The sequence below is a fragment of the Tachypleus tridentatus genome, chromosome 1 (genome assembly GCF_004210375.1).
Source record: "Tachypleus tridentatus isolate NWPU-2018 chromosome 1, ASM421037v1, whole genome shotgun sequence".
Classification (NCBI taxonomy): domain Eukaryota; kingdom Metazoa; phylum Arthropoda; class Merostomata; order Xiphosura; family Limulidae; genus Tachypleus; species Tachypleus tridentatus.
Window position 1 is genome coordinate 71,737,053 of NC_134825.1, and position 144,179 is coordinate 71,881,231.

Genomic DNA, 144,179 nt, shown 5'->3' on the forward strand with positions numbered 1-144,179 from the left:
TTTTCTGAACATTATATATGACTTTTTTTAATAAATTTGTTTCAGTTTATCCATAAATGTATCCAAAATAACAGAATGCTGTTTGATCTAATAAAAATATTTATATTACACTCTACATAATTTTAAGATAGTTTTAGATACCACCATAAACATATTCCTGATAGAAATAAAAGGGTTACTGCAAGTAATACACCAGGTTGGCCCACAAAGGGTGTAAGAGAGAAAATTAAAGAAGTGCATCACAAGTTTAAGAAATTTGAATTGACTGGTAAAATGGGAGGTTTAAAAGATTAAGAAAGTTTGCTAATCAGGAAACTAGAACATCAACAAAAGGATGTGTGAAAATCTATACATTAACAATATGGTTTTCTTTAAACACATTAAAGGTAAACATAATGTTAGCATAGGGGTAAGATCCTTCAAGGATGATAAAGGAAAGCTTGTACCTGATGATTAAGGGATAGCTAGATTATTAAATTGTATTTTTTTTATTCACTTTATTATTAATGATGAATAAAGCATTATCCATCATCTTTAATAGTTGATAGATGGAAACAAGGTTAGATAAGATGATTTTATTAATTATGAGTTTTTTAACAAAAATTTGAAAGTTTAAAAATAATGGATCAGATATTTTCCCAAGGGTCTTGAAGGACATTAAAGATTGGATGTGTGAACCATTTCCTACTATTTTTTTGGTTGTTCAATAGTGAGTAGGTACCAAAGGATTTGAAGTTATCTAATGTCATTCTTCTTTTTGTGGAAAGTAATAAAAACTGTCTAAGTAATTATAGGTCTATAAGTCTTGCATCAGTTGATAGAAAAGTTTTGGAAAGTCTGATTAAAGATGCTTTGGGAAGTTAGTTAAAAACTTCATATAATTTTACTGGATAGTCAACATGGTTTCACTACAGAAAAATCTTGCCTTACAAGTCTTTTGACATTCTTTGAAAAGGTTACTGCTTGCATACATGAGAGTAAGGGTGTAGATTTGATGCATCTGTTGTTTTCAAACATCATTTGACAAGGTGCACATAAAACATTTGTAAAAATGTATCACTACAGATATGTGGGATAAGACAGCTTATTCCATAAAAGAATGGCTAAATGGAAGAAAGCAGAGCATTCTTACGCATGGAGTTCAGTCAAATTGGGTTAATGTCACAAATGGGGTAACTCAGGACTCAGTCTTAGGACTTTTGCTCTTTTTGATTTACATGAGTGGCACAGTTGAAGGAATGGTCAATAAGTTACTTAAATTTGCTAATAATTTTAAGGTCTTGGATGTTGCTGGCTGTGAAAAGGATTTTGCTGTTTTACAAAATAATTTGAATCATGTAGCAAATTGGACAAATAAATGTCAGAAGTTAATGCATGTGGGTTACCATAACTTGAATTTAAAATATAATAGGAATGGAAATAACTTTAACATTATCAAGAAAAAAAAAGGATCTTGGTGTAATGGTTGATCAGTTTCTCAACTATCCAAACAGTGTGCTGTTGCTGGTGGTAGAACAAACAGGATTTTTAAATTGTACCAACAGAAATATTAATTACAAGTCTAAAGAGGTTATAATTTCAGTGTATACGTGAACTAATTAGGGTACATTTGGAACACTGTTATTCAGTCTTGGACTACTTACCTTAGGAAGGACATTGATTTGTTGGAAAGGGTTCAGAGGAAGGCTACTAGAATGGTGTCTGGAATGAAAAGGTTGTCATATGAGGAGAGGTTAAGATCTCTGAACCTGTTTTCTCTTGAAAGAAAAAACATTAAATGGGGTCTAATTAAAGTGTTTAAGATTGTAGATGGAATTGACAGTGTTAATGCATCATATTTTTTCATACTTAACAGTAAAAACAATAGGACTAAGGGAACACTAACACTAAAATAAATTTTGGTAAAGTAGGAGTAATCTTCAACTAAAATAGTTTTATTTTTCTAATGGGTGATGGGCCTTTGGAATGCTTTACCTTTGGATGCTGTAGAAGTAGTACATTTAAGTGTGTTTAACAAAAAGCTTGAAAATTATGTGAATGATAAATTTTTTTTTATTTACTTATTTAATAGTTTTAGTTTAGTTTAGAGGATGGGAGAGCCAAGATAGACCAACAGGCTCCTTGTTTTCCCTAAATATTATGTTATGTTATTAATTACTTAGATGAATTTCTCACAACTTACTGAATTATCTGGGGTGGACGGGTGACCACCGAAAACCCATAACTGGTATTCACTGTCAATTTGATTGTTTTATCAGTAGAAAACCTCTGGCCATCTGTCTGAGATTAAGAATAAAAACATAATTATTCACTAGGCTTACTATTAGTTTCACTCTTTAATATACAATGATACATAAATTATCCATTCACCTAGTAGAATTTTTCATTTAAAACTGTATTAATGAAGAAATTATAATTTTAGTAAGAGCAGATTTTTAAACTTAAAACAATCATAAGACACATATTCACATCTTGAGTTCAAATGTTCAGATTCTGTTTAATTTTCTTTTTACCCAATACAAAAACACTTCTTGTAAAAAAAATAAAAACAAACTCAACAGATATATATTAATCTGAATCTTTGTTCATTAAACAATTAACTTAAAGCCATGCAAACTGTATGAACATGATAATCAATACAACATTAAACAATTTTTTCACTCAGTATAAAGTCCTTCAGTAATAACATATATATAACTTCAGTAACTTTTATTAAAGCTGTTTCTTTTGTTTAATTAAAAGTAACCAAATTTCATATAATAGGACTTCAGTTGCATAAAACTGAATTAACAATCATTTTGATTCACATTTTATATACACATGCTTCACTATAGGGAGAGGAAACAATATTGTGTAAAGCCTGCCAGTGCTGGAGGAAAAGGTATCTGTGGCATGTCTCCCCTCAGGAAAATTTTGAAAAGCAGGTACTTTTGAGATTAATTTTGTGCTATTATTATAATTTATTGAGAATAATAACTGTTTTCAAGCAATTTTTTGTGATTCACAGAAAGAGGTACTCACTGGCACTTATATTCACCATAGCTATAGCTTATAGCTATACAAGCATGTACACTTGAAAATTATAAATGTAATTTATTATCCATTATTATAATGATTCGTACATACGAATATATATATAGTCTATATATATATTTATCCAGGAACAATTTTCAGAGTTCAAATTAAAGTTTAAAAAGCCCTACAGTTACTATGACAAAAAGTTGGTCTAGCTGCTGCCTGGTCTAAACCTCAACTTGTGTTTACACTAAAAAAGTGTAAGATTCAGTTTAGTCATTTACAGTAAAATAATATATATTTTGAAAAGGCTTTTATCGTATATGACATCAGTCAATTTAAACTTTAGATTGATAAAAAATATTACAGTTTTAATAGTCTCTGTAAATATAATGGCAATATTTCAACCTTCACAAAAATACGTTATACAGTTCCAACTCGTTCCTGAAGTATTTGGCATTAGACTAGTTAACTGTCACACTGACAATTAAGACTGAAGTTCCAAACGGCCTATAAACCATAAACTTTGATAAAGACAATTTATAACCCTAATTCCAGCAATCTTTTTTTTCTTGGTAATAAATACTGTACAAGTTCAATCCTTTTTATAACCTTTCTTCCTCTAGGCTCTAGTCTTAACAACTAAATAAAATACTTAGTCTCATATTTTATCACTTCAATATTCATTTTTCAAGAGCTGTTCACAATTTAAACGATGCACAAGTATTATTTTCTTAATATATGTAAAAAAAAAATGGTATCTAATGGTAGTTTAATGTTTTAGATTGTAATTTTTCAGTCTTCTAAACAATAGGATGTGACTTTTGCATATTGACAGTCACACACTGCAGGATGTGACAAACTTCGCGAATTAAGTGTCATTAAGCCTAAAATCTAGATAAAACCGCTTAATTCCTGTAAAAGTTAAGTAGATCCAATTTTTCAGAAACTATCTGACGAGTAACATAACCTAAATCAAGCCAGTATTTTGCACAAAACTTACTTTGAAATATACTTGGCTACTTTCTGTATCTTTTTTAATATAAAGCAAAACTTTGAAATTATATTTTTCTTCCATATTTGTTTTCGGTTATTTTCTCAGCGATACTGAAATATTTGGTACTTCCGCTTATGTTTCAACAGAGTGCACTGTGTGGTGTGTAAGACGCAAATTCTGTACACAGTATTTTGACATTACAGATGGCCCGGCATGGCCTAGCGGGTAAGTCGTGCGACTCGTAATCCGAGGGTCGCGGGTTCGCGCCCGTGTCGTGCTAAACATGCTCGCCCTCCCAGCCGTGGGGGTGTATAATGTGACGGTCAATCCCACTATTCGTTGGTAAAAGAGTAGCCCAAGAGTTGGCGGTGGGTGGTGATGACTAGCTGCCTTCCCTCTAGTCTTACACTGCTAAATTAGGGACGGCTAGCACAGATAGTCCTTGAGTAGCTTTGTGCGAAATTCCAAAACAAACAAACAAGACATTACAGATTATAATGTCAAATAATTATATTTCTGAAACACTCTATGTGTCTTTTTATATATACTTTCAAATCCCCGAAAGAAGGGTGAAAGCCGCCTGGAGGAGTCAACTGCTCAACAAGCCCCACAACTGCACAGTAATGTGTTGTCTGTCTGTCTGTCAGTAGATACTAAACTGATGTCACATAAGAGCCGCTTAATGCTGCAATTTGTATTGTCGTGGCGTCAGTAAACGTGTGAATGGTATGAAACAAGAGAAGAATTATGCACTCTGTAGGCTACAACACAGCATGGTATATTAACTTCAAAGCAAGAAATAACAATATGTGTTACTATTAATCCTCCTCACAGTGGCACAGCGGTACGTTTGCGGACTTACATTGCTAGAAACCGGGTTTCGACACCCATGGTGGGCAGAGCACAGATAGTCCGTTGTGTAACTTTCTCCTTAATTTCAAAGAAACAATCGTAATTTTGGATTTCTTTACCCTTGAAACAGAATACTTTGGAGACTCTGCCTTACTACATCTAGTTTGTGTGTGTATGCGTATACATCAACAATCCGAGCTAAAGACCAATAGTGGATACCAAATAGTTTCAACATACATCATTTATATCGATGCAGCCAGATGATCCTTCAAACGTAAATATAATATTATTAATTATTGGTTTGCAGCTAGAAGAGGCAGAAAATAAAAGTATTTATTGTTAAAAAGTCACACTTTAGAGCAGTAAGAGCGCAAAAGTATGAAAAAGGAAGGCGGCCGCATCACCCATGAATCCTAATGGTAGAAATATAACAAATATTGTTTATAAATAAAAATGTTTTGTCAGTATGTGTAAGATATACAGTCAAAATATTTACATATATGACTGCAATATATTTTCGTCCTCACGAACAATACATATACATTGTAGTGTGCAGGCATACAATGCTCTTTCTAACCTCCAAGTCAGATGACTAGTCTCGTGAAGCGATTGTCACTATTGTTATAAATTCGACGTTTCACAGAAAGCAAACAAACATTATCATTAGATATTCTGGAATAAATTGCGGTTAATGATTTTGTCAGTGATTTTCTGAAGTATTTATACGCGAGTGTTGTTATTCGTTCATTGTTGTTTGCTGTTTTTTTTTTTTTTCAAGATATACTATACTTGTGGGGCGTAGTGCATGAGCCGCAAAGCTACTGTAATTTTTTGTTTTGCATTTTGAATGCGACTGTACAGGACGTGTGACAGTTTGATTGCAATCATGTTATCATTTTCTATTATAGGGCGTGCGTATGCTTTAGACATACGACCATTTTTTTATTTTGCTCGGCGTGCTTTCATTATTCCATCTTACTATTCTTAGGTAAAGAATTTTTCGTAGTTAAAATTATTTTAAAATCATCAGACCAGGAATTTAACTGTTTTTGATCATTTATTTCCATGTCGTATATTTTAATTTTAATTTTGGGGAGCGACTTTCTTTTGGAAGAGGCCCGGCATGGCCAGGTGGTTAAGGCACTCGACTCGCCCTTTCAGCCATGGGAGCGTTATAATTGACGGTCAATTCCCCTATTCGTTGGTAAAAGAGCAGCTCAAGAGTTGGCGGGGAATGGTGATGAATAGTCACCTTCCTTCTAGTCTTATATGGCTAAATTAGGGACGGCTAGCGCAGATAGCCCTTGTGTAGCTTTGCGCGAAATTCAAACCAAAAACCAATTTTTTTGCCAGATATTTTTATATAGAATAGTATTCCTTGAATTTCGGTTGCGTTAAGCAGAAATCGGCAAGTGTTACAACAATTTGTTATGTTATTGAGCAAGGTTTGAACTTTTGATATCGCCAGTCAGAGCTCTCGAGACGTGCTCCAGACAGCGATGTTGTCGGGTATATGTTAATTTTGGGAAGGGTATATCATTTATAAATGAAATGTACAAACTCTTGTGATAAACCTGCCGATATTGTTATTGCATTTGATATGGCATTACTGATCTAAATCTCAGTTGTTCTGCTGGATAGAAAACTGGAAATCCATCTGTCAGGCTTATCATTTAAGTAACTCAAGCAAAGGTAACATTCCAGTGTTAACGAAACAAGTGTTCACACTTTTGTCTTTTATGAAAAAAAAGAATGATTTAATTATGTTTTACACAGTGTCCAGCCTGTTTATCTTTCTGCTTAATCTCACTTAGTTATATCTGGTATTGTTTCATAACATTGTCTGTCAGTAACTGACCTACCCAATACTCTGTGATGAAATCGATTTAACATGAAGATACCACAAAGTACGAAGGAATGATAAGTTTTGTTGTTATGAACATATTGATATTACTGTGTAATATCACAAACTCAGGAAAATCGATGAAAGTCTGAAACACCCAGAATGGCAAGTTAAGTTCTGCTTTGATGTATTTATTTCAATGTCATTGAAGTGAGATGACATCTGGCAAATCCAAGAATGGAAGAAACAGATTTTACAGGAAGCCAGCTAGAGTGACACTATTCCATCTATGGTTAAGTTCAATAAAGAAAGATCGAATGTTATGCTGGCATATTTTGTCCGCCAGCCAAAGCTGTTTCTCTGCAGGTTTCAAATGGCAAAGACTATGAACCATGGAGCAGAAAAAAGCCCCTCTGAGTCATGGGATATCTTGTCAGGACATCTTTGGATAGTGAAAAACCCAGTGTCATGCAGAGCTCCAGGAAGAATTGATGAGAGAAACTTGTTACCCTGCCACTGTAGACTAGGGACTGATTAGTTGTTAGAAAGTTGGAGTCCTTGAGCACACCTGCTGCAATATGCCAAAGATGCTCTTACTTTTAATAGACATACATGCACAATGTACAGAGACTACTGCGCGTATCAAACATTAGCGTTTTTACCGTTGATCTACCGTTATGATTAAGTTGATCTAATAATGTGATTTTTAGCTGTGGCATAGCGATTTACAGAATGGCTCTGATGTTTTGTTTTTTCCAAGTGCAAACTTCAAGCTCATGCCTCCCTCATCTCTCGACAAGTACGAGATATAATTACAGTTTTTGATGTGTTTCACTGTGCTTGAGGTCTCAAATTAATTTACTCTAATCCTGTCTGAAAGAATTCGAATTTGAGGGTAGACTGGTAAAGGTAATAGAATCGAATTGGGTGCACGAGTGCCCCAACTTGGTATTGCTAGGGCACAAAAATTATAGTTCATAAAAAAAGTCATAGATTAATTTACTCTAATCCTCCTAAAAGAATTTCAAGTGCCGCGGCCTTGGCCCGGCATGGTCAAGTGGTTGAGGTGCTCGACTCGTAATCTGAAGGTCACGAGTTCAATTCACCATCCCAACAAACATGCTCGCCCATTCAGCTGTGGGGACGTTATAATGTCTTACACTGCCAATTTAGAGACGGCTAGCGCAGATAACCGTAGTGTAGCTTTGCATGAAATTCAAAAACAAACAAACAAAGCCTTGGCTTTTAAGGATTCTCTCGGTTTTTCATTGAACATTTTACTGAACTAATCCCACTTGCACAATACACGTAGTGGGAACTTAATTATATATCCTAAATTTATTAATAATTCGAGGGCTTATAAACAGACGTTAATTCGTATCAAGGCTGCTATCCAAAAAGATTTGTTTGCTTTGTTCTGAATTTCACGCAAAGCTACACGAGGACTATCTGCGCTAGCCGTCCCTCATTTAGCAGTGTAAAACTAGAGGGAAAGCAGCTAGTCATCACCACCCACCACAAACTCTTACGCTACTCTTTTACCAAGGAATAGTGGAATTGACCGTAATTATAACGCCCTCGCGACCCTCAGATTACGAGTTGAGTGCCTTAACCACCTGGTTATGTCGAGCCCTACCAAAAAAGAAAACAAAAACATTGCGTGTTTGAATATTTTTAAACAATTTCTGTACGCAATGCAAAATATTAAGTAAATGTATTTTGGTTTACCTTTTACTGCCAAACAGAAGACTACTGTGTAATTTTCAACCCATGGGTCTATTTAGGGAAGACAAGGAAAGTCCCATCGATCATATTCACATAGAAATGTGAATAAACATATGGGTACTACCTTTAAACCTTTCGTATGGTCGCACATTTTTATTAGTTTTTTTATTTAACTATTTAAAAGCTAAATATATTTAATTTTCAGAAATTATGCATGGTTTGTCATTAAAGTATATCTGCCACTAGTATTATATTTGCGCGTTATTTATGTATAAGGTTGAAATGAAAACATAGATACTTGTATAAGTTATTGATATTAATTAATCATACTGATAATATCAACAGATGATGGACATTTATCTTCAGAATGTCTGCTGCACATTTAATCTCGAACTCAAAATTGACATTCAGTAAATTGGTTTTGCTCTTATTCCCCCCTTCCCTTTCTCTGACATGAAGTTTGAAGTGGTCTATCTGCGATCTATTCCTCACGGGGAATCAGACCCTGAATTTTAGTGTTGCAAGTATAAACTTTCCGCTGACTTAACGAGAGGATTTAGTAAATAAAACTAGAAACAGTATATACAGTATAGGATGCTGAAGCTTGTGTAAAAGTATAAATCAAATAAATAAACGAAACACAGTTTATAAGTACACAATTAATACGCCCTCTAGAGGTACAGCGGGATGTCTGAAAACTTAGAATGCTACAAACAGCATTTCGATACTTGTGGTAGGCACAGCATAGATAACCCATTGTGTAGTTTTATACTTAACTACAAATATAAAGCATTTTTATGGAAGCTGTTAATAGGCTTCATTTAAAAAAATATTCGATTTAAAACATAATGCACACAAAAAAACATTTACTTTTGAATAAGATTTTATTACCGAAAAGCCAGTTTCCTACGTCTTTTCAACCCAATATACATAGTACTAACAAAAACAGTTGCCTATAATACTGTTTCGAACAAAACTTTACGTATAAGAAACAGTGCGTAAGACGTGAGTAGGCAATGCAATACAGTTAACGGCAATTTTTGTGAAAAAACCCAACAAAAACATTGTTTCATTCAAAAGTAATAAAATGGGTTACCGTATTTAAAGCTGCTTTTATATCAATCTACGTATATCCGTATATAAAGGTGTATTACTCAAACTTTAATTATTTTTTCAGAGTCACAAATAAAACTTTACAACCTTGTCACTGATAACCAATAAGAATTAAACTATTATTTAATGTAAATACTAAAATTTCAAAACAGTATACATGATTTCTTTAAAATAAGCAGCTTGTCACATTTACTCTCAATTGATTGTGTGCAAATCTATTTACCTCTAGAATAATAAATACAAGCTAGAACAACCAAGATCAAAGTTACTATCTTCAAATATGTATATTTCACTAAGTCATGGAACACCTCATTTCCTTTGTTTTTATGCTGTAACCATTCTGCTATGTACAACGATGTATTTCTTTGCTGTTATTTATCATTTTTTACATGGTTTGACACAAAGCAATTCATAGGATTGAGTGCCTTGTAAGATTCTTAATTTACAGTTACTAATGATGAATAAATGACTTATATTCTTTTATAGTAAAATATTAATAAAACAATTAGCTTGTGTCTAACAAGCACAACTGACAAGAGTAACAACACATACCTTGAAAATCATTTCAATAACAACAACGTGTAGAAATGTTTTGAAATAATAATCAGGTTTTTTTTTCAAGCATGGATATGGGTGATATATCAGAAATATAAATTTTTTTCAACACCCATTTTGGAATGAATTACCAGTGGCCATTTTGTTAATCAATAAATTAGCTTTAAAGACATCATTACACAGAAACACACACACATATATATGTGTAACATATCATTGTATGATGGTACTAAAAAGAAGGTAGTAAAATATGAAAATACAGGAATGGTAAAAAATGACATTAAAGTATATTTCTGTTTTTAGCTCATGAATGTAAAATATTGCCAATAATCGCACTGGTTACTTTGTTTTGGAATATTTGTCTTATTTATGAACTGATAATGAAAAATGTCTTCCATTTATTTTATTCTTTGTCATCAAAGAGAAGGTTGTGAGTATTTTGCTATAAAGTATTATTTAATGTGCTTCCAATAAAAGAAAGATACAAATAATGGAACATGCATGACTGGAACACAAAGCCAAAAATACAATTGTCTCTAGAAAAGATAAAGCCTTACACACAATCTAACCTTTCAATCCTTATTTCACACATACCTAGTTTAGTGGATAAGTTTTCTAATTATGATAGCATGGAAAAATGCATTTTTATTATAATAGAACTACTTATTTCTAGAAAAGGTTTTTCACAAGAAAAGTCCAAACCAACATTTAGTATGAGTACCAGTATATTTAAATGGAATTTTTAAGTTGTAAAAGCACAAAAATTACTAGATGTTTAGGGCCAAATTTATATTATATTTTAAAAGATACAAATAATAAAAGGAAACATAGATGCTAATATGGGTTAGTTTTTCAAACATTCTAAGTCATTTAACCAAATTAAAGTCTAAGTAAGGAACCTTTAAGTTAAAAACTGGATACTGGTTTGTTTGAAAATTTTGAAAAAAATTTACATAAGGGATATCTGGGCATGACCATTCATAATTCTGAAATTATAAACAAGAGGGAAGTCAGCTAGATAACAACACACATTGTCAACTTTATCTGACTGAATAAGCAGGGCGTGAAATTGTACTTTTTTTTCTAATTAATAAAATTATGGAAACATTTACTTGTCTTTCCTAAAATCATACACACTCTTCACAGGAGATGTTAAAAAAGTATAATGTACATTTTTATGAATCTATTGTTATTTAAAAGTGAAAAAATAGTTTTATTATTCTGAGAAAACTAAATGCAATGCATTGATTACCCAATTGTTTACATAAATTTTATAAATTTAAATCTATAATGTTCAGTTATTACATTTACAGGCCCCCCAGTGGCACAGCAGTATATCTGCAGACTTGTACTGCTAGAAATTGGGTTAAGATACCTGTGGTGGGCAGAGCATACATAGCCCTTTGTATGGCATTGTGCTTAATAACAAATAACAACACACAACATACCTTGAGTAAGTGTATTATTACTTTGTAGACATGACACAAAAGTACTGTACACATACAGGGTTTTTATATGTTAGTAAAATGACAAAAGTAAATATATTTTTTAAAAGTATCTGATTAAACAAATGTGGAACACTCAAACAAGGCTTTTTTTGCTATATTCTCTGTCTGTTGCCAGCTGTAAGGTTTATCTTTTTTAGAACAACCTGTACATGACAGTTAATAATGATATTTGAATTACATATTTCATTTATAAGTAATGAAGAGCTTTGATCCAAAACATTATTAATCCAACTTTGACAGTTTGAAATGTTTTACAAGAAATGCTATGAAAGTAAAACTAAGCTATTTACTAAATAAAACAATTACAATTATATGAAAAAACCCTAAAAAACCTAACCTTATTACTCATTTCACATTTCACAAAATCAACTTGATTTTTGGACAAAACACTGTATATCCATAGGCTTTTTCAGCTATTAAGATTGTAAACAAAAACGTATAAAATATCCTATGATCTGATTGATAATCATTGTTTATAGAATTTTATCTGAAAAACAAATGTTGTTACCTAAATTTTGAGAAAGAAATTGTTAAATGTCACTTTCAACAGATGCTTTAAATAAAATAGCTCATGTTATTTTAAGGCTCTTTCCAAAATTATAATCCTTCAAATACTTGCTGTAGGAACACCTTTCCCAGTTGGAGGCATATTTAGGTATGGGTTAAAGGGGGCTCAGCCTTAGGGCCCATTGATAATTTTATTCTATGTAAAATTACATTTGATGTAAGGCCCACAAAAATTATTATTCCCTGGCCCCACACAACCTTAAATCTACCACTGTTCCCAGATGGTAAAGAAAAGGCTTAAAAGAAGAGAAGAATGAACTTAAACAAATAACACTACTCTGACAGAAGATAACATTCAAAAACTAAGATAAAATTAATTTTTACTTCTATTTATGTGCACTTCATTCTTAAATCACTTATCTACAGTTGTTCAAGTAGTTAGTATCAACAAGGAAATAGATGTCTTGAAAATGCTCTGTATTTCTCTTATTATATAAAATAATAACAAGATTTAAATTATATTATAAGTACACAGAATTCGTTATTTAACTGAATGCTTAAAGTTTTCCTCAGCAGATGTGAATGTAAAACTATGGTAAACAATATTTTGTTTAGCCGAAGCACAGAATGTATTTTTAGAACATGAAAAATATATAGTTCTTAAAAATCAAATAACAGAATTAAGTAATGGTTTAATTTTATCTCTTTATCTGTTCTACCTTTCAGTTATAAGTGTCATACAAATATTGCTCACTTAATGAAGAATCTATTTGTGATAACATGATATATATGCATCTAAGGCTATCCACTCTTTGAATAATAATAATAATAGACATCTGAAAGACAAAAGGCTGGCATTGTTAGTTTTCTAGAAAAGTTACAGAATTTCACCTGAACAATTTTAACAATAATGTTTTGTTTACAAACATATAAGTTATTATTGCGTGTTTTTTTTTAACATGTCATAAAACTTTATTCTCAGTAATACCATATATGAACCTTTTTAATTACTTTAAATATGAAAAATAAATTAAAATTCCAAAGATAACTAATATTATGCTACAAAAGGTTTTATGGTAAATATCTTAAAAATGATTTACATTAAAAAGCAGTAAATTTCAGCAGTAAATATGTATTTCTGAAAGGATTATTAAAAGCAACAAGTTAATAAACATTAACATTTCATCAAAACCAAGTGATAAATTTTACGAGTTTTTCTATACCTTTTGTTTCTCAAAATATTGAAAAAGATTAATCACAATGATTTAAGTAAATTAAGTTTCTAACAGCATAACTAAAGCAAGATGTAGGTACCTTCAACATCAGTGCCATTTGTGAACAATTATAAAACAAGTACTGTGTACATTTGCAATCACTCATTATTAAAACTCAATTTTCAAATTTCATCATGAAATTACTACTAAATAGCATTAATGAAAAGGTAACAAGGTTAGACTCAGTGGAAAGGAGCTTATGCATCTAGATCTCATTTTTTTCAACACAAAATGCAAAATTCAAAGAAACAGTAAAACATTAATTAGAAATAAAGAGAAAAATTAAAAATGCAAGTGGTAAAAACATATATCATCAAATTGTTACCTGGGATCAGTTACACTTGTATCTGTATGAGGAAAAAAATCTTTACCATCTGTAATGTGTAAAATATTATGATTGATTTCAAAACCACTAGAAGTTTTTGAAAGAACCACTTTCATTGGTATGGCTATCAATCATTTTATCCCTCTCTAGACAAGCACTTGATATGGTTCAATGTTGGGAGTCACTTCACATTTCTGATTATTAGAGTCAGCTCTATGAATGAATGAAACTATGTTTTCAGTGATATTAAAAAGTAATGGTCATTCAGATTTCTTATTGCTAATATTGCAATAGGATTGACCAGTAGAAATCAACAAAACTGTGAGGAATTTGACTTAAAATGATTTCAGATTTCAAAAATGTAAACTTCTTAGATATTTGATAACATATATGATATACTATTGTTTGTTAGGAACACAGGGTTTACTGTTTAGGTTTGCATTATAAAATGACTTTAACTATATTGACTTACCTATTTATATAAATATATTAAACCATGACTGATATTGAAGTAATGTCACTGCAGCTATTTAACAGAACTGGAACATGACTGGTGTGTCTCAAAAACAAAGAGCTACAACAATGAAAAACATTAACACTATTACAGAGATAAATTATGTGATAAACAAACTCAGTGCTTTCAGTAATATATAAAGGTTTATATCATATATAAATCATAATCCAGCCTGGAAAATAAGTACTACTAAACTTAATTTAAAAGCAAATTTAAGACATCTAAACAATATTCTATTCAACATTCTAAACAATAATCTGTCTTTATTTCAACACGAGTTATGTATATATACTTCAATTTCAGAGTAGAATATTTCCAACTTAAATTTTATTTCTAACTTATAGAAAAATAATAAAAAATATATTTTGAAAATTAAAATTTAAATACTTATTTTTTAATGCAGCTGTGTATCAAATAATGAAAGCAGCAACACATGCTGTAAACAATTAACAAAATAAACAGTATGGTTTGCTTTGAATTTTGCACAAAGCCATGAGGCCTCTCTGCACTAGCCATCTCTAATTTAGTGTCAAAAGATTGGAGGGAAGACAACTAGTCATCACCATTCACCCCCAATTCTTGGGCTATTCTTTAACCAATGAATAATGGGACTGAGCTTAACATTATAACATACATATGGCTGAAGGGCAAGCATGTTTTCTGGAACAGGGATTCTAACCTGTGATCCTCAGGTTGCAAGTTAAGTGCCCTAACCACATGGCCATACTGGGTCAACAGATAAACAGAATTAGCAACAGTATAACCTCTTGAAACTTACTTATAAAATTAAAATAACTTTACAATACCAAACACCTGATAACTCAGTTAGAAAATTTAGAATAATGAGCAGCTGCTATTCTAGAAAATAAATTATTTCAGATGGTATAATAATAATAATATCTCCCTTAGTTTACCACATATACAAAATATTTATTGTAACGTAGACATTATTGCACTTATCTTAATACTTAAGTTTTGTAGCAACTAGTCAAATAAAAATAATACTTTATATCCTGTGTTTTTTTTTGTTTCCTGCTTCCAGCTTTTCCTAAAGCATGATTTGGTATTTGTCATGAGCTTCCTGAGGTATCCCAAGTATGTCATAGAACTTTTAAATATTTTCCTATATTATAGCTGGACATCATAAAAATTGAAGACTGTTTTATTACAATACCATTTGCCTGTAAAAATGTTGTGGTGTAAAAACCATAATACAAATATTTTCAGTACTAAGTACACTATATGACATGAAACCTTGAAGTTTGAATACTTATCTAGTCTGTAGCTAATGGAAACTGCATTACATATCTAGTGAAAACAAAAGAGAATGCTACAAATGTAATTAAAATATTTTACTTAAAAATACAGAAGCTGATATTGTTATAAAGTAATTTTATGTTTATGACACTGATGTTAAAGGCATAAACCTACTCAAGTGATTGAACATGTATTCCCCAATATCACACTTATATATATAAAAGCCGATGACCCTGAAGACATGTAAAAAAAACCTGAAAAGAAGCATCAAAGCATTTCCCAAAATATCTCTAACAGTCCAGATTTTCCTATTTGATCTGTTCATTAATCAATATTACAATCAGTGAATCAATTCTACAATAATATAAACAGTCAATCCAAAATGATCTGTGTTATTGGTAAACACCATATGCTGTTATCTACATGTTATGTAAATAATGTTTTGATCTATCATCCATCCAGTCTAAATTTTTATAATAAAATAAAAGTTTTACAACTTTCAATAAAAGGTGATTTAACAACATAGTATTTAGGAATATTAGTAACATATCTGAAATTTCACATGGGAACCTTGAAATATTCAACTACTGAGAAATAAAAAATCACAATAAAACAGATTGGACATGCTTGCTAAAAATAATGACAAATATGGCTGGCCATAAGTGTTACAGTATATGTAAATATTTATAAAACAAGCAAGTTTACTTTATGAAGCACAAGAACAAATAATTAATGAATGATACACACAACCATACATGTCTTTGAATGTTAACTATATGTATAAAGTTAACAAGTTGCCAAAAAGCACTTGTATCACTTTAGAACATTCATAAAATAACAAACTAAATTTAAAATTCATTTATGCATCATGATTATAATTATACAAAAAATAAACTTTTTACAATATGCACTGACACTTTAATTCATATAATATATACTTCTCTTAACTTACACAATAACTGTTAAAATCCTTCTATATCATACACTGTAACTATAATAACACACTCAGACTTTGCAATTGTTAATTATAAAAGCCTTCTCACTCACTCTTACTATGGATTATTACTTGTACTGTCACAAACGAGAAATAATTTATGCAGCATCGAACATATTGTGGTTAAAATTTCAGTGGTCTGTATCATGTCCAAGTACACCACTGTTGCCATGAAAGGAAAATTGCTGGAAGTAAGGCTGTTCCATTTCTTCAGATATGGAGTTTAGGGGAGCTTGATATGGAGGGGTCAGCTCTACTGTTTCTCCAGTAAATTCTTGGTCAAAGTATTGAGTATCAGTATCTGATGTCACCTGAGGCTTGAAGGGTGGTATAACCTGATCGCATACAAAATATGACAAAGAAATAATTATAAAAAGTAAAAATAATAATAATTAGAATGCACATCCACATTAAATGTAATTCTTCTTAAATTATGAAAACTCTTCATAGATAGACTACTGGTGTTGCAGAAAAACAAAAGCATTAAAAGAAGTTGATCTCTAGTGTTCTATTGATATGTCATTTTATGGGAAGAAACTTCATTAGTTGACACTTGACAATTTTATGACAAACTAAACATATTACATTTGTTACCACATTGCCTAATCTTGCTGTGCAGTATCATATTTGTGAATTTTACATATGATTGGTCATTTATTTCAATAAACATTTCATGAGAAGATGTTATTTGCAAAATACAAATTTTATTTTATTATGTACTAGGAGACTAATAATTGTCTTTTTTAACATTTTTTCCAAAAAAATATACATTATGCACTTTATAATATAGTACACTTATGTTTAATGTCATAAAATGATGATGAAAAATTATTGTTGAGATTATGCTATGGTGAGAATACTGTTATATTTACAACCATATATATAATCTAAACACATAAATGTTTATTATAACACATCTATAACACTCCAAAAAAGATTTTATCATTAAAGCATTATTTAATTAATCTGGAATCAAAATATTCCCTAAAATGTCAATATATAACAAATACGACAGTATCAAATCTTTCTTTAGTAAGAGATTTTTAAAATTAATGTATAACAAGATTTGTATGTTTTGTTTAATTATCCTGTTATCTGTTATCCACTTTTATATATAAATGGTAGTTATTTAATTCAGTTTTTTATTATGCAAGGCATTTTTTTGTCCTTAAGATGTGGCCTGATGAAACATGTTAATATGCATACTTGTAACTTTACAAATATGTGTTTGTTTACACTGATAAAAATTCTAAGCATATGATATCTTCATATAGCAATCCATTCCAAAAGACTGTGAAAACAAATATTACACAATGAACTACTTTTATATTGACAAAACCAAACTTTTCCAAATATTTTACATAAATAGAAGCAAAATTAATTACAAGCTAAAATAATTCCTAAATATATTTAAATAAAATGCAAGCAAATTAAATATAATTGATATTAACCATAATGAATATTCATATACTGATATTTTTGATACAGAGGTTCTAATGATAATAAGAAACAAAAGTAGATCATCCACTGACTTTTTTTTCCAGCAAATCCTGCCAGTTAATTGCACGGAAAAATGGATGGACCATAATCTCTCCAGCATCGTCCTGCCCACCACCAAGCCTGCAAAGTACTCACTATGATACAGGAACTTTTCAGAAATGTTTAAAACAAGCCAAATTTCCCTATATTTATACTACTACTAAGGTTAAAGAACTTTTTTCAATTTTTCTTCTTCTTTCTTTACTGAGAATTAACACTGCAGATCAAACAGTGCAAATGATAACACAGTTTACACTTATCATATAATGGAACTTTTTAAAGTTTATTTTTAAAATAATGAGATGTATTAAATGATATTCACAAAGCAACCATAGAAATTGGAGAATGTGTACATTATAAATTTATATACAAGTTGATTAATAATAAAGAGTTTATTAATTTATTTTTTATTTCACAGTATTTAAAGTGGTGAATAACAATTCTACAATAATTCTGCATTAACATCTTTTCTTAATTTCTTTCTAAATATGTTATTTAATTTTTATTAGCAGCTTAATTTTCTTATTTTCTATGCACATATTTCCAAAGTTCGTACTTCATTTCCTCAAAATTAAGATTTTTTGCTAATTAAGACTGTGTAAACCTTCAACATAAACCTTTCTTTTTCACTTCTAATTTTCTTTGTTTATCGAGAAAAAAAATAATTTTTAAGCCAATAATAATACTCATTGACTTTTAGATATATTCTAGCACTAATTTTCAAATGTATAGGCTTAACCCATCTCATATTTTACAGACAAACGTACGTCTTATGAAAAGATTAAACAATTTAAGAATATTATCAGAACCTTCCATTTCTGACACGTGATGTTTATCCTTTATAATGGTCAGTATATCCAGACAAAATTCAGAAATGCAAGAGAATAACTCAAGAAATTTTTATCACATCTCAAATAAACAATTCTTTCCTTAATCTTGCATCCATTTCTTTGAAAGCTTTTGCCCAAGTTAAAAGGAAAAAAATAATTGTGATATGGAAAAACAGTTTTTCACATCCTCTATTCTCTGTACATAATGTACATATGACTGATGTAGTTTCCACATGAAAGCTAAGTAGCCTCAGGAAAAGCTATTCAAAAGCTTACCACCTGAACTTTAATTCCACTTGTTGTTCAAAAACACAAGTTTAATCAAATAAGTTAATTTTTTGAGTTACACTATTGCAAAAATTTAAAGCTTCACTAATTTCACATTTAAAACAAACATGAGCACTAATTCAAAACAATTCTAAGTTGGAAGTAAATCTTAAAAAAATATAAAAATGTTTATTTTTAATACTTTCATAACAAAAAGATCACAGACATTGTAAAAGTGAGTAAAATCCTAATTAATGATTTGAAATCGACAGACAAAGAATTACAAAATGACTAATTTATAAAGGGAGTAACATATTTAGCCAGTCATTTGGCTCCCTAGGCAAGTATTACAAACTACAACCCCCAACCCTCTTTCTTTGTGACTCATGCATATTGGCTGGCTAACTGATCCGCAAAGGTTTGATGTAATGTACTGAGTTTTATGTCTACCTAACCTTTTCATTGCATCCATCTTAGAAGAATAAATTTGTTATTTATGATTGCTATTCCATCAAAATTGAGTTTTCTTAAAATAATATAGTTAATAAATATATTTTAAAAATAATTACTAAAACATAAACAAATTCAATCAATGTTCCCCATTTAATTCCAATAAATCTCAGTTTTTGCTTTATTTTATAGCAATGACAGATAAAGTAAAAACTCAAGAATGCTGCCTGTAATGTTTGGTAGCCAGCATAATTGTATAATGCCATGGAACACTATATATGCTATTTCTCAAGCCCTATTTTTCTGTTACCAAAAATATATATAGATATTACAAAAGATAAAAGTATTTATGATATATGTTACAACTTAAGAATGAGACAACTTAGTTAAGGAATAGGGAATGAAGGCAGGAACTTAAGTACCATGCCATACTAAATAAAACAGGTTATCTTGGTGATATACTGCAAGAACAAATGTTGATTACTTATAAAGGATTGTAGAATTATAGAGGGAAGAAAAATAAATTTTCAACATTGTTAAGAAAATAAATATGATATTTTTTCATTCTGAAAACAATGCAGGATTTCCACTAAAACAGAATATTCTTTGGGTATAAAAAATTCTAATCTATATAATTGCTTTTTGTTATCTTCTTTCTTATATTCATTTCACCATATTAATAAATTAATAGGTAAGTTCAGAAAAGTAAAAGATTACCTTTTTTTGGGGTCCTTAATAAGAAGACCACTTAAAATACTTTTTGCTTCAGGGGAGAGAGATTTTGGGAACTTAACTTCTTCAACTAAAATTAGTTCAAACAGAATATCGTGGTCACGATTGTAAAATGGTAAACGACCACACATCATTTCATACATGACAACTCCTAACCCCCACCAGTCAACTGCCCTGCCATAATCTGTGTCTTCTAATACCTAAAACACAAAAAATTTATTTTACTAACATATTGAACTTATATGACAGGTGCAATTTGGAAATTGTTTTAAGTTTAGTTTGTCACAGAATTGGATTACAATTAACTCAATTCAAGAAAATATTTCCAAGACATCTTTTTACAATCAACTTTCAAATATATGTTTAGGAACATGATAAAAAAAGTTTTCACATTGGATTTCAAAATGCTTCATACATATAATATTTTTAGTAATATAAGGTATGAGAACTGTAATTTAATACACATATCTTCTCTGTTCAAAACAGTATAAATCTCAAAAGTATTTTACACATGATGGGTTAAAAGAAGATCTTATGAAAACTTATTTTTGTTTTTACTATTTTATCAATCTTAGTGACCAAGCATTCATTGGCATATTTAGGTAGGGACTAGAGGGAGCTCAGCCCCAGGGCCCATTGATAATTTTATTCTATTTAAAATTGCATGGCATGTAGGGCCCACATATAACCTTAAATCTGCCACTCCCAGGATTTATGTTTTGTTTTTGGAAGAGTTGTAACTGATATTACAATGTTTTACATGACTGCAAATAATTCAAAGAAAAGCCTTTTTGATGTTATTTTTACACCTGAATGTCTCATTAAGGATCCTTGAAATAAAAAAAATGAATTAATTTCATACACTTTAAAATTTCACAAAGATTGATCTTCTTTCACATGCTTCAATGTTAATTGCATTGTTTCATAAATCAAAAAATTATCATTGGAAAAATATTTTACATTATATATGTGTAACATCTGTATATTTGATTGTTTTCAGATGTATAATCAATCCTTTATGTACCACTAATAACCTAGAATACTTGGGATGTTTAGATAATATATGACATACCATCATGATTAATTATTCTTTATTAAATAGCAACCAATCTGGTTGCTATAACCTAGAATACTTGGGATGTTTAGATAATATATGACATACCATCATGATTAATTATTCTTTATTAAATAGCAACCAATCTGGTTATTTATTTGTTTCGGAACAAATAAATTCATATACCTCATGAAAATGACTGAATCTAAACTGCAGAAAAATCACACAAATCAAATATTTAAAACCATATTGTGACTATTAGTTCAGATATTAAAACATATTTATAAGTCTCTTTATTTGGCAACAAGTAAAATGCACTTTTGGTACAAATATTACCATGTGAACAATTTAGATACGACTTCTTCTACAGAACTTTAAAATCTTAAAAAGTCGTAACATTAAGCTGTATACCTCAGGTGCTAAATATTCAGGTGTTCCACAAAAAGTTTTAGTTGTTGCTCCATAAATTATATCCTCTTTACAAAGTCCAAAATCTGCTATCTTGATATGTCCTTCTTTATCTAAGAGTAAGTTTTCTAGCTAAAAAAAACAAACAACAACAATAAAACACTTTTATATGCAACAATAATTATAGTATTGAAGTGGGAAAAGTAGCACTTTGATACATTCTTGTTCTTACCACTCTTGACAGTCTGCTGAGTGGAATCTAAAAGATCATAACCAAACCATGAGACCTGGTACATATACACAAACTTTAAATTTGGCTCTTTCTTGGTAAAAAGTGTGGGCTGGTGGTTAGTATGTTGGACTATGAATCTACAGGTATATCATTTGCATCTCATTACCAAAAAAATATACAAAAAATAATAATGCTCTTCATTCTAGGACATAAGTACGACATACGGGTGACAGACAATTCTCTCATTATTCAGTCAAACAAAAATTGTCCAAAAGTTTTTATAGGTATTGTTGTGCAGCTGCTTTTCCTCTAGCCTAAAATTTCAAAATTAACTCACACACAGCCCATGAGAAAGTATGATGTATACAGTACAGCTTATTAACATAAAACCTTAAGTTAGATCAAACATTTTTTACTTTGAAAAGTATACATATTAGAAAAATCTTTACCAGATGGTACCTACTAAAATACTAAAATTTGTTGGTGTTCAAATTATATCTGAAATATTACCACTAGATCTTAAAGGTAAACAGAAAAGTAGCTAATATCTACAATAAGTTTTATTTTAATGAAATACCTTATACACACCTTTTTCATACATCTAGGAACTGTTATGTGATGACAATATAAATGGGTAATCACAGAAACACTGTGACTCTGCACCCATTGTAACTCCATTAATATGTTAAAAGTTTTAGGAGTTATAAGTCTCACGAAAAAGAAAGAAAAAAAGATTTGCATACATATACACACACACACACACTCATAAAGATAAAATTATGTTATTTCTCAAGTAAGTTTCTTATTTTCTAGGAGATAAATAAGTTATTTTGATTTAACTTGTAAATGAAAGAAGAAATAAGCATGAATGTCTTAAAATATATAATAGTTATTTATTTGAGAACTAATTTTTACTTTATTACATGATTGGCCAAAATGATTGTATGAAACTTAAACAACTTCTATGTTTTATATGAAACTTAAACAACTGCTATGTTTTATACGAAACTTAAACAACTGCTATGTTTTATACGAAACTTAAACAACTGCTATGTTTTATACGAAACTTAAACAACTGCTATGTTTTATACGAAACTTAAACAACTGCTATGTTTTATACGAAACTTAAACAACTGCTATGTTTTATATGAAACTTAAACAACTGCTATGTTTTATATGAAACTTAAACAACTGCTATGTTTTATATGAAACTTAAACTGCTATGTTTTATACGAAACTTAAACAACTGCTATGTTTTATATGAAACTTAAACAACTGCTATGTTTTATACGAAACTTAAACAACTGCTATGTTTTATACAAAACTTAAACAACTGCTATGTTTTATATGAAACTTAAACAACTGCTATGTTTTATATGAAACTTAAACAACTGCTATGTTTTATTCAGTAAAAAAAATTCTAACAATACTTTTCTGTCACTTTATTCAGCCTTTTCTGATAAATTTTAATATTATAATTCTACAGAAAACAAATATGATCATGGCAATATTTTACAAATAAATCACAATTTATATTTTAATGATTTGTCATATTAAGAAGTAATACATGTATTCTTCATTGTAAACAAGTTATCTAATGAATTACAACACTATGATATAGTATTATCAATGTTGCATTTAGTGATGCTCTATAGCACAATTCACTGCCCCCAAGTGGCTCAACAGTACGTCTGCTGACTTACAGTGCTAAGAACTGGATTTTGATACTTGTGGAGAATATACCACAGATAATTCATTGTACAGGTTTGTGTTTAACTACAAAGAAAACAGAATTTGTTGCTGAAGAAATTAAATAGTTTACACCAACGATGATTCAGGGAACATCACTAATATCTCTGAATTATATGTAGAATGAAATGGTAGTAGTTCAGTAATTTTAAAAATGGACTAATTAGAAACATAATTACGTGCAAACCAATAACAACTAAGAGCAACAAACAGATACCTTCAGATCTCTGTATATAATTCCTTGAGTGTGGAGGTAGTGCAAAGCAAGCAGAACTTCAGCACCGTAGAAACGAGTTCTTTCCTCAGTAAAAATTCTTTCTCTTGACAGATGAAAAAAGAGCTCACCCCCATTTACGTACTCCATCACTAGGCACAACCGATCAGCTGTCTGGAATGAATACTTGAGAGACTGCAAAAGAAATTGATCAAACAGTTATCACCATAACTGTAATTTTAAAAAAAATGTGAACCATTCAACGGAAAAACAAAACTGAGTTTTTTTAGCAAATGTCATTGCCATAAAAGAGTTTCAGCTCACAACTTCTCTTACTTCAAAGGTTCTATGGACTGTATTTGTCGAGGGTTTTGAAATGGGTGATACTTCAGTCTGTGTGAAAGCCTTCATTAGCAGCCTAATAAATACCTCATCACAGCGTCTTAAACATTTAGTACTCACACATGTTTGGTAAGCAAGTACAACTCATAAGATTTTAAATCCAGTAAATAATTATCCTGAAAAAATAAATTAACAGTATATAATGCACCTGTTTTAACCCCTCATTTCACTAGTAATGTGTTGTCTGTTGGTGGAAAATGTATATGCTCTGAATCATGACAAAAAATAATAGTATTTGTTACTCTTATTTTCAGTTTTATTTACTCTTGAAACAAAACACTGTCAGGGATCTTGCAGAAGTATATTTAGTTGTAGCTTGTAATTACTAATTACACATATACTGGTTTATAGTTAGGAACTGTTACATTCTTTCTTTAATGATATTATTTACTCTGAGAGAAAACCATGCAGCAAGTACAGCTGAAAGATATCAATTTGTAACTAAAAGACAATTTGTTCATGTTACTAGCTTCATACTTTGATATACAAAGATTATTTTGATCCAAAGAGCACAAAATTTCTTAAAAAACTTTTAATAATCCTAACCTAATTTTGTTCACTCATGTATACTAAGTATTATATGCAGAAAAGCTATGACTGTTTAATTTCTTGGCTTTACATTTAATTATTTTCATCAACATAAACTTTACCTCAAAAACAGTTTAGTTTCAATGACTAAAATGGCTTAGTTGGTCAGCCAAGTTTGGTCCTGACAGCTTGCAAATGGGATTCTGAATACAGTTTCAAAAATGATGTCTACATGAATTTGAGGTAAGCGTAACACAAACTTCTATGCTACGTTTAAGTTCAGTGACCCTGCAAGCCTACTCCTTCATCTTCATCATATGTAAGTCAACTTCCAGGTCAAGTTTTAGATCATCTGAATATCCAAAATAATAAAACTATGGATCTAAATTATAAAAATTATCCACTAAATTATTCCAGGTCTGCCTGCCAAATTTGGTCCTGCCATCACCAAACTGATGAAGGAGCTTGTGGACAACTTAATGTACAAACATATAAAATAAATTCATATAGGATGTCAATGTTAAATATAGAATTGAACCTTTTATTGGGAGAATTATTTCACTTGAATAAATCTGATATACATAAAAATAACTTGCCACTTCCTATGGTATGCCTACCCTTTAAAATATTACACACTTAAAATTTGTTTATAGCTAAAAATACCATTAAAACATTTCTCATACTCTAATGAACTAATGGATGATACTATTCCAACACTAAATTTTAACAGGTTTAAGTATAAACAATAAAATATGTAGATTTGGGTGTACACTTTCAAACATGGCTATTTTGTTTGAAGTAAAACAGTAAGGATAACTTTGAAAATTGAAATATCTTTACTACAAGACAGTTTACTTACTATGAGAAAAGGGTGATTTGTATTCCTTAATACTCTATTTTCTGTTAGTGTGTGGGCAACTTCATCCTGCAAGAAATGGGTGACACACACATATATATATATAATGTACTGAAATACATATGCACATTTTAAATTGCAAATATTGCACACATATTAGAAAAATATCCATTAATACATAGCACACATTTTTGCTAACTTATAAAAAATATGGGTACATCAAAAACAAAATAATCAAAATTAATTACCAAATTTACATGTGCACAACATTCCTTCCTTGTAAAAAGATATACAACTTTATATCTTTCAGTTATTATATTTCATTTATCCTTTGAAATATGGTGAAGAAAAGTTGCAATACTGTTGTAATTCTTATTACATTCATTATATATTTGACTATAAATAAAACATAATTTCCCTTGTTTTTACAGTAAAAAAGTTGAAATTTTGTAATAATTATTCACTATTTTTAATCTTGATCCAATTTTATTTGGTATATGTACACTATGGAGCCATAAAACATATTCCTGCATTAGAACATTGCTGAAAAAAAGGACCCATTATCTGGTGAACAGAAGTCAAAATTTCCTACAATATCCATGTTATTCCAATAGATACCTACCTATATCACAGAATAGCTTTTCTCAATTTGTACTGCCCTCTATACGTGCAAAGGTTTTCTTGTCACTATACTCGATACTCCTACCTTCCCTCATGTGTTTTCAAATGACACAGATGTATGATAGCATGCAAATGAGCTTGTGACAACCCTCCAACAGTAGGAGTGAAACAACTTCCAGCACAGCCTATTCCTTCTATGCAGCTTAACCAAAAATCACTTTGTGACTGAACAACATAAAAGGAAAAGACACTGGAAGTGGAAGGATGTTGGATGTATGAGAAGAGGTAAGAACCATTTGGAAATATATTTTCAGTGAAGGAAAATGTTAACTTCTGATAAAATATCATACCTTTTCTCACAGAATAGCTAGAATCTCACATTTACCTAGTGGAGGGACTGGTATAACATTACCTAGATAAGCCCCTTTGAAAATGCACCCATAGGAAGCTAATGAGGTGTGTGAAACAAGAGTATGTAAAAACCACTCCTGGGAGACTGCATCACTTTTAAGCCAGGCAGACTCTTCAACCATGCAGATGATGTGCTGCAATAAGAGAGGAAACTTTAAATGAAGGAATTCGTGGTACAGAGCAGCTAAGGTAAGGTGAAGTTCAATCTCAGTCAATACTAACAGAACCATCAACAGAATATCCAGTTCATGGTGGTAAGAGAGTCCTCTTTACCATTCACCTTAAACACTGGAACTGGAAGGAAAGATGATCTATTTTATACATCAATATGTGTGCATTTCAAACACAAATAAAACCAGTACTCCCCATGAGCAAACATCCAGCAGTGGTAAGAAGGCAGATAGCAATGTGGTAGTTCACCTCCAGTCCAGAACCAAGTGGCACTGGGATTACTCATCCAGTCCAAACTAAGACTTAAGTGGCTCATCCATCTCCAACCAACACCAGTACCACTCAGGAATCAACATCCAAGTGACAGCAGATGGATCAATTACATTTTGACAGAAATTGTCCAGTCCATATTAGTAAATCAAGTTCATGGTAGAAGGTACATATACTGGTAGAACATTATTTCTCTGCTCTCAACCAAGTGGAATTAATCATACTTAGGAGGAAACCTTCCTGGTCTACCACCTCCCAATAGCTAGGAGCTTGTAAATGGTAAGGACTCATCCCTTGGAAGAAGGTGAGGGAAAAAATGTTTTGGAGAATCTGGAAGAACACAATATTGAGTGACCAAAAAAATCTTGTTCTGAAAAGCAAAGAGTTCCAGGTATAGCCAAACAAAGAAGCAGAAACCCACCCTTCTATTTTACTTATGTTAGTTCATAAGTGTACAGTGTGGGGCAAGTGTATTTTTGATGTACACCACAACATGAAAAAACCTATGGTAGGCATTATTAACCTGAGTGATTACATGGTACAGGTTCAAGAACAAGTGTATCTGGTCATGCTACACTCACCACAGAGAGAGATCTGTATACATGAGAAAGACTAATTTAAACAAGAAAACGTACAAAAAAGCACCTATCTACACACAGAAAAACTCTGGAGCACAAGGTAATGACAGAAAGTAGACAGTAATCTGTAGAGCAGAAAACAACTAGATGATGAAAATAAAGTGAAATAAATGTTTGGAAAGTGGTCCGTATACCAGCACAAACTATATCTTCCAATGGATGACAGAATCAAGCAGCAAGAGATATGGTAAGGTGATGGATTTAATGGGAGGAGACTTGGAATAGATTACAATTACCACAAGACGGGAAAGGAGTAGCAGGGCAAATCCAACCCATAAGAGTAATAGGAGAAATATCATGGAAAAAGGAAAGAATCCAATGAATGAACACATGGAAACCACGGAAGGAAGTGTTTGAAATACAACTGTTATCTCCATAGTGTAAAGAGTTTTTATACATATGTTTAACTTGATTTAAATATATATATATAATTTTAAAACAAGCAAAATGCATGCTATTTGTTAACTGTTTGATTTTATCATTAACAAGTCACAGATACCTGCTGTAGAAAGAAGAATCCTTAAGCCTACAGACATACACACACACACGTGACTACTATTCAAAAAGTAAGTTTTCTGACATTTTATAAACCAGCCAAGTTTAGACAGTGGTAAATCATGGTAGAAGAAAATGTGAATAACAGCAGAAATGAGCAGACTGATATATGCACAACTGTAGTAGTGCAAATAGTGTGTAGATTACAACCACACCATAGAGCCATGCCAAACTTTGATAAGTGGGTAGGAAGAGGAGAGCATCTTGAGTTAAAAGACAGTGAACAAGAGAGTTTGTTAAACAACAAACAAAACTACAGAGAGAGAACAGTGCAGGCACAGAAGAGAGCAAGAAAGACAAAAAGAAGAAAACAAAAGAGAAAGACTGAAAGAAGAAAAGGAGAAAGTAGATTGTGATAGAAAGAAGAGGCTGGAAATAGAGAGAACATAAATTGAAAAAAAAAAAAGGAAAAGAGAAAAGAAACTAGAAATAGAGAGAAGAGCACAAACTGAGATTGCAAAGCTCATCCAATGAAAGGAAGAATGACATGAGTCTAGGCCAACTGATCCAAGCTACCTAAATTTGAAGAACAGAAAGATGGCATGAAAGCTTTCCTGGAAAAATATGAAAGATTCATCCAAAGTTAGAATTGGGACAACGTTTGTCTCAGCCAACTTTTCTTAGGAAAAGACATGCAAGCATATTCAGATATAATGTCAAACGATGCCATATATTATGACAAATTAAAAGTGGCTTTGCTGAAACAATATGAACTTACTGAAGAAGTTCTGAGAAGTCAAACCTGAAATTGGACAAATTTTGTTTCAGTATGTGGCATGTCTATGGTAACACTCCACAATATGGACTGACATAGCCAACCAAGTGTGATGATAGTTTTGAGAGACTGGCAGACCTATTAGTACAAGAACAGATCAACTGATTTTTCACTGTTCTTAAAGGGAAGAGAACCAAAGGATGTAGAGGAGATGATCAAACTGGCAGAACTGTATATGGTAGCCTGTGGCAAATCAAAATACACCCACTTGAAGCTGGAACCTGTAATGACTGACCAGGAACACAGGTTTACCAAAGGTGACAGAGGATGACATAGATCCTGTGATATAATGTGTGAAAGCCACTAATATTGAATAAATTTGAATGTTGAGGTGCATATGCTAATAGAAGTAGGAAACAGAGATCTTTAATCAGAGTAGATATAAATACAAGGCTTGAAAGGAGAAAGTGTGACAGAATTGATGATAATTTTGAGATTTCAATCATAAAGAGCAGTAGTATGCAGAGGAAGGTAAAGGTGGAATGAAAAAGCAGAAGTGAAGACACTGTGAAATCTTGCAAAATGTAAAGTGATTTATAAGACCACATAATAAAGTGGTAGGTCAGGTGTAGGTAGTAGAGTAAAATGCAGAAAAACAATGATCAATGGCAGTAAACATAATACTTATGTTGGTAAACTAGTTGACATGGAAGAAGGGCAAATGGATTGGGAAATAAAAACTGTGTGTGAGGTCTGACAGGGCTGGCCAGGGACCAGACAATAGTCAAACATGAAGACAGAACATTTCAGGGGAAGGATGCAGCACACCATATTGAGATTCACTGAGGACAGTGGTTGAAAGTGGTGGAGAAAAAGGAGGTTTTGATAGGAGCAGGTACAGAAGTAGAAACCACAGCTGGTGTCAATGAGAGGATGAAGTAAAGAGTGGCTTGTATGACTGAGAGGACACAAAGAAGATGGATAGGCATAGAGATAAGAGCACCTCAATCATAATTGAAGACACCAACAGCTGCAGCTAAAGAATGTGATATTTGGGACTAAATCCTGGGAAATTTGGAATTCAGATGGGTGGTGAATGCATCTAGTTCTATAGTACTCCACTAGGAACACAATCAGCCAAACATCCATGAATTAAGGGAAAACACCAAGGGGAGAATCTCAATGGGGCATGATAAAAAATCTGTTATTAAATTCAGGGTATCTAGTATGTGACATGTTGACAACCAAATGTTATGGGTGTTGGTTCAAAACAGGAGGTCCAACATGTGGAAACAAAGTGACCTCAACTAAGTATGCTCTTGCCAAGTGATGGATAAAATAACCATTGAACTGTTGGAACAGATCATAACTGAACAGTTCTAGAGAAATCAAAGGAAGTGAACCAGAGCCTGATGAAAAGCAAGTAGCTCCAAAAGACTGATATGCACAGATTACTCAATGATAGACTAATGACCTAAAATCTCATGTCTGTTCAGATAAGCACCTAACCTGAAAAGGTGCATCTCTGGATGAGGAGGAAGAGAAACGCTACTATGGTGTTGTCTCTGTTCAACCACAGGGTTGAAGTCCACATGAAGAGGAGACTAGAGGTGGATAGGGGGCATCCAAAGAATTTTGAAAAAAATTCCATAGATCTTGTAAAACCCACTAGAGAGATCACTGAATGAGAATCTCCAAAGAAACCTAAATATCAAAAAAGAGACAGAACTTCTTGTGCATTTGAGAATGAGAGGAGGAAACATTCTGAACCACAAACACCATAGATTGCAGGCAGAGAGAAGAAGAGTGGGCTTGGCTGAAATGAGAATTGAAAATACCCAAAGATGAACAAGTTATTGATTATGAAAGAGGAAGAACTTCTTCATCTTGACAAGCTAGTCTACCTGAGCAACCTCTTGAAGGTGAAATGGAGTATGAAGGAAAGTAGTGGCATGTGAAGAAGTCAGAAGCAGCCAGTTGTCCATGTAAGGGTAAAAACTAAGGTCCTTGAAATGGAGAACAGGGACAAGGGCCTGGATCATTCAACAAAAAGTGTATAGAGTCAAAGCCAGCCCAAACAGGAAGAGCCCAGAAAGCTGCAATCCTGATGAAGAAAATGCTAGAATGCTGATGAGATGGAGAAGTCAGCACTGATACATTTGCCTTTGTCATTCATAGACCAGGAATGAAATCTCATCAAAGAGATAAGTAGATTCCACAATGAACTGAGGAAGGTCAAGGAAGTGGTTTAAGGATGCTAGTCCCTGGTTTTTTTAGTACTATGAACAAATGGGAATAGAAATATGGCTGGGATGGATTCAATGATTCTACAGCATCTTTATGAGGAAGATCCAGAGCAGCTTCAGAAATATGCTGGCTGGAAATGGGATCTTGAGAAGGATGGGAGGGGGAGGATCTGAAATGAAGAAAATTTTAAAAGAATCCAGAAAACACAAGGGTCTTTGGTGAAAATTTTCTAAATAGTGGCAAAGCTCAAAGCCTGGCCCAACCAGATCTGTAGCCATCATGTACTCATTGGGACCACCAATGGTGCTGAAGTTTTCAACAAAAGAACTGATAGTTAGTTAACCTTGGAGTACTGTATATGAGGAACTGGTAAAGGAAAGGAAGGATGAGGATGAAATACAGGAATGGATTATGAAGGCATTGAGACAAGAAGAAAGCCAATGAGGAAAGACAAGTGTGCAAATGTGCAAATTTAACTCTAGTCTCCATCAAGTCATGAAGACCCTTAAAGACATGTTATCTGAAAAACAGAGCCATATGCAAGTTTCTTAAGGAGAATGGGACAAAACAACATCCTGATCTAAGAGATTCCAACATCTGAGGAGTGGTGTTTGAAGGGGAAAAGCAATAAAGAACAAATGTGTAAAAGTATAGAAAAAAGCAGGACACAAGTCTTCACCACAAATTCCTCAAGGGAAGGATGAAGAGTCTCGGACAGAAGGTGAATCTACAAAAGGGTACAAAGGAGGAAGGATAAAATGAGGCAGATACGAGAAAATAAAGGTTGGGAAAACATTACTGAAGTATTGGGATCCAAAACCCATAGAGGTGTGAAAGAATCCAACTGTTGGAAGCTCAAAAACGAACTGCAACTTATGTTAAGTCATATCATGGGCTTCCATATTTTGGGGCATTCAGGCATAATGACCCATGAATGTATTTGGAGTGCAAACATATTAGCTTGAACCCCAATATCTAGTGGGGAGGTAGAAAAGGACATTGACTTAAAGTTATCTCACTTAACAGACAGAGAAGGGGAAGAGACAAAGGAAATGGGGTCAAAGACAAAACATAACATTGTCTATTAATTCCTGTAACTGTGCAGAAGGCCTTGTTGTTTCTACTGGAGCTAAATAAGACTTTGTGGCATAGGAATGAGGGGAAACAGGCTGTCAAAATCATCATTCTCGTGTTCACACACCTTTAAACAAAACTTGATAGGATAATCCTCAGGCAAATCAGGAGCCCATATGAAACTAGCCAACTCCCAAAAAACCAAGTTTTAACTACTTCTGCCAACAAACTCAGAATTCATAGTAACTATGAGGGGAAGTAGAAAAGTCTAACATGGAGCTTCAAAGAATAAAAAAATCCCCAAAGGAAAGTGCAAGCAAAAAACATGTCTTAACACCACAAGTGCCAACTGAGTTCAACTGAGAAATGATTTTGGGTTAAGCTGCATGCAGGGAATTAGCTGTGCTGGAAGTTGTTTTGTGGTCCTATTGGTGAAGGGTGGTAGCATGTTCATTTGCATGCTATCAAATTGCTGCCTTATGTCAAAATGTGAGGATAGGTGAGAGTATCAAGGCTAGTGACAGGCAAAACATTTGAGCACATAGAGAGAAGTACAAGTTGAGAAGAGCTAATCATATTCTTTATTTACCCATAAAATTTAAAGCTCTTTCAACACACAAATATCAGTTTAACCATATTAAAAACAAATGGTAGGGATACATAAAGGCTTTTAACCAACCATTTATTTTGTATGGTATATATACACATGTAACCATATTCAAGAAATGTTAATTCTATTTGGGTAAGAATTTTTGAATACTCCTGAAAAATGTTCATTCACAAAAACATAAAATAAAACACAATTAAAACACTGAAAAAAATAAAAACAAACAGTGGCATACTTATAAAGAATTATTCTAATTAGATGCATTACCAAGTCTTTGAAATGAACAAATCAGTTTTTCTCATTTGAATAAAAATAAACAATATAATGTATTTAAAATTTACTACACTTAGAGATTAATTTAAAACAATATATCATATTGGTTTCTTTCTAAGTTCAACAAAGCCACAAAATTCTGTATAGTTAAGAAATATCACAAATTTTCAGATCAGCACACAGTTCACCTCTAATCTTCATTGTAAATATTCTGCTCATCTTAATAAGGTGACTGTTAATATTACTCTTTAAAACATTACTTGTGTTTGAAACAAAAAGTAAATATCAGGGTATTGTCATTACTTTTTTAGGTTACACATTTGTCATACCTTCTGAATAATAACTTCTTTTTTTAGTATCTTGATGGCATAAAGCAAGTTTGAGACTTTCTCTCGACAAAGAATAACTTTACCAAACGTCCCTTTTCCTAGGACTTTTAGGAACTCAAAATTGTTAAGTGTCTGAAACAAAATAAAACAGAAAAATAACTACACACATAGTTTTATTTAATAAATAAGTTTGTTAAAAATTCAAAAAGTACTTCATTAAAAAAATTATTATGATGTAGCAAAATATATTCTTTAGCTTCAGAATCGTAGAAATACTACAAAATACTAAAGCAGTTACTAACATACCAGATATAATTCTAAAATCCTTCCGTATTCAAAAATAATAGAAACTAACAATAGAAATATGAATAGAAAATCTTATTTGACAACTTGTAACCTTTTAAAATTGTAATAACATTGGATAATTCTATTTTTATCAAAATATATCAAAATTTTCAATAGAACTGCACTGTAATTTTTTGCAGTCCAAACTGTTAATCAAATTTCTGGCTCAAAAGCATCCGACAAATAAATTAAACTCTCACTATTGCAGCAGGAACAGGTCCATTAAATCTTAACTTTAGTTTAAAATTTTAGTTTTTTTGGAAAATTGTGATCATTTTGTAGTAATAAATATAAGAGAATACAAAATAAATGAGCAAATTATAAAATTCTCCAGCTTTCTAATGTAAATGCAATTGTAAATTATGGTTAAAAAAGTTATATGCATTAATCTATTAAAGTTTGATTTCTAATGTTTTATAACATTGATAATATTCTTCAATGAGCTTTTGTAAGCTGTAAAGTGCTAAACTAAATTACTTAAATTACTCTAATTACTCTATGTTCAATTTGATTTACAAATGAAAGAAAAAGTAAAGATCTAGCAACTAGGTGTTATCCATTATTTCATCAAGTAAAAATAACTTACTGGTTTGAGGGTGAGAGGGTATTGGTTGAAAATAAATACCCGTATGCATAGGTGGTCTAGTTGGAGTCACACTCTAGTGGTGATTTGAGTTACTAAGCCCCATAAACAAGAAGCTCTTCAGATGCTTCAAGATTATAGAGAAATCCATATCGTAACTACTGAAAATTATTATTTTCTAAATACTTTTGTTTTTATTTTTAACCTGATTTTAGCTAGAAAAATGTCTCTAAGAAGAAAATAACAACCTAGACATGTTTAAAGAGTGTGGCATCCTTGGATTATTTTAGATAAATGCCTTGAATGGTATCTAAAATGTAATAGTTTAAATGTTGTTTTCAAGAGAAATGCACTGTGATTTACCCAAATCCATTCTTGACAATATTTCAAACTAGAAAATAAAATTTCTCCCACAATACTCTACAATATGTCCTAAAGAAACCTAAACTCTGTGTAAAGAATTTAAGTTTGAATTATCATGTTTAAACAATAAAAGTAATACTTTACTTCAGTTTTTTTCCCCTCTTAAAGTCTTTCAGCCCTAATGACTTCTGTTTGAAGATGTAATAAAAATTTTAGAATGTTAAATAAATAGCATTATTCAATCATTATTTAGAAAACTATGGGTCTTGTATTAAGTCTTAATAACTATTTATATCACAAATTTTGTTTAGCTGCATAATTCAAGCAAGCCATTGTGATATTTCAGTAATAAAGAAAGTGAACGATTTTTGATATTTTTGTCTGTACTTGATATCAAGTATATCAGAACATCAACTAATCAGATATAAATAAGACAGTGCTAAGCATACATATACTTAGGATTTTAGCATGTTTAATTTTTTTTGATATAATTATCATATACAACACATTCTTGCAGTATGATCCATTAGTGCTTAACAATAAATAATAAAAAAAAGCTTTCAATAAATAAACAGCTTACAAAGTAGGGCTCTAACACTGTCTTTCCTGATCATTACCATATCACCATCACACAAAGTTTTGACAAGACTTTTTAATGAGAATAGTTCATTATGACAGTTACTATAAAGCCAACAACTGGCTTTCCTTAACTTGTACTACATTGTTTATAAAATATTCATCACAACATTTTGTATCTCATTTTTTAGTTAAAAAATCATGAAGTTAGAGAAATGTGATTTTCCAGCAAACATTTCGTGAATACTTTTTTGTAATGCTTCTGAAATGTATCACTTGGCTACTTTTGGTAATCTGTGTTATTTTAGAAAAAACAAAAACTTTCCATCTCACAGAAGTTTATAATATTTAACATGGTTGTAAACAAAATGTATTTTGAAAAAAATTAAGCAGTACTGCACACACTACAACAGATATACAATCTGCATTCACGATATAACTGTCAAATTTCAAACAATCTTGACAGAGAGATAACATATATATGGACTGTAACAACATACTGAAAAAACCTAAGATCTCTTTTACAGAATATATAGTTCTGGAGAAGCAGTAAAAGAAGATATATTAGATGATTTATTTCATTAGTCTTCCAAATATGGAGATGTAGACCTCAAGGAGAGAATTTTCACATGTGCAAGAACTCTATTTAACATGGGTATTAATTCTTTTGCTATGGACTTTTTCCTAGGAACCAACATTGTAACCATCTTATGCTTGTATGGCTTTCAAACTCTTACTTTTAATATATGAACTGTATCTTCATGAAATTTTGTAAATTATTAGTAAATATTACAAGGCTTTAATAAACAAAATATCACATTTTATATGTATTTTTTTGCTCATATATTTCTTTCATTTCAAATGTTCACTATTTAATATGGAAAGTACCTTTTATTTTAAGATTAAAAATACTTTTATGTATCATAAAATTGTTAAATTTCAAAATTTAAAATATTTCTAATCTTCTAATTATCTCCAGATATTATCAAACATTTTTTGCAAAAAAATCCATATTTTATCTGTTATTTTCATTATTTTATCTCTGTATGGGTTTGGTTGGTTTGATCTACCTAGTAATCATCATAAAAAAATTAGAAAATCCACAAAAGTTATACTTTTTTCATTCTAGAATGACTACGAATTATGTATTTAGGTTTTATACATGCATTTTGATACAACCAAGTATATACATTACTGTATAATTATAACAGAATTCCACTGTAATTTATCAAGCTTACTAGCTAAGCAGTATCTGAGTGAAAGAAAATTGTTTTTGGATAACATTTTTACTTACCACTTCTTTTGGTGATTCAAGACAAAGAAATAACCTTGGGAACTTCCCACATTCTAGAAACTGAGAAAACCACCAGGAAACTTCCTTAGCTTTTGAATGGTTATTCACACACCATAGACAGAAGTAGGTGTATATAAGTAAGTACATCCAAAAATAGAAATAGGTAGGTGAAGCCACTGTGTTTGATTCACTAAATGTAGTGATAGCTCAGCAAACAGAAAAGATAGGATGTTTTTATTTTACATTCTATCCTGTCAATATTAGTAAGATGAGTTTCTAATTCGTAAAAAACTATAGATTTTGTACTTGGACATTGCAAACATATAAGTTGAATCAAAGCTGTATTCAACATACAAAAATTGATATAAGGAATTTTGTTTTAACATTTGGTTTTGAATTAAGAAAGTAATGTATAATACTAAAACTTGAATTATAATCTAATAAAATGTGATCCCAAACCTATTGATATAGATTCATAAAAAAGGAAACCAATAAAGCTTTGAATGTAAGTATACAAAAGTGATGACATGCCCTTTGACCCCCAACTATAGGAAGACCTGTAACAAGAGAGTTAAAGAGATTGATTAAGACCTTGCTTCATGTTTCAGGAACTAAGTATAGACCTGGTGGCCAAGAGCTTAATGAAATTGTAATATAGTGTGAAACAAGAGTTGTGTGATTCATTAGCTCTGGAGGTTTCTGAACTGAATTCTTTAACATTCCTCATCAGGAAGAGAAAGCTTAAATTGTCTATCAAAAAACATTACAAATGTGTTTAATATCTCTTCAAAAACACATGACGTACTATTTTTCTTCCTTTGTGAAGTGAGGTTTGTGTTATGTTGAGTTTCTCAAGTATGTCATCATTTCCTTGTGGATCTAACATTTCTACATCTTGCTCCTGAAGCCTATCAGCAACATGCTGGATTGCTTGCATCCACTCCTCCCTAAAAAAAAGCAAACAATCCATACTATGCACATGATTCACTTCCATATAATGCTATGTGAGTATAGCTAGCCATTAATAAATACCAACTTAAGGATTTTTTAAAAAAGTCTTCTAGCTAGTTCTAAAATTAAGCAAGATTCTGGGTACTAAAATTTTCTTTTGTTTTATATTTGACTACTCATAACAATATTTCTGAATAATAACATTAGTTTCAGAAGACATTTTACAGGGTAATATATGTGACATTGCCAAAGTAAACAGTAATTTTCATACCTACATATAACTCTGTATCATAACTTATGGTCTGAGGCAGTATTAGAGCCTATGTCTTTGTACTGTATCATAATATTTACTGTATTTAGTTATGTTCTTATGCTTTGTTTTCTTTATATGACTGATTTCTTTTTGTCTTGCCCTAAAACGTTTCTCATAGATGTTACATAACAATTGTGTGGTTGTTCCCAGACGTGCTGCAAAGTTCAAGTTATACTTCAAGCAATTCATATAAATACAATTAATACTAATATTACACATGCCTTTATTTAACGCTATAAACAAGAAAGTATGGGACAATTAAATGTGGAGAAAACTGCTTTATTTTTATTTGTAGAAATACCTTTGTAATGTCATTTTTCCACATGTGTAACAATTCCACACTTCAACAATTCTGGATAACTAAAAACACCCGTGTCACTACAAAAAAATTTCACTATTTTTCATTTGACTGGAATTAATAATACTAATTCTATACAGTTTAATACTATTTTTAAGACGTATATAATGTTATTACAAATAAGCACTGCCTAGCAAGAAAATTAACTTTGATATCTGTTTAGTCTATGATTCCAAAAGCAATGAAAATTAGATGAAACTTACCCTCTTGTAAAAACGTAATGTTACTATGACAATTTGTATCTATGTGCAGAGAGAAATATTTCCTTGCATATCACAAGTTTATATTAAGAAGTAGAAATGAGCAATTTTGTACTTTAAAAATATCATACCTTTCCTTTTCTGAATCTACATGAAAAGTTCTCTCTATGACTGTTGTCCACTGCAGACCTCGGATTACAAATGTATAGGGCTTGGGGCGATCTGCCTTCATTAGCTGACACCCTACATATAAAGTAATGCTTTACTTTAACTAAAATCCATTTATACTCTGAATACTTTGAAATATAAAATTCATAATATCAAACATGGAGGACAGTTATTTAATTATTATTTAAAACATTCACAGCAGACACCTTTTACCTCTATACAAACAACTCTTTTTTTAAAGGAATAATATTGCACAAGTTTTCTGATTTAAAAATAAAACTATACAATAATTTTAAAAAATATGGAAAGCAATACTTTTAAAATGTTTTTAAATCTACAACAGAATTCAAAAGCATGCTAGAGCAAGAATTTCATGATTTTGTATATCTAAAACACATTTAAATAGAAGAGGTAATTCATAATGATTACCTAAACTTAGTCTATATTTAAACGTCTTAAAAAGGACTTGATTGATAAGGAATATTTTAAGTCAGATTCAGATTTTATTTTTTTTGTAAAATAAATTCACTAGATCTATATATATTTAAAATCACATGTAGTGAAGTGTAGTTTCACATGGCATTTTTTCACTAGTAAAAGTTTATTAATAACCTTAAAACTATTCTCATTTATTTTAGTTTCCTCAACATTTGCCATCACTATTTTATCAGGAAAACTTCATTATTGTCCAACAGAACTGAAGTTACAAGTCTAGCTTTACTGAAATACAGTAATCACATTCTCCTGCTGTAGCTATAATTATTTAAATATGTTGAAAATTCTTCTGTATGCATTACAAATGCTCCAGTCTCAAATAAGAAACTGTTTTCATTGCTTTCTTTTAATCCATGTTAATTAATCCTTATTAATGAACTAAGTAGCTTAATTTTTGTTTACAAAAGCATACTATAGAAATTTTTAGCATTGACCAAAATACAAGCCTTCCTCCCTCAAATTATGATAAAGTCCTGACACAGCATGTTTATCCATGTGCAGTCTAGGTAGCATGTTCAATGTTTTAGTTCTAATGTTTAAATAAATATCCCAATTTACATTTAGACAACATAATTATTACTTACATATGCAAATAACTCTTTAAAACTGAAAGCTGCCTACCTCTAACTGTAAAATTATTGAGTGGATCACTATAACCATGTTCTGGCTTACTTTTGAACCCTATTAGAGATCCATCTTCCAATAGGATGAAGTACCTTGGCCTCCAGTTTTTTATGTGCTCACCTGAAATATTAACATAACAGTAGAAAAAAAGAACTACTACAAAATGCTCAATATTTTCTGAAAGCTCACTACTAAATCTGTATGATAAATATACAAGGAATAACAGATCTTTTTAATGCCTGTATATATATATACCTATTTTTAAACCTTACGAAAAAAAAGACAAGAACTTCATTTAAAAAAAGGCACTTACTAGCACTTCTATTAATTACATGTTATTAAGATAATCCTCTAACTCCTGTGTTGTCCTTGGAACTACTTCCTTCATCATTTGTCATTTGCAGTCTCATGGTCATGATTATGTACTATTGCCCAACTTCATAATTTCAACAGTGACAAGCTTCTACAAGTATCAATAAGGTCAATTTCAGAATCTACATTCTGATAAATTTCTAGCTTGTTCATTACCTTGTTAACAGTAGCATGAGATATGTCACCTTTCATCAGAATTGAATTTTTTGGTTGAAGCATCCTTTTTCTATTCTGTAACCATAGTTATAATATTGCCCTGGAATAGGATATGATTTAGAGCATGCTAAATTCTTAAAATCCTTATTGAGCAAGTTTTTTTCTACATCCATGTTAATGTGTAACTTATTGTTCTGGAGACAGCATTCATCTGTCCTTTCAGCATTGTTGTTGGCAAAATCTCTCTTGTAACTTTTCTTTAAAAAATAGTTTAGGTTTTTTATTCTAATTGCTTCTATGATCAACAATACTAGCTTCAGTTTCCATACATAATTAATCAATTTTGGCTCAATATGTTGCATGCAGAGGCAATCACCAGCTAAAAGTTTGAATTTTACATGTTTGTCATTTAGCATTTTTGTCCTAGAAGCCATAAGAGCATTCAACACACTACTGCTAGAAATAATATGATTAGAGTTGTACCTATATAGGCTTTACATTGGAGTTGTACTGACTGGTTAGCCAATGCAATGTAACTATTAAAATATGACAGTAAGCTAGTGCATTAATTTTCATACAATAGGACTAATCCCATAATACCTGCATTTTATATTCAATGTATTCATTTTTTCTATAACTATTTTCTTTAGTGAACATAAATATATATAAAAACTAGTGGTTGGTGTATCTAGTATTAATTAATATAAGTTAACAAAATAATTAATTTTAAGTTATTACATATGCATGTAAAACTAGTGTTAAATTATTAAAATTATATACTTGGTGGTGCTATTACATATTCAAACACGTACACATATATTAAATATGTGTGCAGGTAAATTAATGCTTATAATAAAACATTAATCTTGGTCCTGTTATACCTTGTATACTGTATTATTTATTCAATCCTTTAAAGTAGTGATTCCCAAACTCAGTTATTATGAGGCACCCTCGATCTGAATAAGAAGGTTTGTGGCCTCCCCTCCAACTTACATCTTTAGCATGGTGATTGAAAAGCAGTGGTGTAGTAAATATCATAACATTTACTTTTAACATACTATATCAACTAACTAATTCAGCATTATTTGGCAGCTCCCAACAAAAAAGCTTCACAGTCCACAGGATGGTCACGGCACTCACTTTTGGAAACACTGCTTTACAAATTTTAGAAGAAAGCATATAATAATAATATTTCAACAGAAATAAATACAAAAATGTAGCATTGAAAATATAAGAGGCTTAATATTAATGTCTCATGAGAAGTATAGTTAAATATACTAATTACTTGCAAGCTTCAAAGCTGGGTTCACAATATTCTACAAATATTTATTTGATGGTGTCAATGCATATATAACAACTGTACATAGTTTACATTTATTAAATATATTTACTTGATGGTGTTGTTACAAATAGAGGTGTGGAGTTACATTGATAAAAATCTTTATCTGCATATATAAACAGTGCAAGTTCAAAATATACAGATATTCGTACCTAAGTAGAAATAGTGAAAATCTGGTAAACAAAGTATTTATTTGGTAGTGTTATTCTCTACACACATAACTAGTGTACATAAATTAATTAGTGTGAGCTAAATAAAAATGTTAATTTGATTAATTAGACAGTGTTTATATATAAGTGAAAATAGTAAAAATTGGTTTGAATTTTGAGCAAAGCTACTCAAGGGCTATCTGTGCTAGTCATCCCTATTTTGGAGTGTAAAACTAGAGGGAAGGCAGCTGGTCATCACCACCCACTGCCAACTCTTGGGCTACTCTTTTACCAATGAATACAGGAATTGACCATCACATTATAACACCCCCATGGCTGAAAGGGTGAGCATGTTTGGTGTGACGGGGATTCAAACCCACAACTCAGATTATGAGTCAAGTGCCTTAGCCACCTGGCCATGCCGGGCCCAGTATAAATTACTTAAAAATATTTATTTGGTGGTATTGTTACATACTATTTAGTTAAGAGTAAATTTATAAAACATTTATTTGGTGATGTTATTATACACATATATCTAAGTAATACTTTTGTGGAATGTTTTATTTAATAATGCTTTTACAAGCATAAATTAGTGCTAAAGTCTCTAAAATATGGCTTATTTTACTTTGTTATTGGATATGTGAAAACAGTGTTAGTTCATTAAAAATGTTTATTTAGTATTTTATTACATGTATAGGTGATTGCCATAAAGATAATACAGATATTTATCTTTGCACTTAAATTATCCTATTAAGATGTCATACTGGAAACAATGTTTAATCTAATAGAACTTTGCTGGGGAATAATTACATTTGTAACTCAACTTTCATACAACACATATAGAAAACACTTACTATTCCTCTAGTATTTGAAATTAATTACAACATTTTACATAAAACATTAAATAAATAATAATCATACTACTATTTAGAGTTGATTATCTGTATAATTAACTGTACAAAAATTAACTGAAAAGCCAAATATCTGCTGGAAAGAAGTATCCAAGTCCCACATATTTATTACTTTGCAGTTTCTTTATTAAACAATCCTTACATTTGGAGTTAAACTGATAAAAGTACTGCATAAACATGAACGTACAGAGAGCAACATATTACAATTTGAATAAAATACAACTTAAATAATTCTGAAAATTAGGTCTTACAAAGTTATTTTACATATACAATGTAAAAATATGGGAGTTTCTATTCCTTGAACACATTTTTTAAATACAAATGTTAAATAAACATATTTCTTAAATGATATAATTTTTGATACTCTCGATGGTAGTTTTATACCGTTAGTCAGAATACGTTTTCAGAAAAACATAAATGAACGACAAGACTTCAGGCACGTCAAGAAAAGGTTGACTTTCTCAGGTGAATCCTTAAGTCTATGATAACTAAGTAGCCTCCTTCTACCCAGCCCCAAAAAAGAAATCATTTCAGGTAAATGGAAGCTTTGAAGTTAAACTTTTATAAAATTAGCAAAAATCAAACCTACAATGTTTAATCCAGTATTAAGTCAACATAGTAAAAAAATGTTTGAGGTATTTAAACTTTATATGCAAGTACTATATATATACATATATATACTCGAGCAGTAATTCATTCTAAACACACATTTTTGTCATGTACTTTGAAATGAGAATAAATATATTTACAATATCTTAGAGGATCTTCATTAGGACCCATCATTAAAACATAAGGCCCTCAAGCCGATGTGATATTTACTTACCTCTCTTTAGAAGCCATCCTTCTTTGACGAGACGTGGTTCTTGTGACGGAGTGACGAGCGGGTCTGGTGCTGAGGCCAGCCCGCTCATCTCCGTTTCGCTAACTCTCTCCACGTTAACGATTTGAATGGTCAACAAACGAGAAAAAGCTACTTGTCCCCGTGCTGGTTACAGTTGACACTACTGTCAAATAGTTTACGAAGTATTTGGTTTTTCCCCCTTCCCCATGATCTGGAAAAGACGTATAATGTTTACTTTTAACTGCTGAAATGCGTAATAATAATTAGTTTATACGAGCTAGATATTTGTGTATCTCTCTAACTTCAAAGTCTAAACTGATCAATTGTAACAACTACGCACAAACAAGTTTAATCTATAACTTGCCTATCTAAATCATGAAAACAAAGCATATGTTACGTTTACAGAAATAATTTGCGACTTGATAATACGTAAGCTTAACTAATGATTCTGTTACCTTATATAAAGGATAAAGTTATCTACAGCTGAAAAAATGATATACAAAAATTATATTCATTAATATTTAATTAGTGTTTTAAAATGTTTCATAACAATACTTAGTCAAGAATCCTTGCAATGCTTACATTGTTAGACTAGGTTGAGTTTAAATTCTGAAATAGTAATATTAAAAATAGCTTTTGTATTTCATACTAGTCTGTAAATTTTCAATAGTTACACGAGTCGTGTACAAAGATGGGATCTGAAATGTTGCATTTGCTTAACTATTACAGACGCCACACCTTTTGTTCCGTATGTTGTTCTATCACACCGTCATATATACGTCAATACGACGTCACCACACAAACGACACAATGTACTCGCTCAATAACACAAACAACTTTCTCCCAATATCCTCCGAAGCAAACAGCGGAAAGCTGCAATGGTTCTGCTAAACATGACGTAATCTCGTGTAGAAGACAGCTTATCCATTGTAGTTTTGAAACATTCTCATCGATTTCATCGAGAAAAAAATCTCTCTCTACCATCAATACAAACGATCCAATAACAATTTAGCTTGCATTTAAGCGAAACAGAACAAATAAACTGGTGCCCTAGAATAAACAACTATGTATATATTGTTCTTGTATGCAGAGTACCATAGTAAGAAAACCAATTTTATATTCTTAGCTTGATATAATTAAATACGATTGGGGTTATCCTTTTATAAGACTACTCTAACATTATGTAGTTCACTACTTCGTCTGGAAGAAGGTTAAATGACGATTTAGTCTTAATCCCTATTGTTAAGACTAGTGGCCTTGGGGTACGAGAAATAAGTTATAAAACAAGGGCAGTAGAAAGGCTTAATACTACTGGTGAAATAAAAACGTATTATTGCATAAAATTCTCGTTTACAGGTTAACATAATTAATCATAAAATTTTGTGAAAAATTTTATTTCAATCGTCAGGATTTTCTTGCTAAAGTCCGTTAAAGTATAAAACACAGTCTAACCAATTATCGAGAAATAATATAATTGCTTACGGTTAGTGACATAAAAAACAAAACTCTCTAATAATTCAGCAGAATTCTGAGGGCAAAACCGGGTTTCGCAATAGGCACAGTATAGATAGCTCATTGTTTAGCTTTGCGCCTCACAACAACAGAACAATAACAAAAAAGAGAAAGATTTTTCAATGCACTATACAACGGATTTACTAGTATGTATTTATTGTAATATCGACATTTGTGTAAGTTAAATTTATATCTAGAAATGCATGTAACTTATAGTGTTAAATGTGTATTACAAAATTCCTATATATTCTCTAAATTTGTAGAATCAACAGTATATGTTTTGCGAAAGCACTAGCGTATTGTAGCCAACTGAAATTTCTAGAACCTCGCCTTAATGTTTATAAACCGACACACCGAGAGACAAATAGATATTGTTGGTTTGCTACAGTTCGTATACTATCAATCTCAAAAGCTATAATTGAGATAAACACTATTAACTAGGAACTATAGATATTTGACCAGGAATGTTTACAGATTTCCAACGTTACAAAACATTTAACTTCAGTGAATTCACATCAGACTTCAAACATTTTTTAGGAAAATAGTACACAACTTCAGCGGTGAAAAAGCAGCTTGAAAACAGCGTGAGACCAGCAAGAAATAGAGAGCTAGCTAGCTAGCTATAGTTAAATGTACTGTACTTACATCAACTCGAAATTAATTCACTCATCGTGAACCGTCGATAAAATATTCAATTCCGGACCAGCTAGAATACTCAATTATGTAAGTTTGTAAAAAAAATGTTTACAAATTATTATTTATAATAATCTTTGTTATAAATTGTATTATTGTTTGTATATTAAAATATGTGTGTGTTAAGAAAGAAAATTGTGTATATCAATCTTGTTGGCAGATATAATAAATTTGGAACATAAACATTCATTTAACTTCTAATTTCAAAATAACATTTAATTTGCTTGTAGGTTACTTGAACTCGTAATACGTAACAAAATAAGGTGGATACTAATGCAGGATAAATTATAATATGTAATAACTAATAAGCCAAACATACAACAGTAATGAAGAACGTAAATGCAAGTACAGGTCGTATACCTAATCATATATAACATAGTAACTATAGTGTGTACAAGTACAATAGGGGTTAGTTCTAGACGTTTAAAATATTTTATTAGTGTGTATTTAAACGTACTACTCTATTCTATTTAAAGGCGGTGAGAACACTAAAATAACACTGGTGTTAAGTGCGATCATTTGCTTCTGAAGGTTGGCATCATGAAAGTACATAATAAAAATATAGTCGAAACTAGTTCACACGTCGTTGCGAAACGTATATAGATACACCCGTTATGACCTACTGTTCCTTGAAAAGCAGAAGAAAAGTAGTTTTTTTAAGTTTATGTGGAAAGAATAAACCTTACTAAAGCATTACAGACCAATGGTGGGCAACCTAAACTAATCCTCGGGCCACATGTAAGGCTCTCAATAACAAGCCCTAAACTAAACATCTGAAGGAAGATTAGCTGTGTGTGTATCCTATTCTGGGAGGCATGTGAGCCTCAAGCTGGTCCCAAGGGGGCTATATGCGTCCCGCGGTTTGCCGATCACTGACCTTCTAAACAACAGTGAGACGTAATGTAAGATAGAATTTAGCACGTGCTAAGTTACACACACAAACTGTGCCGCCTTTTCGCTTGATGTTGTGAAGTCTAAAATTCTAATTTTATGTATGGTCGGTCCTTATTGAAATGATTTTCCACACGAGAGGATTTACTGAGCATTCTTTGTCTCATGAAAGTTTTTATTTTAGCAGCATTAATTTAATATTGTTATGTGCTCTCAGGTTTCTTTGCGACTGAGAAAAAAAACATGCAATAATGGTTTCCTGCTAATCTCAGCAGACCATCACGCGTCGATAATCGAAAATACCATAATACATTTCAATCTTAGATCGCCTAGTTTAGTGATAGCCGTTATTAATTAAGTTATAGAACTTCTCAAAGTTCATTATTTATACAGATCACATTAACCTGTTCAGTTTATTTTCTTATCCTACCGTCCTGTAATCGAGAAAACGCAACCAAAATCTTTGCTCTGTTATTTGTTTAGCTATAAATGTTACTTTCGGTTTGCCTAACATTCCAACTCTTTTAAACAACAATCACAAGCCAACTTCAACTTTCAATGCTAAATGTTGTTTTCATATCTGAAAGCTCCTCTATTATGTCCCATTCAGAATTTTCCTTTGTCTGATAATGTTGGGATTCTTTAAAACAAAATGTTTCCTTTCTATCAACCATCAAATACCATACAAAATAGTTTATATTGAATCTCACATAAAGCTACTCAAGAGTTAGCTCTAGCTTACTTTAATTTTGACGTGATAGACAAGTAGTGAGATTTTCCGTCGTATTACAAAACGCCCAATACTGAAAGGACAAGCATGCTCGGCGAAGAGTTTTGATCCCACGCCAATCGGATAGCGGGTCGAAACTTTAGTATATTTATGTTTTAGTAATAATAACTAAAACCGTTTTTTTTTGTGATTTCAAAAATTTATTACGATGCTCTTTTCACATCACTTCTTACAAATATTTTTGTTTCAAAACAGAATAATCGAATGTCAAACATTACGTATATTTTGCCTGAAGTAATGTCTCGCGTTTTTCTATAATGTTTATCTTCTCTAGTGAACAACGACCTAGATTTGAAAATAACTTTAAGGCTCCTCTTCAGTCGCTAAATACCTACAGGAGGGACCGAGTGTACAGCGTGCTTCAAGTAAAGGTAAGCTTGTTCTAAATGTATAAATTACCACACAAACAACTTCACTGGAAACTGCCTCATGATGTAAACAACTACATTCCACGTGCCTGCTAGAATCAACAAAACGAAACAACATCGCCACAAGTTGTCTGTTTAGTTTCCAATAACATTACTAGGTGGGTCTGTTATTTATTCACAATAAAAACTTGTATCCAAATTCTAAACAACACCTTTTTATTCGCCGAGGAATCTATAAATTTGTGATGCTAAAAAATGTACGGCTTGTTTTACTTGAAAACATTATACATTTACACACTTACTTTGGTAAATTTTGTTTTTGAACATTACAAGGACTAACAGTAGGTAGCACTGCATGACCACTCGAGTCTTTGATATTGTTTTCTTTGAATATGATGTTAACTAAGCATAATTTTCAGACTTCTGTCAATCTGCTGCAAAGCCAGGGAACAGACCATAGCCTGTGTTTGTATGTAACAGTGTAAGAGCATGCGCACATATAATCAGGAAATCACTTAATAAATTTATATTCACGTCCTACTGAGCATAGCCTTGGCGCGGCCAGGTGGTTAGGACGCTCGACTCGCAGTCTGAAGGTCGCAGGTTCGAATCCTCGCCACACCAAATATGCTCGCTCTATCAGTCATGGCCCGTGGGAGTGTTATAATTTACTGTCAATCCCACTATTCGTTGGTAGAAGAGTAGCCCAAGACCTGGCGGTGGATGGTGATGACTAGCAGCCTTCCCTCTAGTCTTAACACTGTTAAATTATGGACGGCTAGAGCGCAAATAGCACTCAGGTAGCTTTGCGCAAAATTCGAAACAAACAAACTGAACGTAGCCACCAAGCGTCACAAATATGTACATCCACTGACCTGAAACGTGCAACGACATTTGTTATATTAGCCTCTGTTAAGAGTTGCTGTTCACAGTTGTACAAAAAAACGTAGATCTGCATAGTAAACGGAACTGTCATTGCTGTACAAATAAAGACAACAATACCCGGATTTTAGAACTATATACAATTATTTCGGAAACAACGACGTAAATTTTACTTTAAGGTGGTCAAATCAGAGGTGCAAAAACCTACGCGTTCTTAACATACGTAGAAAAATATCCAAAGTCGTTTTTATATATCAAATACGGTTTTTTAAACAGCTGACACTTTTTAAAGTTACTTTTTCCACGTCAAATACAAATTTCTATACAGTCGACCAGTGTTGTTTTGGAAATAAAATGTATTTAATTTTTATACGGAGGTGGAGACACCAATTATCATTTAGATAGGAAGGGTCATTGTTTCTATTTCTAATAATCTGAACTCAGGTAAAACCTGTGATTTTCAAACAACATCCAAGGACAACGGGAAAAAAGTACTGGATACCGAATTAATAAAAAAAATGGGTGTTTGCATTGTTGTCAGACCATAACAAAATAAATGCTTATATAATGTATGGTTATAATATGGCACTGTTGACTTTACTCAACTGATAACACTACGGAGCAGTATACACTGCGTCAGATTAATAGTATCGGACATGGTCAGAGCCACAAATGGTTGGGTCTCCCATTTTTGAAGTTTCTTTTTTTGTCAGTGGTCCAATGGTACAGCATAAAACTTATAAACGTGTGTGTGTGGTTACGTATTATAATTTATCTCGAACGAGTCTCCGATTTATTGTTACGTATTACGAGTTCAAATAAGCGGGAATTCGAATTAGGAAGTTATTTTTTTCCTTTTTTAATTTCGCGCAAAGCAATACGAGGGCTATCTGCGCTAGCCGTCCCTAATTTAGCAATGTAAGACTAGCGGGAAGGCAGCTAGTCATCACCGCCAGCTGATGGGCTACTCTTTTACCAACGAAAAGTGGGATTGACCGTAACATTATAACGCCGCTACGGCTGAAGGGGCGAGCATGTTTGGTGCGACAGGGATTCGAACCCGGGACTCTCAGATTACGAGTCGAACGTCTTCACCCAGCTGGCCATGCTGGGCACGAATTAGAAGTTAATTGAATATAAATGTATCAAATTTATGATATTTTCCAACAAGATTGCTGCGCACATTTTTTTCTTAATACAAATATATTTCAACATACAAACAACAATACAACTTACGATAACAGTTATTACAAATAATAATTCGTATACAAAAGTTTTACAAATTTAAACTATACCGACCCTTCTATCTGGTTTAGAACTGAACATTTTATCGATGGTCCAGGTCCACGACGAGCGAATTAATTCTGGATTGATATTGTTACACCTCGCTCACGCAAGCTAGCTGTCAATTCCGGCTGGCCTCACACCACTTACAATCTGACATTTTACCGACGAAGATATTTAACTCCCTCGTAGAAATACAAACGTTTAAAGTTAATTCACTGAAGCTGAACGGTTTGTTATGTTCAAAATGTATAAATATTCCTGGTAAAATTCTGTAGTTTTCAGATTAATAGGCGTTAATCACAATTATAGCTTCCGAGAATTATAGCATGCTGACTGTAGCTGACCAACAATATTCTATTACTGTCTCCCCGCATGTTGCAATTGCTGCCTTTTATACTCATTAGGAGAGATTCTCGAAAATTCGGTTGGTCCCACAATACTCTAGTGTTTTAGTAAGACATATATTGTTGATTATTATACTGGAGAATCTTCTACAAATTTTATAGAACAGATGGAACTTGTGCAATACACATTACATGCATTGAATAGAAACAAACGTATATATTAAAATAAATGTATAACAATAAATCCGAAATTGAGTTCCAATTTATTATTGTATGTAATATACATATATGACAATGTTTCAAGCTGATCTTAACTTGATAACAAAAGCCGTTAAAATATTTCACCACAGAATACGCAATTCATAACAATTCTTAAAAACATGTCACTGAAGACGGGTGTCAACGGCCCACCGAATTTTAAAAAGTAGGCCTCGCTCTCTCACTCTTTAGCAACAAGAAGACTTTTTTAAAACTACACTTTTAACTTGAAAACTGTTGTAAATTTACGAGTTTAAGCGTCTGTATCGCCTACTTACAACAATATAATAATAATAGAACAAATTATAAAAACAATAAAAGAAGAAAATTACAAAGTCAAAATGATGTTTCACGGAATATAAAATCTTAAAAGCAAGCCTACGGTAATGATACAGGGAAACGAGCTCATATCTGAATAATCGATGATACTTTCCTTGAGTTTAAAATTTATTTCTTAAATTCACGTAAAACTATGGCTAGCTGTGCATTGCCGTTTATAATTTCTAGCTGCTATGCCAGCGAACTATTGGGTTATTCCTGTTAGACTGAAGCATGTCATTCGTTCGTTATACTTGTAGCGCACTCAGGCCCCAGAGTATGGGACTGACGTTACTGCAATAATCACGAACCATAAATCCTTGGATTCACACTCTGGGCACGCTAATTACTAGGCCACACTGATCAAGTTTAAAGTCAAACGTCAATAAGTTGTCGCAAATAACAATGATAAATGTTTTCTATAACTCTTAAATGAAATCGGAAATCTTATAATTTTTTTTCAATAACAAACACACAAAATGCTATTTTTCCGGTAAAACACTTATTGTATGAAAGGAAGAAAATTGGACATTTTTCACAGATATTTCAAACATATAACGTATAAGTAAAAATAAATTTGTTAAATATATATATATATGAAACAAAAGTTATTAATTTGTTATTCATATTACCAAAACCATATAAAAGAAAAATCAACTTCGTTAGTTTAGTAAGTTAACGTGTCTTGATTAATAAACAAGAAGAAAAAATTAAAAAAATGAATAAATATAGGAATGGCTAATATCAATACTTCAAAAACAATGCAAACAAGATAGTATGAATGGTATTTGTATCATCCATACATGATATCACAAATACAGTGGAGTAAAATGTTAACAGACCAAAATAGGATACATTAAACCGAACTGTAATTAAATAGTTATAAATATTGCTACATGTTAATTCTTACCTGTGCGATTATGTAAGGATGATGCAAATGCCATCTCTACTATCTTGTTTACATTGTTTTTGAAGTATTGATATTAGCCATTCCTATATTTACTTCTTTTTTAATGTTGTGTTTTAATAGATACGCAGGTTATAGTCACAACCAAGTTCTAAATACATTAAGGTTCCAACTGTATGTTTATCTATAATTGGCTGGTAATTCATGTTTCACCGTGTTAAGTTTTTTGAAGAAACAGCAAAATTTCCCTAAGAAAGCTAACTTCAAGTAAACTTCATAGTTTACTCTAAAATTATGATTTTTAAAAAAATATTGCTAAATTATTAATAATACTTATAAAAGTGTTTGAAGCTATGCCAATGAAATTAGTTGACACTTGTTTTGTTTTGTTTTTTAAACAAGAAATTCATACTTTTTGCTAAGGTGTTAACAGGCATTCCCAGAACTCGCGGCTTGGTCATTACACAGATAGTTATAAAAGGAAACACTGTATAGTCTTTTAAAGTTCTGATGACCAACTATGAAGATATTAAAATACCATTTGATGAACAATCTTAGCCATCCTCATATAGGTAGTGTCATCGGCTGTCTGACATATCAATAAAAGGAAACACTGTATAGTTAGTTTGTAAAGTTCTGATGACCAACGAATGAGATATTAAAATACCATTTGATTAGCAATCCAGGCCATCTTCATATAGGCAGCGCCATTGTTTTCCTAACACGGCTACAATAAAACTTACAATATCGTGGTTTTCTGCATTGTTTCCTAACAACTCAGTTTTCGATGGCTCTTTACAACAATTGATAAGGATGGCTTTATATAACGTCATTGAAATGTAACTTAATAATATACAGATTAGGTACTAATAATTTTCTCCAGAACAATAACTCATAATCTGTATTCTATAATGGACCAACTATAAATGCCTACGTTATTACGTTAATTTCTCTTTCACATCAAACTTGTGTTAGTTTGTTATTTGTTGAATTTTACACAAAACCACAGAAAGGCTATCTGAACTAACCATGACTAATTTTGAAGTGATAGACTAGAAAGAAGTAATTTAGTCAACACAACTCACTAACAGCTCTAGAGCTACTCTTTACCCAAAAATTGTGAGATTGATCGTTACTTCACAACAACCTCACGGCTTGCTTGGTGTAGCACACCACACCATGCCAGTATTTAATGTTTGGAAGGCGTTCAAATATAAATATAAAGTCACACACACTCATTTGAAATATGAAAGAAATCGTTTAAATTCATGATATAAACTTCTATATTTTATAAACAACTACAGGCACAACCATTTGTTGTTAGTTTAATGATATAAAATAAGAAACCACTGTCTGGCTTCTCGAATACAGTAATAATACGCGTTAAATGCACAAGTAATCATTTGGCTTCTCGAATACGGAAGTGAAAACACACGTTAAATTAATCATGTCTAACATTCCCAATGAAAACGGATCATTATACATTTATTATCAACATGCACAAACAAATGTGTTTTGTATGTCATCCTATTTTCCTCTATCTAGTTCATGCTGATGTTTCTATACTGTTCATTTAGACATAATTGTTTGAATAAAAACTTCCCTTAAAGCACGTAAATTATTTGTTTGTTTTGGAATTTCGCACAAAGCTACTTGAGGGCTATCTGTGCTAGCCGTCCCTAATTTAGCAGTGTAAGACTAGAGGATTGGCAGCTAGTCATCACCACCCACCGCCAACTCTTGGGCTACTCTTTTACCAACGAAAAGTGGGATTTACCGTCACATTATAACGCCCCCACGACTGGGAGGGCGAGCATGTTTGGCGCGATTCGGGCGCGAACCCGCGACTCTAAGATTACGAAGCGCACGCCTTAAAGCGCTAGGCCATGCCAGGCCTTTAAAGCACGTAAAAACGCGTACGCTAACTCTAACGTTACTCAATGTTAACAAATAAATTGTCACAATTTTTACATGGGGTAGGGTAAATGATATATACAAGTTAAATATTTAAATTATGTTTCACCTTTTTTTTGGGATAATGACTATATTATTTTGTTTTAATGTATAATCATTTTTTATTTTTATTTTCTTAAGGCCAGGGGCCTCAGAAGATAGGAGTCGGCCGTGCCTCTTTGAATCTCTGAAAGCACCTGTTCAACTTTCATACCTTCATTTCACTCCAATTCGGTCCGGCATGGACAAGTGGTTAAGGCAGTCCCCTCGTAATCTACGGGTCGCGGGTTTGAATCTCCGTCACATCAAACATGCTCGCCCTTTCAGTCGTGGGAGCGTTATAATGTTACGGTCAATTCCACTATTCGTTGGTAAAAGAGTAGCTCAAAAGTTGGCGGTGGGTGGTGATGACTAGCTGCCTTCCCTAATTTAGCAGTGTAAAACTAGAGGATTGGCAGTTAGTCATCACCACCCACCGCCAACTCTTGGGCTACTCTTTTACCAACGAAAAGTGGGATTTACCGTCACATTATAACGCCCCCACGACTGGGAGGGCGAGCATGTTTGGCGCGATTCGGGCGCGAACCCGCGACTCTCAGTTTACGAAGCGCACGCCTTAACGCGCTAGGCCATGCCAGGCCTTTAAAGCACGTAAAAACGCGTACGCTAACTCTAACGTTACTCAATGTTAACAAATAAATTGTCACAATTTTTACATGGGGTAGGGTAAATGATCTATACAAATTAAATATTTAAATTATGTTTCACCTTTCTTTTGGGATAATGACTATATTATTTTGTTTTAATGTATAATCATTTTTTATTTTTATTTTCTTAAGGCCAGGGGCCTCAGAAGATAGGAGTAGGCCGTGCCTCTTTGAATCTCTGAAAGCACCTGTTCAACTTTCATACCTTCATTTCACTCCAATTCGGTCCGGCATGGACAAGTGGTTAAGGCAGTCCCCTCGTAATCTACGGGTCGCGGATTTGAATCTCCGTCACATCAAACATGCTCGCCCTTTCAGTCGTGGGAGCGTTATAATGTTACGGTCAATTCCACTATTCGTTGGTAAAAGAGTAGCTCCAAAGTTGGCGGTGGGTGGTGATGACTAGCTGCCTTCCCTAATTTAGCAGTGTAAAACTAGAGGATTGGCAGCTAGCCATCACCGCCAACTCTTGGGCTACTCTTTTGCCAACGAATAGCGGGATTGACCGTCATATTATAACGCTCCCACGACGGAAAGGTCGAGCATGTTTGGTGTGACAGGGATTCAAACTCACGACCCTCGGATTACGCGTCGAGTGCATTAACCACGTGGCCATGCCAGACCCAAAGTACAAGGAACCTGCCACATTAAAAACACATTTCATAACCCACAACATGTTACCAAGCAGTGTTAAACAATTATTTGTACGCACAGTCATGTGGATTACTAACCGTATGTTGTTAATGAAATGTTGGGCAAACTGAAAAATTATCAGTGTAAACGTTAGAGCAACCCTGACAAAAATGTCAGAAAACTGCACTTATAAATACGTTATAAATATGTTTGAGCCCAAAGATCTCCAGTAACAAGCCCAATATTATTAGATAATGCCCCTTCTTTGAAGCTCCAATAAAATTATCTTTCTGCGCGTGTGTGTGTTTTCTTATAGCAAAGCCACATCGGGCTATCTGCTGAGCCCACCGAGAGGAATCGAAACCCTGATTTTAGCGTTGTAAATCCGTAGACTTACCGCTGTACTAGCAAGGGGCGTTACCTTTCTAGATAACTGAGCCCATCCCTTCAAGAAATGACATTCTAATAGAGTCAAGCGATGACGGCCATCTGAGTGTGGTATTCATATATACCGATAGTTAACACATAGCCAAACGTTTCCGCAAAAACAAAGGTCAAGAAATTTTGACACAGAACAAATTGAACGCACACGATGAGCGTAAACAAATATATCAGTGCATAAAAATGAAAAAAAGAAATCACAACTATGCAATTCTAAGAACTCATATGAGAATGGTAAGGAGAATATGTCAAATACATTTAACCTACTGTATCCAATGTCGATGAGGCCTTTCGTCCAACACAATATAATGTTTAACACAATACTGGCCGGCTCCGTATTTCCTGTTCTAACTTCAATCTGGCTGCTGGGGTAGGTTTTCCTCAATGATTGCATCAGGCCAAGTGAAAACGAAGAATAGTGAAATATCCACTTTAAAGTCAGATAAATAGTCCCTAGTGTGGCATCACATAGTCCTTATACTACCTACATCAACGGTTATCCCAAATGACACATACAAGGGAAAGTAACCCAAGTGATTAGTCCACGGACTTACCTGAACCTTCTTTCCCCAATCCAGGAATTTTTGTGATAATGCTTTTAAGAAGATTGTCGTATCATACACTCATCTAGAATATGTATATATATATATATATATCATTTGTAATGAGCAGCTTTCGACTGGCAGAAGTAATTGAAGTTCACTTTAAAACTTTATTATCGCAACCGTGAATAAACAGCGACAGGGTTATCTTTCTCACTTTAAAGCCACGATAAGAAAGAAGCCTGATTAAGTTTGCTACGAATGGAAAGAAAATACGATAAGCTAACTAACATTAGACTGGGTTTACATATTTGTACAAACTATGTCATTGTGACGTCATACTGAAACAACTAAAGATTAGAAGTGGCGATATTTTCTACTGAAATATAACATGTTAATATTGTTTTTACTCAAGAGCAAACAAATACATTCAGACTATCGACTGCTTCCAATTTGTAGATAAACGTCCAGACAATAAAATAACGTCAAAACAAGGTTAGTTACTGGAATATCGTCCAATTTTCTGTTATTTGCCATTATCTAGTCTTGTTCATTTCTGCTTCGTTCGGCTTGTTTGTTTTTTTTTAATTTCGCGCAAAGCTACACGAGGGCTATTTGCACTAGCCGTCTCTAATTTAGTAGCGTTGAGACTAGAGGGACGGCAGCTAGTCATTGCCACCCACCGCCAGCTCTTGGGCTTCTATTTTACCATTGAATAATGGGATTGACCATAACAGTATCATTATAAAACACCATGGCTGAAAAGACGAGCGTGTTTGGTGTGACGGGGATTCGAACCCGCGATCCTCAGATTACGAGTCGAGTGCCCTAATCACGTGGCCATACCGGGCCGCGTTTCGTTCAGAGTCATCAATTTTTCACAGGATTGACTAAACGTTGTAATTTTCAGTTGATTTCACTATCCTCTCAAATTTTACGGATGTCATTGCCATTACAAGATGAAATAAGAATGTCTACAAGTTCTTGAGGGTTTATGTTCCTTTCACTCTAATGATATAGAAGAATGTCCACAAGTTCTTGAGGGTTTATGTTCCTTTCACTCTAATGATATAGAAGAATGTCTACAAGTTCTTGAGGGTTTATGTTCCTTTCACTCTAATGATATAGAAGAATGTCTACAAGTTCTTGAGGGTTTATGTTCCTTTCACTCTAATGATACAGTAGAATTCCTGTTTAATCCAGCCTCCAACCGTGACTGTCTGAGCTATGGATAGCTGGTTTTGAAATACATGCATTTTTCTAAATGAAAGCCCGGTAACTGGATCTTAGTACATTCATTTTCGGTGTAGCTCTGCATGGTAATAATAGACGTAAGTTGACACCGTTGTAGTTGCACAGCTTTACTCATGATTGTGAAACTTTTGTCTGGTGATGCTTGTTAATACCCTTGTAGAATGGCTTTCCATACACGCACTAAGTAAAAATCCTACAAATGTCTATTTAGTTATTTTGAAACGTTCAAGACACTCTCTAACCCTTTTGATGTTTCAATGTGATCCTTATGGTTTGCAATGATCTTCAGAGTTTATTTCACCAACTACTACAAACACAGTTGTAGTGTCAAATCCACATTAATCCATCCCACTTATCGTATACGTGTGTCTGGATGACCGTTTCTTTATATTGATAAACCTGTGAATGTTGACAATATCTGTTTCAATGTAAATGTCATGCTGAATTCTACCATCGAACAGATCTGAAGAACTGATAATCAAGATAATTAGCTGAAAATCCTATAGATGCTACACTGCAGCAATACATAATCATGCGGGTGTCTGCTTTTCCTTGGGCTGACGAAAGTTATGGTACAAGAACACTGCGTTGTAATTCCGTAGGAACTGGTCAAACGAATACAACTTTCTTTTGAAACATACGAAAACTTATGACTATAATTATGTCATGACTAACATGGATTGTATATTTTTATCACAGCATATACGTCAAAGCTTGACGAAACGTGTTAAAATAAAAGTTATTAAACTATGTTACACATAGTGCAAAAATCGTGAATGAAGCTCACTGCTACACCTATTACATGCATTAATAAATGAAAAAAAAATGGTGGGAATAAGTATATGCCAATATTTCTAAATGCTACTCGTTTAATATGGCAAACATATATATTTAAATGTAGAGCTTACAAAAAATAAATGCCCCAACATTCAGAAAGTGGAGGAGAGTTTCACTATTTGACCCATAGGCTAATAGCAACTAGTACAACTATCTTTGTCACCCACGAACGCAGGTGAAACTGGTACAAACTTTTATAGCAAGAAATAGTCTGCCATATGTAACCTTTACGTAAGACCTGTCAAAATAAATTACCAGATGATAAACTTTAAATTATTTAAATAATGTGGAGGAGTGAGGATTTATTTCGATATTTCATTCATCCAGATCTCCAGTTCTAATGTGAGATATAAAAAAGAATTAATACGTTTAAGACATTTCGTAATGTCAATTACGAATATTATGACGAATGTTACGAATGTTAATGACATTTTGTCATTAACTACATGCAGATAATCTTATACGAGAAATACCTAAATACACGTTACTACAGATATATTCTAAATTAGTTATATACTGGTGTAATTACCAGTTTTTTCACATGTGGAACGTAAAGACGAGACAGCTTTTTCCTGCTATGTGATCATAGCTGATCAAATGATATATCCACGTCCATATCGTGTAGTTCCTTTTTTAAAGTTTAGTAGCCAGCCATAGATAATATTATTATTATTTAGCGATAATTTTTTCCCTTGTTCTTGTGCTGATTACAGGACTTCAAAGACATGTTTTTCTTTTTTTTACTCAATATTTTTATGGGTGAATGTCGCTATTAGCTGTTGTCTAAAACGGTTCGCTATAGACAATTTAAGGATGACATACTACTTTTTATTGCATTTTACTTGCAGTTTTTTATCAGTTGTTTGGCGCAGATAGCCTTGTTGCTTTGCCCTATGAAACGCCAGCCAACCAACCAATTGACCTCAGATGTATAACTGGTACCTAACTTTATTATTTTGAAATAAAACGTGGCTAAGAAGCTACAGTCATTAGTTTCACATATGACCTGTTAACATTATTTGATCTTTAATGATGTTTCCTACATTTGTACAAGTCTTATCAGTATCGAAGAACTAAACATAATTGTTTTAGTTAAGTCTTAGAGACCACAACAGATTTAATATGTGGGCAAGTGTAAATAATTTTGGAAGCTTATTAATCTACGCAGAGAAGTGGTTCGACGTCTGAATTTATCGCAATATAAATAACTATGTTTAGTACATCAATCAGGTATGAAATACCCGGAAAGCGACACAGATTAAACAAATCAATCACACGTTTTGGTTTGAGATGTGTCTGTTTAATGTTTCTACTAAATGTTGTTTAAGTAGTTCATAAATTTTAAGGATTGTTCATTGATCTCAGATGTTTAAGGCTAACAAACTGAAACATTGGTAAAGCAGGTATGTAGTTTCACACGTGACTCTCACTAGTTAACATATTTTGTGGGCATCACATGATATCAATCGTAAATTTATTACACTTCAATAAGTGTCTCCTTTGCAGTATCGGAAAACAAAGCATAAATGTTCAACAAACATAACAAACATGAAACTCGCTCTCAGCTACCGATAAATGTAGGAACGTAAGCATTAAAATACACTGCAATAATATTCAACATTTAACATAAATACGCAAGGGACTGAACGCTGTACTTCAAACACCACCTAATAAAAAATATTCTTTCAATACACTTTAACCATAAGAATTCAGTTATAAAGTCAAGTTCAAAGTCACAGTTTAATCATTTTAGTTTTGTTGGGCTGACGTTAACTAAGATTGACTTAGTCACAATCAGTGCTGAATACATTAGGAAAAGGAAAACAGACATACATCGATAACCAATTATTATATACCGCTAATCTACACGTTCATTAGTCACAAGGCCTAAATATATCCATATTTTCTTGAAACAGTGTAAAAGGTATATGTTACGGAATAAATTTTCATTTATGCATCTGATAAAAGCAGGTAACGCCCTTTTCATTTATGAGAAAAATACAGCGCTGAAAATGGGGAGAGGAGATATTTCGTCTGCCTTCTTACAGTTTAGTGAAATATCTCTAAAAGACTGTACAGAGACATTATAAAGCTTATATTAGTTCACTTTCTGAGAAAAAAGAAAACACCAGATGGTAATATTAATTATCTTACTTTGTAGAAATTACTTTTAGAATATTTAAAAGGATTAATTAAAGAAAGTAAATCAAAGTAATCGAAATACTGAATAAATTAGTTTCGGTGACCTTATTACTAGAATATTGACGAAAACATCAGTCTAGGAGATTACGTGTACTATTGTTGGAATGCATAGTGAACTCTAAGCCTAAAAGTTTAGTTATGTGAGTGTAACTGTTCCTTACTTGACCAAATTTGGCACAGTGATAGAGAATGAAAGAATGTCTGTATCAAACATTGTTAGAATGTAAAATAAAAAATCAGAAAAACTGCTATTATCGTACGTAATTCATAATGGAAGCCTCATGGCCTTAAAAAAATTTTAGCGAGACATGGAATAATTAATTACTTATCAGCATATATGCGCCAAAATTAAGTATTACTATAAACCAATAAATACCGTTCTTGGATGATCTAATTAAGTTGAATTTATTTAAGTTTCCAAATGTATAATAGGTTAGTATACAAATAATGATATTCAAAATAATCTATAAGAGATTATAAAAACCAAAACAACTAGATGGGCGATCAGTAGGGCGCATACCTCCGCTTTGCAGCGTTCATCTTATTCAGTTCTCAAAATAAAAAAAAAAAATCGCCGTATGTCCGTTGTTGTCAACGAACTCGGATCATTTTTGGCAGGACAGTGAGTAATTATATTCTATACACACACACACCAAATTTCATCAGCATCAGATCAATTTTGATTGAGTTATGGAGCAAACATAATGTAAAAATCGGTTCCCATGTTAATAGATGGATATTTTTCTTTTTATCTTCGTGACCTTGACCCTCCCAAAACTAATCACTTCTGAGTTTGGTCATAGTCCAAACGTATACCAACTTTATCCAAACCCATTTAGCTGTTTTCGAAAAATTTTGCTTACATACACAAACACACAGGGGTGAAAACATAACCTCAATCCATCTTCGATGGCGGATGGAATAAACACTTCACAAAAACGAAAGAAAGAAAATTAAATACAATCGTAATTAAAACTTCACACAAAATAAGGGAGTTGTACGTGTATTGGGGTTCGAAACATAGCAAAAATAATTGTAGTAGTTTTCACAGAAAATTAAAATCCCAATATTTACTACTTCACTTTATGATGCACAAGATTTGTCAAGAAAACAGTTAGCTATAATTGTATATATGTAAAAATGGCTGGTATGGATAGAGAAAAACTATGTAGAGGAGCGAACAGGGGCTATAACTGTATAATAAAAACGTAGCCAACATATATTTTATAAACGTGCAACAACAAAACATTATTCTCAATCTTAATATATCGAGCTATGTTAAACTGCTCTCACACAAGTCTCTGTAATTAACTATGTTATAGTTAACTATGTGTATGTATACTCAAGAGGGATTTATTATGGCTTATTTCTCTGACGTACAACAACCATAAATTTATTGGCGTCTTACTATTTGTTAACACTGTTATGATGCGAAACGAAACCGAAATAAGTCAAACAGTGGGTAAGGCTGCAGAATGATCCACAATTACAAAAACTAGAAAGTAGTCAGTCAAATTATACAAAGATTCCATGCTGAACGTTACACTGGAGACATAATTATGGAAGCCATGGACTTATATAGAGGAGAATACTACAGAGTAATTCAGAAGTACCGATAATAGAAAGTAGTCAAATGGAGTTATGCAAAATATTTGATCTCAGTGTTATACTAGTAATTACTACGACAAAGGGAATTGCTATCATATTATAACCCATATTGTTACAGGCGACAAGACAACCTTTTCAGAGGGGGATAAACAGAGTCACACATCCAATGCCTTAGGGCATGTTATCATAATCAGATTTTCAGCAGGTATTAAACCTTACCGCTTTCTAGCTTCGTGTTTTATTTACGGCAAAGTTACTGAATGTATTTATAAAAATGCCTATTTCACTTCATTTCATTACTATGTGGTATAAAATAATAGTCGTTTTACAAAAATGAGAAATTAATATAATTTACAAGATACCCTAGTAATTTTTAATACCACGCCTATTTGATCAGATATCGTAAAACAACATGCATTATTTATCTTGCAAGTAGAACAATCTGAAGATGACAATGTAAAATATTAATAAAATTAGCTAGACACTTATAACAAAAATTTATAGCTGATTCTATCAGCATCAACATTTCTAAACTAAAACTAAAAACAAAACAAAAATAAGCTTAAATAAAAGCAAATTTAATTGATAAATAAAAAGGGGTGACACATTAGTGTTAAGATTTAAAAGTATAGGTTAAAATCCATTACGAACAAATTAGGTTCGTTGAAACTATAAGGTCATCCCTTAAGTAATGTCTGATTTTAGGTTCAGAAAAAGAGAAAGGATTTCAAACGCTTTTAATATTATTTAATCAATAATATATGTTCCATTATTATTAATTACTTCCTGCCAACGATTCACAAGCTTCTGAATGTCACTTTTATAAAATTCATGGAGTTTGGAGGAAAAAAAAATGTAGAGAGGATAGTTTGATATCTTCATGTGTTCCAAGCTAAAGATAGTTCTGCAAACTTTGGAATAGATAATAATCAGATGGGACAAGGTCTGAAGAATAAGGAGGATGTGAAAGTTTATCCCAGTCTAGCTCTTCAATATCTACTGGTGTGATCCTTGCTGCATGGGGCCGTGCATTATCCTGGCGTAACACAACACCTCTACGATTGATCAATATTCAAGCGCTCTAACTGTTCACACCAGAAGTCTGATGTAATCGTTACATTGAGTGACAGCAACTCAAAGGGGATCACATTAACAATATCCAATCAAACGCTTAACAAGACTGTCCTTGGGTGGAGGTCCATTTTGGTCTGTGCTTTAGCCGGTTTACCTGCACTGAGCAGTTGTCTGCGGCGCTTAACATTTTTATAATACATCTATTTTTTTCATTTCCATTCACTAACCTATCCAAAAATGATGAGTTACGTTCACGAGAGTGCAGAGAAGTGCAAATGTCCACTCTTGCTCTAAGGTTGGCTTCTGTCATGTCATGGGGAACCCATTTTCCAAGTTTTGACACCTTTCTAAGCTATTACAAATGTCGGGGAATTGTTGAATGAGTTGAATTAAGCTTCTGTGCTAGTTCCTCAACTGTTACAGCACAATCTTCATCAAGTGAAGAAGGCAGCAAGTCATCATTAAACTCAACAGGACAATCTGACCGTGACGCGTCACTTAAGTTGTAGTCACCTGATCTGAACTTCTGAAACCACATTCGACATTTTCTTTCATTGAGAGACTCCGCATCATAAACACCTTGAATGTTTCGTGTAGTTTCTGCTGAACTATTGCCTTTTTTAAACTCATAAAGCATTATATGTCTAATGTGCTCCTCAGACACATCCATATTGATTAGGGTTTATTTGATTAATGATCTGAAAAATTGGAGTTGGATTAGTTTCTTTTATTTGTCTGAACATTTTCATACACGTCCTACTACGTATTTTAGTCATTAAAGCCTTCTACAAAGACATGATGATGGACTTTCTGTATTAAATTTTCGGACATTACTTATGGGATGACCTGATATATGCAGTTACGAGTCTGTCAAAGCTTTCGAAACTCAGCATCAACTCGTACACCCATGTTGACCAAAAATATCTTCTCCGTGGACGGCTGTTTACGGATATGACATGACATGTATTCGAAAGTGACACATACTTATCAAATGAAAATGTTTTTACATAGTTCATGATAAATTTTATATTAATTTATGATTTTGCGCACCTACACAATTTCGATGAAAAGAATATTTCAGCTTGACTTAGTTAATATTTCTTACATAGTTCATGATAAATTTTATATTAATTTATGATTTTACGCACCTACACAATTTCGATGAAAAGAATATTTCAGCTTGACTTAGTTAATATTTCTTAGCTGAGAATACCATCACTTTATGCCATATACTTACATGCTGAGAAACAATCTTCTGGATCTTCGTTTCCAACAAAGGTATCCATGGGAACCATGTGCTATCTAATCTGCCCAATTACCTAGTGTAAAGCACGAAATTAATACATGGTCAGTGATGACGACAGTGGTTAATGGTATTTGAAAAACAAGTTCAAGGTATATTTAGCTGAGACATTAACAGTAATATTCAAAATAAACCACTACAGGCCGAAGGAAGAAACAATCATCACTTTTCTTTAAAAGAAATTTACAATATAAATAAAATCTTAACTGATCCGTTATGTTTCATAATGGAATTGTCCGCATGTATATTTTGAAACACAGTCAAGTTAACTACTGTATTTTCGTTGTTTTTCAGAACATAAAATTCCAATATGTATTATGTCGTTCCACGTCCCGGTTATAGTGATAGAGCAAGGCTGTATCGTTATTAGGGCGAAAAGTGCTTTCGAAAAGGCACCAACTGAAAGAGGGGCGTCCACTGCCCGATTGACTAACAAAGTGAACTAATGCCAGTTTGCCTGCACCAAAGCAACCTTTGCAGACGGGATGAATAGTTCTATATCGCCTGACAAATGTATGCTTAGAAACACCCGACTGCACGGAAATTACACATCCCACATGTTTACTAAGAATCATATTGAAGTCTCAAACTGAACGTATGCAATTGAACAACATTTAATTTTAAAACCTGTATACCGATTATATTGTATATGATGTATTGTAAACATTTAGAACAATAAGAATTTGGGTAGGAGCAAACTTGTATATCACAAAAGGCACCACCAAACATCGGTAAGGCCTTGTAAAAGAAATGCATTACAAAATTAAGTACTGGTTTCCAGCTAAACCTAGTGATGTTTGTTACGTGTCAAGCCATTTAACTATAGTTATTGCGAATATATGGTGATGTTTGTTACGTATCAAGTCCAAACATTCTAGACTATGGATGTACCACCTGAGGCACACGTCCTACATTTAGGGCATAAGGAATAAATGAAGTGCTTAAACTCGCAAATTAAATCGAAAATTTATATTTATATGCATAATTTACCTCACACATAACTTATTTGCAACTACTTTATTCCACATTACAGAAATGGTGTTACAATTACTTTATTACTTTTACTCATAGCTCTCTAGAGACTTGATGTTTGTTGATACTCTAATTGCTTGTTGATAGACCACATTAGAAGTTATTCCCAAGTCAAAATAAGGAACTTTTGGCAATTCTTCTCTTGAACACCCACTATGGAATGGACCATATGAAAAGCAAAGAGTTTCAGATGGGTCTCTGCAACTTTAAGGGTCTGATCTTGTGCTTTGATTACCATTTCTCCTAGCAAAAATTTGAATATATTTTCAATGAAATAACCAAATCTTTTCAAGAACTTTTAGGAATAAAAATTGGTTCATAATTGTGGCATCATTAGTTAAAACAAACATATTTTTGATGTTAGCACAGCTGAGAGTGGTGGACCCTGGTAATGACTGTCCTGAGATGTGCCCTTTGGTCCAATGTATCATTGTATCAAGTCTGACTGAGATTGGTCCAAAGACCATTGAACAGTTTGCAGATAAACAAACAAACAATTTTTTCTTTACTTTTATAAGTATAGAGAATTGCTGATAACTGTTTGTTACATGCCAAATCCCAACATTTCCACCTAGGTAACTGGTGACAAGTTTTTATCAAGTGCCAAAGATTTCCAAATAAAGTCAGATAATTGCTGTTAACTGTATCACATGCCATATCCTAACATTATTAATTCCATTTAGATCATTGGTGATAATTGTACATTTAAGAGTTAAATACAAACTTTCACAACTAAACTTAGATCACTAGGTAATAATTGTTCATTAAGTTTTAAATACAAAAATTCAAAATTAAACATAAATGGCATGTTTAGGTGGCATGGGTGCTTGAATTTCAATGTACAGATCATAGGTTCAAATCCCATCACCAAACATGCTTGCCCATTTCAACTGTAGGAACATTATTATTTGAAAATAACCTATACCATAATATTGTGTACATTCTTAAATAAGCATTAGTACAGAGATATCATATATTCCTAAGTTAAAGTTGGTAAAAATACATCAACAGTGATGGAATTTAAACAATTTACAAAGAAAACCAAACATAAACATTTGAACACAATTTTTATAAGATATTGTTTATGCTAGTTCTGCTTGTACTTATAAAATGTTCCACTGTATATATATATGCAGTCTCAGGTCAGAATTATTTTCTAAACTTTTGTGTAATAGATTAGTTAGTGGAATGGAAATCAAGTTAAGGTCTGATTACACCATGATTTATAAATTTATATTCATAGCTTGAAAGCAGGTTTGGTTCCTGCTAAACATCCATATATAACAAAAGTTTTGTCATACTTTTTTTCATAAATAATGTTCTATTTGCATTAGTTTCATAGCTTTCTAGATTATTCTGCAGCTTACTAAACAAACCTCATAAAAATCACAATCAGTATTAGAGTGCTCATTCAATTAAGTTCAAAAATATTAGAATTACATAGTTGGTATAAGAGGTAGAACAAATTTTATGAAGGACTGTTTTGTTATTTAATAATTACTTTGTAATAATAAATTGTATTTTCTTTCTCTCTCTTTTATAAGCAAGATTAAAAAATTTATGTGCAAATTTCAATTTTGCTTTTCTTTAACAAGTGATTTCTGATTTAATTAGAGCAAATAACAATTGCTTGCTATGTGGGTAGGGTCCCCATCAAATCTGGAAACGTAATTAAATGAAAGAGATTGATTGGATGTGATTCATCAACCATTTGTTGTGGTTAGAAAGGTTGAAGGTTGTACAAGTGAAGATATACACTGTGCCAAAGTCAAGTAGCTTTGTATGATTGTAATTAGTCACACCTGCTTTCCTTCTCCTTGTCATTTGACTCTGTATCTGCTACTGCTACTTGCCAGCTATCATTTTGATTTTATATGCCAATCATTTCTTCTTTGCTATCATTCATTTACTTTCTTTCTTTTTTGCTATGCTATTTATCTTCCACTGATGACTCCTTGTTGTATCATTTATTTATTTCACTTTCTTCTGCTGACATGTCCCAATCAGTAATATTATATAATCATATTCTTCAACCATAAATTATTTCTCAAGCAAGCCACTGTTTGTCAGTGTTTTTCCATCCTTGAAAACCATACCAACTTTGTATTATTGTCATATTATTTTGTTTTGTGTGTTTTAGTTGGTAGTCCTATGGTCCTATCTTGAAATTCCTGTTATTTAGACAATACTGCTGAGCTAAATGAAGTGTTTTCTCTTTATTGCATTTTCCTTGTTTGAATTTTGTTGCATTATTCTTGATTTGACTATCAGAAGGGTACTCTGTTCTTTATTGTTGTTTGTGAAAGCTGTTTTAAATGTGTTAAGACCTTTTCTAACCTCTTTTTATGGCTTTATTGTTCAGCTATGAGTATCCTATTATTGATCACATCTACACCTGTTGCACTGGTAATATTCCAATCACTCTGTGATTTTGCAATTGGTCAGCTTTGAAAATGAGTTTCTGGTATGTGTATGGAGTTTGGAATGACTAATATGGTATAAGAATTTTCAAAGTAAACCATTGTGTTCTCAGTTAAATTACATTAGAACAACTCATGGCCATTAGCAAATGTTTAGCAAATAATTGATCCCATTAACCCTACAAAAAGTCACTGTATCTTTACAAGTGCTTTTCTACTTGAAGGTTGTTTGGTTTTTTTTTATAAAATATTTATTGTATTCTGATAAAATTGCAGGAAATTTACCCAAATCTTAGATTTTACTGGCTGAGAGTGATTTATCAAATGTGCTCTAACTTGTGCACTCTGGTTAAGCCAGAGATGAGATTGCTTGTTCAATCTAAACTAATTGTTACTTAACATATTAATGTATCATGTTTGACTTTCATTTAAACGTTAACTAAATTTTAAGTTTCTATTTGAAGTCACAGTTATTTATGGAAAATAAAAGCTTTGAAATTATATACTTTTGAGTAAAACATTTTTTTTAAATTACTGGACATTAATTGGAAAAACAATTAGTAAGTTTCATTATTGTACATTTTAAATGCCTAAATTATTTTCATAACACATGTATGAAAGAAAACATGAAGAATACAAGTGGATCACGAGCTAAGTATTCCATTGGTTATTTTAATCACGAGCTAAGTATTCCATTGGTTATTCTAATCACGAGCTAAGTATTCCATTGGTTATTCTATTCACGAGCTAAGTATTCCATTGGTTATTTTAAATTTCACACAGTCATGTCCAAATCATATGAATTTTAAAACAATACTATACCATGAATCCAGAATAGTATATAAATAGAGAACAAAGAACATTATATTTTGCTGAATGCAATTGTTTTTCACAGAGTGGTACATGTTTTGAGTGATTTTTCTCAATGACTGTTGAAAAGCAATTCTGTAGTAGTTGTAGTGTATCAAAAGTTCCATCATATAAACTACATACCAGAATGACTTTACAATATTTCCAAATGAGATTAAGCACTTGTAGGCACCAAACTCATGGAAATATGTTCACCACTACTTGCTACATTAAGAAAAAACAACAACAACAATACTAATGCTCATTAAACAATAAATGAGTTCTGAATTTATCAGTTTTCATTACATATCTTTATACAACTACACATACTTTTCAGTTTCAAAAATGCATACACACATTTTCTTTGTATCATCAAAGAATCACTGTTGTAAGTTGTTTTTCAGGTTACAAGAAGATAAGCATACATTCAAATTATTGATGTCATGATTTATAGAGATGCAGTGACAAGAGTTAGAAACTGTTATATTTATTATTTATTTTGAGCACTAGCAACAAAGAGAAACAGTTAAAGACACAATCTATAAAGAATTACTGAATAATAACTTTTTACCCCTTCTCCCTATTCTCCAGCACTAATAAAAGGTCAGTGAACCTAAAAGAATGCATGAAACTCCAGGATCATTTAAAACCAGCAATTTCCAAGATGATTCAAAAAAAGAAAAAAAGTCCTCATCTTGCACAATTTTCACAGAATATTCCAATTTTACCAGTTCTTTGTACCATAACTAAAGAGAGAGATTTTGATGATTTGAGACATGAAGGTATTGAAGCAAAATGTATTAAAGGTTTTACAGAGAGTCCAATAAAACAATTTGGAGAATAAAATGAAACATTTAGATTTCTGTGATTGGCATGATCATGAGATGCTGTATCTTTACAAGTGCTTTTCTACTTGAAGGTTGTTTGGTTTTTTTTTATAAAATATTTATTGTATTCTGATAAAATTGCAGGAAATTTACCCAAATCTTAGATTTTACTGGCTGAGAGTGATTTATCAAATGTGCTCTAACTTGTGCACTCTGGTTAAGCCAGAGATGAGATTGCTTGTTCAATCTAAACTAATTGTTACTTAACATATTAATGTATCATGTTTGACTTTCATTTAAACGTTAACTAAATTTTAAGTTTCTATTTGAAGTCACAGTTATTTATGGAAAATAAAAGCTTTGAAATTATATACTTTTGAGTAAAACATTTTTTTTAAATTACTGGACATTAATTGGAAAAACAATTAGTAAGTTTCATTATTGTACATTTTAAATGCCTAAATTATTTTCATAACACATGTATGAAAGAAAACATGAAGAATACAAGTGGATCACGAGCTAAGTATTCCATTGGTTATTTTAATCACGAGCTAAGTATTCCATTGGTTATTCTAATCACGAGCTAAGTATTCCATTGGTTATTCTATTCACGAGCTAAGTATTCCATTGGTTATTTTAAATTTCACACAGTCATGTCCAAATCATATGAATTTTAAAACAATACTATACCATGAATCCAGAATAGTATATAAATAGAGAACAAAGAACATTATATTTTGCTGAATGCAATTGTTTTTCACAGAGTGGTACATGTTTTGAGTGATTTTTCTCAATGACTGTTGAAAAGCAATTCTGTAGTAGTTGTAGTGTATCAAAAGTTCCATCATATAAACTACATACCAGAATGACTTTACAATATTTCCAAATGAGATTAAGCACTTGTAGGCACCAAACTCATGGAAATATGTTCACCACTACTTGCTACATTAAGAAAAAACAACAACAACAATACTAATGCTCATTAAACAATAAATGAGTTCTGAATTTATCAGTTTTCATTACATATCTTTATACAACTACACATACTTTTCAGTTTCAAAAATGCATACACACATTTTCTTTGTATCATCAAAGAATCACTGTTGTAAGTTGTTTTTCAGGTTACAAGAAGATAAGCATACATTCAAATTATTGATGTCATGATTTATAGAGATGCAGTGACAAGAGTTAGAAACTGTTATATTTATTATTTATTTTGAGCACTAGCAACAAAGAGAAACAGTTAAAGACACAATCTATAAAGAATTACTGAATAATAACTTTTTACCCCTTCTCCCTATTCTCCAGCACTAATAAAAGGTCAGTGAACCTAAAAGAATGCATGAAACTCCAGGATCATTTAAAACCAGCAATTTCCAAGATGATTCAAAAAAAGGAAAAAAGTCCTCATCTTGCACAATTTTCACAGAATATTCCAATTTTACCAGTTCTTTGTACCATAACTAAAGAGAGAGATTTTGATGATTTGAGACATGAAGGTATTGAAGCAAAATGTATTAAAGGTTTTACAGAGAGTCCAATAAAACAATTTGGAGAATAAAATGAAACATTTAGATTTCTGTGATTGGCATGATCATGAGATGCTGTATTAATATTTTATACATATTACATGTGGTACCACCTTTCTCTATGACCAATTACACATTTCTTACATGCATTCTCAAGATTTTTAAAGTAATTTCCTAGCTCAAACATTATGCTTTTTCTCTGTTCTCACTTCTACTGAAGTATCCTTCTGATCAAAATATCCTATTACCAGTCTGCTTCTATTGCTCAATGAACAATTTCCTTTATTACAGTTGTTTACTAGAAAAGAATAACAGCACAGGAAGTAATATGGTTTAGTCTGGATTACTGGAATCAGTCATTTCCTGTTATAACTATATCCCACTCCTGTCAACAGTATAACACACAACTTTAAAAAAGGCAGTACATATGCCAAGTTTCATCTTGGGGTCAAAATAATATATGTTCATACAAGTTTTAATCTATGAAAGTTATTATTTGTGAACATCACACACCATTCAGGTATTTCAAGAACTTTGCTTCTATTTAATATGAAAAGTATTTACATAAAACCACTGTTAGTTATAGCCATTCTGAAATAGGCATTGTTCTTTGGTTTGCTGTTCCTTTTTCATAAAATGCACAGACACTTTCAGCATAACCAAAATAACTTGAACAAAATAAATTTTTGCTTGTAAAATGTCTTCATAAGTTCCTGAAGACAAAACAGGTTCATTTAATTTGTAATTCCCACAACTGGTCTCTATAAGATAGAAACAATCAATCAGTATATTTGTATAAGTTGAATAGTAATATATATTAAAATGTTTTAAACTGAATGTACTTTGTCTTTAATAAGCACTTAAAGTGTTAAAAGTGATAGCAGTTTAGGTATGAATAATGCTACTGTCATTGAATATTACGTGAGCTGACCAGCTCCACTTTTCCTTAAAGCAAACTGTAGAATACACTTGTACATTTTGTGTGTGTGTGTGTGTGTGTGTGTGTGTGTGTGTGTTTTCTTATAGCAAAGCCACATCGGGCTATCTGCTGTGTCCACTGAGGGGAGTCAAACCCCTGATTGTAGCATCGTAGTTCCAAAGCTTACAGCTGTCCTGGCAGGGGACAGATTTTGTGTTAATACTTGTATGGGTCTATTAAATATTGGATGGTTTAAATCAAACCTTCAAACATAGTCCTTTCCAAACAAAATGTAGTTTGTGTGATTTAATTCACTTTCCAAATTTAATCTTTTTAAAATTTAAGAAATTTCAAAGACTCAAAAATATTCTAACAGTTTTAAAAGGATCACAATTAAAGAATCTATTTTGACTGGGCTCAACAATTTCATTTTTTAAATTTGATAAGTTATATTCCATTTATACCTATTATTTAAACTCTATTATTATTATTTAATAACTTTTTTATTGGGCATATTAAAGTTTTCTGAAAATTTCCAAATGAATGTTTGTCTTTTGAGTATTAATATGATTAGTTTTGGCACCTGTGAGTGCTTGTGAAAAATGAAACAAACATCTGTACAAACAATTGCATTTATTATTACTTATAAGAACTTTACAGAAAGCTTAGTTTGTTTATATAGTCCAAGGTCAGATTACTAAGTAAGTAGAAAAGTAATCTGTCCTTACTGGGACTCAAAACTCAAGTCTCCAAGCTCTTACTAGTTTGATACTTATGCTATAATACCTGGACTATGTTCAGATACATGCTCCAAGCTGATAATTCCAATCCTGATCTCTACAAAATGAACACAATCAAGAGGCAGAATTGAACTTGTTGACTCATTTTTTTCTATACAATGTGTGCTATAGAAATTAAATTCTATTTCTCCTAATCTCTTCATATGTGTATAACAAATATATGGATAATCAACTCCCTTGTGATACAACTTTTTAAATATGGATTTTAATGTATTTTTGTAACATATACACACTTGTACGTCTGTGAAAGTTAACATTGTTTTAAATTAACTAGGAATAAAAAAATACTATTACCCACATTGTTTGTATCATACAAGGACCATTGTGTTTATTTTGAAACTAAAATTATTAAAAAGGCAGAATTACTTACAAAAATTCAAGAATTAATTGAATACTATCGAACTTAGAAGAGAATATTTTTGCAGATAACAAGAATCCCACAGCTAATGTAAGAAAAATAACTACTAGTATGTAGCGAGCACCCAGGCAAACATTAAAGGAATTTTATCTACTTCTGATATTCAGTTGGGTCTTGAGTCATGTCATTTAGGTTGGTAGAGTATCAACTTGAGAACACAAGAGTAAATTGAAGTCAAGGATTTAAAACTCAGCCAAGACAGATTTCCTAATATTCTATTTCATATAATGCTACCCAATACAGGGCCATTATGAAGTAATGGTATGACTTGAATAATTAATAATAATTAATAAATAATGAATTGCGAAGAGATGTCAAAGAATTTTTTGGTTTATTATTAAAACAAAGTATTTAAAAGGGAAACATATGATCTATATTATTAACAGAAAAGAAGTTTTACTTTTTACTATGTAAAAAGGAAGAACCACATTATGGACTAACTGAGAGACACTTTTAATCCAACTCCAGACCTAGTGATTACATCTTCTGTGTCTTTTGCTTTTAATCTCACAAGATATATCATTCAGTCCAGCTATGCATATAGATCATTGTTCTATTGGAAACAAGAAGATTTTAAATAACGAAGATAAAGCTGTTATCATAATAATTAACATGTATAATGGAGCTGTTAAAAGACATCACACTTGTCTTGAGTAATTTTCTTACTATTAAATAACAACTGATAAAAATACAATAAAGGTGAAACAATAGGAAGTTGGCCCATCAAGATCATTCTTTTAACCAAGCAATGAGTTTCTAATTCAAAATTAAATGTATCCCTTCACATCCATATTTACATGTACCTATTTAATGTATGTTTCTTCTGGCTCAATTGTCATTCAACATGTTTGTTAAGTCTTAGTGGTTTCCAGCTTTAAATAACCAGAACAAATATGGGCTTCACATTACTAAACAGAAACTGTCAAAGACTATACTTGAATGTCAATTTTCAATATACAACATTTATTGAGCTACTATCACTTTGAGAATTAAAATGTAAAAAATATATAAAATGCATATGTCAGCAGGCTGTAGGATGTGTTGAAGTTATTTCATAAGTCATAAAACATGTCAGGTGATGTTACGTGATGAACAATAATGCATATGTACAGTTAGGCTTACTTTAGATGTTTCAAATTTTATTTCTTTCTAGTGTTATATTTGTAGTAATGTTATTACATTGATATTACTTTGGAAGTTTAGGTTCTAATTACATTGGCTTCTACATTATTAGAAATGGGCATCATATAAAGCTACTCTCTTATAATACTATTAATAGAACATAATGTAAGGAATACAAGGAAAGACAAGCAATTTTGTTGGACTCAAATGAAAATACAACACCTCTGTGAACTATACTTAAAAAAACATTATATACATCCACCTTTGTGTAGTTGTTGATGACTACTTAAAATGGCAAAACGTAAAAGAACAAAAATTATGTGAAAGTATAATCACAATTTTTCTTTATGGAAAGAAGCAGTGATATTTTTTTTTCCAATTTGTATTATCATTGGGACTAATTTTACTATTATTACTATTATCAGCATCATATTTTGAAGATTCTGAATTTTTGACTATTCATTATCTAGTATTCTCAGGCACAAATATACCAGTACTGACAGTAATAGTACTGAACATCCATGCAATTCTTATTTCTAACTTGAAAATTTTTTTTCATTGCACATTTATTTCAGAGATTAAAAGTGATATAGAAACAACATAATAAAATGTATTGTCTAGAGTTCTACAGGTCAGTAGTCCATTACGTGTCTAAGATTATATTGAAGAGTTTCCAAAATTAATCCATTTTCTAAAGAAGTGACAACAGACACTTTTAAAACCATAAGCTAGTTAGTCTTGCTTCTATGGTGGGAAAAGTCTAGCCTGGTAGAAGATTTGTAAAATTACTCAGTGAAATGTGACATAACAAAAGAGAGCCAACATAAATTTGCTAAAAGAAATTCTCACTTTATTAACCTGTTAACTTTGGTTGAGAATGATAATTATGTGGGTGATGGAAAGGGTGAGGATTTAGTATAATTTGTCTAAATTTTCAAATGGTTTTTCACAAGGTACCACACAAAAGAAAACTGTGTAAGTAGGAGTTGATGGAAGGTTAGTACATTGAAATAGAGGGTGGCTAAAAGACATAAAGATAAAAAATTATTAATGGACTGTAGTCAAACCAAATCTGTATTACTAGTGATTGCCACAGGGGTCAGTGTTTGGGCTTTTGTCTTATCTTATTTTTAGTAATGATATTAACAGAAGCATAATAATTAAAAGTCTTCAAACAACATCAAACAAATATTTTTAGCTGAATTGAGGATGCTGAAATACTGTACAATGACTTGGATCAATGGCAAGTTAGTTAGCTGACAAGTAATCTTTAATCATATCAAGTAATACAAGATTTTTCTGAATCATAATATGGACCTTCTGATTAATATAGATGCAAAAACTACTCATTAGTACAGGTTTATGAATGGACTTTAGCACAGTGATAATCAATTCATTCAAAGTATTGAGCTATCCAACTTATTGTTCTATTAGACATAGTAAACATTACAAAATTGTAGAATATATTTATAGATATAATGATTATAACTTCAAGTGGATGTCATATGAATTATCTTTCTATAAAAAAGATAAACAGTTAGAGTACTATGTACAGTTTTGTTATCCTTTTCAGGAAAAAATACTGATTTATTAAAAATGGTACATAGGATGGTTACTAACTGCTATCATCATTCAAGGATTGGAAAAGTTAATTTAAGGGAAGAGATTAAGGCTTTTTGAGGAAATAATTATAACAACTTTTTCTCTCAAAAAACCATGTCAAATTTCTTCCATCTTTTAATAATTATTATTTTTACTTTAAATTTACCAACTGATACTTTTATAATATTTGTATTATATTTTCTCAGCCAAGAAATGAAGTAGATGAAGTGACGTTAAAGAAATTTACATGGTTATCCAGGAGAGCAATGGGATAAAGGCCTTTAAATTTCTTTTAGTTAAATTTTCAAGAGAATATAACAGTGGTTTAAGATTGGGAAAAAACTGGCTATACTAGAGTAATGGCTGTTTATTTTTCTAACAGGATGGCAAGTTTATGGTATGAATTGCCATCAGAAGTAGTGAAGGTTAGCATCTAACAAATTTAAGAAGGCAATCGTACATTTCCCGAGAAAAGGTATGGGTTTGATGTTTATTTCTTTATGTAGACGAGTATGAAAGAATTACTGGGGAAACGTAAAATTATCTTTTGTTTTCACTATCAAGCACTTCACTTAGAAGAGATATAGGCTACTACAATATAATAATTAACTTTGTTACTACTAACTTGAGTGGCACTCTTTAAAAGGTCAAGGCATGCGCGATTTGACCCTTACCAATGCTCGCGGGGTTAAATGTTAATATTCGGTTAGTGAAGTACTTACTATTTGTACAAGCATCCGATAAAAGTACATACAAACTTTAAATTGGTGAGAATGATTAAGTGCAACTTACCTCATGTTTTTTTTATCCTTTGTTCCGTAACGTATAATGATACAATTTCCTTCCAAAATTTAATCAAGTCTGAAAACATTCGACTGGATTCTGTCATTTACTGTAAACAAGCACACAATGTGAAATGTGTTGCCGTCGGCAACAAGACATTTTTGGGATCGTTTGGTAACAAAGAAATTGCAATATTATCGAAACAGCCTGCTAAATAATAAAATATACTTTTATACAATTTTTAATATGATATATAACTAAGAGTTATACCTGTTTTAAAATTAGTTTGTATAATAGACTTTATTAATATTTGATTATTATTTGTTACTAATAAGATAAAAGCTGTTTTCAACGAATTAAGCGTTTCATTATCTTAGCTGCTAGGTATATTTTTAATGGATAGCTGCTACTACTAAGATAGCAATAAATATATAAGGGACATTTATCATTTGCTGCTTAACTAAGTCGTTTAGAAATATAGAAAGAGTCTTAGTAAGCGTTCTTGCCGAAAAACTGCTTATATTCTGAGGCTACTGATTTTCGTTTGTAGCATAACGCCACCTAATGGAGTATCTGTCCTCTGTTCACCACTGCGAATCGAACCCGTAATTTTAGCATTTTAAGACCGTAAGCTTACCGCTGTCCCACAGAATGCCCTTTTCTGAGACAAGCATTCAACTAAGTCTCGAGAGATGACTGTCATTATTTGCTTTCATTGGTTTTCGAACATTCGAGCAGTTGATAATAAGTAGAAGAATCGAACATTTTATATATTTGATTTGGATAGATCTTTTCAAAAGTTAACGCTGTTGCTTAAAACCAAGCATGGACCTTGTGCTTTGTGGTAGATAACATTTTCCAGCTGCAAGATCCTTGAGACATGCGTTTATTGAATATCTTTTGATATCCATGGGCATTGATCGTGCATATATTTCACAGGTAAGTCGTATACCACCAATGTAACTCACACATTACAGCTTCAACACAATTTTTCACACTGACAGGCAACATGAATCATATTTGCATTTTACATCTATCTGCCTCGAAACCTATATTTAGACGTCTCTTGGAACGTCACTGTTATCAGTTGACAAAATTCAACTGGTGTCTTACTGGCAATCAAAATTGTAATTGTACTCTGCTGGCTTATAGATATAAAAATGTAATAGGCCTAATAGCAATACTAATGTCTCATAGCACTAACAAAATTCACAACCTATTATCAAGTTTTAGAGTATAAAAAATACTCAAATCATGAGAATTTAAAATAAGGTCAAGCTAACAGCGAGACAAAAAGTAACTCTTAAAAACTAACATTTAGTTCATGAATTGTATGCGGTGTGCAAGTATGCACATACATATGTAATAATTATTTTACATAATTAAAAATATAATAATGAACCTGTATGACTGGTTTTGAATTTCAGGTAAAGCTATCTGAGGGCTATCTGCGCTAGCCGTCTCTAATTTAGCAGTGTAAGACTACAGGGAAGGCAGTTAGCATCACCACCCACTTTTGAGCTACTCTTTTACCAATGAATAATGGGAGTTACCGTTACATTATAACACCCCCACGGCTGTAAGGGCGAGTATGTTTAGTGTGACGGGGATTCGAACCTACTACCCTCGGAATACGAGTCGAGTGCCTTAATCACGTGGTCATGCCGCGCCGACTTGTATGAAGTCAACAAAATGTTATTTTTTATAACTAAATACTTTCCATGTGGTGAAAAGAATCAATTTGTTTGTTTCTTACTCGAACATTTAAATATATGTTATTCTCACCAACCACCTTGTTTTTCATTTACAGAGGTAACCATTTAAAAAAATCAAAAAATAAAGTATATACTTTCTTTTAAGCTTGTATCAATGTCGATCATACGGTTAATTCAACACGAGAAAAAAATAACACTTCTTTATCTTGTCCATGTATATGTATTAAGAAAAACGACAGTTAATAATGACTAAGTGATTGGTAGAAAAATTTTAATATAGTCAAGACAAAAAAAAGACGTACATGCTACAACGTTGCTGTTGTATCAAATTACTTATTGTATATCGATCACATTATATTTGTTGCATTCCAGTGGGGCTGAAGAGCTATGGATTGAGCGAAACGCGTCGTCGGTAATGGACATAGCAAACGTAATGGCCTGGCATGGCCTAGCGCGTAAGGCGTGCGACTCGTAATCCGAGGGTCGTAGGTTCGAATCCCAGTCACAACAAACATGCTCGCCTTTTCAGTGGTGGGGCATTATAACGTGACGGTCAATCCCACTATTCGTTGGTAAAAGAGTAGCCCAAGAGTTGGCGGTGGGTGGTGATGACTAGCTGCCTTCCCTCTAGTCTTACACTGCTAAATTAGGGACGGCTAGCACAGATAGCTCTCGAGTAGCTTTGTGCGAAATTCCAAAACAAACAAACAAAAAAAAGCAAACGTAATACGAGTGGAATACTATTATTATACAATCTAATTCTTGAAAATCCCTAAAGGATTAGATTGAGAATGTAGAGGTTAATAATGTAATAAAAATAATGCTGATGTATCATGACAATTATATTTGTAATACTTCTTCGCCGGCGTACACACCGGTTGTGTGGTTGTATCAAATTGCTGTATTTGCTGTCTCTTAGTCGGATTGAACAAAATGCACTGTCGACAATGGATATAAAAATATAGTATGGTTGGGATACTATTATTATACACTATTTTAGTTGATAAAAATTCCTAAAGACTAGATTAAAAATGTAATGCTTAAAATATAATAAACCTAGTATGAATGTTTTAAGACAACAAAATTCATAACCTATTATACGGTTTCAGAGTACAAAATGCTTAAATTACGAGATTTTAAAATGAGACCAAACTATTAGTTAAATAATAAAAGCTCCCCCGGTGGCACAGCGGTTATGTCTGCGGACTCACACCGTTAAAAACCGAGTTTCGATACCTGTGATGGACAGAGCACAAATAGCCCTTTGTGTAGCTTTATGCTTAACTCTAAACAAACAAACAAATAATAAGAAAGTAATCCACTTGAAAAAAAAAATTGCGTTTAGCTCATGTATTATATGTTCACGTGTGTGTGTATATATATATGCACAATACTGTTTTTTTTACGTAATTAATAAATATATATGAATGGGACTTATATGAATCAACAAAATGTTATTTCTTACAACTGAATATTTCAATATTGTGAAGAGAAATATTACTTTTGTTTCTTACTTGAAAATCTGGAATATTTGTTATTCGAACCATTTACATTGGTTACTGTTTATACAAAAGTGATAATTAAAAACAAAGAAACAAAGCATATACTTTCTATTAAATTTGTGATAATTGAGTTATTCAGCAAAACGAAATCCAAATTGATCATACGTTCAGTTCAAAACTAGAACAAGGCCACTTTATTTTTTCATTCATTTATATGCATATAGAAGGTAAGAAAATATTTTACAAATTCTCGCCAAATAGGTGAAACGTACTGGCGCTAAAATATAATATTTTATTTAACTCGTAAACTGTTTGGATAATTAATATATAACTCGATAGATGTCGTGCTTTTACAATTATTTATCAAACTTCTCAGTTCTTTCACAGCAGGAAGAATACGGTTTGTTCACTGCGGGTAATCACTCCAACGATTTTAACCAGATGTTACCACATATATAACTTATGAAATAAATCGATTTCATTAATCTAGAATTCGTATGTATTCTCAAGACGGCTGGTATGGGTATTAGAACTTTAATTAAGTACAGAACAACGATTCGACCTTCTTAGGTAGCCTAGAATTCGTTATGCTAATAAACATAAAATTTGTCACAAACACATTCTGTACCGTTTTAAAGATGGGAAAATTTGATATGATAATTAAGATTATCAATAAGTTCTGGTTAATATTAGCTTCCTACAGAGATAAACTGTTTAAGTATTGAATTCGCGCAAAGCTACTCGAAGGCTACCTAAACTAGTTGTCCCTAATTTTAAAATGATAGACTAGATGGAAGATATCTAGTAAACACTAACCACCATTAGCTCAGTGGTTATTATATATAAACAAAAAGTGGGAATAACCATTATGTTATAATAACCCCACGGCTGAAAAGGTCAGAATGTTCGGTGACGGATATAATTCAGAACTATGTATTAAGTAATGAGCATAGCTCATTTAATATAATGCTCTTACCACAAAGTCACAAAATAAAATAATAAAAATATGTACGATGATTACAATTTATTGATTCATTAGCTGCGTATCCCCATTGTTAACGATATATAAAAGTGATAACCTCTTGTGTTTATTCTTTCTAACTTCAACTAAAAAGTTTAGCATATCTGTCAGGTTTTGCTGTATAGCTTTATATTTATATTTTTGATTAATATTTCAAATGATTTTATTTAGAATTCTTTTTCCAGAAGTCGCTTGGGGGCGAACAAATAATTCTTCCTAACTTTCAGGTTATGGTTTGAGTTTTCTTTTTTAGATATCCTCTGGTTACAATCGAAGTCCATTCTTGATTGATTTAGTGTTTTATGGCACAAAGCAGCTAGGCTATATGTGCCAAGTCCATTCTTACTAAAACAAATAATTTACTTAAAAAACTATTATTGAAGTTAATTTTATTTTTCTACACCTTTAAAGAAATTATGTCTTTAATGTCGAGAAAACCCACTTGCAGAGAAAAATATATATGCAAAAACGGCTCGGCTCGTTTGGGTTGAGAAATGTTTTACGTAGAGAAGCGAACAACGTTTGAAACTTCGGTCATCGTCAAGTTCACAAAGAAAGAAAGAGGTAACTGACCGGAAGCTGACCACATGTTTGAAAGAGGTTGTGTAACTGAGTGTCGTGAGGGCGTGCTTAGATGTTTGAATATATAATTTTATATTATTTATTTTATTATTATCATTTATTATATTATTTTTAATATACGTATACAGGTGTTTCTTTGTATTGGTTTATTTTGGGCTTAAGTTCTTGTATAATTAAGGCTTCTTTAATTTTGCGTTTGTTTATGTTTGTTTCTTTACAGTGGAGCGCCGTTAAACCGCGGTATTTGGGGGGTCAACCTGCTTAACCTCGGCTTAAGTGGTCCGCGGCTTAAACCTTTGTGACTGAAAAGCCGAAGTCGTCAACAGCTCCGCCGAGGAACCTCATCCGAGCCATTGCGTCATCATTATATCGGATTATCGAATTAAAAATAATACTTTAATTATTGATCATTTTTTTCACGGATTTACCGCGGATTAACTTTAATGTATGGAGAGGTGTGATTCGGTAACAATGGCGGCCCCCATAAAGCTGACATAGAGAGCGGATAAGGTAGATTAACGGTCGATTTCTATTGTAATATATTTTATTTATTTCCCAAATTAAAGCAAATCCTTTTTAAATATCCCCTTGAAGTTATAAAGCCAGGATTAAATTCGTAAGCCGCATTTTCACATGTTCTTAAATTAGCGGTGAGTCGCGATAATCTTCGCTCACAAGACTTGCTACAGCGACTTAAGCGATTTCGGGGTTTACTGGTCCGTGGCTTAATGGCGCTCCATTGTATTTAGTATTTGAGTGTTTTCTATGGTTATGTTGTGTTTATTTGACTTGCAGTGTTTGAAAAGGTGTGAAGGTGACTTTTTATGTTCTTTGAATCTAGTTTTCATTTTTCTACTTGTTTCTACAATATAGAAGTCGTGGCAGTTATCACATTGTATTTTATAAATAATGTTGGTGTGGTGTCTGTCAGTGTAGTTTTTACATAGTATAGACCTCAGTTTTGTGCCGGGTTTTGAATAAATTTGGTATTAACTGGAATGTCATATTTTGTTACTAATTTTTCAAATGGTGTTTCCTAGCATTTCTTTCTTCCAGAAGTGCTCCCTTCCCCACAGTGGTGCGTTTGTGGACTTTTACTGTTAAAAACCGGGTTTTGATACCCGTGGTAGGTGAAATAAATCGTCTCTATTATTAGGTTATGGTCTTTATAGACATCTTCAGGTTATAAGAAAATATTTTTTTCACTGAGATCATCATTTATGCCTCAAGTTAAACAAGAAAAGCGACTTAGCTAACTATTGAATAAATATTTGTTGTAAAATTATTATCAAGGTTATAAGTATGACTACTGGTTTGGCAGCAAATTTTGATTTCATTCTTTCAAGTCATAGGCTGAATTTTTTTTTTGCTCACACTTTTTTTTTTTTTCACATCTAAGGCGTTTTTCTATCAGATAGGCCCGGCATGGTCAGGTGGGTTAAGAAGTTCGACTCTTAATCCGAGGGTCGTAGGTTCGAATCCCAGTCACAACAAACATGCTCGCCTTTTCAGTGGTGGGGCATTATAACGTGACGGTCAATCCCACTATTCGAGTTGACGGTGGGTGGTGATGACCAGCTGCCTTCCCTCTAGTCTTACACTGCTAAATTAGGGACGGTTAGCGCAGATAGCCCTTGAGTAGCTTTGGGCGAAATTAAAACAAACAAACATACATTCTATTAGATTAATAACAACATCAAATAAAACCTTAGCCATTGTAAAATAGCCAAAAAACCATGGCAATAGTTGCTTGACATATAAAAGCGTGATTATCAATAACTTACACGAGGTGTTATTTATTGTAAATAGTAAAACTTTTATTTTATTCACATTTATAATATTGTTTTTCAAAGTCAATATTCTAGCACGAGTGCCATCTACCTTAGCAAAATAGTACTACAACTAGTAGCATTATCTTAACGCAAAAAACCGTACCACGTTTTTTTCAAGAGTAAACCTTAACCTTCCCATTTAAAATGTATTCATTTCTTGTTTCAGATGTTATTAATTATCTAAAATCACGATTTATAAATATTATAAACATGTTAAGAATAAAATAATGGGAGAAATGTATTTTAATTTGTTTTTCTAGAACGGTGCTCTACCTTTAACGTGCATTATACATTTATAGTAGTGTGTAAAGTAATATTTCATATCTCGTTGATAAATTTTAAATTTACTTTACTCATAAATGTGTTTTGAATTTCACTAATCGAGGACTATCTGCCCTAGCCGTCCCTAATTTAGCAGTGTAAGAACAGAGAGAAAGCAACTCTTGGGCTACTCTTTTACCAACGAATAGTGGGATTGATCGTCACATTATAACGCCCCTATAGCTGAAATGGCGAGCATGTTTGATGCGACGGAGATTCGAACCCACGACCCTTGGATTACGAGTCGAACGCCTTTACCAACCTGGTTGCTCATAAAACAACAAGAAACCCACAAATTGAAATCATAATATCAGTTGTAATAATAGGCCTATTTAATTGAAGTGATATCGTAATAACAAAAATTGCTGTAAAAGATAGAATATAAAATATTACTATTTTTTTCCACCAATGTATATAATTTAGTGTACTTATATCATGTGACTCTATTTGTGAGTATGGACCATACACTTGTTTTTTACAGCATATCGCAATGATTATATTAGTTCACAATGTTCAAACTTAACCACGTTTGAGCCATTTACAAAGTGATATGTGAGGAAGGATGATTTTAAATATATTATTAATAAAATAAAAGATTAAGTATCTGACTACTTTGTCTCTTATGTTATTGTACGTATGCTAAACTGTTATTACAATTAGCAAGAGTTATTGACTGAGTATAAGGACGTCACTCCTATGTTTCAAGCTATAAATGAACATTTTCCGTTCATAAAGATTACTGTTTCTTTAACTAATATTCTGAAAAACATATTTCAAAATTTACAAACCCTGTGATAACTACTTTAATGAATATATGACATTATTACTGTTTCTCCAAAAGCGAAATATGCTAGCTTGAGATAACATTCTAAACATAAATAAAGAATACTGTTTTCACTAAGATATACACCTTGGGAGGTAACGGTGGATATAATACTACCATAAGGCGTCACTCGATTAGCCTCAAAAGAAACAACTGTGTTTATTATTGAGGTAGGCTTATGTTTGGAAGAAGTTAAAAAAGGGGTGTCTCATATACCAAATTTCGCTTGGTCGCTTGAAAATATCTCATGAAATGTTTTTTGTTGTTGTTTAAGAAACTTTTATGAAAGAAATTTCCTTCGCCTCTCGTGATTTATTCTTTATGAACTTTGTTTTGAAACAATCTCTTTCAATCAAATTTTCTTACGCTTCTCGTTCTTACTACTGTATGAAGAACTCAAAGGTTTACCTTGTTATTCGGTTTAAATCTTTATTGCTATAAGTTTAAGTGAGTTAATATACCGAGATTAACAAAAGCTTCAGAAACTTTACAGAGGATTTTAGAATTTGGGATTGCCTTAAAGTTTCTAAGTAAACTGTTTCTACCATTCATTTATATTTGTAAGCCTGTAGTTACATATTAGTATATTTTGCTAATTTTCTGTTCATGTCACATTATTTGTGTTAAATTATTGAGGTTGGTCATTTTCCCCTGTTTTAACCTTAGTAGTAACATAGTCAGTTTATTACCTTGATGTTTTTTTTTTAAATCTAAGTACGAATGAAACAAAGTGATGAAACCTATGGATGAAGACATTTCGAATATAAATTTAACAGTCAAACCACAATAAAGGCATTTAAGAAATACGTACATGGTCGATTCTGATTCAATAAGTATCTCTTGTAACTGATAATTAACGGTTTGATATTTCAAAGTTACGTAGTTAAAATTATGGTTATATGATTTTGAATAAACTTAGGACTAATTTTTAATGGTTTACTTTATTTCTACAAAATATTAAACTAAAAGTAATAATCTTTTGTCCAGACTTATAAGAAACCAACATAAGAAAAAAATTGTTGATATAAACACACATTATCAACGAATACTTATATGCATAAATAAATTATTGTGGAATTGAACTAACTAACAGTTTTTGAAAGTTCACTCTGACATGGGACACAATAGTATCAGAGAAACATATGTAATCATAATATCGAAAACTATTAGGTATTTGAACTTCATTTTTTTAAAGAGTAGGCATATGTTAAACTACATTTCTGAATATTCACATTCATTAACCATTTGTTAGGATTGCACATACATTTGTGTAACACTATTTAAATACATATCAAATGTAGGTATAGTCATATTATGAAAGAAGAACAAGGCCTTTTCAAGCCTTTAACCTGTTGACTGCCAAGTATTTCAGCTGCTACAATACAACTCTAATGCTTCTTCATTTTGTAACTTTTTTCGTGACGCCAGTTTGGATCGAAAGTGAAACAATATGTAAGTAGGTCAAATGCATGTATGGTGCTGACATCTAGCGTTGAAGTTAGTTATTATTGAGAACGAATTAACTCCTCCGTGGTACTGTGTTACCGATCGACTTGGACGAGTTTTCTCGTCTACGGCACAGAACAGGTTAAAGGGATATGATAGTTGGAGCTGATCTAGCAGAAGCATTGTTATCAAGTGACCTTTCCTTGACTGAGTGTTTTCCAAACTTTAAATAGCAGCTCCTCTCTAATTCAGCAAATATTTCGTTGCGCTCAGTCCTTTACATTTATCGCAAGCGATAACGGTAAAATTATCATTTTCTTTACTTGTTTGTAAAAATAAACCTTTGCAATCAAAGTGAAAGTTTTGTTAGGTTATCGTTGTGCCCCCCTCCCCAATGGTACAGAGGAATGTGTGCGGATTCACAGCGCTAGAACCCGAGTTTCGATACCTACGATGGGCAGAACACAGATATCCCATTAACACTCCCCACTGTTTGAAAAACACTGCCTTGAAATATTTATAGCCACGTGCTTTTTATATTTCTTAATATAAAGATTTTGTTCCGATGTTTTTCTCGTAAATTAAAACGTGCTCTTGTTTTGTTTGTTTGTAAGTAAGCACAAATCTATACAATGTGCTATATGTGCACTTCCTACCACGAGCCCGGCATGGCCAAGTGGTTAAGGCACTCGACTCGTAATCTGAAAGTCTCGGTTTCGAATCTCCGTCACACCAAACATGCTCGCCCTTTCAGTTGTGGGAGCGTTATAATGTGACGGTCAATCCCACTACTTATTGGTAAAAGAGTAGCCCAAGAGTTTGTGGTGAGTGGTGATGACTAGCTGCTTTCTCTCTGGTCTTACAGTGCTAAACTAGGGACTGCTAGCGCAGATAGCACTCGTGTAGCTTTGCACGAAATTCAATAAACCAATCAAAACAAACCAAACCAAAGACTGCCGCGGATATTGGTGGATCAGTATATTAAAATTATTCTCATGACTGTAAGTGAACATGTGTATGAGAAACAGACAGAGGTGTAAAAATATGTTTTTTTTTAATATTTGAAAATCCATCACATGTTTATGAATGAGTAACTAATTTCAACCGTAAGAACAACTTAAAATTATAAACAAGGATCAAGATAACTAAAAGGAAAAATATTTAATAAAACAACTGTAACAACAGTAAATGTGTATCTAGTTTTCTCTTCAATTGAAGTACACTTGACGTACACTTATACAGTAGCGTGCCATTAAAGATGCGAATCATGAACCCCTAGTGACATTTGTATCACTAAAATATTTTATTCATGTCAAATTCCTGATTATATCTCAATGCTTTGTAGCCAGGGTGAATTATGGCTGGTAGAATATGTGAGCTCTTTTCGAAGAAAAATATTCTCAGCAGAACTGTGAAACGATGTAGAACCATACAATACACCAGTTAGAAGAGCGGAGAAAAACCACAAATTTTCTTCAAAATTCGCACTGCAGAGAGTTTAGGACAATGACATATTCGAAACTGCATCTCAAGTTAACCCGGAGTAATGCCCTTATCCGCAAAGTGAATACTCTCCCTCCCCAAAACCCCATTGTGGCGAGGCTGACAATATATCCTGGAACCATGAACAAGATCAGGTAGAATTAAGGACGTGTAACTAACGAAGGCACGTTCTTAAGCTTCCAACCATACCTCAAGCTCAACGTCTGTTTTCAAGAGAAAGATGTGTGAAAAACAAACAAACAAACTAGAACCACAGCAAGTCTGATCGACCATACAGCAGTCAACTCACTAGATACACTTTCAGTGATTTTTTAGATTGTTTTTTTATCTTTAAATGTGGTTTTTTTTAAGTTGGTATTTACGTCTAATGGAGTGTCTAAGGAAAATTTCCCAAGAAGTCTGTGATTTGTGTGTTCTAACACCGACTTCCGTAGAAGCATGTCGCATAACAATTGTGGTATCACGTAATAATGGCCGTGAAACTGAGCTCTGTTGGCAATGGAAAAAGTATTTCCGAGGGTAACACGAGACTTAAAACGTCGTTCTTGCAAAGTGAGATTAATCCACCGTATAACATAATCACTTCCTACTACATCTTTCCAAAGATGTTCGTCAAACAGTTGACTTGTTTCTCAAGTAACACGAACAGAGTAAAAAGATTTAGTCGTTAGATGTGTTTGTGTTCATATATAGCTGTATACACATAAGTTTGTAGGAGTTTGTGGAACTATACATTTGATTTTTATGGAAATATCCAACTTGAAAACATAAGGCTTAAACTTCAAAAGGCGTTAAAGTTAGTAGAATTTTAATATTATAAATCATACACGAAAACTACATTTTTTTTATCTGTTGTAGACTTGGTTAATCGTTACGACATTCAAGGGAGAAAATATGGAATAAATAAATAAATAAAACGACAAATAATGAAAAGTTTTGTAAGTAAATCAAAATTGATTACCGTATTTTTCCGCCTAATAAGCCGAATTTCTGGCCCTAAATTTTGGACCTGATTTTTGGGGGTCGGCTTATTGGCCGATCACTCCTTTCGGAAATTTCTTCTTCTTAGGAAATGTTTCTTTTGAAAATTACCATAGGCGGTAATTTTGTCCCATCAGCAAAGCACGTTAAGACTACAGTGAAACGTTGTTTCTGGAATTTCATTGGTTACCTAATTACAGTGAGTGGAGCCAATAACGAATGACATATTGATTCCATCTCTGTCTCAATACGCTTTTTGTTTGTTTGTTTGTTTTTTTGGAATTTCGCACAAAGCTACTCGAGGGCTATCTGTGTTAGCCGTCCCTAATTTAGCAGTGTAAGACTAGAGGGAAGACAGCTAGTCATCACCACTCACCGTCAACTCTTGGGCTACTCTTTTACTAACGAAAAGTGGGATTGACCGTCACATTATAACGCCCCCACGGCTGGGAGGGCGAACATGTTTGGCGCGACGCGGGCGCGAACCCGCGACCCTCGGATTACGAGTCGCGCGCCTTACGGGCTTGGCCATGCCGGGCCAGTGTCTCAATACGACACGTTCTGCTTTACTACAGAACACCAATGATCACACACAACATGCATGCTGACGCTGAAACGAGACTAAGAAATCATTTTGAAGAAACTTGTCACTTCTTAAAAATGGCTTCGGCTTATTGGGCGGTAATAAGCAAAAACCCTCATTTTCAGAGCTGAAAATTGGCCTTGGCTTATTCGGCGATTCGGCTTATTAACCGGAAAATACGGTATAAGATCTCTGTTAAGCCCATTACTAACTATATTACAAATTTCAGAGAAAATTAGACTTTATAATTCCTCAGTGCTAATGTAGGTTAAGATAACTTCCATTCATATAACTATTTTTAATATATGCGTTTTGCAAGTAACATATTATTACTTGCGAACAATTCCTACGGAACCAGCCCACTCAGTAAGTATAAGGGCTTATAATGTTAAAAATCGTGATTCGATACTCTCTGTAGATAGAGCACAAATATTCAATTGTATAGTTTTGTGCTAAGTGTATGTTTGTGTGTGTTTTTCGTATGGCAAAGCCACGTTGGGTTATCTGCTGAGTCCATCGAGTGGAATCAAACCCCTGATTTTGGCGTTGTAAATCCATAGACTTACCGCTGTGCTAGCGGGGACGTTTTGTGCTAAGCAACAAAATAAACAAACAGTCTGATAGAATGGTAGGTTTTGTTACTGTAGTCTTAGTTGTTTTCACACAAAACAAAGCATTCAAGAACAAAACCTTGTTCATTCTTGTGTGAAACATCTGGTGACGAAAGAAATTAACAAGTTTAATAAATTCTTCATTGCGTCTGAATAAAACAAAAAAGAAAGAAGATAATGAAGTTTAGTCTATCATGTCTTTTGTATTGTATACATTAATTTCAATGTGAAATTAAAGGCTTTGGTGAAGTGATGAAACTATGCGAACTATACGAGTGAACACTAATCTAAGTTATAATGAAAAGCACTTGTACTGAACCTGCATTATACAGTATAATTACACACACACACACATATATAGTCCTAATATTACAATCCAGTACTGTGTCTTCTTCACAAATTGCCACATATAGACAATCGAGATGCAGTCTCAATGTGGTAGTACCTACACATATATTCCAATCACGACAAATAACACAACCACATAGCATAATTAATTAATTAAAGTTAGTGTATAATACAATGTGGAATTTAGCTTCACGTAATTTAACCAACGTTACACAAAGCCTCTAACAATCATAGGGGTATAAATTTATATATGCACGTATAAACTCTACTAGGATCGAATATCTTTATATTTCTGCTTTCGTCAGGTAGGTAGCGCTTTAGCAACTTTCATACTGTTCTTCAGCCAACGACTTTTTTTTTTTTTATCCGAATCGGGTTTAGGTCATAAACGACCTGCTAAGGTTAGGTTCCAAGTAGACCTCTTCCTCCGAAATTTTTCTTATAGTGCTAGAAACTATTACTAAGAATTAAAAACAATAAAGCAAGTAGGAAGCACTTTATTATGAAATATTGTAGAATAAATTGAATTTATATAATAACAAGAGAAAATATAATTAGAATAACATTTTAATTAAAAAAAGTATGTTGGATAAACTGTAACGAATTTCATTTATTTTTGAACATTTTTTAATATACTTAATTTCTATAAGGAGTGTATATATGTTCGTACATTTGGCAAATATTTGTATTTAATTTAGATTAAATTAATCTAAAGAGTAACAGAGTAGCCCACGAGTTGACGGTGGGTGGTGATGACTAGCTGCCTTCCCTCTAGTCTTACACTGCTAAATTAGGGACGGCTAGCGCAGATAGCCATCGAGTAGCTTTGCGCGAAATTAAAAAAAAAAAAAACAGTCGGTGGAAGAAATTAATAAAGGAGAGAACAAACAAGATAGTTTAATATATATATCGTAATAATTTTTGCTTCAACCTGCAGAATACAGAATTGAATAGACTTGTTTCTATAGCAATCAATATCCTTTGTTTATTATGTCTGTTTCTGTTGCGACTGAAGTTTATGTTCTAACACAAATAAAACTCCGTAACTAAATTGATTTAAATGCGCACTTAAAATTAATTATTTACATATATGAGGTCGTCGGGAATTTCAAGCTGTCAGAGTATATAGAATAAAACCATCGTGATATTCAAAGATAAAGCGACAAGTAGCGTAACTAAGTTTGGAATGATTCAAGAATGAACTTGGTAGCCATTACCGTAAAAAAAAAAAAAACAACAATAATTGTAAACGTGTCGTGTATGTTCATTAGGAGTAAGTGATAGAATAATGTGGAAGCTAAATTAAGTTTCATCCATATGACCACGCCTACATCTATCTATCTAGAGTTTGTTTTTCAACTGTCATTTATAATGCAGTTGAAACTAGGCTGGAAATAAGTGTCACAAGTATACTACAGACAACAAAGTGTTTTAATTTTGTGATTATTTCAGATTATAAGGCTCTCCGCAAAGTAACTTTAACGCTTTTGATAAAAATCAGGACTTAGAATTCATTGTATTTTCTCATAGGGCAACTTTTTCATTTGATTATTTCTGTTCTAAAAATAGGAAGCTTGATTAATAGCTAACATGTCAGTGTCAGATTGGATGATGAGGCTGCTCACAATGTTTTATTTATTTTGTGTTTTTTTTTTAACTTTGCTTAAAACTACAAGAGGGCTATCTACGCTAGTCGTCCCTAATTTAGCAGTGTAAGAATAGAGAGACGGCAACTAGTCATCACAACCTACCGCCAATTCTTGGGTTACACTTCTACCAACGAAAAGTTGGATTGACCGTCACATATAACACTCCCACAGTTGAAAGGGCGAGTATGTTTGGTTGGATGGGGATTCGAACCCGTGACCCTCAGATTGCGAGTCGAGTGACCTAATCATCTAACCATGTTAGGCCCTATTCGAGTCAGGTCAAACTATATAGTTTGTTCACACTGTAATTTGACAAAAACAAATTGTTTGTTTGTTTGTTTTTTCGTATAGCAAAGCCACAAAGGGCTATCTGCTCAGCCCACCGAGGGGAATCGAACCCCTGATTTTAGCATTGTAAATCCGGAGACATACCGCTGTACTACCGGGGGGCACAAAAATAAATAAACAAAAAATTGTGTGTCCAGTGTTGTATAAAATGATAATTTTAACGTTAGATTCTCTGTTTTATAATGTATAAATGTTATGTTTGGACCAGTATGATTAGATAACACACAAACCTATCCGTACTAGCAATTTTTCAGTTATATACACTAATTCTAGCAGTTGTAAACTGGATAAATTTATTTGTTCAACCACATAATGATTATATGCATTCTGTTCACTGCTGGGAATCACACCCGGGATTTCAGCATTCTAAGTTCATAAAATTTCTGTTGACCCACTGGGCAACAACTGAAAAAAGAACATTTATATTTGTGGAATACCAAGGCATTGGTTTACAGAAAATATCATGTATATTAATTTGAGACATTATTTTCATCGATGTTGCTGTGGGTCAGCAGTGAGCTTACGGACTCACAGTGCTAAAATTCGTGGTTCGATTTTCCACGTTGTGCAGAGCATACAGCCCAGTCTTCTTAAGAAATTTCCATAGTGTAAAAGAAGCCAACAGAAATGTTTTATAGACGTTCAATAAAAATAAATATTGCAAACATCATCTGAAGTAAACTTATTTCTAAAAAAATAATTAGTGTCGATTATTGGAACTATATAATTCAACTCAATAATTATTTCAATAACACACATAGTGCTCTTAATTAATCATTTTTCACATTAAGAAAACCAAAATTATCCGTATATTGAGTATTTCTTGAATTGAGGTTTGTCTGTACGTTTAGAATTCGCTCAAAGCTTCATGAGGGTTATCGGCGCTAGCCGTCGCAAATTTAGCATCAACAGAAGAATTTACAAACAACACTCGACTCGTAATCCGAGGATTGCGGATTCGAATCCCCATCACACCAAACATGCTCATCCTTTCAGCCGTGTGGACATTATAATATAATGGTCAAACCCGCTATTCGTTGGTAAAAAGAGTAACTCAAGAGTTGGCGGTGGGTGGTGATGACTAGCTGCCTTCCCTCTAGTCTTACACTGCTAAATTAGGGACGGTTAGCGCAGATAGCCCTCGAGTAGCTTTGCGCGAAATTCAAAACAAACAAACAACAACACACCTTGCCAGTGTGTCAAGGATAAGTTTACAGACTTACAACTCTAAAATTCGGAATTCGATTCCATAAAATGGCCAAAGAGCAGATAGTTTCTTGGCTCAGCTTTGGATTAAAAACAATAACAGCGCAAGAATAAAAACGAAAAATAAGAGAGGGCACTCACTCTGAGAGTTTCTATGAGATAGGAGTAGGGTCACGCTCCAACCCTTTATTGAGACCCATCCCAAGTTAATGATGGAAACAACAATGAAGTAAAGAAACACTGCAAAGACCCATTGGGCCACTTAAGAAATAAGAATCTTGTTAACAGTTAGGGTAGTTGATGAAAGAGCTTGAATATTTCAACTAGAACAAGCAGAAAGATAATATATTGGGTGAAAACATCATTCAGCTGAAGAGGCTTATGGATTTACAACAGGATGAGAAAGGAATAATTTCTTGACACATTCAACTTCAATGTTGAAAGAGTGAGTATACAAACTGTGGAAATGTTATTTAGATAGTGTTATACTAATAAACATACAGTGGCAGAAGGAATAAAATATAAGGGCTGTTCACTTATATGCAGTAAAGGATTGCTATGGCGATAAATCAGTAGAATAGATTTTATGAAGATGTAGAAAATATAAAAATGTAAAGTAGCGAAACTATGTAGTATTTATAGGATAGGAGATTTCAATGGAAAAATCAATGAATAGTTCTTGGGATATTCAACCTTGGGTTACGAAACAGCAGAAAAAATTGTTTAGTTAAACTTGCCTTAAAGAGCTAGCTTAGCCTAGGAAATAAGCGTTTTCCGAATTGGAAAGGCAGGTAGTAGACAAAGGAAAGTCGTAAGTGAAAAGATCTAAAAGCTAACTAGATTTTTTCTTATGTAATCATCGGGCGGCTCGGCATGGTCAGGTGGGTTAAGGCGTGCGACTCGTAATCCGAAGGTCGTGTATTCGCATACCCATCGCGCCAAACATGCTTGCCCTTTTAGCCGTGAGGGCGTTATAATGTGACGGTCAATCCCACTATTTGTTGTTAAAAGAGTAGCCCAATAGTTGGCGGTGGGTGGTGATGACTAGCTGCCTTCCCTCTAGTCTTACACTGCTAAATTAGGTACGGCTAGCGCAGATAGCCCTCGAGTAGCTTTGCGCGAAATTAAAAAAAAACAAAAGAAAAACAAAACAAATGCAATCATCGGGAAATTTATATGAACAGCGAGGTCGTCATAAAGATAGACATTGTACCTGATTATAAAATTATGTGTACGAAACAATGTTGATTAATAAAGAGTGAAAGACTAAAGATAATAGTAAAATAGCACAAATAATTGTAAATTTACAGAAGTCAATTCAGGAACATGAAAACGTTAAAATAATATTACAAATTAGATTCCAGGATATGATGATGGCGGAGTGTAATACTAAAAAATGGAACCGGTAACTGGTGAAAACTCTAGTTGGAAAAATACTGCATCTTGTGGAAGAAATATGTACTTCAGAAAAAAGCTGAAAAACCTATAAAAGAACCAGATAATAGAAGGAGAGAACTGAGTACCAGAAACAACAATGACACAACAGCAAGGAGACATTAAAGTAAGTAAGAAAGAAAAGAAAATAGTAACAAAGGAAAAAAAGACCAAATCATAGACAAAATGTTAGAAAAAGGAAGAGGACCTAAAGAGGTCGCCAACAGCTGCCACAACAAAATCCACACATACAGGCTGCATAATGAAAACGGAAGAATAGAAATATGTGTCAACATCTGCAACAAGAGTCAGAAAGAAGAGAAGATTGTGAAGTTGATTAGTAGACTTCTTACTACAGAAAATATTTTAAGAAAAATAAACAGGCTATAGGACTAGATTAAATCACAAGGAGGAGCGGAAGTGATTATCCAGCTTATGAGTGACGGCTTTAGCTAGTAAACAACCTATAAAACAATCTGAATTTAGGAAAGAACACTCCATAACTGGCAGTTTATTAGCCATCAGCCAATCAGCAATCGATAAAGTAAGTTAATATCAACTTACTGCAAAGTAAAAAAAAGAGTTTTATCGATTACGCAAAAGATTTTGACTGTGATGACCAGAGAGACAGTTTTATTTCATTATGGATAATAGGTATCGCGGGATATGATGAAACTCTGTATAATATACAGGGTGGCTCGTAAGTCTCTACCCATCCACATATCTTATGTATCTAGTGTATCTGTGTGTTGTCCCTCATTCTCGCTGCATAATATTATGCAACGCCATGTTCTGTGAGACATTTTCCTCAACATAGCAGGGGTTATTGTCCCAAATGCCGAGGTAACAGCTGCCTTCAACTCATCATTAGTATTATTGAATATAACATAATAACATAAGGATGGGTAGGGACTTACGGGCAACCATATATATATATATATGCCAGAATATGTATAGATAAAGACATGTTTCTGAAATTAAAAACTTAAAGAGGAGTTAGACCCTACCTCACCGAGAAAAAATGATCTTTTTTTATATACAAATCAGTTTACATTTGGATTTGGGTTTTGCAGACGATATTAAAGATATAGACTATAATCTCAATAGCTTACACTCAGAAAGCTCAAAGAAAGGAGCACTGGAGATACATAGAGGAAAAACAAAATACATTACAATCTCTGTTACAAATGAGAAAATAAAAGTTTAGGGACATATAATTAAACAAAATACTAGATATAAATACTTTGGCAACACAGATAGAGAGAAACACAAGATAAGAGATAAACCTTCAGAGTGAAACCAGGTATTCTTTGGAAATACAAAGATATATAGTTAAGGACTAAACGCACCAATGTCTTTAAAAGAAACAATTCATCAGTGCTTTACGCATTAGGAACGTAAGCTACTACTAAAGAGATAGAAAACAAGCTAAAAACAATATAATGAGCAACACAAAAGTCAATACTGGTATCTCACGAAAATGCAATATTGAATAAAAAACTACAAGAAAACGAACCATACAAAACATAGGAATAAACAACTATAAGAAAACGAACCATACAAAACATAGGAATATACGAAAGTAAAGGTGATCCAGATAAATATAAAGAAGAATTGACAACAGATGAGCAAAGACGATAACAGAGTGGCAATCAAGAAGAACGAAAAGAAAAGAAAATGGACGACAACAGAAAATATGGCGAAACGTTATACCTTGTGTAGGAAACCTTGCGTGCTAGAGATTGGAAAATTGAAATTATATGTGGAGATCTACGTTCTGCACTGGATTCCAAGGGCCTAATAATAATAAATTAAAAACATCGGGGATTTGGTGACTTTGAAAGGCTGTATTTTATAGATTTTGATCGAGTTTACAGATTAAGTAGCGTTGGTTAAAAGAAAACAATAAGAAAATTTCTTTTTTGTGGGTTTCAATAATATGCACGTTTCTGCTATGCCTTTCATGCGATTGGATCGAAAGTCTTAGATACACAGGAAAATGTTTATATGATACTACCACGAGGAAATATGCCTCTTAGATTTGTTTGTTGCTTTTGAATTTCGCCGAAAGGTACACGAGGGCTGTCTACGATAGCCGCCCCTAATTTAGCAATGTAAGGTTAGAGAGAAAGAATCTAGTCATCCCCACCCACCGCCAACTCTTAGGCCAACAAATAGTGGGATTGACCGTCATATTATAACGTCCCCACGGTGAAAGGACGAACATGTTTTGTGTGACGGGATTCGAACCCTATCTTAGGTACATACCAATTAAAATGCTGTAAGTCTAAAGAATACTTGTATTAAAACACCAGGTACATGAACCCTTTTGTGTTTAATACTAACTTTATTGCAGCTGTTAATGTAATATGAAACTGCTTCGTGTTAATATTGAGCATGGATGTACATCTGATCTCTGTTAATATTGCACGTTTATATACATCTGATCTTTGAAACATAAAATTTTCAGATTTCGCTCAAACAATGCATTTCTTTCGTACTTATTTACTCGTAAAGCTAGAACATAATTCATGAAGGTGTATTTAGACAACGTCCAAGTTTCTCAGTGGTATTTTAATCCACACTTCTGTTAATTACTTCAATACCGGTTTCAGCTCAGAGATATGTAAAAATAACATTATCAATCTACTTATATCTCGTCTGATATAAGCTACTACTTAGTTGGTTTTACATTCAACACCAGAAATCAGTTAAGCGTGATAGGACACCATGGCCAGGTGGGTTAAAGCGTTCGACTCGTAATTTGAGGGTCGCGGGTTCGAATCCCCATCGCACTAAACATGCTCGCCCTTTCAGCCGTGAGGGCGTTATAACGTTTGGTCAATCCCACTATTCGTTGGTAAAAGAGTAGCCCAAGAGTTGGCGGTGATGACTAGCTGCCTTTCCTCCAGTCTTACACTGCTAAATTAGGGACGGCTAGCGCAGATAGCCCTCGTGTCGCTTTGCGCGAAATTCAAAAACAAACAAACAAACAATCATCTTGATTGCCTTAATTATACATTTTTAAATTGTTTGATCTTCGACCTCATAAAATCCTTAAAAAGGCCTAAATAAAAAAAAACTAAAAAAAAGAGATAGAGCGTATTGTACCAAAGTATAACCCTTCCAAGTTTCAAGTCAAACTGCCAAAAACGGTGATCGATTGAAAAGAAACAATAAAAAGTTTGAAAATGTCATAAATGGGCAATGAAGGTGTGTTTATTACAAGTTTAACATAAATAAACAGAAGCTAAACTAAGACACAACATAAACATAAAAAGAATTGCAACAAAAGATAATCTACAATTATACTAGGTCATTGCGTAGATAAATTAGAAATAAAGTTAAAAAACAACAACATAAAAACACCCCAATGAAACTACGGTACATAACACCACAATGAAACTACGGTACATAAATTTAAACGTTCTAATATCTTAAGTTTGTTTTCTGGCAATTTTGATGAATACTCTTATCAATTTTTTTAAACATTTGTTTATAATGTTAACATATTATTGTTAATGGAGAAAAATAAAAAAGTGATTGTCTGGTTCCTATTCATTTAAAGAAAAATTACGTGAGCTAATTTTTTTCTCCTTACATTTGTTCAAACTACTGAAATATAAATATAGTTCCGTTACTTCGTTGTTCAAGTCGCGAAATGTGTGTTCAGTATTAAATCAGGAAGCACTGATGATATTTTATTGTTTTTCTCCACTTGCACGACAAGACAAGTTGCCACGAAAACAGTAATTGTCGCATCTTTTATCTAGTCCTAGTTTTCTATTAATTTGTTCCTTAGAAATCTTTAGTTACTGATACTTTAAGTCATTTAATTTACAAGTTCCACTTTTCGTTAACGAATTCAACAAGCTGTCGCGTTGATGTGCTATTTGTTACGTCAGAAACGTCGGATTTCTAAAGCAGTTTGTGAGTTTTGTTTGATCTTTTATTCTACTTTAATGAGTTTGCTCATTTATTTACATTTGTTTTCTATTTCGGCTGGAAAAATATTTTCCTATCAAGTTTGCATTATTTAAACTTAAGATTCAGGCTAGCCTACAACAATTAATCTTAACACCGTTATTCTGAAGGCGGCGTTAACAAAGTTTGCGTATAATTTCTTAACAAAAGTACCTTTTAAATCTTTCCTCGTGTGACCTGATCAGAACACAGAGGTACGGATCAGTCCAGTGGCCTGTAGTGTAATATATCAGTTAATTAGGCGTGTAATTAGCTATCCAAACAGTAATTTTTCACTCGCTTTCTTATGTGTACGTGAATTTTCCGCAAAAGCGGCAGCCGTATTGCATAAGATACACACCTGCATAAGATACGCGCGTTACGCATTTTCCTGGGAACGTAGCATCGAGTCGCTTAGCTATTTTCACGTTACACAATCTGCTTGACTAATATTCTATAGAGACGCTGATATCACCGACCCAAGGTTGTTCGATAGATTAAACTTGTATATTATAATATAAATAGCCACCTTGCCATAATTCATCACAAGACATGAGATCCAACGTAAGACGATAAGTTTAACCAAGAATAAATTAATATTCGTCACAGTGACAGAAAACTTCACAAATATAAAACCTACAGGAATTGTTTGTTGCTCTTAACGTGTCAGCTTTTAGTTAATCGTAATGCAGAGACTAGGGTTATTCCCATAACACAACAACATTAAACTCTTTATTATATTTATGTAAAGGTCTCATAATATCATTAAATCTAATTCCAGAATGTCATTGTTATTATTTTTATGCAATAAAAATTAGTTCGAGAATGTTATTTTTACTTTTTAATTTTTTTTTAAAACCGAGCATATTATCGGTGACATTTAATTTAAAGGCAGAATTACTTGTTGTGATATGTAGTTTATTTTGTAATTATCATGATATTAAATCAAATAAACAAAACCAACTGAATTTCGTTGACCTCCATGAAACTGATGGTTTACTAATACTACGGTACAGTTAGAAATGAAAACATATGCAGATTTACTTGTAGCAACAAAAGAACGTTTTAATATAACAGGTTTTCTTTTAGATTTTGGCTCACTTACTGAAACTGCTCGTTGTCAAGCCAGATAAATCATCTAAATTATGTATTAGAAACCAAACTTTTTTTGTTAGTTATATGAAATAGTGTTAAATGCAGTGTTAATAAATTGTTGTAGTTTTTGAATTAAGCACAAAGCTCCACAATAGGCTACCTGTGCTCTGCCCACCACGGGTATCGAAACACGGTTTTTAGCGTTGGAAGTCCGCAGACATACCGCTGAGCCACTGGGGGGGCATGTTAATAAATGCTAAATACGCACTCACAACTTCTGATAACTTTAAGAAACAACAGAAATAATCATCGCTTAAGTAGCGAAATCGACTAGGGTAATCGTCTACTGTTAAAAACTTACTGAAATACAGTTATGTAAATCCACGTAGAGAAAGCAAACTCGAGGGGTGATGTGCAACAGCAAAATCGAGAACCTTTCACTCGACAGTTTCCAATTAATAAGTTAGAAAATGCATGAGTTGTAGTTTCCAATTGACGTCCATGCTTGGAAAATACCAGATTTTTTGATGGCAGAAAGTGAAGGACGTAGAAAATTTCGCACCATGACAGAATTAATGAGGTCAAATTAAGTGACTTGTGAAACGATAATGTTAACAATAATATGAACAAATAAGCAAATTGTGGTTTTTGCCGAAAAGTCGCGAAATCACTTATTTTGTTTATTATCAATGTTTAAGTGCTTTTAACTATTAAAAAGGAAGGTTTTGGGTGCTGATTAATATCTATTTCGTCAGGTGATTTTTATAGGAAGGTTCTATTAGAGTTTTGAGCAAGAACCTGTGCGATTCCTATTATTATTGGTTGATGATAAAGCTAAAACAGGAGTTATACGCGTTTTAACTCCATCTTCTTTCCATACATTTAATTCGAGACAACAGGGTCAATAAGCAAAAAGCGTCACGTATACAGAGCAGACTAATAATTAAATTTAGGGCACAAACTACAGAGTACCGGAACAGAAAACTATGTACTAAAAAAAAAAAACATCTTAGACTAGTCTCATATTTTTTATCAGTTTGTCGTTTGTTCACAAGACTCAAATGTTAAATTATTTAGAACTAAAACAAAATGCGTCACATGTAAATGTAATTTAGCAATGTAAGACTAGAGGGAAGGCAGCTAGTCATCACCACCTACCGCCAACTCTTGGGCTACTCTTTTACCAACGAATAGTGGGATTGACCATTACATTATAACACCCCCACGGCTGAAAGGGCGAACATGTTTGGCGCGACGGGGATGCGTACCCGCGACCCTCAGATTACGAGTCGCACGCCTGAACACGCTTGGCCATGTCGGGCCTTTTATATGTGATGCTTAATTATTTGTAACAGTAGCCTGCAATATATTTGTATTTATAGAAAAAAAACAACTTTAATGTATAGAAGTTTAAAGAGTAGTCTGTTTAAGTTAATCTAATAATAAAATAAGGTACAGACTTTTGTAGATTTTTCTGATTTCACTTACATTTCCAGTGAAAATCTGGTTGAAAAAAAGTAATTTAAATTGCAGCAAACTTTCGAATCTTTTCTTGTTATTCTAGTAGCTACTGTAACGAATGGGAAAAGTAAAGATTTTAGCGGTTCAACAGAGAACAAAAAACATCGGTGTGGCGTGAAAATTCGACTGCTTTCTTAGGGCGTGAGTGACGGTTTTAACTAAGATTGAAGGCTTGCTTATCTAATACTAATAAAATAGGAGAATGTGTGGAATAAGCTTCAATCTCGTGGTCTGTTTCCGCTCTCTGAGTGTCTGCTCTTTCACTGTTGATCAGGCTAAGAGAAGCCTTGTGTAGCGAAATCACGGCCTCGCAGAGAGAAAATAAAATTCCCTTTCTTATCTTCTTTGCCATCTTGGTTTTTTCCTTTCAATTCTACTCTTTAAGATAAAGCTCTAGAATGAGTTTTAGCTTATTCTTGATATAATGCTCGTGTTTTGTTTAGTAAAGGCAATACTAAGGTATTTTAGTGGAGAGAAATATGACTCGAGAGAAAAAGAAGAACAATCAATGGTGTGCATGTTTTTCTCTCTCTTGTAAGTTTTGTGTAAACATTACATCAAAATTGGAAAAAGTTAACTATACGTTTTGTGTATACTATTTCAAGAATAAATGACATTTAATAACTTAAATAAACAGTGAAATAAAGAAGAACAACAAAAATTTGGGTTTCAGGATGCAGATTTTCATCAGCTCTTAGAAACCAAGAACGATTACGAAGCTATCTGAGGTTTCACTGTTAATATGATGGCAACCATCCAAAGAGGCCCGCTCGGCCAGATGGTTAAGGCGCTCGACTCGTCTGAGGGTCGCAGGTTCGAATCCCTGTCATACCAAATATACTCGCCCTTTCAGTCGTGGGGATGTTATAATATGACGGTAAATCCCACTATTCATTGATAAGAGAGTAGCCCAAAAGATGGCGGTGGGTGGTGATGACTAGCTGCCTTCCCTCTAATCTCACACTGCTAAATTAGGGATGGCTGGCGCAGATAGCCCTCGTGTAGCTTTGCGCGAAATTCCAAAACAAACAAACCATTCAATGAAAGGTTTCGCTTAGACATGTACATATGGTAGCAAAATTACAAGTTTGATATTTTTAGTAAGAAGACGCATCGTTGGATGCTACATTTTGTAGGCATTATCTAGTTGTTTGCACAATTGGAATATAAAACCGAAGGTTCTTTGTACGTTTCCTGTTATTGCAAAATACACACACACACACTATACTTTAGGATCGTGGGTGCATTATAACAGTAAAAGTCAAATCCTGTTTTCCTTCAGAGAAGAGTAGCCCAAGAGTTGACGGTAGTATCTGTTAATAGTTGATTTCCTTCTAAAGCTATCAGTTCGAAATTAGAAGAAAGTTATGCATAAACAGATTTTGTGTAGCTTTGTTGGAAAATTCAAACAAACAAACAAACCAAAGAAATAATATTTTGTATTGAGGTTACTTTGCTCATGAATGTAAAAAATATACATATGTGTATATATTTGATGTTAAGCACAAAGATGTGTCAGCACAGGGATCAAACCCAGAATTTAATTCTAATTGTCATTTGTCATTGTGTCAGCGGGAGTGGACATGCAAGTGTGATTATTACAAGAGACATTCCTTTCAATTTATAAACTAAAGTAAGCATTACATTTGTTAGTCTGTTAGCTTATGACATATATTTTTCAAGTACCAACGATGCCTACAGATTCGAGGAGTGTTTCGTGTACTCTCTAAGCAACGTGTTCCTTTAGGCAACACGAGCTTCTGGTGTGTTTGCACATCCGTAAAAGATATTTTGTATATAAAGTTTTGGTATTGTTTTTGACAATGGGTTTGTTAACTTATCAAATATTTTACGATTTTTTTACAATTAATTTTTTTAAATTTTTGTATCCTTATTTGTACTTAAGTTGGGTTATGTGGTGTATTTTTACATTGGAGATCACTGTTTGCTTTTACCATATTTTCATTTCTTTCTCCTCTGTTGTCGTAAAACACGAAGATTTGATATTAACGGACTTCTCAAAGTTATAGATTTCTCCTTTTAATGTGTATCACCTAAAGTTTCTTAACTGTGACATTCTAAGCGTAGTTCCGCTGGTACGCGTACGAAAGCGTATTTTAAAACACATGTGAACGTTCAAGTTTTCCTCTTTTGTTGAAGAATTGCAATATATATATAACGCCCAAAGGAACTGGTGTGTCTGATGCAACTTTGCAAGAGCGCTTGTAAAATTAATAAATGAACCTGTTGTTTATCTCAACTTCGTATGTTGTACGCCCTGATTTGAAACGCTTTAAAGATTTAATGTGCTCTTTGCAGTACAATGTGTTAGAACTAGTCGACAAGGATATTTATAAAGCAACAATATGAAGTTATTTACAACAGCGGTTGAGAGCTACGTCAAGGGTAGGAATTTATTACCAATTTACATAAAGTACATAAACTTAGACAAATGCTTTACAATTTGAATTATGTTCTGTCTTTAACTGTAATTTATCATTGTGTGGAATATTACAAAAAATTAAGTTTATTCAATACGTATGGCTAATTATGCTTTACTTATCAGATCATGTTATTTCATTACAACAAATCTAAACAAGTTTGTCTTAGCTTTCTGTCTTGCATAGCAAGCACTTAATGAGGATCTTTATTCAGCTTGTGACTCGGAGCTGCTAAAACCTGGATGAAATGAAACCGTTTCAGGGATATATGATATGATATAAAAATATTGTTTGAGATGATTTAAATCCTAACATCCATTTAAGGGTGTTAGTTCTGAAAAAACTGTCCATAAAATTTCGTGTTTTACGGCGATATTATATAAGGCGTGTCGTTCATATTGCCCTCGAGTTACATAAAACAGTAGGCGAGAAAAAGAAAACATTTGTTAGGAAGAAATCCATTTATATTTACAGTTTTCACTTGTGTTTATACGTGAACCAAGCTGTGTTGATGTGTTGACGAAATGGACATATGTTCCCAATTCTGTTTTGTTATTTGCATTTTTTTAGGGTCTTTAATTTGGATTTATCAAACGTGAAATACATCTGCATGGATGTAGACAGACATAAAGTTAAATGAAATATATCTTATATTATGCAATAACTACCAATAAAAATGTGTAGTAATCATGAAATAAAAAGTAAAGAAATTAAATAATGAATAGGTTCGATAATTAAGTTTGTTTCGAAAGATGTTATGTAGGTTTATGTGATAGGAAATTATACAAAATACCTTCGTGTTGAATTCATGACACAGTATATATATATATACACACACACAAGTGAATACTTTAAGGTTCATGTGAGAGGACATTATACAAAATATCTCATGTTGAATTCGTGACACAATATATAGAAGTAATTTTCTTAAGGCTCATGTGGCAGAACTTTAAGCATAATACTTGCATGTTGGACTGTCTTAATGTTCATGTGACAGGACATTATACATAATATCTTTTTTATTGTGTTGATAGCACATTGCATAAAAACGACCATTTTAAGGTTCACATAACAGGATATTTCACCAGTTATTGCAGTTCAGCAGAAGATGGAGTATAGTTTAAAACAAGAAGCATCATTTTAAAACTAAATAAAATGTTTGGTTTTCGAACATTCTGGAATTTACAAACTCCATCAACATCGTTGTAAAATGTGAATATACAACATTCACATGTGATATATATTGTTGACAAATGGTATAATTATTAAATATTCTATTTCAGTTATCATTTGTGAAATTTATAGAAACCAGAAATGGTTTGTTTTGGATACATTTTGGCCTTGTATTTGCGCTATTATCCATCATTAGTATATAGTAATGATTCAATCATTTATATACAAGTTTTAATATAGAGACATATCTATGCAAAATATACAGAGTGAAAGATTTTTTGTGGTTAAGCACAAACCTGCACAATGGGCTATTTTTGCTATGCCCATCACATGTACCAAAACTCGTTATAAGTCTGAAGACTTATCTTTAAGTCACTGGGAGTGAGAAAGAAGTGGAGGAAATAAGTGAAACTTACGAGGGTTATGGATATAACTCAATAAACTTAATGTTCAAAATAATGAAATCTGAAGCAAACAGGGGTTATTGTTCAGGCTGGAATGTTCAGTTTGAATATATAGGCCTTATTTGGTCAGAAGCTCATAATTTAACGATCCTGTTAATATAATTTTGATATTATCAATAAATAAAGGGTGGCTACTGATTTTACCAAAAGGGAAAGCACATTGTTTCAGAAGTCTTCAACCTTTTATATATTCACAAGTTCGTATTTTAACTGATGTTTGTTTGTTTCTTCAACTATAGGTGTCTTTACAGTCAACACAAGTGTACGCGTGAACGACCAATGACGAAGAATATCTTCCGTTTGAAAAAGTTGCGAATTTGGAAATAATTTTGATTTTGAATTTCGTGCAAAGCTACACGATGGCTATCTGCGCTAACTATCCATAATTTAGCAGTGTAAAACTAGAGGGAAGGCAGCTAGTCATCACCACCCACTGTCAACTCTTAGAGTACTCTTTACTAACGTATAGAGGGATTGGGTGTCGCATAATAACTCCTCCACGACTGAAAGGACAAGAAGGTTTGGTAGAACAGGATTTTAACCTGAGACCCTCAGGTTGCCAGTCGAGCGCCCTAACAAACTGGCCATGCCGAAAATCAGTTGTAGTTTTATTTATGAATTAAGCATTTCCATAGTGGTTCTTAATTTGTTTTCTGACAGCAAAACTGCATATTATATCCTCCGCCCCTCCACCCATCCCCGAAAAAAACGAGCAGCAATATGTAAACGTTTGAGGCCGTGTGTGAAGCTTTAGTCTGCAGACTTCCAGGAATATAATACAGTGTGTAACGTTTGTGGTAAATAAGGTTTTGTTATTAATAAGTTTCGTAGTTCACATATATATTAGTCGTATTATAAAAATTAAACTTCAACTAAGTGAAATGTAGGCTCATTTGTATTTATTAAAGTGAATAGTCACCGCACTTTTTGATTCAGCAAAAATTAGTATTTTCCTAAATTTCTCATGATCATCCATCGTTATTTGGTTAATTATTAAAGTAAGCACAGTATTATCTGTCTAATTAATTATTACTTTATTTTGACTCGTTGGTATTCTATGTTCTGAAGTTTTCAGTTTGTAGCCTTTTTTATTTCTATAATTACTCAACATCACGTTCAAAGAATACAACATTCTGAATGTTTCATATTAGTAAACCGCTATTACTCTTTAAATAAACTCAACGTTTGAATATACAACAGATTAGATCTTGATTGAATTTTAAGTTGTTTTTTTCTAAATCTAACTATTGGTTATTAAATAAGAAATATCACTTTTTTCAATTTTTCTTTCGTTAGCGTTTGAATTCATTACTCTGCTGTACTTCTCTTTCTATAGTACCCCGGTAGTACAGCAATAAGTCTACGGATTTACAATGCTAAGATCAGGGGTCCGATTCTTCTCGATGGACTCAGGAGATATCCCTAAGTAGCTTTGTTATAAGGAAATAAAAACACTCTTTTCCCAGGCAATATTATAATCTATGTTTAAAAGTCCTTAAGTATTTTTCACTGTACGGTTTTAGACATCAGGTAAGATTACGTGGTCGCAATCAATTTATTGTAACGTTTAAAAACAATACTCGATTGGAATAAGCTCATGAGTCTAAGCTAAACACAGATGGCGCTGTTTCTTTGCTAAATGTGATATCTCGAATATCTTATTTGGGTGTTTATTTATCTGTTTTTTGAAGTAATGATAAAAAAGTATTAATCTTATCAAGTGGATCAAAGAGGACAAAGTTTTTCGGATAAGATTAAAACATTTAGTGCATACAAACATCATAGAAATAAAAAGTTCAGTTTAAGAGGATTTTTTTGGAACAAATGTATTCTCTTTTATGAATTTCATATGGCAAGTGAAATTTTATCGCAATAAGCAACTGAAAGCTTCAAATGATTTATCGCATTGTACACTTTACAGACACTTTTTTATATAGGTTTGTACTTTGTCTCAGATTTTTGGTCTGATTGTATTGTTGAAGATAAACTATTTGTAAGACTTGTTTGTTTTTGAATTTCGCACAAAGCTACTCGAGAGCTATCTGCGCTAGCCGTCCCTAATTTAGCAGTGTAAGACTAGAGGGAAGACAGCTAGTCCTCACCACCCACCGTCAACACTTGGGCTACTCTTTTACCAACGAATAGTGGAATTGACCGTCACATTATAACGCCCCCACGGCTGAAAGGATGGGCATGTTTTGGTGCGAGCGGGATTCGAACCCGCGACCCTCGGATTATGATTCGAATGCTTTAACACGCTTAATTATGCCTTAGAATCAAGTAAGAAAACAATCAGTATCAAGAGATGAAAAGAAAACACGATTTCTAGATCTAGTTTGAAAATTGTTTGTATCCATAGAAACCAATCAAGGTATTCTATCTTGAAAGCCATAGAGAAGTTATACAGCTTAAAAATACATTCCAAACATCTACAACTACATACCTTATTACCTAATAGTTTTAATACCACAATATTATAGGATTTAAAATACGAGTTATTATATTTTGATTATTTAATAAAGTATGTTTGTATGTATTTAGTACATCACACTATATGCAGTATTTATTCTACTACAACGCATATATTTTGCTCAGTAACATAATTTAGTTCCAAAAATTACTCATCACTAGACACCTATTGCTTGACACTTCTATCAAGATTTTCAGAACCTTACATTTCAAGTAAGAAACAAGAACTGTTTATTTGAGTTAAAGTCATTACATACAATCACAGTGACTTTCTCGTACTTCGCTTACAAGATTCTAAGAAATACATAAGAATATACTCGTTCTCAGTGAAAGTAATTCTGCGAATTTCAGGATTTGGCTTAGAGAAAATATATAAACTTTCTGTGATAAGTAAACCTTAAGAAGATTATAGTTTAATATATTATCTTAGATAGAAACTATTTTTTATCATAGAGGTATTTCGGTACTGTCTAAAAATAGTAAACTTTTATTCACCTCAAGTCGTTATCGATACTTTCAATGATTTTGCAGGTAGATTGAATTTTATTGAATATTATTGAATATACAGCTATGCAACATATATAATTAGTGAACAAGCAAAGGGATAAAAAAGTTCGAGTGGGGTTTTTGATCGAAAGAGTGAGTCCTATCAAAAACGTTTTGGAGTCAATTTCATTTTCACAAACTGCATGTTATTTTTCAATTCATGGTTATCATGTTTCAGAAAGGATTGTGGAAGTTGTGAAAGTTCAATCAATAAAAATATTAAATCTATGGTAGCACTTGAAACCGACAAATAGTGTTTATGTAACCTGTAAGCAATGTATTTATATAAATATAATAATACTGTCTGTTGTATGTCCATGTAACTGCTTCGTTGGATGTGGACGGATCTTCACCAAATCTGGTATGAAGTTTATTAGGTCCATGCAGGGTTACCTACATGTTTTCAGTTTTGTATTTTGTATTTTTCTGTTTTTATGGACGATTTTACCACTACTTCACCCCCCTTTCATTAAATGAATCTTTATCAAATTCGGCATGGAAGTTCGTTGAGTCCATAAAAACAAAGGCCCGGCATGACCAGGTTGTTAAGGCACTCGACTCGTAATCTGAGGGTCTCGTCACACCAAATCTGCTCGCCCTTTCAGGCGTGTGGGCGTTATAATGTAATGGTAAATCCCACTATTCGTTAGTAAAAGAGTAGCGCAAGAGTTGGCAGTGGGTGGTGATGACTAAATAAGGGACGGCTAGCGCAGATAGTCCTCGTGTAGCTTTGCGCGAAAACGAAATAGAAATAGTGAATTATTCGGGCATCTGTTCTCTTTTCTTGGGTAAAGGTATCATATTTAAGTCATTTCTGGGTACAAAGAAAGCGTTTTACATGTGTATCACAACAACAATAAGGTTAAATTATCATATTTAAGTCGCTTCTGGGTACAAAGAAATGCGTTTCACATGTGTATCACATAAACAATAGGGTTTAATTAACTTTCTTAATTTTTTCTTTGCTAGGTACAACATCCATTGAGAAGAAATAATCCAGTCAGTTTTATTTTCTTAACTTGTTGAACAAAAAAAAACATGTGTAGAACAGTTATATGATTCTTGGAATAAAGAACTACTGACGATAATTAACGTGCTTTCTGTAATTAGTTTAAATCTCTTTCTAAATTGATATATATGTTTTTCTTTTTGGATTTGCTCTGACCTTTCACATTATTTGTCTTTACTTTGATCAAGTGAAAAAAATGGCGGATATTGAAAAGAAATATTTCAGGAAAATTCAATCTAGTTTTCAGCCATTTCCAATGCTAGAGGTAATAGAAGAAAAAAGTCGATTCTTCAATAGATACCATACAGTTGTGTACATAAGCCGAAGGACAGAGGATTTCGTCTTTCTGAATTATTCATGCAGCCCAGTTCGAAGGTTTTACCGTAGTTCCCTACCTTCAGAGTATTGATTTATCCAATCTTCTGTTTTATTGTCTCTATTCTAGAGTTGAAGAAATGTAAGAATGTTTTTTGGCTATAAGTGAAGCTCAGTGAAGTTGAATTATAATTTTGTCAACTTTTTAAGGCAAAATTTTTTTCTTCTTTTGGATGAGTTTTTCCGTAAGTATTTTCGATTCCATTTTCAAGATAAAGTCTTTCTCGAAATATTCTCAATGATCTTTATAAAATCCATTTTAGGAAGTGCTTTCTTCAATTTAACAGTTTAATATTGTTGTCGCTCTTTCTCTTTTTTTATGAAACTTTGCAAACAAATGTTTAACTTGAATGAGTTTAGAAAAGAAAGAAAAAAAACATTTTCATTATACGGAGTCAAATTGGAAGGGAAAACCCGATAAAGGATTTCAGGTTTACATCCATTGTGCATAGCATTACTTTTTTCCAATACTAATTAGAAACATAAATACAGCATTTGAATCAGACCAGTGCTTTCATTCGTGTGCAATAAATAGGAGAGCATGAATACAACTGACTACAATATAAAAAAGTACAATGGTTTCTTATACTAAATAATAGCTCTCCGTATAAGCTTATTACATACAAGGTTATTAGCTTGTGATTCTGGTCTGTATTTGAAGTCTGGCATGACCTTGAGGTTAGGGCTCTCATCTGGCAACCAGCGGGAGGTTAAGTTGAATGCTGTCACCGAACATGTTTGCCCATTTTAGCCATAACAGTATCATGATGTTACGATAAACCTAATTATCTGTTAGTAAAAACTAGCTTCTCTAGTCCCTCATTAAATATTAGGGACAGCTACAGCAGATAGCTCTCTCTATCAACAAACAACAAAATGATCTGCCTTCAATAAAGTATACCTAAAGCAGAACAAACATGTTCACTAAATCATTAATAGAATTTCTCTTTAAGCTACTTCAAATACGGTATTAAAAACGTTTTAATACTAATCGAGCCGTTTACATGTTTAAAGTACACATTCCTAAATATTTATCAGGGAACTTTTGAAATATTCTCCTTATAATGTTTCAAATACTCTTTTTTAAAGCTACATATCTTTTTAATCATGATAGATCGAGGTTAAAAATTAGAAAAAGCTAAAACACACTAATTCATTACAAAGTAATTCTTTTCTATTAACCTGAACAAACCGTTCTTTCTCAGTGTTGTTGATTTTGAGGTTTGAAAACAAGTCTTTACTTTTAGATTACTTTACTTTTCCTCGCTCACACCTTTCGTTACTTCTTTTGCGAAAAGCCCATCATGGCCAGGTGGTTAAGGCACTCAACTCATCATCCGAGGGTCGCGGGTTCGAATCCCTGTCACACCAAACATGCTCGCCCTTTCAGCCATGGGGGTGTTATATGTGACGGTCAATCCCACTATTCATTGGTAAAAGAGTAGCCCAAGAGTTGGCGGTGGGTAGTGATGACTAGCTGCCTTCCCTCTAGTTTTGCACTGCTAAATTAGGGACGGCTAGCGCAGACAGTCCTGGTGTAGCTTTGCGCGAAGTTCAAAACAAACTAAACGAATCATTTGCGAATGAACATACTGATAAAATAAGCATTAGTCCATTCTATCCATTACTCTTTCATTCACGTCCAGCCTAGGCAACTTTAGTTGTAGCATTTCATTATAAAAATTAAAAGTATGAAAAATGATACTTCTGTGCAATGTTGCAATAAAGGACTTTCAAACAATGACGTCATACAAAATTCATTTTTTTTCAAAAAGTTACATTTTGGCTTTTCAAAGTTCTTGTCAAAAAACAACAAGAAGAAACTATATTGCATATATATATATATATATAGCATCTGATGGATATATAATAGCCAGACATTTTTTCTTTCATTAAAATCAAAAACAAAAACACTCGGAATTCGGTGAATACTATTAATATTTCTGTATTTCTTCTATTCATTAGTTTCAACATCTGAGCTCAGAGATCAAAAGTAACTCGCGTTAAGCTCAAGAATTAAAACTAAATGAACATAATACACATTAAAGAAAACAAAAATGTGTTTCCACTTCTAATAAGTATTATGACTGCTTTGTATGGTCGAGGATATGTATATATATATATATTGTGGATGTTTTGATAGTATTTCAGGCTATAACTAAAATGATTAAAACGTTTGATGGCAGGAGATAATTTGCGATTTTGCTTAATATAATAAATGTTTGATTAACAATTAAAAAGAAAAAATGCAGTAACATTAAAACACAGTTTTAAACAATATTTTAGATCATCTAAACATATTGAAATGTGAATAATAAGATATTCATGGATGTAACCTTAAAATAATCAACTAATAACTGTGGTTTCGAGAAACAAGAAGCGTGTAACAGAATGTATGTGTTACTCAATAATAATAAAAACAACTTGATTGTTGATTTCATATATTACCCCCGATTTTATTAATACGCTGTTATGATAAAAACAATTATGAAATTTGGTGACATTATAACCATAATAATGTCGGTAAGAAACGTTTCTAAAAGATAGAAGGAACACGAAAAACAAAGATATTTTTTTGTTTGGTGGCCATTGTCGGCTGTGGAAGAACAGTGACGTATTACATTTAAGACTACACTGGGGGATTTCGGAGTTTTCGTACTAGCCAATGTTATAGTATTCTTACTATGATTAAGATAAAACTTTTTATCTATAGAATAGTTTTTATTCTCTGTCTGATATTGGACTTAGGCTTTTAAAACTCAGTAAACTGGTTAAAATTGTATTGTAAAGAAAAATGGCCATTTTACTTGTACAGTTTCATAAATTTCGTAAATTTACTTATAACTATAGACAATCTTATTCTTGGTTAATGATTAGTTTATCTTATCTAACTAACTTGAGAATATAATTACTTATTTCAGGAAACAACTGAATAAGTACTGCATTCTTTGGTAATGACTAATATTATTAACTTAGAGGTATTGAATATGTTTTTAGAGAAATATTCTGTGTTTATTTGTTTCAAAAATCTTCTTTCTGATTTCTCCATCTCCTTATCAACTTAAGGAAAATTGAATAATCCAAATCCCTTGCAATAAGGTTTGGAAAAATGTCACATTATGCTGCCTGATTTGTCCACAGCGGGGCCCAGCATGGCCAAGCGTGTTAAGGCGTGCGACTCGTAATCTGAGGGTCGCGGGTTCGCATCCCGTCGCACTAAACTTGTTCGCCCTTTCAGCCGTGGGGGCGTTATAATTTGACGGTCAGTTCCACTATTCGTTGGTAAAAGAGTAGCCCAAGAGTTGGTGGTGACTATCTGCCTTCCCTCTAGTCTTACACTGATAAATTAGGGATGGCTAGCACAGATAGCCCTTGAGTAGCTTTGTGCGAAATTCAAAAAAACAAAAACAAATTGTCCACAGCGAGTAACCAATCCATGTAGTTTTGTGTTATGAATGCGTAAACTTACTTTTCTACTACTGGACACAGATAAATTCAGTCTTATAATATAACAATATATACTTTATGCCACTAGAGCATTATACAGTGATTTTTTTGTTTTTTATTTAAGTGAAGTGAAAAGCGAAATAGGTTTTATTTCCTTATATTTTACATATTTTGTACAGAAGCTTAAGTGTGTCTGTTTCATTCAATTTTGTATGCAGAATGGTGCAACATATAAAGAAAACAACAACAACTGAGGTGATGTCAAGTTTGTTTGAAATTAACTATAAAACTACACCATGGGTATCGAAACCCGGTTTCTACCACTGTGAGTCTGCATCCACACCGCTGTCCCTCTGAGATGTATGACTTCACAGAACAATATAATACGGCAGTAGCTAGAAGGTAACAAAATTTACTCGAACAAAAACTTTAGGGTTAATTTTAAAATGTATTTATTAATATATCGAATTTCAGTTCTGTTTGTTTTACAATAACTCACAATCAGACAAATATAGAAGCATGTCGCTGTTTGCTTAACTACAGAGAATGATAAAAAAGTCTTCATCTACATCAAAGCTGAGAGCTAATTGTTTTCAAATTTATAATATGATATAAATGAATGAAATCGAAAGAAACAAGGACAAATACTAATAAACTAGTACGAAAGAGTTCCTATTGATTTGGAAAGTTATAGTTTTAGCAATACACTTAGTCATGTAACGCAATTAAAAACTCCAAAAGTTGCGTTTCTGTATAGATAGACTAAAGTTTCTACTAAGTTTATGTTTGAAATATAATTATTCAAGAATGATTTCATTTTTTTATTTCTTGTTATATTAACACACATTTATAACACTCTAATGCATCCTTTTTGTTACTTCCAAAATTAGCAAGAATTGAAAACATTTTCTTTCATAATTACTTACACTATTGGTTATCAAAAATCTATTGCATTATGTTAATACCTTTATATTATTACATGGATCTGTTTGATGTGTGGAAATTTTCAGCTTAAAAGGTATATTTATCTGCCAATAGCATGGCTACAATTGTTAGTTTAATATTATTATAGAGGTGAACAATCCAATGTTACACTTCAGATATGAAGATACTGTATTACTAAAAACATCTGGAGGGTTTTGATACATTTGTTCGTTTACAATAAGCTGAAATTAATTATCTACTGAAACTTTGGTTTGTTGTGTTTTGTAAGAATGGTTTCCACATGTTGTTTATACAGTGACGTCATCGCAGATCCAAGCTGTAGTTTTTTTTTTTTTTAATTTCACGCAAAGTTACACGAGGGCGATCTGCGCTAGCCGTCCCTAATTTAACAGTGTAAGACTAGAGGGAAGGCAGCTAGCCATCACCACCCACCGCCAACTCTTGGACTACTTTATTACCAACGAATAGTGGGATTGATCGTCACGTCATAACGCCTCTACGGCTGAAAGGGCGAGCATGTTTGGTGTGACCGGGATTCGAACTCGCAACCCTTGGATTACGAGTCGAACGCCTTAACCCACCTGGTCATGCCGGGCCTCCAAGCTGTAGTACTACGAGTGAAATGCTGAACACATGCATTAAATTCACAAATAATTTCCAACCATTCGACAGGACAATTTTCTTACGGGCAGACCTAAGGATGGAACACTATATGACAACTCTTTCTGGGGAAGGGTATTCTTACATAGATATAGTGAAGAAATACAAGGCCTGGAGCACACCTCTATCAAAGATGACTATCTATAACGTAGTAAATAGCGTTATCAATACAAAATAGACAGATCCATATGAGGGCGAATAACAACATTCCTTTATAAGGAGGACTGCATGGTTACAGTTCCAAGTCTGGTTGTTCAAGAACCCCTCCCTCCTCCAACCAAAAAATAACTGTTAACAATCTGCGCATATCTCAAGCAACTGCACCCAAGATAATTCAATGTGTAAATAAGAATAAACCATAAACTACTCTTCAAACACATTGTTGAGAAACGTGTGGGAGAATTGAATAAATATATATTGTATGTGAAAATGGAAGTTCTTATAATAGCCTTCTTATGGTGGCACAGTGGTATGTCTGCGGACTTACAACACTAGAAATTGGGTTTCGATACCAGTGGTGGGAAGAGTACAGATAGCCCATTGTGCAAATTTGTGCTTAATAACAAACAAACAAGTTCTTATAACACTGGATAGGCTTAAGCGTACTTCAAAAATTGTTACACTAAATGAGCGATTCACTACCTACCAAGAGATAATGATATTTTTTCAACATTAAAGAATGTTTCTGTCGGGCTTTATTGGTACAGCGGGTTTCTGATATAATGGGAAAAGCAAACGTTAAAAGGTTAACTCTAGTGCTGGGTAACGACTTTTAATCACAGCCATCAGACATGCACAACTGAAAATGAAGAAAGTACTTCCAAGATCAGCACGGAACTGAAACGCACGTGTCTTAAACTTTACATTCTTAAAGTATGTGTTTTACATGTTCAAGAAAGAAGTGCGTGTTTCAAGTGTTTCAGAAAGAATATTTATTTTAATGTAATAAAAAATGAACTCAACTTTCATGATTTGAGAAACTGAGGTTTAGTTACTATACGTTAACTTTGTTAATTTTTTGGACAGTTTGTTTGTCTGTAATCGAGCACAAAACTAAACAATGGGCTAACTGTGCTCTGCCCACTATGGTTATTGAAACCCAATTACTAGCGCTGTAAGTTCAAAGATATATTGCTGTGCTACTGTAGGACCTTTTTTGGACAGAAAGAAATTATTTTTACTAAAAACAACAACTCTGTCACTTTATTCAATAATTTCTCATGAAAAACTGCAAAAGTAATCAATTTTTGAAATATTCTACATGTAATGTTCCATTAAGTCAACGTAAGTCTCTAGAATTACAACGCTAATGTCCGGGGTTCGATTTCTCGCGGTGTAGCTGTGCGCTAAAAACAACAACGGGACCTTCTCGAATCATAAATAATAATCGTGTTCGTTTAATATCTAGCTGCTACAGCTTCAACATATTTTAGTGATAATTTTTTTCTTTATTTTACATGGAATATCTCAGATATTTATAACAAACACAATGAAAAAACATTCACTGAAAACTGTATATAATTTCATAACATTAGCAAATTTAATTGGTTTAGTTTGCCACGTTGAATTAAAATCGACCAATGTCTATTGGCACATTCGTACTTCACTTATTCTAAATGGAATGTTCTAAATTTTGCGGTTCTTTCTATAAGAGTGCCTTGTGTAGTAATATCAACAATAAATACAGATACACAACAATAAAACATTACCATAACGCACTTAATGTATACTTTTGAAAGATTATGCTGTGTTACTGAGCGCAAAGTTTCACAATGAATATATGTGTTTGTCCATAGCAAGGATCGAGCCTCGATTTTTAGCATTATTAGAACATGGAGCAGGCTGAACAAGTCAATAAATTACTCAAAATTAAACGATCCTAAAAATATTATCTTCTACTAATCACCAAAACGTACTTACAGGATACCGATTTCAAATATTAGGAATGTTACGTATTATAATTTATTTCGGACGAGTCTTCGATTTATTATATATATGTTACGTACGTTAACTATTACTAATTTAAATAACTGGAAATTTTAATTTAAAAGTTAATTAAGTATTAATATATATTAAATTTATGATATTTATCAACAAGATTGATACACACAATCTTTTTCTTTTCACAAATATATTTGAATACACAAGTAATAATATAATCGATATTAATGGTTATTACACATATTGGTTTATATACAAGTTTTCTATACTTATACTTTTTATATACTTTATATACAGCTATACTGAGTCTTCTCTCTGGTGTAGAACTGAATATTTTATCGATTGTTCAGGTTCACGACGAGCAAAGTAATTCTGATTTATTTTTTTACACTTTGCTTAAGCTGTCTTTTCTTGGCTAGTCTCACATAGGTTACAAGCTCGCTTCTTACCGAGGAAGATATTTATTGCCCGAGTAAAAATAATAACGGCTAAAGTAATTCATTGAAGTTGAACGGTTTGTAATGTTCGAAATATATAAAAGTTCCTGATCAAATATTTATAGTTTTCCGATTTCTAAGCGTTATTCACAATTATAGCTTCCGAGGCTTATGGTACACTGACTGTAGTTGACTAATAGTAATAATACTGTTTCTTGGCGTTTTGGTTAATATAGTTTAAAGCGAAATCCAGGAATGTTCAACGATGTTTGAGCACGCTATTGTTTTCGTAAAACAAAGATTATTGATTTTTACTTTCAAAAATCTACAAATTTATAGAACAGACGAGAATCGCACAATACTTATTCCACAATATACGTCACAAGCATTCAACCGAAACAAACATACATATGAAAATAAACGTACAACTGTAAGTCCGTTACAGGAACCTTCGATGTTATGGAATGATCGCGGCCATTCGTTGGCAAGTCGGACTGTGAAGCTGAGGATTTGTGGTTTGCAAAAAAACAGCACTTTGGAACTATGCGTTTGTTATCGGAGTGATGGTCAAATCTTAATTTTGGGTATCCCAGTAGGGCACCGGGAAGCTTACAGATTTATTATGCTACAATCTGGGATTTGATACTCTGCGATTGATAGCTCTAAAAACAAATAAACAAACTAACCCATTTTTAGGTTTTATAAAAACAGACCAAAAATTGAAAGTGGGTGAATTTGACTAGTTGAATTTTTTTCTCTTATCTATCATGTCAAGCCCTTCCAGTAGCAAAACAAACACATTATCACTTCAAAATTGGGACGGCAAGCGCAGACAGATGTCGAGTAGCTTTACGCGAAATCGAACATGGATAGAAATAAACAAATTCCACTGTTGCTTAAAGGTATTCTGAAACAACGAATATTCGTTCCGCTCATTAAGATTCGTGGAACGCAATACGAATTATTTCAGTAAATAGTCGACAGTGTGTTACGGTACAGCAGCTTAGAACTTGCCTTTAATACGTATGTTACAAGCTCCAGGCTGAACTAGATACAAATTTAAGAAACTATTTAGATAAAATGGACGGAACAGAATGAACTGACGAGTCGTATAAGCTTCAATGTATCAATGTAAATTGGTGATTCAATGCTGATGCACAAAATGAAAAATAGCTGAATATTCAGAAGAAAAGAAATGAAATATAAAGACGGAAAAAATAATAACAATACATATTTATTTGTAATGTTTAAATAATATCATTTTACGCAACTGAAATTTACAGTATTAATTAGCTGAGTAATCATGTACGTGTTTGTTTTTGAAAATCGCGCAAACCTACACGAGGGCTATCTACGCTAGCCGTCTCCAATTTTGCAGTGTAAGACTATATGGAAGGCAGTTAGCCATCATCACCCACCATCAACTATTGGGCTACTCTTTTACCTACGAATAATGGGATTGACCGTCACATTATAATACCCCCACCACTAAAAGGGCAAGCATGTTTGGTGCCATGAGGATTCGAACCCGTCACCCTCAGGTGAGAAGTCGAGCGCCTTAAACACCTGGCCATGCCGGCCCGATATAATATGTGATCGAGAATATTAGAAATTAATTTCGTAGAGGATATAACAAGATATAAAGAATTTATTTCGGACGAGTCTCCGATTTATTATATATATGTTACGTACGTTAACTATTACTAGTTTAAATAACTGGAAATTTTAATTTAAAAGTTAATTAAGTATTAATATATATTAAATTTATGATATTTATCAACAAGATTGATACACACAAACTTTTTTTTCACAAATATATTTGAATACACAAGTAATAATATAATCGATATTAATGGTTATTACACATATTGGTTTATATACAAGTTTTCTATACTTATACTTTTTATATACTTTATATACAGCTATACTGAGTCTTCTCTCTGGTGTAGAACTGAATATTTTATCGATTGTTCAGGTTCACGACGAGCAAAGTAATTCTGATTTATTTTTTTACACTTTGCTTAAGCTGTCTTTTCTTGGCTAGTCTCACATCGGTTACAAGCTCGCTTCTTACCGAGGAAGATATTTATTGCCCGAGTAAAAATAATAACGGCTAAAGTAATTCATTGAAGTTGAACGGTTTGTAATGTTTGAAATATATAAAAGTTCCTGATCAAATATTTATAGTTTTCCGATTTCTAAGCGTTATTCACAATTATAGCTTCCGAGGCTTATGGTACACTGACTGTAGTTGACTAATAGTAATAATACTGTTTCTTGACGTTTTGGTTAATATAGTTTAAAGCGAAATCCAAGAATGTTCAACGATGTTTGAGCACGCTATTGTTTTCGTAAAACAAAGATTATTGATTTTTACTTTCAAAAATCTACAAATTTATAGAACAGACGAGAATCGCACAATACTTATTCCACAATATACGTCACAAGCATTCAACCGAAACAAACATACATATGAAAATAAACGTACAACTGTAAGTCCGTTACAGGAACCTTCGATGTTATGGAATGATCGCGGCCATTCGTTGGCAAGTCGGACTGTGAAGCTGAGGATTTGTGGTTTGCAAAAAAACAGCACTTTGGAACTATGCGTTTGTTATCGGAGTGATGGTCAAATCTTAATTTTTGGGTATCCCAGTAGGGCACCGGGAAGCTTACAGATTTATTATGCTACAATCTGGGATTTGATACTCTGCGATTGATAGCTCTAAAAACAAATAAACAAACTAACCCATTTTTAGGTTTTATAAAAACAGACCAAAAATTGAAAGTGGGTGAATTTGACTAGTTGAATTTTTTTCTCTTATCTATCATGTCAAGCCCTTCCAGTAGCAAAACAAACACATTATCACTTCAAAATTGGGGACGGCAAGCGCAGACAGATGTCGAGTAGCTTTACGCGAAATCGAACATGGATAGAAATAAACAAATTCCACTGTTGCTTAAAGGTATTCTGAAACAACGAATATTCGTTCCGCTCATTAAGATTCGTGGAACGCAATACGAATTATTTCAGTAAATAGTCGACAGTGTGTTACGGTACAGCAGCTTAGAACTTGCCTTTAATACGTATGTTACAAGCTCCAGGCTGAACTAGATACAAATTTAAGAAACTATTTAGATAAAATGGACGGAACAGAATGAACTGACGAGTCGTATAAGCTTCAATGTATCAATGTAAATTGGTGATTCAATGCTGATGCACAAAATGAAAAATAGCTGAATATTCAGAAGAAAAGAAATGAAATATAAAGGCGGAAAAAATAATAACAATACATATTTATTTGTAATGTTTAAATAATATCATTTTACGCAACTGAAATTTACAGTATTAATTAGCTGAGTAATCATGTACGTGTTTGTTTTTGAAAATCGCGCAAACCTACACGAGGGCTATCTACGCTAGCCGTCTCCAATTTTGCAGTGTAAGACTATATGGAAGGCAGTTAGCCATCATCACCCACCATCAACTATTGGGCTACTCTTTTACCTACGAATAATGGGATTGACCGTCACATTATAATACCCCCACCACTAAAAGGGCAAGCATGTTTGGTGCCATGAGGATTCGAACCCGTCACCCTCAGGTGAGAAGTCGAGCGCCTTAAACACCTGGCCATGCCGGCCCGATATAATATGTGATCGAGAATATTAGAAATTAATTTCGTAGAGGATATAACAAGATATAAAGAATTTATTTCGGACGAGTCTCCGATTTATTATATATATGTTACGTACGTTAACTATTACTAGTTTAAATAACTGGAAATTTTAATTTAAAAGTTAATTAAGTATTAATATATATTAAATTTATGATATTTATCAACAAGATTGATACACACAAACTTTTTTTTCACAAATATATTTGAATACACAAGTAATAATATAATCGATATTAATGGTTATTACACATATTGGTTTATATACAAGTTTTCTATACTTATACTTTTTATATACTTTATATACAGCTATACTGAGTCTTCTCTCTGGTGTAGAACTGAATATTTTATCGATTGTTCAGGTTCACGACGAGCAAAGTAATTCTGATTTATTTTTTTACACTTTGCTTAAGCTGTCTTTTCTTGGCTAGTCTCACATCGGTTACAAGCTCGCTTCTTACCGAGGAAGATATTTATTGCCCGAGTAAAAATAATAACGGCTAAAGTAATTCATTGAAGTTGAACGGTTTGTAATGTTTGAAATATATAAAAGTTCCTGATCAAATATTTATAGTTTTCCGATTTCTAAGCGTTATTCACAATTATAGCTTCCGAGGCTTATGGTACACTGACTGTAGTTGACTAATAGTAATAATACTGTTTCTTGACGTTTTGGTTAATATAGTTTAAAGCGAAATCCAAGAATGTTCAACGATGTTTGAGCACGCTATTGTTTTCGTAAAACAAATATTATTGATTTTTACTTTTAAATATCTACAAATTTATAGAACAGACGAGATTTGCACAATACTTATTCCACAATATACGTCACAAGCATTCAACCGAAACAAACATACATATGAAAATAAACGTGCAACTGTAAATCCGTTACAGGAACCTTCGATGTTATGGAATGATCGCGGCCATTTGTTGGCAAGTCGGACTGTGAAGCTGAGGATTTGTGGTTTGCAAAAAAACAGCACTTTGGTACTATGCGTTTGTTATCGGAGTGATGGTCAAATCCCAATTTTTGGGTATCCCAGTAGGGAACCGGGAAGCTTACAGATTTACTATGCTACAATCTGGGATTTGATACTCTGCGATTGATAGCTCTAAAAACAAACAAACAAACTAACCCATTTTTAGGTTTCATAAAAACAGACCAAAAATTGAAAGTGGGTGAATTTGACTAGTTGAATTTTTTTCTCTTATCTATCATGTCAAGCCCTTCCAGTAGCAAAACAAACACATTATCACTTCAAAATTGGGGACGGCAAGCGCAGACAGATGTCGAGTAGCTTTACGCGAAATCGAACATGGATAGAAATAAACAAATTCCACTGTTGCTTAAAGGTATTCTGAAACAACGAATATTCGTTCCGCTCATTAAGATTCGTGGAACGCAATACGAATAATTTCAGTAAATAGTCGACAGGGTGTTACGGTACAGCAGCTTAGAACTTGCCTTTAATACGTATGTTACAAGCTCCAGGCTGAACTAGATACAAATTAGTAACTATTTAGATAAAATGGACGGAACAGAATGAGCTGACGAGTCGTATAAGCTTCAATGTATCAATGTAAATTGGTGATTCAAAGCTGATGCACAAAATGAAAAATAGCTGAATATTCAGAAGAAAAGAAATGAAATATAAAGGCGGAAAAAATAATAACAATACATATTTATTTGTAATGTTTAAATAATATCATTTTACGCAACTGAAATTTACAGTATTAATTAGCTGAGTAATCATGTACGTGTTTGTTTTTGAAAATCGCGCAAACCTACACGAGGGCTATCTACGCTAGCCGTCTCCAATTTTGCAGTGTAAGACTATATGGAAGGCAGTTAGCCATCATCACCCACCATCAACTATTGGGCTACTCTTTTACCTACGAATAATGGGATTGACCGTCACATTATAATACCCCCACCACTAAAAGGGCAAGCATGTTTGGTGCCATGAGGATTCGAACCCGTCACCCTCAGGTGAGAAGTCGAGCGCCTTAAACACCTGGCCATGCCGGCCCGATATAATATGTGATCGAGAATATTAGAAATTAATTTCGTAGAGGATATAACAAGATATAAAGAATTTATTTCGGACGAGTCTCCGATTTATTATATATATGTTACGTACGTTAACTATTACTAGTTTAAATAACTGGAAATTTTAATTTAAAAGTTAATTAAGTATTAATATATATTAAATTTATGATATTTATCAACAAGATTGATACACACAAACTTTTTTTTCACAAATATATTTGAATACACAAGTAATAATATAATCGATATTAATGGTTATTACACATATTGGTTTATATACAAGTTTTCTATACTTATACTTTTTATATACTTTATATACAGCTATACTGAGTCTTCTCTCTGGTGTAGAACTGAATATTTTATCGATTGTTCAGGTTCACGACGAGCAAAGTAATTCTGATTTATTTTTTTACACTTTGCTTAAGCTGTCTTTTCTTGGCTAGTCTCACATCGGTTACAAGCTCGCTTCTTACCGAGGAAGATATTTATTGCCCGAGTAAAAATAATAACGGCTAAAGTAATTCATTGAAGTTGAACGGTTTGTAATGTTCGAAATATATAAACGTTCCTGATCAAATATTTATAGTTTTCCGATTTCTAAGCGTTATTCACAATTATAGCTTCCGAGGCTTATGGTACACGGACTGTAGTTGACTAATAGTAATAATACTGTTTCTTGGCGTTTTGTTTAATATAGTTTAAAGCGAAATCCAGGAATGTTCAACGATGTTTGAGCACGCTATTGTTTTCGTAAAACAAAGATTATTGATTTTTACTTTCAAAAATCTACAAATTTATAGAACAGACGAGATTCGCACAATACTTATTCCACAATATACGTCACAAGCATTCAACCGAAACAAACATACGTATGAAAATAAAGGTACAACTGTAAATCCGTTACAGGAACCTTCGATGTTATGGAATGATCGCGGCCATTTGTTGGCAAGTCGGACTGTGAAGCTGAGGATTTGTGGTTCGCAAAAAAACAGCACTTTGGAACTATGTGTTTGTTATCGGAGTGATGGTCAAATCCCAATTTGATATAAAGATATAAAGAATAACTATTAGTAAATATTATCTTTGTGGTATATAAGTTATATATGATATACCATTGCTATTTCAGAAATTTGGTTCGTTTTGTACGTCATCATGATAAAACTTTAATTCAAACTCGTTTAAAGAAATTCCGATAGTTAAACATAAAATATTGCTTAAACGTATAGGTCTATAATGTAAAATAATAATACTGATTAATAGTGTGATTTTAAACAAGCTTTCTTCTATCCAAATGTATATTTTGATTCACAGTACAGCATTTTATCTTATCAACCTATTGCTGCATGAAAAGACGAATTGATCAAAACTACAGGCTGGCCTTCAGCTTTAACTGAAGATTGTTATGGCTTATGTCAATTAAAATGGCAATTCCAGTGTACAGAACAGTACATTCAATCATTGGTACTGACTCGGTCAGCCTTCTGAAGAGATGAATGTAACATATTACTATATTTGTATGAACACGCACTCTCTGAACTGTTTTTGAATAATTTTCGTTCACAATCGGCTATTTGGATATATATATAAAGGAAATATTTAAAATATCATAGAAACTCTTTATTAGTGTTAATTTACCATATTCACTGTAACTTGTCGTTGTTGTCGATCTGTACCAGCGTTCAGGTCTTATACGTCTTAAGGTCAGGTGAATTTTACCTCTTCTTCCACCCTGATAGATGGTAACTGGTTTCTGGAGAATATTATTATAATTACTACATGGGAGTCAGAGTATCTCGTGTTTATTCTGACCTCTTTCATGGCAATGTTTATGTATGTAATTTCTGTAATAATAATGTAAATAAACATATTTTCTCTGTATTCGTTATTGCGAATGTTCTGCACATAAGGAACAGTTCCATATGTGTATTCATAATTTCATTAGTTTTCTTAGTCCTCGAGACCATTACACATAATTACCCTATTAATACTGTCGTAGCAGTTCAAACTAAAATCAGTTTCTTACTCTACTGTATGGTGGCCTTAGGCCTATCTTCATCATGTATGCATTAGCGATCTATTTCACATAATACGTCATTTTTATACCAGTTTTGGGAGAGAGAATTCAACGAATTATGTGGGAACCTATCGTAGAGCGTTCGTACTTTGTGTACTGTAGGTAGTAATGTGTTTTGTTTTGTTTGTAATTTTTAATATGTTTTGGTGAAATATATATCCAAGTTAAACATGCATATTAAATTGCTGGTACCATATATTTGCATCTGGATTCTTACTTATCAAATTCACGCGCGAGATGTTCAGCATTAAATTTATGTGGTAATGTTATCCACCGACATTGTGCCTCCAATGTGTCAGTTTCCCTCAAGATATCAGAGGTCTGTATGACATCATCTCAATACAGCTGCAGCAAGAGCCGCCGGAGACGTGGTCCAGATTATTTTATGGACTTACTGGATTGCATTGACTCTGATGAGTTAACGCAATGAATACAAACAACATTAACAAAAATAGAGACTTTATATGTACAAGTCGTAGTGAAAAGATTAAGCCAAATAAATAAAAGCACAAACACCGGTTTCATATCTTCAAGAGCACTTTTTGGTTTCTAAATTAGAGATACTCTTAACAATGAAAAATTTGATACGCTTCAGGTTATTATCAAATTCATATACCTGTTTCATATTAGGCCCACTTTTTGGAAACCTCAAACTCGAATAAGAGTTATTTGAAAGCTTCTAGTTTTCATAACTTAAATTATTATCCAATAGTTTCATATAGTTAGAATAATAATTAGTGATCACATTTTATCAATATGCAGTAAGAAAAGAAATTGAATAAAACCATCGTTTAGTTGTGAAGCATGTTTATTGATCTATGAGGAACTTCACAAAAATGAAAGGCGGTGTAAAAACTCGCCATGGTCATGTTTCAAACATGAGCTGCCTTCGCTCTGATGGTGAAGGTTGGGCAAAAACTTTACAGGAATTATTTCGTTTGAACTGTTTATAGAAAACCTTACTGACAATAGGCGTGTTTAAATGTGTTGGTGTCCCATTCAAAGCTGCAAAGCTCGGACATCTTTCAAACATTAATAATCACTAACATTAAACTCATCTTAATCATGGGCATGACGGTGGGTGGACCCTCTCTTAAAGAGGTCTGCTACACCATTCGCCTCACATTATATATAGTCTTAAGTTATTAAAATTCTTTATACTTTCTGAGTTTCACTGAGATAAAAATCTTAATTTTTTTCTGACCCCAAACTAAGTCTTAGCCTTCTTATGCCCTAAATCATATAAACATCATTGATCTAAATGAAAAAAAAAAAAAAACTTTTGAAAAGTAGATCTTAACTTAGAGAAGAAAGAAATAGAGTTAACTGAATAGTTTTTGCCGGATATTAAATAAACTTCTTTAAAAATATTTTATTCATCAAATAAAAAACACATTAAGGAAATATGATACACCAAATAAACCGTCGTTACGAAGAAATGAAATTAATAATGAGAAAGAAGTTAACATAATTAGAAATATTTTGTTTCTTTTCTTTTAGGTTTATATTTGTACAATCCCATTGTCAATCGGATATTTATATAACGGTAATCGAATAATAGGTTCTAACATCGTGAACGGATTTAAACAGTTACAGACAAATTGACGATTTTATTTTTGCTATAGCAAACAGCTTAGCTATAGCACTAGAAAGACCGGCAGTTATGCAAATAGTAAGATACGATCATACAAAGAAGGGGCGAAGATCAATTTATCCCAGAGAACTGTCAACAGATCGTTTATCAGATAATTTAAATTCCATTACCAATAGCTGGAACTACTCGAGGCCACAATAACGTCAAATTGAACTTCTCAACTCAGATAAATGGTGTATCTTAGGTTTCGTGCATGTTTTATTTCGAATATTTTGCTTAGCACACATGTAATACTGTGTAGTACTATATCTCAAGCAATTGGTCCTTTACTGAATCCTAAATTAGGAAAAACAGCGACATCACACAATGTGTGAAAACATGAAAAGAGTAAATTACAAACATTATATATATATATATATATATACACGGTCATTGTTATATTATTAAGTGAAAGCTCTGAGATTTAACTGCATACAGTCCAACAGAACAGAACATAATTTCTTACCAAAAAATGTTAATTTTCGAACAGAGATAAAGGGCACTGCAAAGACTTGATTTTATACAATTATTTATCTATTCAGTTTTCTTGGTTTTCACAAAGAAATAAAAAAACAACAAATGTTGGGTTTTCCATCTTTATGTACAACGTAATAACCCCAAATAAAGTTAATATAAATTGTCAATCTGATAAAAAAGGGACAATGAAAAATATAGAATTATTATAATAAACTTAGAATCATTATGGACTTTGATGTGTTTACTATCGATGTTAGGCTGACGTTGAAGTACATCAAGCAACGTTATGAAAATTTGCCTTTGTTTATAATAATTATGCATACATTGTAAAAACTGGTTTAGAAGATAATAGTTAAAACATTGTATTTCACTTCTTGTTGAAGTTTGCTTAGAATATTATGTTTATAGCAGTAACGTGTAAGTATTAATACTATTTCTTGGACTTTACGAGAAAATTTGTTATTCAATGGTTTTGAAAGAATAAAAAAAACACATTTCAGTAGTTACTAGTCTTCTTGTAAAAGAAATAACCAAAATAGTTTCGTAATAATAAGCTATCAAAATATGATTTTTAGGGCACTTCATAAATAAATTGTTAATGTGATTTTTAGGGCTCTTGAAAACTAAATTGTTAACATGTGATTGTTATGGTTCTTCGATAATAAGTCATCGACTTGTGATACTAGCGCTTTTGAAAAATAAATCATTAATAGGTGAACACTAAAATTCTTTGACATGTGATAATTAACAAAGGACTACTGTATCCTGTTCGACAATCACTTAACGACACGTTATTGGTAGGATTATGTGATCATAGCCATGTGGTTATTAGTACCATTTTTAATTGGTAGCTGTCATGTGATAACTCCTTTTGAGCTTTCAAACTCACGATTGCTTTATCGTTGTTTTTAATTTTTTATCCAAAATACTAAATATTTAATATATTTCGAAGTTTAGTTGATTGTAGTTCTATCAACATATTTAACATTCAATTTCATTCAACAAGAAACCATAAAAAAAAGAACAAGGTTTCTATATTTTATTTGTTTCTTTGTTTGTTTTTGAATTTTGCGCAAAGCTACACGAGGGCTATCTGCGCTAGCCGTATCTAATTTTGCAATGTAAGACTAGTGGGAAGGGAGCTAGTCACTACCACCCACAGCCAACTGATGGGCTACTCTTTTACCAACGAATAGTTGGATTGACCGTCACATTATAACGTCTCAACGGCTGTAAGGGCGAGCATGTTTGGTGTGACGCGGATTCAAACCTTCGAGCTTCGTATTACGAGTCGATTGCCTTAATCACTTGGCCATGCCGGGCCTATATCTTATTTTTCGTTATTGCAACCACGCACACAGTTTTATGTTATGTAAAAGATAGTTTTGTGAAGAAATATACATTTTCTTGTAAAATTTCAAAACTTCGAGAAACAATAACAAATCTCATTACACAAAATGCTAGTAAGCGGGAATATCGTCATTTTAAAAAAAATATTTTTGACGTAAAGATACAGATTATATTTTTTTTAACTAAGTTATCAAAAATAAATTACGGAAACAAAATGAACATAAAATGTGTGTGCTATGAAGCAAAACAGAAATTTAACATGAAACAAAATGATAAAATGGTATGCATACATCATCGTATTGAGAATAAAAATCCACTCTAGTACAGCGTTAACTTTATAGATTTACAACACTAAAATCAGGGATTCGACTCCCCTCGGTAGACTCAGCAGACAGCCCAATATAGCTTTGCTCGAAGAAAACACAACATATACGACCTGTCATTAATTGTGTGCACGTTTTGCGAACGATGTTTTGAACATTCAAGCATCCTGGAAAGCCAACATTCTCTCTATCATATTCAAATTTCACTTCTTTTTCCATTTCTCTCTTGCTGATTGTCTCAGGTTTCTTTTGATCTTTCTATATAATTGTGCGACATTTACTTATTGATTTTTTGAGGAAGCCAGGCTTTAAAAACTTCTTAATGTTAGAATCTAGATAAATATAGAACAAAATGTAACTTTATGTTGATGTTAAATTTATAATGGGCAAAGTGTGGATAAGATAACAAACAAATGACCAGTACATTAAATAGTCTGAACAGGCTTATGGAAGGTCATATATATTACATGATATCCAATACCTGAACAATGTGGCTGGCATTTCATTACCAGGATAACAGCTTCAATGATGATGAATGCCAGAAGTTAAAGAACAGACTCCGTGAATCATGATGTAGGTTCAATAAGTGCTAATTCAACCCCATAGCTGACCACATAGCTCATTTGGACGTTACTAAAGTCACTAATACTGGAACGAAACCGTTCGACACTTTATCACTCAGAGATGAGCCAGGGTTTCATATTCCCATCAATAATCAACGCTTTTAAGTCTGGAAAACCAAAAGTAGACAATATATTTTGCATTAGATCCAGATGTATACGTATAATCTTTTAAACGATCCATTAGACAAAATTATGTTCTAATACATTATAATGCCAGATACCATAGTCTCAGAGTCACAAGAAACTACTTGAATGAAGAACACAGATACAATGGATTGGCCACACCATTCCAATAGAGCACCCTTAAAACCTCTTTTGTATCTACAGGATGTCCAAAAAAATGTATACAAAGTTTGAATGATTATAAATACAGTGTTTATTAAGATATATCTAGGTTTTATGATCCAGGTTTTATGTTGTCTTCTTTTAAGAAGACAAGTGTAGAATCTTTTGAGTTATCGCAGGTGTTCGAACTGATGCCCGCTCTGGTCCACGCATTGCTGATAATGCGGACAGGTGGAATTGCAAACTTCACGAATCATTTCATTTGGTATTTGGGTGCATTCTATTTCAATTGCTGCTCTCAGCTCATTGATTGTTACAGGTTTTGTGCAATAAACCTTATCTTTGTCGTATCCCCATAAAAGAAAAGTCCAGAGGTGTGAGGTCTGGTGAACGTGGGGGAAATTCAGTGCTACCTTTTCGTCCAATCCATCTGTTCAGCAAATTTTCGTCAAGGCCTTCACATTACAATGGTAGTTGGGAGGTGCTCCATCTTGCTGGAAATAAAACTTCTTATCTCCAAATTTCTCTCGAATGCGTCGCACGACAGATTATTGCAAAGACGTGAGATAAACGAGACCAGTGACTGTGTTTTCGAAAAAGAATGGTCCATCACGCACAACGCTGATAATCCACACCACATTATAACCCCTGGTAAGTTTACGTGGTGTTGAACCGTAACATGCAGATTCTGAGGTACCCAGTAGGTGCAACTGTGGCGATTAACTGAGCCATTTAACTTAAATGTGATCTCATCGCTCCAGACAATTTTGTTTGGAAACTGTGCATCCTCTGCAGACTTTACCAGGTACCACTCACAAAATTCAACTCTCCGGTTAGGATCACCTTTATTGAGGGCGTTGACTAATGCCGGAATAAAAATTTTCCAATGAACGCTCTTCAACATACAATGGAAGCCCGATTGTAGGAGTTCTGTCCCACGGGCTGTTTGCCGAATGAATTTTCTTGGAGATTGATGGAGACTTTCCAACAGCTCTACTTGTCGTGTGGGACTGGTGGACGGCCGCGGTCTTCCAGAACGACCTTTATGGACGTCCTGAACAGTATGATTTGTTTCAAACTTATCTCTGATGCGAGTAATGGTGAGTCACGTTGATGGATCTGTTTGAAACTCCCTTCTAAACCGTCTTTGCACTTCAGCTACGTTCTCGCACTTCCAGTAGCACTTTAAGATAAATTTCGTTTTCTCAAAGTTTAGTCTTGTTTCTGCCTTTACTTCAAATCAGTTGCACCTGTAAAAAAAGAAAGTTTGAGTGAATTATAATAATTCAAAATGTGTAAACGTATTTCTGGAACACCCTGTATGTATGATAATTTTAAAACATGCCACGTAGCGACAGAGAGTTTTATATTGCCTGAAAGGGAAATTGGACGAGATCATATATAATTTTATCTGACTAATAATGATAGGATTATTCGCTAAAGATACAGAGAGTACATCAGTTCCAGGGGAACATGCCCATTATTAAATATCTCTTTATTTTCTTTTTACTAACTGTAGCTCTTTATGACAAACTGATTCATTCAAGCCTAGTCTTAATTTATTAACTTTAAAGGTACTTATGTTTTATGTTTATGTTTATGTTTAACCAGCAGTATGTTATCAATAAAACTAATATATTGATCGTGATACATGAATTGAAGTTGATCTTAAAATGTACTGTAATTTCAGGTGTTGTTCTTCTTGTTGTAGAACAATTTAACTATAAATACTTGACTCTGTACATTTTAGAGTAAGCTATACAGAAATATATTTTAATACAATATATATGCAAACGTAGCACTGTAACAGCGATCAATTTAAACACCAGAAATGAGTGATTACTATAAATAACCATCACATAACGGAATAAATCAGAATTTAATCATTAATATATAATTACAATGCTTTATCAGTACTGACCACCCACACCCCAGTGGCACAGCTATATATTTGCGGACTCACACCGCTAAAAACTGAATTTCGATAGCCGTGGTGGGCAAAGTACAGATAGCGCATTGTGTAGCATTGTGCTTAATTCTATAACAAACAAACAAACAGTATTTTCAATATCATACATCGGGTACAACTTCGATATCTCTTTTTATTGCTTTGATATACAACCCATGTACATATATATTAATGTTAAGAAGTTGCGATTTTATAGAAAAAGTCTAAGAGAATCGAACTCGATAACTTTTCAACGTAATCAGTTTAACGCTAGTCTACCATCATGAGGAACTGAATTTGATCCATTGTAAACCTATATCGTAAATCACACAATCTTAAAATAAAGTTGACAGACACACATTATCATCATGAAGGATGTCTGCTGATGGTAAATTTAGCTCATTGCTGGAAATATTAGCGTGAAGATATTTTTTAAAGAAATGTTAATCACTATGCTTTCTATTTTAAGGTCTAATTGTTACTGTTAACTCCAAATTTATTTAGTTCAGATTTGTAACTGATTGGTAGTTCCAGATTTTGTGCTTTAGAGAAATAGTTAAAGCTTCTCTTTACATTATATATCTTTGTTATTCTGAGGATCATTCAGAGCTACCATTTTCCCGAAAGTGTTGGCGTATGTTTATTATACAATAATGACTAATGGGTTAAAATAATTATTTTTTACTGTACTATAGAAAAGACGTAATATATTATTAAATTTCGAGAAGGGTCTAGAAAAACCTGGTAAACTACTTTAATTATATAAACTTTGTTCTATTAATTTTCTTAAACTATATTTATTTATAGGTTACGGTTTACTGAGATGAATGATTATCTAGTAGACCCGCTAGAAACTGTTCTGGTTCTGTTTTTCAATACAACAAAGCCAGAGAACATATTAACATAATCAATGTCGCGGTGTTACAATCTGGGAGACATTGGAACTAGATCCAAATCTTTTGGATCACGCTTAAACTAGGTTTATAACTTCATTACACATACAATTCCGTGGCTTTTTTGTTACATATATATAGTTTACATAAATCATTTTGATGATAGCTTTAGCATAATCCTATAATCTGTTAAGCTCATTTTTCGTCTTAAATTTGAAAAGTTAAGCGCCAAAATGAAAACTATAAACTATCTGGCAGATCAGATTTTGTGATATAAAATTATACATCCAAGAGCAGTAAGCGACAATCGTTTCAAGCAGACATACATCACTATTTTGATTCTTAAGCACAACATAAAGTACGTTATTATATAAATGTTAGCAATGGTAGAATAAAGAAAGACTGATTGTTGCATCAAATCTTTTTATTCGAATCCGAGACATATATTAAACATTAGTTTTCAGGATTTTCATGACGTTATTTTCACACAAATGTTATGGTTAAAGTCATGACATAAGCATCAGACTCCTTTTCTTTACGAAGGACAAAATTTATGGTTTTGGACAGAACATCTTTCTGTAAATCAATAAAATGCATTAAGATATCCTCTGCCATTTAAGCTTTAAAACGTTAACTTGTACTTCACCTGTCATGTTTACTTTAAGGTGCAAAAGCTTAAAGATGGAAGACGTCAGGATGATTTACAACCTACGGTCATTTATTGTAATCCCTTCTCTTCCAGTTGCTGTTATATCATTCCATTCAATAAATTTAACAATGAGAAAAACAATGTCACCATCCTCAATAATTTCCCGTTTCATTGCTTCAAATGTAGCCATGGTACAGACAGAACTGTAGGTGATACTTGTTTACGTTATATATTACAATGTTTTTGTATGATATCGACGAATTAATTCTATGCTTACAGAAGCTAAGAAGTCGGTTAAAGAAAATAAACCAGAATAATCCTTTACTGTATTTGTATACAGTTGTTTTTTCACTTATCCTGTGATAAGAAAATAAGCCTAGAGACGTTCCAAATAATCAGAAAGGTGACAACTTTTTTCCATTTCATCACCGGTTTGAGTCTGTTGAGAGAATAAGAATTAATCCATCGAGTTAAACCTAACTAATGAAAGGTACTGTCTCGTATGCTTGTGGCAGATAGTATTCCTAGTTCATTCACATTTAATATGGCTAATATACAACAGGATCAGCTATGAATTATGCATAGATAAGCTCTGAATAGGGAATCGTTAACAGATTTTAATAGGTAAGTAACCAATTTAACGACTGTGGTGTCTCAAAAACACTAAGCCTAAAAATAGAGTTCAAAGAAAGATTAGCATGGTGTATATGACAAGTAGCTAATTATTAATATCTAACGTATATATACTGCCAACTGAGCCTAAGAAAATTATTTAGTTTAAACCTAACATTATCTTATCAATATACAGGACATCCATTAAATCTCTATCTCAGTGCTGTTTTAATAACACCTCAAATAGTGATATAACCATGCGGAATAATGTATCGTTCAATTTCACTTATTAAGTATTATTGTATTTTCATTGAAAAGGATAGATGGCGCTAGTTGAACATTTATTGCGAAATTGGGTAGTGCTATAAATGAAAACTCGAAGTTAAGGCGTGGTGCATATAGTTTAAATCGATATCTCATTTACAGAGTGAATAGCGACATGTTGACACTAAATGTATTTCAACAATGATATCAACGCATTCCACACATTGAATGTTTTTAAAACTATACAGCCATGTTGCGTGTGTACGCGAATCACATGTCACAAGAAACTTTGTTAGTTGTGTTATAATTGTAAAAGTTGTTTGTCATAACAGGCTTTACCGCATTACTCGATTGTTGTTATTCTGGAATTTACAAACGTTCTCAAAGCTAGCGTTTTGTCAAGTTATGTTTCGCTAGTTCATAAATATTCTAAGATCTAAATCATATTGTAAGTTTTAATGTCATAACCTGTCAATTACTCTATGAATTGTTATTGAAATTAACATGAACTCATAAAGAAGTATTTTCAACCTATTATAATATTGAAAACCTGGGATTTTGTAGAACGATAAGTACGGTTCTTTAGGCTTAGTTATAATTTAACTTGCACTGAGAAAAATTAAATATATTGTTTTATTTAACAAATACAGTCTAACAGTTCAACAGTGTTAAAATCAGGTAACTGGTAGTTAAACATAGTATCGATTGTTTATTTTAATTCAACAAATAACACAGTGGTTAAGACTAGTTCGGGAATTAAGCTTTCCCACTGTGTCAGATGCGATTGATGCAATGAATTATATTTATTTGAGAACTCTGGAATATTATGCACATTCATGAAAGTTAGTAATGAGGATGTCCAATGTTTTTGATAGAGTTTGCAGGTTGGAGGCTATCCTAACTAAAATGACAGCAGGACTTCAAGGGGAGCTTAATTAAGCTTTTACATGCAAGGGAGACATTAGCTGAGATTAACAATGACATTCAGAAAGTTAGAAGGGGTAGTATTATGGTTAAAAGTAGTGAACATAATTGTAAATATCTTTTTCACTTAGCAATGGATTTCAGACTTTGGCTTATATAGACGAGGGACTATTAGAGGGTGAGAACGAAAAAAGAATAGAGAAAGATGTGTATTATGAACTTAAAGATGTTATAGTTACAGGTGATTTCTTGACATGGCATGCAGATAGAATAGTCTGTGAGGTAAATAGCGAGAAAAGAGTTAGATTATGTTACCATATGGCACAGGTGGAAGAAAATAACTGAGAGAACAAGAGATATAATGAAGGGAGCCTGCAACAATGCAGGTTTTGTAGTGCACGTAAGGGCCAATGATTACGGGAAGTGCATGTCAGAGGAGCTAATTTATAAGTACAAGTAGTTGATAAAATCATTTATAGCCAAAGGCCATAAATTCCTTTTGTCAAGAATACTGCCAATATTTAACTGTAGAGATGAAAGTTTGAGTAGGTCACTAGAGCTAAATGCTAGGTTGAATGAAATAAATACGCAAAGATGAGCAGGTTAGCTGGTTGGACTTGCGGGATCAGTTCAGTGGGAGAAGAAAACCTACTGGAATGAATGATTTATATTTTAGTAGAAAAGGGTCTGGGATGTTTGCAATGGCTATTAACTCAATTGTTAGGGAAGTTTCAAACAAAGAATAGACAGTGGTAAGAGCAAAGATAAATTAAATAAAAAATTGAGATGTAAAGGAAATTTTAGCGCATGAAATCAGTATAAAATTAGTTATAAGAAAAGGCTTAATTGTTACTATTGTAATGGTAGAGGTATAAGAAATGTTTGTTTGTTTTTTGAATTTCGTACAAACCTACTCGAGCTATCTGTGCTAGCCGTCCCTAATTTAGCAGTGTAAGACTAGAGGGAAGGCAGCTAGTCATCACCACCCACCGCCAATTCTTGGGCTACTCTTTTACCAACGAAGAGTGGGATTGACCGTCACATTATAACGCACACACGGTTGAAAGAGCGAGCATGTTTGGCGCGACGAGGATGCGAACCCGTGACCCTCAGATTACGAGTCGCACGCCTTAACACGCTTGGCCATGCCGGGCCCTATAAAAATGATACAGATCGTTTTATGGCACTAGTAGGAACAGAAGATATTGGTACAATAGGAATAACTGAAACGTGGTTAAATGTAGATGATTTTGATGACAGAAACTGCTTGGAAATACATCGTTATTTAATGAGGACAGAATAGTTAAAAGAGGGGAGGAGTGACTATATGTAAAGCATGAGTAACATCTTGTTGAACTTAATAATATTAAGGATAATAGCAAGGAGATTTAATCCATTTGAGTTTCTGTTAGTGGATATCAAGGAAAAAAACTTGTAGTAGGAATCTGTTACAGACCACCAGATGAAACTGATGAAATTAATTAGAAATTTTACTGTGAAATTAAAATTTCAGCTGTTAATGAAGTCATAATTATCGGTGATTTTAATTTTGGATATATAGATTGTGAAATGCTGGAGTCAAACCATGATGAAGAAATGTTTTTAGAAATTGTTGTAGATGGATTTCTTTGCCAGTTGGTCAAGGAACCTACTAGAATTAATCCTAATTTAGATTTATTGTTAACTTCTAATATAGAAATGGTTGAAAAGGTGGACGTGGGGGAGCTCTTAGGTAAAGTGATCATTGCTGTAATAGGTTTGATGTTTTACTGAAAAATGAGGAGTGAAAATTTGTAATTTGATTTCAACTTTCAAAAAAGCAAATGTTGAAGAAATGCAACAAGAACTATCTGTTGTGAATCGGGCAGCTGAGTAGTTTAAAAACACTGAGGAAATGTGAAAAAGTTTTAATAAAAAATTTTCAATATTCAAAACAGATGTATTCCTTTCAGAAAGAAAATGGTGGCTGCAACTAAAAAAACAAAACAGGTTGGTTCAGAAAGGTATGAGAGATAATTTAAAGTAAAGTATCACAAATTTAAAAGAATTAAATGGACTGGTATTATAGAAGATCAAGAATGTTGGTTAAATTGAAACATCCAAAAGGATGGAAGAAAAATATTTGACTGAAAACATAAGAATTAATAGTAAGGATTTTTAAAAGTACATTAGGAGTAAAGAAAATGTTAGGATAAAGATAGGAATATTGAGGGATGATAATGGACAGTTTGTATATGATGATTATAATATGGCTATATTATTAACTTCTGCTTTTTTCTTCAGTTTCTACTAATAAAGACTTAAGCAATTTTCCTCATCTTGAGCGATTCACAGATTAAAACAAAGTTATATAAACAACTGAATAAATTCTGAGTTTGTTAAAATAAAATTGGAAAGTTTAAAATATGATAAGGCTCTTAGGCCAGATAATATTTCCACCAGGGTTTTAAATGAGGTCCAGGCTGGATATGTGAGACACTTGCCACAATTCTTTTTTAAAGTTGTTCATTAGGATTGCGAAAGGATTGGAAGTTAGATAATGTCTTTCTTCTTTGCAAGGGAGGTAATAAAGACTGTTCCAGTAATTATAGTCCTATTAGCTTTGCATGAGTTGTGGGTTAAATTTTGGAAAGCGTGATAAAAGATACTTTGTAAAGTCATTTAACAAAGTTTAGTATTTTATCGGAAACTTATACCTATAGGTGTGGGGGATAAATGAACCAATTAAATAGAAAAATGTGTTGATGAAAAAAAGAAGAGAGTTGTTATAAATATAGTTCAGTCAAACTGGATTTATGTTGCAAGTGGTGTACCTCAGGGCTCAATCTTAGGTTTGATTTGTTTTGAATTTCGCGCAAAGCTACACGAGGGCTATCTGCGCTAGCCATCCCTAATTTAGCAGTGTAAGACTAAAGGGAAGGCAGCTCCGCCATCTCTTGGGCTACTTTTTACCAACGAATAGTTGGATTGACCGTCACATTATAACGCCTCTTCGGCTGAAAGGGCAAGCATGTTTGGTGCAAATCTGTTGAGTCCACCGAGGGGTATTTACAAATGAAGTGAAATAAATGAAAACAAAAATTAGAACTTAAAATCTAAATAATTAAAAACAAGTTTCAGTGAAACTAAACTGAAATAAAACAGATCAGTGATAAAAACCGTTTACTACACGTACGCAACATAATCAAAATCATTCTACTCCCTACATTCAACACAAGTCAAATGTACATCAGTTGCTTCCACAACATATTCGTTCAACCGCTGTATACCTTAAACAGCTGAAGAAATAAATGAGTATTCATACTATTCTATACGAAGATATTGTTTGTTCATTTGCTTTTGAATTTCGCGCAAAGCTGCACGAGGGCTATACGTAACTAATATAGAGATGAGGATCAAATTATAAATTATGCAACGTGTAATCAAAGGACCAATGGTTTGGGAAACTGTGGAAGAGGTCTATGTTCATATATAAAAGGTGTATGAATTAACTTTCTTCTAATTTATCCGAGGGTCTTTTACGCTAAAAATCTGGCTTATGTACCAGCAGTGAGCAGACCACAGATTGCACACTGTGTAGGCTTGTGCTTAACAACAAACAAACAGATTACCTCATGACATCTCACTTTTTTATATTCTGTAAATTGTGAATTTGATGGGCAAATATACTTTTATTAATGGCAAATATGATGTCTAAGTGAAAAAAAAGAAAGATAGAGAAACTATTTTTTTTTTACATAAAAATTGCCAAAAAGTTAAGGGTCACACTGCTGATAAACGTATGGTATAGTTAATAACTGAAACTAAATTATAATATTACGATATCACGAATGACAAAATAAAGACGGGTGTATGAAACATGGAAAACGTGCACCTACAGAAGGGTTTTAGGATATATAGAGTTTCAGGTGTTTTTGGTTATAAAAAAGAACAAGATGGTATTGGGAAACAGGAAGGTCATGTAGATGAGAAGGAAGGTTAATGGTCTATATCGTGAAAAAAAAGAAACAGATAGACTCAATGAATATACTGAGAACCCAAGAGGTGGAAATGATTATCTTAATTGTAGGCAAGAGAAATGGTATAAAAATATATGGGGCTTAGCAACCAGTTGTTGCGTGTAAGACATAAGAAGGTAATGAAGAAAAATGGTCAGAGTACAAAAATGTCTGCTCATATCATTACTTCCACATTTCAAAGTTCTATCAAGATTGGCGTTTTAATTGGCAATGGATAAAGGATGCTGGTAAACCTAAATATGTTTTGGGTTATTTTAGCTTTAGGGACTATGGTGTTGTAGAATTACAAGAGATAGTTTGGATAGATGATCTTATAAAACAACTGAAAATGTTAGGCACTGGAAAATACCATATAATAATTTCAACCCAGTATTAATAGACGAGGCGTGGCTATGTTATTAGCAACTGGGCTAAAGTGATTGTGATAATAGTACAGAAAGAGTTTGGATACCAGTTTAAGTATAGAAGGAGCATAAACCTGGAATATTATTACAATTAGATCACAAACTTGTTTTTGTATAAGGTTAACCATGGTTTCTCTTCGTATTTTGAGTTTAAGTTTCAGGGAAGTCTCTTATTCAGTGGTTAAAAGTGTAGTATTTTAATGTTGTCAGTATTGTGAAGACTTTGAGACGAGGCAGTCAACGAGGTTGCTATTTCAGGTTTGTTGTTTGTTTTAAGAGTTGAAACGTTTTGTAGCTAGCTCATATGAGAATGGGCTATTGAAGGCATTGAGAATTGTAACGATAATATAAATGTTAACTTTGGTATATGGACTTGCAGATGACATAAAATTTATTTAAAGTTCTATGGAGAGTCTTCCAAAGGTTGTACAGATATTTCTGTTGTATGAAGTGGCATCAAGGTTAGGTTTAAACTTGGAACCATGTAAACGCTTTACAATGTTTGTAAATAGAAGGCGACAATTACCAAAATAATGTTATTGTTGAAGATATACATATGCATAATGGCTTTATTAAACATTTGGGCATTCATGATGACGAGAAACTTACTTATTACCCTCTTTTTGTTAACCTGAAAATGACCATTGAAGGTCGAAACATTGTTCTCTGCTTATCAATAAAAGTGTTAATACCAATAATAAAGGTTAACCTGAAAATGACCTAGGAAGGTAGAAATGTTGTTCTCTGCTTATCAATAAAATTGTTAATACCAATAATAAAGGTTAACCTGAAAATGACCTAGGAAGGTAGAAATGTTGTTCTCTGCTTATCAATAAAATTGTTAATACCAATAATAAAGGTTAACCTGAAAATGACCTAGGAAGGTAGAAATGTTGTTCTCTGCTTATCAATAAAATTGTTAATACCAATAATAAAAGTTAACCTGAAAACTACCTAGGAAGGTAGAAATGTTGTTCTCTGCTTATCAATAAAAGTGTTAATACCCATACCAGCCGTTCTGAGACACATTTTTGAGTATTCACTTTCATAATAATACAGTTATAATGGTATAAATTAATCTGAGATGACTCAGTCAATCGTTCTAAGTGTATTTTATTCTCTTGAATATATCTAGAATAATCTTTTTAAAATGAAAATGTATTGCTTTGAACTCTAGCGAATTCGTTTTTCATATCCTTTTTAGGTGTTTAATGCCATAGAAAACACTCATAATGAGATTGTTAAAAATATTAAAACATTTATTGACACAATTATGCACGTAAGCTGGTTTATCATGCTTTACTTCGAAAAAAACTTGTGAAAGTTTCAATGTAGTGGATGTTGACTGAAAACTTGCTGCTTTTTAACTCACCTGATGCAAACTAGCATAGTTAGTAGTTTTACTTCTTTAACAGGGGCCCGGTATGGCCAGGAGGTTAAAGCATTCGACTCGTAATCTGAGGGTCGTGGGTTCGAATCCCCTTCACATAAAATATGTTCGTCCTTTTAACCGTTAGGACGTTATAATGTGACGGTCAATCTCACTATTATTTGGTAAAAGAGTAGCTCAAGAGTTGGCGGTGGGTGGTGATGACTAGCTGCTTTCCCTCTAGTCTTACACTGCTAAATGAGGGACGGTTAGGGCAGATAGCTCTCGTGTAGCTTTGTGCGAAATTCAAAACAAACCAACTCAGTGGCACAGAAGTTTGACTGTAGACCTACAACGCTAAAAATTGGGTTTGGATACCTGTGGTGGGCAGAACACACATAGCCCATTGTGTAGCTTCGTGAGTAACTACAAAAAATACAACAGTGCTTCAAAATACGCATTTTATCATTATTTTGTTGGCGGATATGTTTTTAAAAGCAGACTTTATTGTTTCTTTTTAATGTCGAGTACTGAGGCATGATTATAAGGGACGATGTTTGCACTTGTCCCTCAATGGATCAGCGATAACTTTACAAATTTGCAACGCCAAAATCCAGAGATCGATTCCCACTATGGACGTAATTTTGTACTAAAAGAATAAACAGCCAAAACTTGTATTTTTTTTTTCAGGAAAGATTCCAAGCATGAAAAGCTTTAACTAAAAATAAAAAAGGTTTAATTATTCAAGTTGATTCGAATGTTTTTAATGGCCCTCTGTATCTTGAAGGACGCACTCGTACATTTTTAAAAATTACAATCTTTTATAGAAACTAGATTTATATGTTACCGTGATTTGCTATGTGAATTTCTAAAGCCGTATGTTCGTCAAGGGAATTTCTTCAGGATTATAACATTTTTCGTCACGACATCTCAGAGCTTTGGATAGCCTATTCAACAACTGAACTTCCTCAGAATAGAACAGTTCGAAAAGCACGCTTAATGATTTATATGTAGAATAAAGTTTAAACATTAGGTACTTTAAGTGTACAACAGTTTCATACACTCATTCGCGATTCTCGAAATATTTATGTTCCTGTTCTTTAATGGAAAAACACTGTAAACAAAAGACCATGGAATAATGTTTGTAGGTACGTTTATTATCGACTTAAAGAGAACTGCTTATCAAATGTGGAATTTATAGTTCTATATTATGCTATAACACAAATATTGAATTAGTCCATTCGAATAAATAACCTGCTAAGTTATTCAAATTATGTGGCCTTAAATGCGAAACAATAGAATATTTGTTTTTGACTGTATTGACGCTAATGTTTTGTGGAATTCAGTTTTTCTATTGTATAAACTATTGCTAAGAAGTATTGTTATTATTTATACAATGTTTAATATGTTTTAGAATGGTTTATTCCAAAATTTCCAAATATGAAAGATTTGTCGTGATGTTTATTTTGTAATTAGAAGAATATAAACTATTTCGCGTTGAGTTCGGAAGCAGCATTTATATGATATATATAAGGCTGAAGTTAAAAAGAAAAATAACTTTTGATTCTGATAACTGTGGACTTCAAAAAGAAACAATATCTTTTGATTCTGATAACTGTGGACTTCAAAAAGAAACAATATCTTTTGATTCTGATAACTGTGGACTTCAAAAAAGAAATAATATCTTTAAAAGTTATGAAACCAAATATTGTAGTTTAAAGAATTAATAATAACTATGTAGAACCGTCTGTTGTGATTGATAATACGTAAGTCAATATACGCGTTTCCTTTTTATTATTGCAATGTATTGTTGTTCATGGCGTCTTCTAGGAAAATTGGTCGAATTAAAAGTTCACCATGCAGCACTGTGCTTAAGAGCAAACAAACAAGACATATTCTCAAATTAAATGCAAGATTAAAGAATTCCATTCAACAAATTATTGGGATAATTCTAAATACGTTTTTGATACTAACGAACCAGCTCAAAGTTTTGAGAAAATTGTGTTTTGATAGATCAAATGAAGGTCTTTCAAACTTTGGTGGAATATTTTTAACATGAAACGTGGGACATGAATACTTGTAAGATATATAGGCAAGCTCAGTACTGAGTATGTTTTTAATTGAAAAAACTGGGTCGTTTTCGTGAAATATACGTAGGAGTACAGATTATATATATGTTTTGGTTGTTGTTATTTTTGTTTTTTGTTTCTACATCTACATAATTCTGAAGATAAACTACAATCTACTTTATCCACTGTCACAAATTTATTTCAAATAATTTATTTGCTAATAAGTAAATAATTACAACACAAAATGAGTAACAATATTTCACAATAATACTCATTTTCTAATCTATTATCACATGGTTTTATTCATTTGCTTTTTGTCAAGAGCAGAGGTGCAGAATGGTCTATATGTGTTCTACCATCGTTGGGTATCGACACTCGATTTTCAGCGTTATAAGACTTACAGCTGAGCTACTGGTGAAGCATTATCACACGGAGTAACTTCGACAGCTTGAATTCCTAGTTTATTGCGCTACAATTGTCTGGAACCACAAAACTTAAATATTTGAACTTTATTGACAGAACAATTATAATATTCTACAAATAAAATTTTTCGTCCTCTACTTCTAATATGTTGTGATTTACAAATCGCCCAAAGATTTTCAATAGGATTTAATTCCGGAGAGTTTCCAGGCCAGTCCAGTACCTTTATTCGCATTGTAGTCATAAAATTCTTCACAAGTTTCGATGTGTGGCACGGAACCAGATCTTGCTGAAAAAATGCTAGATCCATCTGGAAATCTTTTTTTTCAATTCTGGAACGACTCTTCTCTGAAAACTTCGATGTACTATGGTCCTCGAATCGTACCTTCTACGATATGTAAGCCTCCAACGCCATAGTAGCTGAAAAAGCCCCAAAACATCTTCTTCAAGGGTTGTTTTACGAATTGATTGATGTGAGATTCTCGAAGTTTCTCACCTGAAGATCTGCGAAAATGCAGACTTCTTTGACCCTGTACGAAGAATGTTCGTTTGTTTGTTTTTGAATTTCGCACAAAGCTACTCGAGCTAGCTATGCTAGCCGTCCCTAATTTAGCAGTGTAAGACTAGAGGAAAGGCATCTAGTCATCACCACCCACTGCTAACTCTTGGGCTACTCTTTCACCAACGAATAGTGGAATTGAAGGTCACATTATAACGCTTCCACGGCTGAAACGGCAAGCATGTTTGGTGTGACGGGAATCCGAATCCGCAACTCTCAGGTTAGGAGTTGAGTGCCCTAACCACCTGGCCATGCCGGGCCCATAATTATTGGAGTTTTTCTTTTGTTTCAGATTTACAGGAGGTTACCGTTACTAACTAACTTTCATGTAAATAAGGCTTAGAAAGGATTTTTTAGCAAATAAGATTGATT

General features: G+C 32.7%; 2 protein-coding genes across 8 annotated transcripts in view; both read right to left on the reverse strand.

The window, feature by feature from the left end:
- Positions 1–4,270, reverse strand: part of LOC143252010 (CB1 cannabinoid receptor-interacting protein 1-like) — a 17,780-nt gene extending 13,510 nt beyond the window's left edge. Inside the window, exons 1-3 of one of the 2 annotated variants that reach the window (XR_013028783.1) lie at positions 4,019–4,180; positions 2,183–2,280; positions 1,644–1,701 (exon numbers count right to left, since the gene is read on the reverse strand). Coding sequence is in view for 1 of the 2 variants with exons in the window: in XM_076503520.1 (XP_076359635.1) it covers positions 2,183–2,280; positions 4,019–4,093 (173 nt within the window). In the remaining variant the exon portion in view is untranslated. Of the gene's footprint in view, positions 1–1,643; positions 1,702–2,182; positions 2,281–4,018 lie in introns of both variants that reach the window. The other variant, XM_076503520.1, reaches the window with a different exon arrangement.
- Positions 4,271–9,297: 5,027 nt separating this feature from the next.
- Positions 9,298–76,957, reverse strand: LOC143252016 (RAC serine/threonine-protein kinase-like). 6 transcript variants are annotated; one of them, XR_013028798.1, is made up of 14 exons: positions 76,804–76,957; positions 64,428–64,509; positions 43,672–43,900; positions 39,919–40,041; positions 38,766–38,877; positions 37,618–37,759; positions 33,652–33,783; positions 25,744–25,809; positions 23,958–24,149; positions 21,763–21,891; positions 20,283–20,497; positions 18,012–18,099; positions 16,533–16,814; positions 9,298–14,288 (listed from the first exon to the last, which is right to left on the reverse strand). XR_013028798.1 is itself a non-coding variant. In XM_076503540.1 (13 exons), exons 3-13 carry the CDS (start codon positions 43,757–43,759, stop codon positions 16,611–16,613), a joined length of 1,491 nt encoding a protein of 496 aa, XP_076359655.1. In that variant the 5' UTR covers positions 43,760–43,900; positions 64,428–64,509; positions 76,804–76,957; the 3' UTR covers positions 9,298–16,610. The 6 variants fall into 6 exon arrangements, 5 of the variants coding, with proteins under 5 accessions (XP_076359655.1, XP_076359671.1, XP_076359678.1 ...); XM_076503540.1 differs by having other exon boundaries at positions 9,298–16,814; XM_076503556.1 differs by lacking the exon at positions 64,428–64,509 and having other exon boundaries at positions 9,298–16,814.
- Between the last annotated feature and the right edge of the window lie 67,222 nt (positions 76,958–144,179).

Coding starts and splice junctions, on each gene's coding strand:
- LOC143252016 (XM_076503556.1), bottom strand. CDS start 43,759: ATGAGCGGGCTGGCCTCAGCACCAGACCCGCTCGTCACTCCGTCACAA. Junction 40,042..43,671: donor AGGATGGCTTCTAAAGAGAG/GTAAGTAAATAT, acceptor TTAATATTTCAG/GTGAGCACATAAAAAACTGG. Junction 18,100..20,282: donor ATTAAGGACCCCAAAAAAAG/GTAATCTTTTAC, acceptor AGTACTTTGCAG/GCTTGGTGGTGGGCAGGACG.